Source organism: Leopardus geoffroyi, chromosome B1 (genome assembly GCF_018350155.1).
Source record: "Leopardus geoffroyi isolate Oge1 chromosome B1, O.geoffroyi_Oge1_pat1.0, whole genome shotgun sequence".
NCBI lineage: Eukaryota > Metazoa > Chordata > Mammalia > Carnivora > Felidae > Leopardus > Leopardus geoffroyi.
Genome location: NC_059327.1, coordinates 49,419,635 through 49,537,867, shown reverse-complemented (window position 1 = coordinate 49,537,867; position 118,233 = coordinate 49,419,635). Strand labels below are relative to the sequence as shown.

The window sequence follows — 118,233 nt, the reverse complement described above, 5'->3', positions numbered from 1 at the left end:
CCAGAGTCATAGGGCTTTATGGTCCATGTTCCCAAAGCCAGCTCATTTTTTCCCCTTTCGATTATGTACTGTTGTCCATATTCACAGAGTTTTAGAGCTGGGAGGAAGCAGGCACGGATCTGGGTGTTTATGCAGTGGGGTGTATCTGTGGGTATCTTAACACATGTGAGGACTTGTTTGCTTGAAAGCATGGCTGTGCTGAGCCAAGCAATCTATTCCAAGGATACCCTTAAGCTTTGAACAACCTACTTGCAATCTATCAATCCTTTCTCTTTAATGAAATGCAAAGCCCACCTTCTCCAGGAAAGCCTTACAGATTGAGCAGATCAGAGAGAAGACACCATTTGCCCCAGGCATACTTGAATACTCCTTTCTCTTGAGAGTTTCGGAGTCTTGTGCCTTTTAGAATGCAAAAGCTTAAAATAGGTGCTGGGCCTATTTTGTCCAGTAGGATATATTGTGCTTTTTCTCAACCAAAAGAAAAGCAAAAAGTATGTTGCAAATGCAGACTTAGTGGTATTATCCTTTTCACTTGAAACCGCAGCCTGGTTTGAGGCTGTGTTTAGAACTGTGTGGCATCTCTGATAACACAAGTCCTGAGTGTAAGTGGATGAGAGACGGGTGGCAAGCAATTGGGCAGCTGGGACCTTGATGCCCTAGTGTAGGAGAGCTAAATTCTGGAGGGCTTATTTGGGACTAAAGCGGTGGATAGGGACCCAGTACAGGGGTAATGTTCTGGCGGTCTAACCAGACCCTTGATTCGTGATTATTTCTTGAATGCCTATTCTATGCCGGACACTATTCTAGAAGCTGGGGATACAGAAGGAAATAAAAAATCGTTTCTGTTATCCTTGAACCTATAGTCGAGTGGATGGAGACAGGCTGGCAGGTGATGATAAGTGCTAAGAAGAAAACTAAAGCAGAGCCAAGGGATGGTTGGGTGGTGCTATTTTAGATAGATTAGCAAGAGAATGTCTTTCTCAAAAGGATGCCTTTGAGCAGAGACCTGAATCAAGAGATGGAGAAGTCATGTGGGAATCTGGAGGAAGAGCATTCCAACTTAAAGGAACAGCCTTGGAAAGGCTGAGTTGGGTTGGCCAACCCAGCCTTTGGAACTGGGTCTGAGAATAGTAAGGGAGCCAAAGTGGCTGGCACTGGGTGAACCAGGGAAGTGTGGTGGGCAGTGGGGTCAGAGAGTTGACTGGGGCAAGACTAGGTAGGACCTTCTGGTGAGGGAGGTGGGAAGCCACTGAAGGTTTTGAGCAGAATAGTGATATGAACTGACTTAGGTTTTAAAAGGATCATTCTGACTGCCATGTTGTTGAATATGGAGGCAACGGAAAAAGCAGGGAGACCAGTTAGGAACCTCTTATGGAAGTCCAGGTCAGGGAGGCAGTGGTCTGGGCAGGAAAGTCATGGAAAAGTAGTGGAAATCACCCCCCCACCCCCATTTCCACTACTTTCCCACTGCTTCATAGATAGAACCAACAGGATTTTCTGGTGGATTGGACATGGATTATGAGAAAAAGTAAGGAGTTAAGGATGACTCCAAGTTTTTGTTTGTCTGTTTCCTGAGCAACTACAAAAATGGAATTGGCATTTACTGAGAGGCAGAGAAGCAGAATTCTGGAGGGAAATCAGAAGTCTGGTTTTGGACATGGTACATTTGAGATGTGATTGGACACCCAAGTGGAGATGTCAAATAGGTAGTTGATTGGTGACAAGAATCTGGAGCTCAGGGGGACAGGGTAGGTATAAAATCAGGCTCTGGTGGAAGTGGAACCTGAGGACTCAGTTCATTCCATAGGTCTCATCCTGTTCTAAATAAATGGTTAGAAAGTCTTCACCAGCCCTGGAATCTAACTGAGCATCTGAGACATATTTTGAACCAGGGATTGCCCAGATCATGGATGGAATAGCTCTATCAGTCCCCCAGTCCAACTAGCAATTCATTGTTAATCAATGTTTATCAAGTGCCTACTACCTGCTGGCACTGTACCAAATGTTGGGTATTCAGTGGAGAATAAGAGACGTTCCTCGTCCTCATAAAATGTTTAGTCTTATAGGGGATTAGGACAAGAGAAAGAAGCTCTCAGGACAGTGCAGTGGGGTAAGTATGGGGTACTATTGGACACAAGGGAGAGGCACGTAATCCAGTCTTGGAGGCTTGAGAAAGTGCTAGAGAAAGTGCTATGGAAGCCAGCCGACTCCTGAAGAATGAGTAGGGATAGTCAGGTAAAGAGGTGAGAGAGAGGGCTGGAGAGTGTTCTAGGCAGAGAAAAGAGCATGTATCAAGTAAAGAAAAAGTCTGTTCAGGCAAAGGACAAAAATTCCGTTTAGCATGTCTGGAGTGCAGTGTGAAGGGGGTTGAAACAGAAGGGCAGGTAGTAGCTGGAGAATTAATTAGGAGTCACACCACGAAGGATCTAAATGAGCTTTGCCAGGACTTTATTATAAAGCTATGGGAAGAAAGCCTTTGAGGAGTTGCAAGGCAGAGGGAAGAGGCCATAGTAAAGAGTGAATTGGAGGGAGGCAAGGCTGGAAGCAGTTACATCAGGGGTTTGGGGATAGTGGCAATCTCAGACTCATATTGCCCTAAAAATCACCTATAAATATACCCATATGATATGAGGCAGAGCCTGGGGCTGCTTTGCTTAACCTTAGCTAATGGGAGATGCTTTCCAAGAAGATAATTACTGCGATGGAAAAGAGATACAAGATGCTTGCATTGTAATGGGGGGCTAGGGTATGGGAGGAAGCAAGGTGGAGGGACAGCCTCCAGGAAGGGCAAGCTCTAGTCGCTGGCTGGCGGTGGGGGGAGCCAAGATCGCAAAGCAACAAGTTAAAGTCTTTCTACAGTTTGCTTTGTGTAATGTGTGTGCTATTCGGTGCGTCTTTAGGACAGGGCCTGGATTCTGTGTGAAGAGGCTGAGTGCTGGGTGTGTGTTTGGTACTGGATGTTTGTGATGGGAAGTTCTCTCTGAGTCTCTGTTAATGTGCAAAACTCTGGAATGCAAACTGTACAAGTACATACCTGCAGTGGAAAGGGGTATGCGTGCAGTACATGCTGTGAGAGAGCACAGGCCTTTTTCTGGCCTGTGTTCACAAGACAGTCTCAAACAGCATAAACTACGGGTTCTGTTCAAACTTAGAGACCCTTTTGGTTCACTTTGCACCCAGCAGGAACTCACATATTTGTCAAATGAATGATTGTTCCTGTTTTATTAAAGTTCAATCGTTTGGGGGGGGGGATTTATAGGTTTGGTTACAAGCAGGAACTAGATGTTTTAAGAAAAATAAACTCACAGCCCAGCACCAACATCCATTTACAAAATCTGGCAGTTTACGTACTGTAATGGAGTTTATATACTAGTTGGAGTCCTACCTTGTGTAAAAAGCTTTCACTATTTCATTTTGTTCGACAAACATTTACTGAACACCTCAGCCACGTAGGCAGCACCGGGCTGTTGCTGCCGGAACTCATTTCCCTCTCCTCTGAGCCACCTTAGTCTGGGTGCTGCAATTAAAGCTTAATTATATGCTATCTTGTATTGTTCCTTAATTGTTGCATGTGCATGAATCCACTTCAACTAGGCTGTCTGTTCCTTGGGGGCAGGGACTATATTGCAAACTTCAGAAATAGGCGAGGAACTTAGCAAAGGTGAATATACAGTCAATAAACACCCGCTGTTTGAGAAAAAAGGGAAAAAAACATGAAACTATTTGTAAACCGTAGTACTACATAACATATACGATACCTTAATAAGGGAACCTACATTATTGTTAATTAACGAAAATATTCTTGTAATAATAAAATGTAAAATTCGAATCTGCATTTTCCTGTTAAAGAAAGGTTTTGTGCATTAATAGAATTGCTATGATCCTCACAGTGGCTTCATTCTGGTTCTTTTTAATGCAAAACCAGAATGTTTCCTTGAGGATGAGAGTCAAAAGGTACAACCAGTCTTTGGTGAACTACTGGATAGCAGTATTATCCGAAGCAGGATTTCTCAACAGTGGCACTATTGACATTTGACACCAGGTAATTCTTTGTTGTGTGGGGCTGTTCTGTGTGTTGCAGGATGTTTAGCAGCATCATTGGCCTATACAAATTAGATGCTGGTAGCACTCCCTTCCTCCTACGTGTCCCCCACCCCCACCTCAGTTGTGTGCAGACATTGCAACCTCTCCTGAGGACAAAATCACCCCCCGTTGAGAACACATGTCCTATAGGAATTTTGTTCTATTTAGATATTTTTCTAATGTGACAAATGGTGGGAGAAAGGGGATGGGAAACGATATTTATTGCCTAGTTGATGTGAGCTAGGCACTATACCTATGTTTTCTATTTCATCTTACAGGTAGAGAAGCTGAGGTTCAGAGACATAAAAATCTGCTGAAGATCATAAAGATAAAGCAGGAAAGTCAGGATTGCAAACCAGTCTTGTCTGACTGCAAAGTTTAGTCCTTTCCAGCACACACCCCACTGCCTCTCTGCAAGAAAAACAGCATACCTCAAGTTGAAGAAGTGCAACAAGTATGTTAAAAAATATTTAAAACTTTTTGGGGGAGGGGAATTATTGCTTCTATTCCTTAAACTTACTTGAATATAACTGTATATTGCCCATACCTATCGACACAGGGCCCCTCACTACCGTTGTAACTCTGGTCTTATCTCTGAAAAACATAGAGCAACACAATGGAATAGCTTCAATTCTCCTTGTTACAAATTATACAAAAGCCAGAGCCTAACGGTGCCAAAAGCAACTGGTGTCGTTTACATAAGGGCTCGAGAGCTAATAGTTAACTTTCTCTCATTTAATTCCAGAAAGAGTAAATACCTCCTTACTTTACAACTACAAACGGGTAAAATCGAGTAAAATGTCATAAAATGGAGAAGAAAACATTAACCCAAAAGGAAAATGGAAAGGTTGGCTCCGACGCTCCCTCCCTCTCACGCTTTCGTTTGCGCTCCGGGCGGGTGCCGGCTGCCCGGCCTCGGACTCTATCGCCCCCGCCAAGCTCCCGTCCTTGGCGCCTCGAGCTTTCTGGCTTCCTTTCCCGCCCTGGGGCGAGCTCGGCCTCTCGCGGAGAAGCCCGTCCCGGAGCCAGGCCTGGAAAAACAACAGCAAGAAACTTTGGCTCGGTTTGCGGTTCAGTGAAACAAGGCAAACACTCAAGTTTGGTTCGGGGCTGCAGCCGCCGGTTCCGATTTTGGGGTGGGGGTTGGGGGAGGTGTCACAACTCGGTCAGGTTCAAGTGCGCATGTGCGCGTGGAGTCGCTCGGGCACTTATTGAGCGCCCACTGTCTACGAGCCGCCGGGGGTGTGTATCCCCGGCGCGCGGTGGGTGTGCGGGGAGGGCGCGTGCGCGCGTGGCCGGCGGGGGCGCGCGGGCCGCGTGCTCGCGCGCGCGCGCGCGCGCGGCGCCTGTGGCTGGGGAGGGGGGCGGGCGGGGGGGTGTGTCCCCGAGGCTAGCTCTTTCGCTCGCTGGCTGGCGCGCTCCTCCGCTCCCTTCCCGGGCGGGGAATCCGGGCCGGGTTGTGGCCGCGGCCGCGTACGTGAGCGCAGTGTCCCGGAGAGGGAGGGCAGGCCGGCCAGGTGGGCGCGAACGGAGCCTCGGCGGGCGGGCGGCCGGAGCGGAGCGGGGCGGTGGGCCGCGCCGGGTGGGCGGGCTGGGGCCGCGGCAGCTGCAGCCCCGAGCCAAGCCGAGCTGTCCGAGCGGGAGCTGCCCGGCCCGCGCTGCTGCTCGTGGCGGGGCGAGGTGAGCTGCGCGGGGACCTCGCGGCGCTGCAGCCCGGGGACTGGGGCGGCCCGGGAACTTCCCACGCTCTGCGCGCCCGCGGGGGCCGGGCCGGCGGCCTGGGGGCCCGGGAGGCGGGCGCCGCCGGGGCAGCGGCCGGTCGGGGCGCGGGGGCGCTGCGGCAGTGCCAGTGCCCGCGCTGGCCGGGTGGGGGGTGGCCGCCCGCTCTCCCGTGCGCCGCCTTGTTTATCTCGCCCGCCGCGGGCGCTCGCAGAGGAACCCCCTCCCCAACTTTGAGCGGTTGTCCGGAGTCGCCTCTCCGACGGAGACTGAACTGCCCCCTCCCTGACCCTTTCCGGCTGGGCCGCCAGCCCAACCCTCCCGGCGCCTCGCGCGTTCCTGCCCACTCCACCGAGCGAGCGAGCGAGTGAGCGGGCGAGTGCCGGGCTGCGGGACGCGCGGCGCGACACACCCTCCACCTCGGGGGTTGCCCCCTTCCCTTTCTGGCCCCTTTTGTCCACCCCCACTTCCTTACATGCGGTTTAATCCTGCCTCTCCTCACCGGTGTCCCCTGGCCCTCCTTGGAACTGGCACTGTGGGCAAGTGGGGTGCTCGGGTGGGGGCCTGGGCTGGGAGTTTGTCATGTGCAAACAATTTCAAAGGCAGATTTTTCTTCCCTGTCTTGGAGTTCAGGGCTCAGCGCCTTCACTTTAGGAATGACTCAGAAATCTAAAGAAGCCCACCTGCCAGGCGGTGGGGGTGCCACCGCCTCCTTGATATCAGGCAGTCCTAGGCAGTTTTCGGGAGCTTTGGAACATTTCCACCAGGCAGGCGTTTTCATGATGTCAGGCCGCCAGGCGCAGGGTTACGTACAGGCCACCACTATCTTCTTTACACTCCTCTTTCTAGAAAAGTGTCTCTGGTGCAGTTTGCCTGAAAGTGAGTGATCAACAGGTATCGCAGGCTTTTGTGACGCCCTCCTAAGGTGTTGTGTAAACAGAGGTTCCAGGTCTCAAGGAACATGAAACACAGGGGAACACGGGTATTAAGTTAAACTCCACAGGCACTTTTGAGGGGCTGCTGTGTTCTCAGCATTATGCCAGGCTCTCAGGGAACGATGATAAGAGGCACACAAGAAATCTAAGGCCTCAGAAATCCCATTGGTGGAAGTGATTTGAGAGCTCCAGTTCAAATTAATGTGCTATGGCTGCCTGAGGCACCGTAAATGCTGGGGGTGGGAGGAGGAATATGGAAGGAAAGGTTACAGTTGGGGGATGGATTTATGGTACTAAGTCATGAAGTAAGTCAGCACTTGGAGAATAACTCGCTGGCCAAGGCCCAAAGGCAAGGGAGGGAGAAACTACAGGTGCCAGAGGTAGCAGAGGTACTGCCAGAGGAGAATAGGTCTGAACAGTTATCTCAGTGAGGGAGGATACAAAAGATACAGGAGATGATTCCGTCCAGGACTTAGTCTCAGGGAGGAGACAGAAACACTTAAGCACATGAAATAAGACCTCAAGATAAGGCACAATTAACTGCCGAAATGCAAGGTATAGGAGAGGTGCTGCTGGAGCTCAGAGAAGAGTGCTATGGGCAGGAATCGCCAGGACTTTATTCCTGGAGGATGAGACCCTTGAGATGGGTCATGAGGTGTGATTGAACATGGCTTTCCTGAGAGACAGGAGGTGGGCTTGGCCAGACCAGGGAACGTTTCCTGAGCAGGAGATAAAGATGGAGAGGAACAATGGTTAGGATTGTGAAAGTCCTAGAAAGCCAGGCTGGGGAATTGCACTTTACCCTGTGTGTGCTGGGGAGACATTAAAGGTTTTTGAGCCAGAGAGTGACGTAACAGGAAGGTATTTGGAAAGGTTTTTTAAAAGTAATGTTAGGAGACAAATCAGTAGACTGTTACAGTTGTGGAGTGCTCAGAATTTGGACTGGGATAACTGAAAATGGAAAAGAGGGTGGATTTTAGAAGCATTACTGTTGAAATAATCTGTTGACAGGGGCAGGGTGAAGGAAGGAGATGAATGGAAATTAATTCTTTGTGGAAATTGATTACACGCCAGGGCCTTGGAACTGCTGTCGTTGGTAACTCGAGAAATCGGAAATGTGTATTTTGGAGAGAAGCAATTGACACTCAGGCTGCGGAGATTTCCTGTATTTGCCAAGGCATCCAAACATAGGTGTCCTGCAAGCCACTGAAGCTCTGGGACTGGTGGGAAACCAGGCTGCCCGAGCTGGGGGAAAGAAGACCCTCAGAGTGGGGCATCGGCTTGGTCATAGCAGTAGAGGATGCTAGTGAGTGGGACTGAGAGTCTGAACTGGAAGACTGAGCTGTATTGCCATTCCTGTGACATTGTCAGGTACTGAACCTGAAGTTGGCAAAGCAAGTTGGGATTGGAGATTTGAGGGAAGAATGGAATTTGCTAAACACATAAATTGCTGGGCTTTGAAACAAGTTAAATTTTGCTCTCCACCGAGACCCTTAGGCTAGTAGTCCTGGTGTCCCTTCATAGGTGTGTGTGTGTGGGGGGGGAGGGTTGGGGTGGGGAAGCAACAAGATGGGGGAGCAGCAAGGTGACAAGGAGCAAGGAGGAAATTTGGGGCCCAGGGATACTGCCTTTCCCAGGGCCATGTCTGTCCTAACCTGTGCCATTACCAGTTCCCGAGGAACGTGCAGTGGGAAGCTAGCTGGTGCCGGTTTTTTCCTGAGCTCTGAATTCTGCTTTCTTGTTGCAAGGATGACTTAGGGTGATTTGCTGAACAAATTCCCCAAGCCTCAACTTGCAACATCTGAGGGCTGGCGAGTTTGAAGGATGATTGCAAAAAGTTGCAGAATGGAGTGGAGAATAGAATAGCAGTTCCTTAGCTTCTGTATTTCTCTGAAATGCAAGATCAGTGAACTAGCAGGGGAAGCTGACTTGGGTGGGCAGAGGTGTCCATTGGATATTTTTTCTTTATAGGTAATATATAGGTATAGGTCAAAAAAATTTCACAGAGCAGTGGTTGAGCTAATTTACTCTTTAAGAATAGGGTGTTTTGACTGTGACCTACATTAAGAAATAAAAATTACGTCATGACCTAGGTACACTAAATCATGTATGTAAGAATCTTAATTTAAGTTCACAAAGCACTACCTTCTTTTGCGTGGTGCAGTCTCCTTTGGTACTTTTATTCTTTTATTTTTCATTTAAAAATGCTTTTTGTCTCTCACTAAGATGACTTAACTGCTCTGTAGTGGATGTAACCCGTGGTTTGAAAACCGGCTAAGGAGAGTTTTCTCATCTAGTAAGTATTTATTAAGCTGCTCAGGTGCAGGGCTCCCCTTACTGGTGCTGTAAGTGGAAGCAAGCATGAGGAAGAGATTGAACATTTACAGGCTAGTTGGAGAGATAAGATATACCTGTGATTAAGAAGCAAGGCAAGATGATTAAATGCCAAAGTGAAAAGTAAGTACCTGTAGGGTTCATAGGAGGGGGCGAGCATCTTGTGCTGGAGTGGCTTGGGAAAACTTTTGGGAATAGTGAAGGGAGTCTGGGATGAACTCTTTGGGGCGTCTTATGGTGCCGCACAGGTAGGAGGGTGTGTAACACAGAGGCTTGGAGTTAGGATGTGCACAGTATATGTAAGAGTGAATCAAAGGGTTCTTGTTAGAGAGTGGGGGGAAACCAGTCTAGAAAGGTGGGTTACGATCAAAGTTAGGGGTTGTAAACCAGCCTACAGAAGTGTTATAATTTTCAGTACACAAAGGTTTTAAAAAATTGGGAACAACCCAGAAAACCTCCGGGTTTGGGACTCTATAAAGAAGCAGATCAGGCAGTGAGCAGTGGCTGCCTCCTGTGCACAGGAGATGGGCCCTGTGGTCCCCAGTTGTCACTGTCCCCGGACTCCCTGTCACATCAGTGTGGCTGCTCGACACTCCCTGTTTAGTCTTGCAGGACTTTGGGTTTGCGACCTGATCTTTCAAGAGGCTTAAATGCCAACCTGGGGGAATTTGGGATGGCTGTGCAGGCTCTGGGTGGCCACTGGCGGATTTGGGTGGGAGTCTGACATGATGGAATCTAAGAGATTTGTGTGTGCAAGTGATTTGTTTTAGGCAAGTCAACAGTACTTTCTGAGTTGCTGCTGGCTAAGACTTTGGAATCTTTTTCTGATGATTGGAATGGTGCTAATTAGGGAAGGCTTTGGGCTGTATTCTCTTATTGTGAGGCCAGTTTCTAGTGACCCCAAGATCTCTCAGACACTCCCATTGTCTACTTCTGGCTGGCATGATTAAATGGTGGCTCCTGGTATGTATGTTCTGAGAATGCTGTTGGGGTAATAATTTGGTGTGATGTGAGTCATGATTGTCAAATGCCATACGACATTAGATTAGATCTTTGGTCATGTGATTCAGTAATAAAGGAACAGCAAAGAGAGGGGCTGTTTCACTTCTTATTTCCTTACTCCTAGGATTACCCCAGGGGGTAGGCCTCTAGGATCCAGAGATTCATAAGCCAGTATTCAAAATGACCACAGAATTATTGGCTCAAACTCAGGTGTTTGTGCAAACGACTCCTGAAAACTAGGCTTATTTTGGGACGAGCTGAAGTGAGTAAATTCAGGTCTCTGTGGTCTAGAGACAGTTTGGTTTACCCTGGAAGTCCATAGCCACCAGTGATTCAGAACATTTCCCCAGGTAAGCTACAGGTGAGAGGGACCAAACAGTAGTCACCCTGCTTTATACAGGTTGCACAATCTGATGACTTAAAATTTTGCTGTTGTAACATTAACAGAAGCCAAAACTGAAGCGCTCTTTGCTGAAAAATGTGTATTAAGGACATGGCTTTAGGACATGAGGATAACCAGAAGTCAGCCTAATGGTATCAGACTGAACCCATTTCCTGTCTTACATGGTGGTTCGGTTACTAGAACAGAGGAATGAGGCAGTAGCTATGGTGCACTGTGAGTTTGGTAAGGTATTTAACAGTTTCTTGAGATATGATGGTCTATATTAAATAAGTCGTAGAATGTGCTGGTTGGTGTTATTAATTTGACAGTTGTATGCAAAATCTGTTAATTAGTGGCACTGAGTCAGCCTGGAAGGGGGTCTGAAAATGAGTGTCACAGGGTTCTATTCTTGGCCTTGAGCTGTTCAACATTTTTTCCAGTGTTGCAGATGGCGATACAGAAGGTGCGTTTGTCAACTTTGTTGATGGCACAGAGGTGGGACAGATTGCTTATTTAGTAGATGAATCAAGGTTCACTATCATTCAGAACGAAGGCCCAAATTAAAAAAGAAATGCAGTAAGGGGTAAATGTAAAGTCTGATGTCGTTGTTAAAATTTGAATTGTAATGTATCGAGATGTTCATACGTTCTGGTAAGTTAGTTCTACTTCTAGAGGTACAGCTAAGACCATATCCAAAATGTAGATGATGTTTTATGCACAGAGATTATTCAGAGGTTTTTTTCTTTTTTAAACTGGAGTGAAAAATTAGAAACAGCCTAAATATTCAGTGGTATGAGTGGGCTGGAAGTCATCTATAAGTGATTCTGATGGATATGTCTTTATAATGGAATATTATGAAGCCATTAAAAATAATGTTTAGGAATAGCTTTAAAATAACATGGACAGGGGCGCCTGGGTGGCGCAGTCGGTTAAGCGTCCGACTTCAGCCAGGTCACGATCTCGCGGTCCGTGAGTTCGAGCCCCGCGTCGGGCTCTGGGCTGATGGCTCAGAGCCTGGAGCCTGTTTCCGATTCTGTGTCTCCCTCTCTCTCTGCCCCTCCCCCGTTCATGCTCTGTCTCTCTCTGTCCCAAAAATAAATAAACGTTGAAAAAAAAAATTAAAAAAAAAAAAATAACATGGACAAATGTTTCTGCTAAAAGCTAAGGTGCATCTACAATATGATTTCAAATCTTAAAGAAACAAAGTGTATAGAAAATGGCTGGAAATGGGGCACCTGGGTGGCTCAGTCCATTAAGTTTCTGACTTTGGCTCAGGTCATGATATCATGGTTTGTGAGTTCGAGCCCTGTGTTAGGCTCTGTGCTGACAGCTTGGAGCCTGGCTCCTGCTTCAGATTACGTGTCTCCCTCTCTCGCTGCCCCTCCCTCACTCACTCTCTCTCTGTCTCTCAAAAATAAATAAACATAAAAAAAAAAAAAAAAGAAAATGGCTGGAAGTAAATATATTAGTCATTCTGATGCCAAAATACTAACACTGGATAGATGGATGGAGTTAACTGACTTATTTTTACATTTTGCATTTATTATTTATATACTCTATAACATGTATTGATAACGTAGTGGGGAGAAAACACTGCTATAGATTTTTAAATGTATTTTCTAGAGTAGTTTTGGGCTTACAGCAAAACTGAGAAGGTACAGAGATTTCCCATTTGCCTGGGACGCATGCATAGCCTCCCCCACTATCAGTTTCCCACCAGAGTTGTACAACAGTTGCAATTGATGAACCTACAATGACCCATCTAATCACCCAAAGACCATAGTTTACATTAGGGTTTACTCTTGTACATTCTAGGAGTTTGGACAAATGTATAATGACATGTATCCACCATTATTACAGTATCATACAGAGAGAGTACTTTTACTGCCCTAAAATCCTCTGTGCTTTGCCTATTTACCCGTCCCTCCCCCCAACCCTTGGCAACCACTTTTACTTTTTCCTGTGGGCAATTTAGCTTTTTCCAGAATGCCGTATAGTTGGAATCATACAGCATGTAGTCTTTTCAGATTGGCTTCTTTGACTCAGTAATATGCAATTAAACTTCCTCTCTATCTTTTGATAGTTTGATAGCTCATTCCTTTTTATCACTGAAGAATATTCCATTGTCTGGATGTACCACCGTTTGTTTATCCATTCCCCTACTGAAGGGCATCTTGGTTGCTTCCAAGTTTTAACACTTTTTAGGAATAAAGCTGCTGTAAACATCTGCAGCTGTGTAGGTTTTTGTGTGGACATAGTTTTCAACTCCTGTGGACAAATGCCAAGAGGTGTGACTGCTAGATCGTATGATAAGAGTATGCTTAATTTTGTAAGGGATTGCCAAACTGTTTTCCAAAGTGGCTGTACCATTTTACATCCCCCCCCTCCCCCAGCAGTGAATGAGAGTTCCTGCTACTCCACATCCTCACCGGCATTCGGTGTGGTCATTGCTCTGGATTTTGGCCATTCTGGTAGGTGTGTAGTGGTGTCTTGTTCTAATTTGCATTTTCCTACTGACACGCAGATGACATCTCTTCATGTGAGTTTTGCCATCTGTATATCTCCTTGGGTGAGGCGTCTGTTAAGACCTTTGGCCCCTTTTTTAAAATTGAGTTGTTGTTTTCTTACTGTTGAGTTTAAAGAGCTCTTTGTATATTATGGATAATTGTCCTTTATCAGATGTGTCTTTTGCAAATATGTTTTCCCAGTCTATGGTTTGTCTTTTCATTCCCTTGAACACTGATGTTTAAAAACACAAAACATTTTTATTGTTCAAGGACAGGATAGGGTAAGGGTAGATGGTTTATTCAGTGACTGATCTTGAGTACCTACCTGCTATGTGTCAAGCAGTGGATTAGGCACTGGAGTCCCAAAATAAGACTCAGTCCCTGACCTGACGTTGATGATCTGATTGCAAGGGGGAGATGGTCCTGTGAATAGACAAGCACACTGTAGCCTGGGTGGTATCGTAGGCACACTGAAGAGGGCAAATCACGTGGGGAAAAAAGTTTTGAGATTGCTCTGTTGTTCATGGTTTAATGTGAGCCCTGAGTGGGATGAGGCTTAAAAAATTGAATCTAGTTAGTTCATAACTGGATCAGAAATTCATTGTTCCAAGCAAAGGATCTAGTTTTTTTTATTTTTTTTTTATTAAAAAAAAATTTTTTTTTTCCAACGTTTATTTATTTTTGGGACAGAGAGAGACAGAGCATGAACAGGGGAGGGGCAGAGAGAGAGGGAGACACAGAATCGGAAACAGGCTCCAGGCTCTGAGCCATCAGCCCAGAGCCCGACGCGGGGCTCGAACTCACGGACCGCGAGATCGTGACCTGGCTGAAGTCGGACGCTTAACCGACTGCGCCACCCAGGCGCCCCGCAAAGGATCTAGTTTTAGCGACCTCTACCGGTCATTTGACATTTGGGCCATGAGGGGGTTGGGGAGGCATGATTTAAGGAAACATGAACAAGAATGACTTTATCCCCAGGAAGGACACTAGGATGATGCAGGATCAGGAATGATGGGAGTGAGGACGCTCGTGGGGTGGGTACACAATAGTGCTTTTGAGTATTTTCATGTATTAGCGGGTATAGGAAAGAGTAGATTTACTCATTGTTGCTTTTGGTGTTGGAATATGACCAGTGGATAGTACAGTTGGTTTATCCTTTCTAGCTTCAGATTTCTTATCTGTAGAATGATTATACATTATAGGATTCCTTATCTGTAGAATGATTACACCAGGTTGATGAGCTCTCAGTTTCCTTTTAACCCTAAATACTGGGAGAACAGACGTCAGTTCAATACGAAAAAGGGTTTTTTGGCTGGCAGAACTGTCCAACAATGGAAATGTCTGCCCGTGGAATAGTAAGTTTCCCGTTGTCAGAGGTATTCAATTCGGGCTGAATGCTGTCGATAAGAAATGCCGTAGAAGAGAAGGACAGGAATTAGGCTGACCTCCAAAGTCCTTTCTAGCTGTTAGGGTCAGGTTATTATGTGACTTGTCAAAGCTGAAAGATAATGTGGAGGAGGGGATATACCTTTAGTTGCGTAGTATTTGAGTCAACATCATCATGTAAGCTCTTGTAAAAATGTTTCTTAAAAAAAATGTTTTTAAGTGGGTCCCCACACTTGAGAGACACCTTTGGGGTCATTTTAGAAAGGTTGAGGAGACCCGTTTCCAGGTTGGTTAGGGTTGTGGCCCCAGGGCTGCTGAAAATTGACTTTGGTCTTTATGAAAAGCAAGAAGGTGGTGGTTGGGTGGAAGTGGCAAGTACTAATAAAAGAGATTAACATGTAGAAGACCAATGTGTTTATTGGCCAGTTTTATTCAGTAATAATGAATGAATCAAGATGGGGTTCCTTAATTGAACACTGGGTTCTCTGCTTGGCTTTGGAAGGACCAGGGAGTGCCGTTGACCATCTCCTTCCTAGTTCATTTCCCACATTGCACACATATCACCAGGTATTGCACGTTAAACACCATCCTGACATCAGGGATAACACTGAGCCTCGTGATGGCTTTGTAGGTTTAGGGACAAAGAGAATGAGGGATGGATAAATTTAAAGAAACTTTGGAGTGGGATTTTCCAGGAATGTACATACTTAGTTCATATCTGACAATAAGTTTGTGGTTTGAGTTAAAAATGTTTACTTTTTCATTTTTATTTATAGCTTACACGTAGAAAATTTGATTTAATTTTGTCTAAATTTTACTTAAATATATGGTTTGTTTAGAATCCACTCTGATTATTTAAGGTTTTTAGATTTTCTTCCTGCTACTTTTGGATTACTTTTTTGTTGTTGTTGGGGGCACTGTTAGGGCTAAATCCCATAGCAGAAGTTTCTTGGCTCTGCAGAGAGAATGGAGGTTTATCTCATCTTTGGAGAATATCATGAGATGGTTTCTGTCTCCATTGTCCATCTTCACATTTTGGCACTTGAAAAATCAGTATTTGGCAAGAAAGTGCTCTTTTTGCACAGAGTAAAAGAATTTGGGGGTACACAAAATAGGGAACGACAACTTTAGCTGCGTGTAAGAAACAGGCAGAACTTGGTCATTTAGAACTGTGGTTGGAAATGCTTGTGTACTTAAAGTGCTCGGGTGTCCTCTATCTCAGTATCATTTGGGGCTCACAGTGTGCGGCACATCATCTGTGCTTGTTGAATTGCTGTGAACTGGTTCCTTGGGCCACATACAGGAGGCATGGAAACCACTCAGAGTATCATACGCTTTTTTTTTTTTTTTTTTAAAGCAAAGTATGATAAGAGATAACTGCTCACAGCCTTTTTTGTCCTCTGAGTATTGGGAAGCCATAAAACTCTTTTAGTAAAAACAACCACATTCAGTGGCTGTTTTTTTTTTTTTTTTTTTCTTTTCCCAAAGTGCTGGTGGAATGAAAAACTCCCTCTCCTCTTTCTATTTTTCTTCTGCTGCAAATGAATTGCTCTTGGTGTGCCGTTCTTAAATTCATGTGTCCTCTATCCATTTTAATCTTGTTATCTATTTTTATGGTGACTGTCGCCATGGTACTCGAGCTCTTTACATAGCACAACAGAGATTTCAGATGTCTGATAGGACAGCTCAAAGTTCTGCTGCAGCTAGCAGAGAAACAGTGTTTGAGTAGCTTTTTTTTTTTTTTTAATTGAGGTATAATTTGCATACAGTGGAATGCTTAGATCATAAGTGTCTGTTCAATCAGTTTTGACAAATGCATTTTGAGATAAGACATTTCCATCACCCCAGACATGTTCCTTATGACCATTACCAGCTTATCCTCCCCTGTAACCAGAAGTATTTCAGCTCTGATTTCTGTCACCCTGGGTTAGTTTTGCCTTAGTAGGTTCTTAATTTTAAAATGTGTTTCTGAGTAGTGCTTTGAAGAGGTGGAGGAGTATTCTATATGGCTAGGTGGCCCTGGTAAGTAAATAATTTTTGGCACTTGTGTGCTGGGGCATTCAGATTCCTTCTCATTAGTCCACGGTATCCAGATTAATGTCAGAAATTCTGATTCTCAGGTAGAAGAGTCTGAGGCACAGCCAGCCCAGTGTGGGATATGTGTGGTTGGGCGAGGGTGTTTAGTTGGTTGTGTTTGGGAGAGCTAGAACGCTCAGCCAGAAGAACTGGAATTGCTCCTAGGACATCCCCTTGGATTACCCAGAAAGCCCCCTGACATACTTTCTATCTTCTGCCTCTTCCTTGAGCTAGCATATAAATTTAAGGATTCACAGAGTTACAGCGTTGGGCTTGTAATATTGTAACAAGATTGGTGTTACAAAACCCACTCTTTGCACTGCTGAGCGCTCAGCCTCCTGGAAAGCATGTGTCAGATTCAGATAGAAATTGCCCCCAACACATTATTGAAATGTATTGAACCGGGTCAGTTTCTTTCTTTTTAAAAAACTTAAATGGCTAAATGAAACTTTCATTACAAAAGTAGTACATGAATACATTCTCTGTAGGAAAAAAAACAATGCAAACCTTCCAGAGGAAACAAAATCTTCCTTGACAACCACTCCTAATCCCAGTCCTTCTCCAGGAGGTTAACCACTGTTAGGAGTTCGTTGGTGTCCAGATGCTTTACATACTTGGGTTTACACCTATAGAACTTAAAACAAGTTAAGTGTATTTAACTGGTACTAGGAGCGCTGTGCTGTGCTCCCTGTCTTCCACAACAGAACATCTTGGTGATTGCTTCCTGTCCGTATGTATATCTAGGACTTCTTGATTTTGTCCAACTCCTGCATGGCCTTCCTAAGAACCTTCCTAAGCAATGGACATTTAAATTATTTCTAAATCTACTGTTACAAAACCTGTTACAATAAACTCAGCTGCACATGCCTCTTTGCAACACAGGTGAGTATTTCTCTGGGGTAGAGAAAGAGCAATTGCTGAGTAATGGGGCACTCCAATTTGAAATCTTAAGGAAGATACATTATAAGGCTAGTTCTTAGCTTAGACTTAATGTAGGCCTAGACATACTTGAATATGCTCACATACGAAGTAAAGTCTTCCCTCCCTCCCTCCCTTCCTCCCTTCCTCCCTCCCTTCCTTCCTTCCTTCCTTCCTTCCTTCCTTCCTTCCTTCCTTCCCCCCTTCCCCTCCCTCCCTGTCTTTCTTGTTGACACACAATGTTATATTAGTTTCAGGTATACAACACAGTGATTCAACAATTCTATACTACACGTGTAGCTACCATCTGTCACCATGCAACTCTATTACGATACCACTGACTGTATTCCCTATGCTGTGCCTTTCATCCCCATGACTTACTCATTCCATGACTGGAAACCTGTACCTCTCACTCCCCTTCACCCATTTTGGCTGTCCTCCCACCCCTGTCCCCTCTGGCAGCCATCAGTTCTCTGTACTTATGAGCCTGATTCTGCTTTTTTATTTGCTTTGTTTTTTAGATTTCACATATGAGTGAAATCATATGGCCATTTGTCTTTCTCTGACTTATTTCACATAGCATAATACCCTCTAGGTCCATCCATGTTGTTGCAAATGGCAAGACTTCTTGTTTTTATGGCTGAGTAATATTCCATTGTGTATATACCCTGCATCTTATTTATCCATCCATGGACACTGGGTTGCTTCCATATCTTGGCTATTGTAAATAATCCTTCAGTAAACATAAGGGTGCATATATCTTTTCAAAATTAGTATTTTTATTTTCTTTGGGTAAATACCCAGTAGTGGAATCATATGGTATTTCTATTTTTAATTTTTTGGGGAAACTCCATGCTGTTTTCACACTGGCTGCACCAATTTGCATTCCCACCAGCAGTATATGAGTCTTCCTTTTTCATTACATCCTCACCAATACTTGTGATTTCTTTTTTTTTAATATCAAAATTCTTAAAATTTCTTTTTGATTTTAGGCATTCTGACAGGTGTAAGGTGATATCACACTGTGCTTTTGATTTGCATCTCCCTGATAATTAGTGATGTTCAGCATCTTTTCATGTGTCTCTTGGCCATCTGTATGTCTTCTTAGAAAAGTGTCTATTCAGTTTCTCTGCCCATTTTTAATTGGATTTTTTTTTTTTTTTTTTTGGTGTTGAGTTGTATAGTTTCTTCCTATAGTTTGGATGCTAACCCCTTATTGGATATACTATTTGCAGATATCTTCTCCCATTCACTAGAGTTGCCCTTTTATTTTGTTGCTGGTTTCCTTTATTGTGCAAAAATTTATTTTTATGTAGCCCCAATAGTTTATTTTTGTTTTGTTTCTCTTGCCTCGGGAGGCAAGCCTTGAAAAATGTTGCTAAGGTTTCCAATGTCAAAGAAATTACTGCCTATGTTCTCTTGTAGGATTTTCATGGTTTCAGGTCTCACATTTAGCTCTTTGATCCATTTTCGGTTTCTTTTTGGGTATCGTGTAAACAAGTGGTCATTCTTTTGCATGTAGCTGTTCCATTTTCCCAGCACCATTTATTGAAGACACTCTCTTTTCTCCATTGTATATTCTTGCCTCCCTTGTCGTAGATTAATTGGCCATATAAGCATGGGTTTATTTCTGGATCTATTCTGTTCTTTTGATCCATGTGTCTGTTTTGGGGCCAGTACCATACTTTTTTGTTTACTGCAGCTTTGTAGCATATCTTGAAATCTGGCATTATGATATGTCCAACTTTGTTCTTTCTCAAGATTGGTTTGGCTAGTCAGGGTCTTTTGTGGTACCTTACAAATTTAAGTATTATTTGTTTTAGTTCTGTGAAAATTTCTGTTGATATTTTTGGTTTGCATCAAATCTGTAGATTGCTTTGGGTAGTATGGGCATTTTAATAATATTAATTCTTCCAATCCGTGAGCATGTGTCATCTTCAATTTCTTTCATTGATGTTTTATAGTTTTCAGTGGCATACATAGATATTTTATTCTTTTTGGTGTGGTTGTAAATGGAATTGTTTCCCTAATTTTTCTCTCTGCTATTTCATTATTAGTGTGTAGAAATACAACTGATTTGTACGTATTAGTTTTGTGTCCTGCAACTATATTGAATTTATTTATAACTTCTAATAGTTTTTTGGTGGGGCTTTAACTGTTTTCTATGTATAGTATTATATCATCTGCAGATAGTGACCGTTTAACTTCTTCTTTACCAGTTTGGATGCCTTTTTACCCCCTCTCGTGTCTGATTGCTCTGGCAATTGTTTTCTAAGACTAGGGCAGGATTTAGGTTGTGTTAGATGTATGCCCCCATGAGTCAGGGCTGCTTGGCTAAAAGGGTTGGTGTTGGAAGAACCCCTTTGAGCCTCATGGTTCGTTCTGTTTGGTCTCCCCAAGGACTTTGGTCTGCATGTTGGTTGTGGTTGTGTGGAGAAGAATCACAGGATGGATAGGCAGCACACTGAGGATTCTGGATGATAAATTTGAAATCCAGTTAATTTCCTAACGGGAGACCTTCAATGCATCTGTAATTCTTTTCCATGACATCTTTAGAATACCAAGTGTAGCTTAAATGCTCAAGCCAAGGGCGAGGCACATTTGGAAGCATTTTAGTGTTCTTAAAAAAAAATCTAGAACACTGTCATGTTACTTTTATTAACAGTTTCATTTTATTTGGAGAAGGATGATGTGTGTCTCTCTGTATTCACACTTCTTGCCATCGTCTCTGGATTTCTGAGAACTCTAGAAATGATGAAAATTCATCATGTCAAGCCAAGTCCTTGCCTTTAGGAGCCAGTGTGGCAAGGGAGGACTTGGCTGTGTCCCTCTTGAAGGCACATGCTGGTGCTGCTGGTCACCTATTTGCTGGTGAGAGGTGGAACCCTTTTGCAGCCTGAATTATTTCACATGTATTTGCCTTCAGATCCCTTGTGCAGATACTAATGAAAACAGTTCTGGTTCTGACCCCAGGGGAACCCCACTGTTGCATTAAAACTATTGTCCAAACCCAGTAATGCATTTATATTGCATTTATATTGCCTTCTTTTGGGGGGGTATTGAGGCATCTCCTCCTCCCGTCTCCCTGGAGTGTTAACAGGCATTCCCTCCTCGGTCGTTTAGGATTTGGGGACAAAGTTGGCACCCACCTTATCTCTCCCGTTTGATAGATTCTCTCGAGGCCCTCCTGGCCTTGATCTTTCTGGCCTTCTTAGCATGCCCTCCCCATCACACCACACAGCCTATGTTTTACAATATCTCTTTCTTGTTGGGCAGCAACCAGTGTCCCCAGTGTGGATGAATCTCTAAATTTATGGGGTGGGGGGTAGGTGGGCAGTGTGTTTCTTTTTGTTTTTAGTACTCTTGTAGTGGTGCTGGTGCTGGACAAACAGTTGGTTTGTTCGTCTTTTGACCTTTGTGATCACAGTAGTATGACAGTCTGATCTGTAGTGACATACAGGTCTTTTTATGGCGCTCTGACTGTTGCCCCAGAGCTTTACATGGTTATAATGTTTTTTCCTTAAATGTACTACATTGCCTTTATCATTGTTAAAATTTACTGGCTGCTTTCCACTCTATTTGTTCAAAATTTCCCCTGTGATCTTCCCATAAGTTTGGCTCATCACTACCCGGAGTTTGGTGCCTTATTTCTATTATTATTATTATTATTATTATTATTATTATTTATTTTGGCTATCACTTATCTGCAAGGAAGGGACAACGTTTAGTACTTGAGGTGCATTTTTTCATTTTTTTTTTCCTAGGCTTCTCTGTTAGACCGAGGGAATCAGAATCTCTAGGAAGAGGAGTGTGGAGACTCTTAAAAACCAAGACACTTTGAAAAAAAGCTGCATTGCTTCCTCAAAGCTCCAAATTATCCTTTGAGTAGGAGCCAATGTTTTCCTCATTTTACAAGTGAGGAAACTGAGGCACAGAGAGGTGAGATAATCTGCCTGAAGTCACATAACTGGGAAGTTAGAGTTCATTTGCAACCCAGTCTCACTGTGCATTCTCTCTGGGGTATTTATAAAAGTGTTAAATAAGAATAATTGTAGTCCTAACCCTGGGTGAGCCCCACACTTGATACTTGGCTATCATAATGCCCATTTCATTTCCTCTTCCAGGCCCAGACCACCAATACCACATTAACCTCTCAGTGACTCAAAGTTTTTACTAACAAGGAGCCTTTAAGAGGCTATTTAGTCTAGCCTCTTACTCTTCCTGATGCCTAGTTTTCTTGCATAAGATAGTAGACAGAGCATAGCTTTTGGAGTCAGACATATCTGATCTGATCACATGTCTGTTCTGTCACTGTCTAGCTGTGTGGCCTTGGGCATATTACTTAACCTCCCTGAGTTTCAGCATCTCATCTGTAAAAAGGAAAAGATGATGGTACTTGTCTCATGAGATTATCGTGAGGGATGAAATGTGATACCGTATATGAAATGCTCAGCAAGTGACTGGCATATAAGTCTTTGGCAGATAATAGCTCTTGGAACATTCCTGAAAGAACATCAGTCTTCGAAAGGCTGTTTATTACATAGAAGATCCCTATTTTTCTTTTGCCAGTTTATTCTCTAACAGTTCTAGCAAAGTGGTTAGATGTGATTGTGTGTGTGTGTGTGTGTGTGTGTGTGTGTGTGTGTGCGCACATGGCAGTGCCTTTTCCCTCAAAAGGTCCTAGTCCTCTGAACTAAGTATAGTCTACCTGCTAGCCTGATACAGGGCTGAGATTCCACGTGGTGGTGGCCTCCTTGACTGTCCTTGGGGCAGGCAGGAGCTCACCAGTGCCGCGTAACCATGGCCTGTGTATCTTGGCCTACTGAGCACTGATTTCATCCTTCACTTGTCTCAAAACTCAGGAGCGTGAGCCATCTGGTCTCTGTGATTGATCCACATTTGTTTTGGCATTTTGGCTTAGAACATCCTCTCCAGTGAGCGCTCTCTGACCAATGCCATTAGCCTATCCATTTCAGGAGAAACGTTCAAGAGTGGACACCCTGATATCCTGAGCCAAGACGGGGGTGACTGACCACTCATTCATACAGTGTCTCCATCTCTGTTTTGTCTTTGAACTCATCATCAGCCCCACAGTTATGGGGGCATGAAGACGCCTTAAACAGCCTTCTTCAGAGAAAAGTACTTCCTTAGTGGTCATGCTTTGGGTAAGCACCTTGTCCACTGCGTTCATTTTTCACTGTGTATTTAAACAGTCTTCCTTTATGATGTCTGTAGTCTTTTCACTTAGGCCGACTTTCTATTTTCTGGGGAAACGTGTCTGTCTCCCTCACTCTCCAGGCACCCAGCAGATTTTTTTTTTTTAATAGATTTATAACATACTTTATTTCGGCTTAATTAACTTATGTCAAACACTTGAAATTTTAACATGTACATTCATCTAACTTTAGGAGCTTAATGCTAAGAACCGTCTTTTTCTCAGGTTTCAGTGTCAGAGGACTGGGTGTTCTTTGCCTTTTCCTGAAAGAAGCCCATTCTGATTCATTCATCTAATTATACAGTGCAAATATATGAATGTAGTTCTGGAGCATATTAAGTGCTTTTATAAACAAGTGCTGGATGTGTGATCCAGGTGGGAGCTCATAGTTCTTTACAGGCAGGGTCTGAAGCTTAGGCTTCTTAATTATTCTGTTCAGTTCATTGGTAAGAGCCTGGCACATATGTTGAATATCAGCAGGTTTTTAAAAACGCTGTTCTGGGGTGCTTCTTTCCCTGGGTTTCTGGTGAGTTGGTGCTGAATTGTTTCCCATATGGGTCTGCACCGGTGTGGGCCTGATCCGGATCTGGGACAGCTGGAATCTCAGACTGAAGTGTCTGCAGGAGGCAGGCCCTGGAGGTTGTTCAGAGAGGCCGGTCAAGTTACGCCTCAGGGAGCTTTGGCAGCAGGCCTTGAACCACCCTGGGCAGGGCACCAAGAGTGAGATTTTGGCTTGGGGGAGGAGAGCAGGATTGGGACCTGTGTGCAGAGAGTGAAGTGAGCAGGGGCCAGGTCATGTGGGAGATGGGCAGTGGCCTGGGGCTCTGGCTTTCAACTGCAGGGGCAAAGCTGTCTGGCTTGGTGTTGAACTCTAAGCCCTGATCCCTGGGGTTGATTCATTGTGGCCAGCAGGCCTCCAAATGGAATATGCTGGACTCCCCTATCTTGCCGAAATCAGTTTTGTTGTGATTTCAGTTAATCAGTGGCTCACCCGCAGTCTACTTCTTGGTTTCCCTTAGAGCCAGTCGTCGTATTACTGGTTCTGGTTGAATATCCTTTGCTAATCGCAGTTCCCAGATGCCAGCTTGACAGTGGCTACTGAGCATTCAGAGTGGCCTGTTGTGGTACGTAGCTATCTAGCACTGGTCTGGAGTAAGGGGACGGGGAAGGAAACACGTCTGTCGAGTTCCTTCCTGGTGCTGGGAACTTTTCTCAGTTTTCACAGGTGAGGCCGGAAATTGAGGTTCCAAGATGGTGACTGAGTGTCACAAGTCACACAGGTGGAGGTAGACATGTTCGCATCCCTATCTACCAGCTGTTCTTTCCCTAGAGAAGTGCCCCCTGCAGGGAGTGTGCCTTGGCTCAGCTTCTCCTGCACAGGCTGGGTGTTCATTTTGATGAGCCAGGTTCAGCCCCTCAGCAGTGTCTAGCCTTTTTTCCTCTCTGAGCCATGGCATTCCTGGGGGATTGGAAGCATTCCCGTTGGTATTGGAGGAATGCTTCCCTCTCAGAGCATAGCAGAGTCTCCCAGGGGAAGGTGATAGAGTGATAGGGTGAGGAGCTGCCCCCCATCTGGAAACAGAAAACACACATAGTTAATTGGGGAGTGGGAATAAAGGGAAAAGTTAGATTAAAAGTTGATTTGTAGTAGCTTGCCACCTCCCTTCTCGCCAGACAGGTCTGTAGCCATTGGCTAGTCAGCCATTTTGGTCTTAGAACAAATTCTGGTGTCCAGCTCCTATTTCAGGATTTAAATGCTTTCACCCACTAGAATATTCTGCCACGCCAACATCACATTTCTTGTGATTTATAGTGTCCGAGATTATAGCTTCCCATTAGCTTGCCTTTTAGACCGGTGCCTCCCAGATGAATCTTGGATTCCTGAGAGATATTGGGGGCACCTTGATCCCTTTCCTTACCTGTTTATCTTTCCTGGTTAGGTGTCTCTGAGTTGACCTGTCTTGTCTGCATGTGCATGGTTTCTTATGTTTAATTTTGGGGCTCACTCTGCTGGCCCGCCCCCAGACAAGGTGGCACCTTTCTTGGGCACCCGAAGCCCCTTTGCGCTCTGATCATCCGCCACAGGACAGGGCTGCTGCCTTTTTATTACCTGTTGATTGCAGCCAGGCAAGGCAGTGGGTGGCTCACACCCTCCTTACAAGCCCCACTATCTGTTTACTTAGCATTGTCGACAAATGAGATTATTATTTTCTCCAGTTTTATTGAGAAATAATTGACCTGTATCACTGCACGAGTTGAAAGCATACAGCATGATGGTTTGATTTACATATTTTGTGAAATGATGATCGCAACAGATACCTGTCATCTCATATAGATATAATAAAAAGGAAAGAAAGAAGAAAGGGAGGAAAGTGTTCCTCAGGATTTACTGTCTTAACATCTTGCCTATAGATCACACAGCAGTGTTGGCTCTAGTCATCATGTTGGGACATCACTTACTTATCACTGGAAGTTTGTGTCTTCTGGCCACCTTCCTCTGATTCCCCCCCTTCGCCATCTGCCTGCCTTTGGTAACTACAAGTCTGATTTCTTTTTCTATGAGTTTTTGTTTGCTTGTTTGCGACGTTGTTGTAAATGATAGAATTTACTCGTTTTTCATGGCTGAGTAACATTCCATAGTGTATATATACATCTTCTTTATTCATCCATTGATGGACACTTAGGTTGTTTCCATTTCTTAGCTATTGTAAATAATGCTGCTGTGAATGTAGGGGTGCAGAGATATCTGACTTAAGGTTTTCTGTACTTTTTGGTAAATTCCTAGAAGTGGAATTACTAATATGGTAGTGCTGGTTTTAATTTTTGAGAACCCTCTACACTGTTTTCCACAGCAGCTGCACCAGTTTGCATTCCCTCCGACAGTGCACCAGTGCTCCCTTTTCTCCACATCCTACCAGCACTTGTTGTCTTTTGTCTTTTTGATGATGGCTGTTCTGACAGGTGTGAGGTGTTATCTCATTGTGGTTTTACTTTGCATTTCCCTGATGATGAGTGATGTTGAGCATCCTTTCATGCACCCATTGGCCTTCTATATATCTTCTTTGGAGAAATGCCTGTTCAGGTCTTTTGCTCACTTTTAATTGGGTTATTTGTAGGTTTTGTTGTTGTTTGTTTCTTCCTGTTGAGTTGGATGAGTTCTTTATATGTTTTGGATATTAATCCCTTATCAGATATATGGTTTGCAAGTATTTCTTCCCCCATTCTGTAGGTTGTCTTTAGGGAATGTAATGATTCACTCAAATGACTGTTGAATCCAAAATAGTTTTTTCTACTTTAACCACTTACATGAAAAAAAAAATAGAGAATGAATTTCTCTGCCTTTTTTTTTTTTGTCTCAGGATTGGCACCTTGAGCGTCATTACTGCACAGGCTTCCCTTTTGGCATGTGCGCTACTCGGGGCCTTAGGCTAATGGGCTCTGGATTGGTAGGCTTTTTAAATTCTCACCTCCATGTTTTATTCTTTTTTTCTAAATTATTTTTAATGTTTATTTGTATTTGAGAGAGAGAGAGAGAGAGAGGGAGAGAGAGACAGTGCATGAGTGGGGGAGGGGCAGAGAGAGAGGGAGACCCAGAATCCGAAGCAGGCTCCAGGCTCTGAGCTGTCAGCACAGAACCCGATGTGGTGCTTGAACTTACCAGCTGTGAGATCATGACCTGAGCCAAAGTCAGACGCTTAATCGACTGAGCCAACCAGGTGCCCCTCACCTCCATGTTTTATATTTTTGGGGGTGGTTCTTTTGTTGCCAGCTTGAGCTTTCCATTACTATGAAAAGTAATAGGTCCCTTCTATTAGATCCCTTCTTCTTTTTTTTTTATTTTTTATTTTTTTTATTTAAAAAAAAATTTTTTTTTCAACGTTTATTCATTTTTGGGACAGAGAGAGACAGAGCATGAACGGGGGAGGGGCAGAGAGAGAGGGAGACACAGAATCGGAAACAGGCTCCAGGCTCTGAGCCATCAGCCCAGAGCCTGACGCGGGGCTCGAACTCCCGGACCGCGAGATCGTGACCTGGCTGAAGTCGGACGCTTAACCGACTGCGCCACCCAGGCGCCCCTTAGATCCCTTCTTCTGATAGATCCCTCTTCCCAGTGAAACTCACACTTTCTTTCTCATAGTCCTATGAAGATCAGATAAGGCCATGGGAAGGCATCAGGGCTGGGAACTCCAGAGCCCTCCAACCTGAGCCCCTGTCCTGCTGCTGGGTCTCCACTTGTACAGAAGACAGAACTAGATCAGAGAGGATTCAAGAAAGCTGCAAACACCACAGCTTGCTAGCTTGGGCAAATAAATGACCTTGAGGAGCCTCAGTTTTCTGAGCTGTAAAATGGAGATTATATTGTCCTTCCATATTTTTTTGAGTTAGTGGGAGGTCAGGAAGAAAAGGAAGACCCCAAATGTGTGCATTAAAGTGAGTGTAAGCCCAAGTGTCATTCGAACAGTCCTTGGTGGTTTGAGTTAATGAGCAGATCTCTTATATGCCTACTCTAAAAACTGCTAGAGAGAACTGTTAGTTCTCTGTGGCTCGTTCTCCAGGAGATAGTCAGCTCCTGGTTCCCTCCCTCCCACTGGGCTCTGGGTAAAATGCCGAGTCAGCAATCACTCATCTCCCCGCCTCCTTCTGGAACGCTCATAGTTTTAGCCCAGTTGAGATCAGGTTTAACCACAGTGCATGCACGCACACACACGTACATATGTCCTTATGTGCTCTCCCTTCCCCCCATGCATGTACAAAAACAGTGCTGCATAAACTGTCTCCCTCACACAGCACATTTGCAAGCATGTTTTTACTTAATGCCTGCTACTTTATATAAATTCTCTGCCTGTTTTCAATAGAACACTAAAACTCTACCTTTGCTTTTGATAACCTGCCTTCATTTTAGGGCAGGCCACAGGTATTCTTTCTTATGACGTTACTTTTGAACCTGGGACTCTCCTCACCCACAGGAGTATCATCCATTTAAAAATCCTAAATCTGATGGGCTAAACGAGATTTGGTCTGTGTCCTCAAAGGGCTTACAGTCTAAGGGAGTTGCAGCCCTACTGGCAGTGGTAGAAATAGATCCCTGAGCCTGACCATGTGCCAAGCACTGGCCTGAGAAGTGTCCCGTGTAACACAGAGTAGTGTATGCAGGCCAGAGCAGCGAAACAAAGGGCATCACAGCAGCGGTTTTGAAAGCGACCCGGGGAGCTAGGTGTGAAGGAAGGGGAAGTGCTTGTTCCTGGGCAGAACTGTGAAAACAGCTTTCCTTCCCTGCTGGCAGTGCAAACAGAATGGTCCCTTTTACTTGATTGAATGATCGCTGTGCAGTCAGACTAACAAAAGTGTTTGTTGATGAGGGTCCTTTATTATTTGCTGGAGAAAATTCAGTGTAACTAGATCAGATGACCTATTTCTATGGCCCATCTGCTGGAATATGAAAATAGCAGTGCTATTTGGGACTCTTATTTTTTCCTTCCATTATTCTATTACATGTATTACAATAATGGGAAGGCTCGGTACTCACAGGGGGATGCTGTGGAGAGGATGGGGGATAGGCAGCCTTTAAGGTGCCTGTCAATCCTGATAGTCTATAATTTTAATTTTACTGGTAGTCTAAACCATCATATACCGATGTGGTGTAATCTAGCTTTCTGAAACCATCAGAAAAAGAAGATGATTAGAATGCCTTGAAAGTCCAAATGGTCATTTTTCGAACAGCTGATTTAGAAATGTTGGTACGGAATCAATCACTAATGTGCCCAGTGCTGTATATCTTAAAGCTTGTATTGTGAAAATCTAAAATGCACACCACATATTTTGAAATGCTATAATAGGGCCTGATAAATAACTTGAGAGGTCTGAAAGTTTTAGCTTAGGCCCTTGGCCACTCTTGGAGGGGTTTCTTTCAAAAGCCAGGCTGGGCAGAGTCCTCTGGGAAGAAAGGTTGAGGTATGATCAGTGAAGGCAGTATTTTGTTTGTTAGTTTGTTTTTACCTTTTCTGGAGAAGGCACTCCAGGAAAAAACACAAAGCTTTAGAACCACCAGTGGTAATAACAGAGTATGACAGCTGGTTTCTGCCAGGGTTCAAACGGTGATCTGAAAACTATGAAGACCACAGACATGTTTGCATATTGTCATAAATATGCTGTAAATGCACGTGGCATCTCTTGACAGAGATCATCCCTGGCTAAGAATTGGTGGAAAATGAATTGTGTGGGAATCCTGTTCTCCAGTGAGTTCTGTTGTAAAATAATAGATATGCTTTGCTACAATATTTTGACCTTTGGATGAACTTAGAAAATCACTGTGGGGAGTGCCTGGGTGGCTCAGTCAGTTAAGCGACCGCCTGGATTTCAGCTCAGGTCACATCTCGCGGTTCATGAGTTCGAGCCCCACATCGGGCTCTGCGCTGACAGTGCAGAGTCCACTTGAGAGTCTCTCTCTGCTCCTCTCCAGCTTGCGCACTCTCTCTCTCTCTCTAAATAAAGAAATTTAAACTTTTTAGAAGAAAAAAATCACAGTGAAAACAATTTTAAGTTAAAACTTTATAGATTTAAGAGAAAAAATTAGCTTTCTGATAAAAGATTTAAGACTGATACACAAAATACTAGCCAAAGAACTGAAAACTCAAGCTGTCATTCTGGGTAGTGGTTACCCAGTGGAGATCATAAAATAGGCAGAAAGCTGAGGTTTAGTAGAGGACCTGAAACTCTTGGCAGAGGGTTGATGTCCCTCACCATGCTCCACAAACTATTCATTAGAGAGGAAGCAAGCACCCAGGATTTAGCAAATGGGAGCCTTATTCCAAACTTCACTCTCCTTAAAACAACAACAACAACAACAACAAAAAACTCCCAAGAAATCCCATTAGTTGTGTACTGAATCACGTTGCCTTACGGCTTGCATCCTGTAAGTGCCATTAGGTGATGTCCTGGCTTGCTGCAGTGTCCTTGGGTGGTAGGAGAGAGCAGCCATCGTGCATGAATACATGCACACACACGTACGTGTGCTGAGACAGGTGGTTGTCCAGCACCAGTCACATGTCAAATAGCAATTTGCAACTCAGAACCACAGAAAGGGTTTGTTTTCCTATTCTGTCTGTTCCAGTTATTTAACTGATGGCAGATGTCCTCATTAAGGGCTGTTAGCACATCAGAATATGTTTGCTGAGCCTGGAAAAGAGTTAACCCCTTTTGGACACTGACCAATATATGAGGGCAGCCAACCCCACCCATTAGTGACAACAGCAGGGTGAGAAGCACAAGGTGACTCAGGATCCTCTTAAAACTGCCCATAACTGGGAAGGCTGTTTTTTAGAGTGAGTTTATGCTTCAAAGAATTCTACAGATAACTTCATAAAGTGGGATTTGGCTACTTGTTGAAACACTTCTAGCGTTAACCTGAAATAGATGTTTCTTGATCTCTTTTTGTTGCACTAGACCCATATAGTAAATTAAGGCATGGCTCTTTATGTGGACCACCGATAGCTCCCAAGAGAAAATCCATATGGGGAATGACTAGAAGTAGAGATGAGGGAAGAGGGGTTTGAAGGAGGCTATAGTTAGACTGAGAGAAGCATGCTAAGGAGGGACGGTAGGATCCTCACTCAAGGTGCAAAGTAGTAGGTGATCCTAGAAAGTCACTCTAGGTCCAGAGTTAACCTGGCTCCTTTACCCACTTGCATCATAGACCCCTGTAGGTACTGCAGTTCATTTCTGAATCCCTGAAGGACTCTGTTGATGATGTTGTCCCTAAAGCCATGTCCATAAAATAATGAGTTTACTAATGAGCACAAGAGAGGCATTGATCGCCCCTGGTGATGCTGCCTGCTCTACATTTAGTCTGATTTGTATTCTTCACTTCCATGCTGTCAATCCCCAGTATAAACTTAGCGAAAATTTTCCTTAACTTTTGGGATTGTCCCATTATCTCTTTGTGCCCTCTCAGAGGGCAATCAATAAGTGTGTAAAGGTCTTCCTGAATCACTGAATGATTAACAGTGACTTGGACTGTTTGACAAGGTCATGCTAAAGCACTGACCTTTATTTTGTAGGTAGGAGGCCAAGTGGAGAAGAGATTTTCAAGGAAAGAAAATGCACAAAGAAATGGAGAGACTTGTAGGTAGCTATTTTTTTTCTATCAAGGTTCATTGACATAGGAAAAAAATACCATGTAGATGAAAAGTGGCTTAATTGACTGTTTTATTTTGAGAGACCCCACACCTACTAGAAACCTCCCTTCCCCTGCCCAGGAGCACTGGCTCCTATTTGTGTAGCCTCAGCAAGCTGACTTCTCTGTGGCTCAGTTTCCTCATCAGAAATAGAAGACTGTTGATCTCAAGTTGTTTCTGAGGATTTAATTAGGTACAATCTGTGAAAGCTAGTGCCTATTAGGTACTTAATCAAGGCAGTTTCCCTTCCTTGTTTCTCTTCTGCTTTTAAAAATTAAGATGTGGGCATACTATAAATAAATCAAATAATAAAATGTATTTCAGTGGATTTGGGCCAGTTTAAGGAGAAAGGCCAGAGAGAATGAAAGCAAATGCTGGGATGAGCATTGGGTGTTGTATGTAAGTGATGAATCACTAAATTCTACTCTTGAAATCATTATTACACTAACTTCGATTTAAATAAAACTGAAAAATTAAAAAAAAATTAAAAGTAACAACAAAAGCAACGAAACAACCACCACAACAAAATGAAAGCAAATGCATGTGGGGACAGGCTGGAAGCGGACAGGTTCACCAACTTGACACAAATCCAGCAGGCTTTGGAGGGCTTGGGAGTCACAAACCAAGTAAAAAGTATCCTTTAAATTAAAAAAGAAAAAGGCTTACAAAAACATCGTCAGAGTCTGTTAGCCAAATATTTCAGGCCCCATCTGAAGACTGGAAGCCCAGGAATTTTGGAAATATTATCCTTTCTTCATTTTCAGTGCTAGAAACCTCAAACTTCCTGCTGTGGAAAAGTGGGGGTGGCCACTGTGTTTTTTGGTCAAGAAAAGGTTGGTTTTTTTCCTTTTTTTTTTTTTTTTTTTTTTTTTTTCCTGGATGGGTGCTGCCATCTGATGTCTCCAAGTGGCACTGCGGCTTTGCCTCTAGCTCTTAGGAACCCATTGAAATTAAAAAGTCAGAGGTTCTTGTTTCTGGCTGGAGGCTAAGGATGAGGGTAGATGACTGAGTTCCTAGAACTGACTTAGCTTGGATATACTTTTTTTTTTTTTTTGTAGTGGTAAATAATTTACTCCTTACATTTTTCTTCCTTTTTAGTGTTCTAGTAAAGCTTCCCAATAGTGTTATTCGGTAACACTGTGAAGTCACCAGACAGCTAAACAGGAACTCTATAGGATGCTGTGACTCTGACCTTTTCTTATCTGTTCTTTGCTTTCTAGGGAAATCATGGTAGAGATTCCATGCTATCTGGTTCCATCTGATTCCGATACCATGCTATCTGAAGCTTGGAGTAAAATACTTGTAAAAATGAGCTAGTTCCTTTTTCTCGGTGTCTGCAACTTTATCGTTATCTTTTAAACTTATTTTTCCCATTTGTGTTACTGTAGAGATGTTTGCTTAGCATAATTTGCTGGAATATGGTTGGAAAGAGGCCAGGATTAGGAGATGTGGAGATAGCATGGGACCCAAACAAAGCCCCGAGACACTTTGGGACAAAGTAGGGAAAGTTTATGGAACTGTTCAAAATAAGTTTGAATTCATAGCTGTGATGATGGTTTTCTTCTGGTGTGAGTGTGGCCAGGGGCGGGGGAGTGGAAGGGAGGAGAAATGTGGCTGGAATAGTCTCTTGAAATGTCAAACTTAAGAGACTGCAGTAGAGTTAGCCTGGTGGGGAATGAAATATCATTGGTATAGAGGTCTATGAACATCCTTGTATTTTATACCTCCTACAGCACTGGGGAATGTGCTTTGCACACAGCAATTCCTCAACTAATTATTAACTGAATAAATGACTAGGAGGGTACAGAGGACCTGGAATGGCAGAGATTAGGAATGTGCTAGCGAACCCAAAGGAAATGAACCACAGGACAGCCAAAGAACTATGAGTGCTGTGCAGAAGGAGGGCAGCCTGAGTTTGAAAAAGGGGTGGGTCTAACTCTTCTGCCAGGAGACCCAGGCCTGAGAGGTAGGACCCCTGGTAGGCACCTGCCCCTCAAACCCTGTTTAGGAGCAAAGGGTTCAGGTTTGTGGTGGTGAAGGGACTGCAAAGGTCTGTCCTGTTGTTAGGTGACCAGTGGAAGTCATTTATCAGGAGTTGGTGAGAAGGGCACCTAAGTAGGCTGGGGGAACCAAGAAGGAGGCTTCTGACAGTGCTACTTTGTATTTCTATCATACTTCACAGGTTGTGAAGAGCTTCTACAGAATGTTCTCATTTGCTCCCCCAACATATTGGCGAAGGGAGTATTAGTGTTGTGATTTACAGATGAGGAAATAGGCTGAGTAGGCACTGACCATGTGGTCTGAGGGCAGATCTGTGTTTTCCCTGCATCTCACTTAGTGGGAAGGAAGGCTGCAGGGCAGGGGAGGGGTTTCCCAAGGGTAAGCTTGTTGACTGATTCAGATCACTGAGGGATCTGGAAGATGAAGTTCTTGTTTTCTGGAATGGTGTAGGTGCATGAAAGTCAGGGAGGGGCCCAGAGAACTCCTGAGGGTCCCACTCAGCCCTGGAGTTCACCGAGGGCCACAGTGGTTAGAACCCCTCCTCTCTCACAGGAGGATTTTGACTAGTGAAACATCAGACCAAGGTTTCTAGCTTCAGTCTCCTCCCTAGCTTTTCCCTCTCTAGAATGTGGAAGACAGTGCTATCCAGTTCCCTGCTTTCTGCAGTATGATAAATGGGGGTACATGGATGCCTCAGAGTATGCTGAAAGGACACTCCCCATTTTTCACAGTGGCTCCTGTTTATCATGGGATGAACACGCCGACCACTTTTACTGCTGTGAAGTCAAGCTCTCAGCGTTAGTTTCTCAAGTGTAAAGTAAGGAAAGGAGAGTTAGCTTCTCATTTCTGTGGCTCTTTGCAACTTTGAAGCCAACTAAGCTTGAGAATCTACAAGTCTCTGACAAATGTCCTCATGCTTTGACTTAGCGATGTCCTACATAAGGACCTGACTTAAGGAAGCGTCCTTGGTATGTGTGTGCTGAGGTTGAGCTTGGAGGACGCTCCTTGCAGGCAGAGCAGATTAAACAGCACAACGCAGGATACAGCCCTCAGGTACGATAATAAAGGATGTGTTAAGTTAGCAATGATGCATCTGCCTAAGAAAATACTTTGTGGCTTCTAAAAGCATTTTTTATAGAATAGCATTTAATGATACAGTAAAACCTACACAAACTATTAAGTGAGAATTCATGATCCCATATTTGTAGAAACAGAAGTATGTAAATATGTATGTAGAAGAAAGCATGGAATGTTACATAGGAAAATTGGGTATCATCTCTGGGAGGCAGCATTTTACATGGTTTGTTTTTCTTTGTGCTTATCAATATTTTCTAAATGTCCTACTAGACTGGCTATTACTTTTGTAAAAAGAAAAATTGTAGAAGTTACTTTAAAATGTTTCATCTACTTTAATGGATACTTCTGGACTCCTGCTGCATGTAGGCCGTTGTACTAAAAAACTTCCTGATTATTCCAGATAGTAGATAAAGGACTCCCTGTCCCCTTTGCCTCCCCAGGAAAGGCAGCAGCATGGCCAGCGTGCTGTCCCGGCGCCTTGGTAAGCGGTCCCTCCTGGGAGCCCGGGTGTTGGGGCCCCCTGGGGTAGCCCCATCCTCGGAGCCTCAGACTGAGCTGCTGGAAGGGGCGGCTACCCAGCCCTTCCTCGCCTCTAAGGACAGTTCCTGCCAGGAGCAGCCCAAGGAGATCCTCAAGGCTCCTGGCCCCTCAGGCCTCCAGCAGGTGGCCTTTCAACCTGGGCAGAAGGTAGGTTGATTCACGTGTGGCCAGGTGTCTGATCTCCCCAGGCTTGGGGCTGGCAGGCCAGTAGTGCCCTGAGTGACAGGCCACAAACTCTCTGGGCACCGGTTGGTACACAGACCTTTTACTTGTATCCCTGTGAGCCCTTGGGCAGCAGGCTTCTCTAGAGAATGAGCCATCGTTAGCAGACCCAGGGCTCCTCCATGACAGTGCTGTCTGGTGTCTGTTATTCTGGACTTAGGCCTACTCAAAACCTCAGCTCAAAGCATGGTAAGAGCTCAGTTTCTCATCTGCCTCTGCCTCAGTTTCCAGCTTGATAAAACAAGAATCTCAGGTTCATGAGAGACAGATAATATTTCATCTTTGAATCACCTTTAGACATTTTCAAGAGGCAAAGGTGTTTGTTAAGTCAGGATGAATTTGGATTTCCTTTTCTAGTGTTCCCTCCCCTTGTGGCAGGGCTCAGTCATCACCTGTACCTGATATTATCACCAGATCCAAATGCATTGCCTTCTCAAGGGTCCATAAATAGAGACTACCTTCTACCTCCTTGCTGAGGCTTCTGTTGTCCAGGCGTCTCTTCCCATGATATAAGTTGACTTGCCAACTGCTAGGCACCCCTTGAGAGAAGTCAGCCTACCTCTCCACCCCTACTATCTAGTCCTCAGGTAGACTTAGAATTCTCTGAAGGGAAAAATTCAGAGTGTGATCAATTCAAGGTAATAGTTGGAAATATATATAGGCAGCAGATCTAAAGGACTTCAAAGGCAAGACGGAGTAAGACATCAGGAGGTTGGATACAGATTCCAAATTCATTTGGTTAGAGAATTTAATCCATTTACATTTAAAGTAATTATTGATAGGTAAGGACTTCTATTTTGTTAATTGTTTTCTGACTGTTTTGTAGTTCCTTTCTTCCTCTTGCTGTCTTTTTTTGTGAATTGTTGATTTTTTTGTAGTCATATAGTTCGATTCCTTTCTCTTTTATCTTTTGCATATCTACTAGAGGTTTTTTTCTTTCTGGTTACCATGAAGCTAACAGAAAACATCTTATGGTTATCACAGTCTATTTCAAGATGATCACAAGCTAACTGTAACTGTAATTGTACATGAATTCCATGATCAGAAAATAATTTCAGAAAATGGCATGTATGCTCTCTCCATCTAGAGAGTTTATACAGATCTGTTTTGGGAAGAACTGATCCACTGTGGCTAATTTGGGTGCCTAGGTGGGAGCAGGTACTTGAGCTGGGAACATGTACTTGAATTAAAAATGAGTCAGAGATAGGGGCACTTGGGTGGCTCAGTTGGTTAAGCATCCAACTTCAGCTCAGGTCATGATATCATGGTTCATGGGTTTGAGTCCCATGTCCGTCTCTGTGCTGACAGCTCAGAGTCTAGAACCTGCTTCAGATTCTGTATCTCCCTCTCTTTCTGCCCCTCCACTACTTGTGCTCTATCTCTCTCTGTCTCAAAAATGAATTTAAAAAGTTAAAAAAATAAAAAAAATGAGTCATGGAACTAGTTTGTGGCAGGTGGATCATGGCTCTCACAACTGGGGGCATATGGCATAAGAACTACCAAGTACTGACCACTGGTTGCTCTTTTTTTCCCCCCTCAGGTTTATGTGTGGTACGGGGGTCAAGAGTGCACAGGACTAGTGGAGCAACATAGTTGGGCAGAGGACAAGGTGACTGTCTGGCTTTTGGATCAGAAGTTACAAATCTGCTGTAAAGCGGAGGAGGTGTGGCTGGCTGAGCTGCAGGGCCCCATTCCCCAGGCACCAGCCTATAGGCCTGTCTCCAGGAACATTGATGTCCCAAAGAGGTTTGTGTGGGAGCGCTTGGGCTCTGGGCTCTGGAAGTCATGTGGGTGGTGAGGTACGGGGTTGTGGGACGTCTTGTGATGGGAAAAGAATGTGAAAGTCCTAGCTGTCTAGTTGTCAAGATACTGGACAAATGGGATACAGAGAGGGGGCATCCTTTCAAACAAACAAACAAACAAACAAACAAACCCAGAATGGCGTCTTTTCTTCCCTGTAACTCTATTATGAGTGGTATATCTTTGGCATGGCTAAGGGCTATTTTTGCCCCTTCATTCTTAAATTAAAATTAGTAGTTTTTCATGATGAAAGATGGGAAAAATGGCTTAGATCAGGAGTCAGCCAACTTGTTCTGAGTGGGCCAGATAGTGAATCATGCAGTGTGTGGCCCAACCAGTCTTTGTCCCAACTACTTAGCTCTGCTGTGGCAGTGTGAAAACAGCCACAGACAGTACACAAAGGGCATGGCCGTGCTCCAATAAAATGTTACCTATGGACACTCAGATTATAATTTTATCTAATTTTCTTGTGTCACATATCAAGAGAGAATTCTTTTATTTTTAGAACCATATAACAATTGTGCCACTCTTAGCTTATGAGCTGTATAAAAATAAGCAGCAGAGCACGTTTGTCCCACAGCCCATAGATTGCTGACCCCTGGCTTAGATCTTCAAAACCGCTGATGAGTGAAGAATGCCTATTTTGCTTTAGAATTTTATGATACAATTTTCCCCCAAGAATGAATGAATGAATATATATATATGAATATATATATATATATGAGATGAGTTGAGAATATATATATATATATATATATATATATGTATATATATATATATATATATGTATGTATATATATATTCTCATCTCCTAATTTCTATATTATATATTCCATTGGTCTTGTAAGACTAAGAAGGAAAATTGGCCAGTGGGGATTGCCGTATGTTCAGGGTGTACAAGTAGTCAAGCCCCATTCCATTATTTCTGTGTCTGTCTGTGGGTACTACCCTTGTTGACAGCATATCCAGTGTCTTCAGACCAGACCAGAGCAATAGTATTTGCTTGTGAATTCAGTAGAATGCTGGCAAAGAAATTGTTTTGTTATTCTATGGAAATAAAAATTCAAAGATCACACACAAAAAGGGGATACTAATATGTTTACTATATTACTAGTCTTGGTTTAGCTGCCTCAAACATGGTCCCAGATTTCAGTGGATCTGAACTGTAAAGAAATAATTAATATAGTCCTTTGAAATAGATGAGCCACCTAGAAATTTACTTCAGAATAACTTTTCATACATTGGCCGTAACTTATAGACAGCTCTAAGTTTACTTCCACATAATGTTTATATGGATTTTTAAAAGTCCATATGGATTTTTTAACATATGGATTTAAAAAAATTACATGTAAAATTTTATAGACCTCTGGTTTCTAAGCATTGAGATTTACACCAGGAGATTTAGTGTTTCTGGTTTACTTGCTCATTGGCTTGTGTACTACGTTCAGGAGCTATCAGAACACCTCATCATTTTTCTTAAGGGGAAGGGAGAAGAACTGGTTAGTGTAATTGCACCTTTCTTAAATTTCAATAGAAGATGAGGAAAGGAGGGTAATTTTAGTGCCTTCGAATTCCAGCAGGCGTCTTTTATCCCTGTGGTTGATTTTATTGCTTTTGCTCTTCTTCCTTTCCCCCAAGTAAAATTCTCAATTTTAAGCCACAGTTAGAGTTACAAAGTGAATTTCGGGGACAGTGGCGCTGCCTCCAGGTGTCAGCAATGGCATGGGGACCGACCTGCTTGCATTGGAGTTGACTGATACTAGAAATGCAATTCAGAATGGGTATTTTTCATGAAGAATGAGGAGAGAGACCTTCATGCTTTAGTTAGCACGCACACTGGCTAAGTGGAGTGGGGGTATAGAAGGGACAGTCCAGAAGTGCAAGCCGATCATGCTACCCGCTGTGTCAGGAAGTAACCTTTGGCATTTACCCACTTCAATCCAGGAAGTCGGATGCAGTGGAAATGGATGAGATGATGGCAGCCATGGTGCTGACGTCCCTGTCCTGCAGTCCAGTCGTGCAGAGCCCTCCTGGGGCTGAGGCCAACTTCTCTGGTGAGGAAGGGGTCCCTGGTGGGTACTGGGTGTGGCACAGGCCCGCCACTAACTGCCTTTGCTTAGAGCAGCCAATTGCCTGGCAGTAGGATTTCCGGAGTCTCTTCTCACTTGCATCTCAGACTGGCTGAGTGGCATTGAGTTAGATGCTTCCATTCTTTTTCTTCAGTTTCCTCAGCTGGGGAGGAGTTTCCTGGTGCATTGTGAAGATGATTGAGCATGAGGCTGAGCCACACTGGCCACTCGAGTAAGTTCTTCCATGGGAGTAAGTGAGTGAGGCACTTTGGTGGGGGCCTGAACAAGGCCAGTAGAGGAATATTTAGTTCACAGAGAAACTTACTAAATGGTCCCCTAGTGGCCTCAGAAGATTCATGCCCCCATTCCAAGTGCCTAATTCAGCCTTGTAAATTAGTGAGGGCCTACAGGCCAAGGACCTGGAATAAATGAGCTGAAGTCTAACAAATCCAATTGCTTAACACAGAGCAATAGTATGACTTCACAGCAAATTCCTGAATTAAAAGAAAATCCTTCTGGTGCGACCCCTAAAATATATATGATCAGTAATATGGGAGGAAGAAGGGTTGCCTTATGTTAGTAGTTTGACCAGACTGATAGTGAACCTGAAGTTGTTTTTGAACTTCATTATAGGGCTGGCCTAACTTACTCCCAGGGAATAACTTTTCTTCATTGGTGACATCTAACTGAATTGTAGGCTACTTAAAAGCTTACAGGAAAATATGAGTTAGCTGTGAACACTTGTCAGGAGGAAAGTGGCCTTTGCAAGTATCCCTCATAAGGAATTTCCCTAGATAGAAGGTAAATTGAAAGGTGTGGTTAAGCAGGCTCACTTCCTTCACCCAGAGCCTGCCAGACAGCACCTATGTGTGAAGCTGAGCATTGCACACCTGCTCTGTTAGTGCCTGGGAGCTGCACAGGCAAAATGGGGAGGAAAGGAGCCAACTTTAAGTTTTTTAGGAAATTCCACAAGTTTCAGAGATCCAGGAGGAAGATCAGGAAAGTGTCATAAAGGCAAAGAAAATCATTGACTCCAATTACCATCAGGTTGTGTGCGTCTTGTGTGTGTATCATACATAAGTACACGTTCACACACACACCCCAGCACCAACATTAGACACATCTAACTGATAATATGCCATGATCCTGATATCTTAAGTCCCAGTTTGACAGACATTTTTAATGGTCTATTAAAGATTTTTTTTCCATTACAGTATATTTCTGATCTTATGGTTGAAGTCAGTGGAAAAATAAGGTTCCTTGGCAGCTAATTATATTGAAGTATTTTGCCAGGTGAGGTCTATGCCTTGCTGTAATAATCATGGGTACTATTTGCACAGAAACCACGTATTCTCTTTGTTCTCTGTACTGTTGGGATGGCTGTGTGTGTGTGTATGTGTGTGGAACAGAGGGAATTCTACACATTTCTGAGAAATTCACTGTAAACTCTCATAGCTGTGCATTTGCAGAGGAGCGCTTTGTTTTCATGGTATAGAAAATCTGTTACCCTTGCCCTAGAAGATCTTATGATCTAAGGTAGAGTCATTTATGTTTATCTTAGAACATAGAGATTAATGTATGATATTACATTTTTCTTTTGTTTTTTGTTTTTCTCCCATTGTATGTCAATTTGCCAGTTCCAGTGTTTGAGCCATTTGGGCAGTTCCTGTGTGGAAGGCTGCTGTACTATAGGGTGAACCTGCCATTTGACCTGCCCTTTTTCTCCAGAGGCCTGGTCACACTAGATGCAGCATTCTATTCCCTGGCCTGTCTCTCCCTGATATACATGTGTGGGCCTTGGACCTGTTGGCCCATTGGTGGCTTCTGAGTTCTTCCCTGAAGGGTTATACTGTTTTAAGCCCTACATGTGCATGTTTTCAAGACATGGGTCGCTTCAAACTGGGTTTTCAAGAAGTCATAGCTTTGAGACTTGACAGTGATACTTAGGAAGGGAAGAGTTCCTCCATCCCATTCTCTTCATTTGGAGGAGAGCCTGCCTTGGAAACACGGAATGCTGGGAATTTCAAATGTCTAGATTAGCCTAGAAGCAGGCTAATCGAGCTTGGGAATCGAGCAAGATGAGAGAAAAGCATTAGGGTTTTTATCCTGACCATAAGGGATGTAGTAGTTGACCTTAGAATCCAGGGTAGGGCAGCTGTTTGGAATGGCTACCCATGCCAGCAGGTGGGGCTTTAGGGGGCATGGCCATCATATGATACATGTCACAGTTCCCCGCTACCCCCTTCTCTTGCTATTTCTGTGTCTCAAAATTTCACATTCTCCTGTACTATAAATTAATCTGGATTTATGGCCTAGTCATGGAGAGTCTAGGTTGGATCTAAAGCAGCAACAGGCAGTTGTTTGTTTGTTTGTTTTAAATGTTTATTTATTTTTGGGGCAGAGAGAGAGGGGGACAGAGGATCCCAAGTGGGCTCTGCTCTGACAGCAGCGACCCCCATGGAGGGCTTGAACTCATGAGATCATGACCTGAGCCGAAGTCTTGTGCTTAACCAACTGAACCACTCAGGCGCCCAAGACAGGCAGTTTATAAACTGAAAATTGCACCTGTCTCCCTGTGGTCTTCTTCCTGTCTAGACGCACCACTGGGAGCAGGGCAGTGGGTTCGGGGCTGTGTTGGATGGAAGGGCCTCCCCGTCAACTCGTGATTAGTTTGAACTGGCTTTGCCACTCCATGGTGGGGTAGGGGGAACCCTAAAACCTCTCATTTCTGAGCTCTGGTAAAAGGATCCCTGCTCTGCACTACTGGCCATTTCTTACCACAGCCACGTGGGTAATCATTAACCGACAGACACACACTGCAACTTTGTTTTATGTATTATTAATAGAAAGATAACGAACTCTCAGAAGTTCGTCTTTCCTTCTCCAGATGTGTTGCTTGTGGATAAAAGCAGGAGTCACCCAGGCTGTAGCTAGTCTAGTAAATGTCACACCTCTTGTAGCCATAAGAGCTGGTGCAACTGTTTTTTCACGTGCAGGTTTTGAGGGCCTTCCCTGTGTTTAAATTCTTGAAAGGCATTTTTCAAGAAAGCCTGGCCCAGAAGCCCTTAAGTTGGCCTTGCCATCTGACTCTGCTGCTGGAGGAAGGATCCCACATGAGATCTAGCAGGCTTGTGGTGCAAGTTCTCATCAACCCTTTCAGGCCTACATGCAGGAGGAGGGGCTCTCCCTCCCCACACCCCACTCTCCTCCCTGCTTTTCTTTTTAACATATAAAGTGAGAAATACATTTTAATTAGGTTATCTTTCTATTAACAACACATAAAACGAAGTTACATTGTGTGTATGGCGGTTAATGATTACCCACGTGGCTGTGGTAGGAAATGGCCAGTAGTGCAGAGCAGGGATCCTTTACTGGAGCTTAGAAATGAAAGGTTTTAGGGTCCCCCCCCCCCCCCCCCCCCCGCACCTGCCCATGGAGCGGCAAAGCCAGTCAGAGCCAGAGCCAGGAATTGGATTCAGGAACCCAGACTGCAAACTAGAATTTCATGGTCTCTGACTGGGGCTGTTGGTCTGGATCTGGTGTAGACAGAGGTGTGCCAGAGGTGTTCCCTGCCTGGGGATAGTGTGTGAGCGCCCTCTGTCTTCTCTCTGGTCAGTTTCCCGCGCGGCCTGTGATCCTTGGAAGGAAAGCGGTGATGTGTCGGACAGTGGCAGCAGCACCACCAGCGGGCACTGGAGCGCGAGCAGTGGCATTTCTACGCCCTCACCTCCCCACCCCCAGGCCAGCCCCAAGTATTTGGGGGATGCCTTTGGTTCTCCCCAAACTGATAACGGATTTGAGACCGATCCGGATGCTTTCCTGTTGGATGAACCAGCTCCACGCAAAAGAAAGGTATGTGATGTGGTGTGGGGCTGATGTCAGCTTGGGGCTGGCTTTGGAGGGTATGGGGGGTCCCCCAGGTCCTGGGTGTTCTCAGGCTCCATCCCATTTCAGTTTTCCTTTGTTCCTCTGTTCCGTCATGATATCCCCAGGAGCCTACTCCTCCTCTTTTATGCTTGTTCCTTTTCACCTCTGCCCTGATCTCTGCCCTCATTGCTGCTCTCACATAGGGCCTGTGTGTAAGGGCCTCTGGCAGGGTCTTACCCACAGCACGAAGCACTGGTGTTGGCAGTGGGACCGAATCCTGGGACCAGGCTCTCTGCCCCTGTCTGTCAGTTTCTCTGGTCCCAGGGAATCCCTTCCCTAGAGCCTTTTGTTGGCTTGTGTTTGAGGGCAGCTCAAGTCTCCACTGGATGAGGGTGAGGAGCGGGGAGGGGAGGGGCACATCCCAATGCTCCCATCTTCTTCTCCTAGAACTCTGTGAAGGTGATGTACAAGTGCCTGTGGCCAAACTGTGGCAAAGTTCTGCGCTCAATTGTGGGCATCAAACGACACGTCAAAGCCCTCCACCTGGGGTAGGTATCAAGCCCAGGGCATCTTTGCCTAGAGACCCACTCGGGTGTTCCTCCAGCCTGCCACCCACAGCCAAGAATGGTTCTGAGAAAACGATTTGCTGAGAATACCACCTGGTGCCTATCCCCGACCCCTGTGTCTGGCAAAATAGCCTGTTGGAAAGAGATCTGTGCTTGGAAGGGAAGACCCTCTTCTCATGGTGAATGATGACACCATTCATCGGGAAGGAGTGCCGCCCATCCTGTGGACGTGTCTTCCTGCCTCACTGTAGGGGGCAAGACGTTTGAATTCTGGGTAGAAATTGGGTAATTTGACGACACCTCATTGCGGGTTCTGTACCTGCTTCCCCTCAGGGAGCTGGGCTCCATTAGCTCTGACTCCCTGGAGCCAGAGCTGCTCAGGGAGGTGGAAGATGACCCCCCAGCCCTTTCCCTTGAAGAGAGAGTGTGACCACAGGTAGGTGGGGCCCGGAGGGGACCTGGGGCAGAGCCAGATGACTGTTGCAGGAAGAGAGACACGTTCTGTGAGAGGAGGAGCCTGAGGTGCCAGGAAGAACCGTGTTCAAGCACGTAATCCTCTATGACGCCTTCTGGCGTCCCAGGACAGGGCCTTCTGGATGTTCTCGCGGGCTCCCTCCCTGACTTATTGGGTGGGCCTGGGCAAGTGCTCTTCCGTCTTCTGCCATGCGTTTCCCGAGGCAATTTGTTCCTGACCCTCACTGCATCTCCTTCCCTCACAGAGACACTGTGGACTCCGACCAGTTCAAGCGGGAGGAGGATTTCTACTACACAGAGGTGCAGATGAAGGAGGAAGCTGCCGCTGGTGCCCCCACAGCTGACCCAGCCCCAACCCCCAGCATGACCAGCCCACCCCTTGCTCTCCTCCCACCACCTCCTCCCAAAACCCAGTCCTCAGGCCCAGAACACCCTGGCCTGGAGTCTTATCTGCCCTCTGGTGCTCTCAGCAAGTCAGCTCCTGGCTCCTTCTGGCACATTCAGGCCGACCATGCATACCAGGTATGAGGCTGCGGCACATTGGGAGCTCAGCCGTGTGGCCGTAAAGGATGTTTGGTGTCTGACATGTCACTGGCCAGCCTGATCACAGGCCACTGACCACCCTGACCGAAGGCTGAGCCCTTTGGCTAAATTGCTGATCTCTAGCTTCTATAAAGAGGGAAAGAAAAATGACTTCACACTCAACAAATGTGGGAATTCCAGAGTTCTGCATCAGTGGCTGTCATGAGTAGTCACTAGAATCTGGCTGAATCCCTGAGTAACCAGGTGGATGGATTTGGACTGGGGAATCGTTACATCACTGGTTATAAAAGTGGATGGAATAGTGCAGTTGGGTTGCCCAGAGTAAATCTGTAACTTCTCTAAAATTGTGTTACATTAACAAACAATCCAGCACCCTTTGTTTTAAATACCTACCGTGTGTCAAACATTGGGCTAAACTTTTTAAATAGAATAAGACATAGTCCCCAACCAACCTTGTGAAATGCATGGTTTAGCTGGAGAGAGAAATGAATATGTAAGTTTGATTGAGTATAATGAGTGGTCAAAGTACCTTACGAGAGGCATGAGAAATTGCTGTGGGCACAGGAAGGATCACGCTGTTATGCCCACGTAGCTGGGAAAGTTGTCATGGAGGGGGTTACATGTAGGATGGTTACATGTAGGATGGAGGGGGTTACATGTAGGTACTCTGAACACACAATTTGCTTTCTGGCATTTTTTTTCTTAAAATCCTTTTATGCCTTCAGCTTGGTTTTATCAGACTCTAGGGTGATTTACACGTTAGTAATTAAAAAGCAGTGCTCTCAGTCAGACAGCCTTCACAAAATGAGCCAGCTCTCCTTCTCATTAGAACGAGTGGCTGCCTGGTTAGTTTATGTTTGGCCAACTTCAGGAGGCCCTTCGGGCAGCTGGCTGACCCTGCAAGTTGGGACCTATAGAGGGCGGCTGCATCCAGGCTTCCAGGAGAGTGTTGCTGCTTCCCAGTGGTTGCCTGGGGACATCATATACTTGGTGCAGCAACACCACCTGTGCTCAGAAGGGTTTTGGACTGCTTCGGGGAACTGCCTGTAGCATGTTCTTGGTAGGTGAGCCAGCTGAGAAGCTAATCCACTGTGATGATTCAGTCATGGGGCTGGCCTGAAGACCAGCTCTCAGAGAAGGGATCCAGCAAACAACTGGAGCCAGGGACTAAGGAGGGTATCAGAGTTGGGCTCGCTCTGCTGGGAGCAGAGTATTCGCGTGCACCCCCGTCCTTTCCTCTTGGAGGCCCATGCTCTGTGGCTGACCGTGAAGTCGCAGGGAACATGGGCGGACTTGTTAGCTGCCTGACTGGGCTCCAGGCTGACCTGCTCTCGTCTCTGGCAGGCTCTGCCATCTTTCCAGATTCCTGTGTCACCACACATCTACACCAGTATTAGCTGGGCTGCTGCCCCCTCCACGGCCTCCTCCCTCTCTCCGGTGAGTGTGCCTATCTCTGAGCCCGTGGGCCCCCCTGGGGGTAAGCCTCCGCATGTTACCAGTGCTGGAGGCCATCTCCCCGCACTTGCCTCCAGTGCCCAAACTTCCTGAAGGCCCCCATACACTCTCCCCCTTGCTTGCCCTCCCTAGTGTGTCACAGCCCTCCTAGGAGGTGCAAGGAGTGTGTCTGCAGAGGAGAAGCCAGATAAAGCAAGGTTACTGCCTAGGAAGTCACCAGGCGGGTCTGCAGTCAGTGCCCTATTGAGCTCTGAGTGTGGGTGGGTGCTCGTTAAGGTTTCAGTGTGGAGAGAGAGGAGGGCAGAGAATATGGAGGAGGTGGGGAGGATGAGGGGAGGAGCATGAAAGAAGATGGGTGCTAGTGGGGGCACTGGGAGGACCGTGGCCTTAGGTGGCTTGCCTCTGAGCTAAAATAAATCAGATGTCCTTTTGAACCACCCATAGTAGTCGTGGTCTTAAATATCGCCTACAGGAAGGCATCACACATTGTCAAACCTGGGTGCCTGAAGGTGGCTTTCAGGCAGCGCAGTCCCTCCCTCGTCCCACATGTGGTAACTCCATCTAAACCTGCAGGGAGCAGCCCACCAGGAGGCCAGGTCAAGAGCCTCCCCTGTTCAGGGCACTCACTCTTTCGAAAATGTGGTTTAAAGGCCTGTCCCTCACTCTGCAGCCTTTCCTCCCTACCTGGCCCCTGCTCACCTGTGCCTGGAATATCTTACCAGGGAAGGCCTCCTGCCCTCCTGCCACAAAGAGGGGCTTGGCGGGTGTGGCTGACTTTCCGGTGGGATGGTTGTCTCTCCTTTTGCTTCTGCCCTCATACCCTTGGCCTGTGCTTACGGCCTCTCTCTCTCCCCATGGCCAGGTCCGGAGCAGGTCACTAAGCTTCAGCGAGCCCCAGCAGCCTCCACCTGCAATGAAATCCCACCTGATTGTTACTTCTCCACCCCGGGCCCAGAGCAGCGCCAGGTGAGACAGTTTGCTCTGTGGCCTCCCTTCTGGCTTCTGTCCTCACCGTCCCCACTATAAGTGTGGGTTCTGAGTCCACCAACCCTAGTCTCCTGGGTTAGTTCCCCCAGGGTGGCTGGGGGTGAGGGGGTAGGGGTGGATGCAGGGGAGGGTAGATGCAGGGGCGGAGGCCTTTGCTCCTCTGGCCCCTTGGCTCTTGCCCTTCCAGCCTCTGCTGGTTTGCTCAGCCTCTCGCCTGGCCACTGTCCAGGTCTGCAGCCACCACTGCGTGTCTGTATCCTCCTTACTCTTTTTTGCCAGGAAAGCCCGTGGGGAGGCTAAGAAGTGCCGCAAAGTGTATGGCATCGAGCACCGGGACCAGTGGTGCACGGCCTGCCGCTGGAAGAAGGCCTGCCAGCGCTTCCTGGACTGAACCCGCCCTGCCACCGGCTCATCCTCCCTGCTCCCTGCCCCCACCGGCAGCCAGACCGCGAAAGACAGACGCGTCCCACGCCCTCTGCAGAAACCTAAACGATAAAGAGTGGACATTGGGAGTTTGGGTTCTATTGGCTAAGGTTTAATACGTAAAACATTTCCCCCCTCCCTTTTGGGAACATTTGAGTTTTTAAAAGAAGAAAGGAAAATACTCCCCCCGCACCCCTAAAATAGGAGAGAGCCGAAACTGACCAAGGGTATTCTGCAGTGAACCAGAGACCAAAGAATTAATTACCCTCTCTTTCCCACGTCTCTGTCTAGGGGATTAGTTTGCATGTATCAAAAGAAGGAACAGCTCATTCTGTTTTCCTGCTGAGTTGGTGAATTCTTTGCTTTCTCAACTCTTCCAGAAGGGACTGTGAGCAAGATGAATTTACTTTTCTTAAAAAAAAAAAAAAAAAAAAAGAAAAAAAAGTTTCTGGCTGATGACTCTGAGAGCAGGACCTGCTGTGGTTGGTGGGGGGATAGTGGGGGTATCTGTGCACTTTTTAAGGTGCAGCCAGCCCCTCTTCTCCACCCAAATCCAGGAGAAGGGAGAGCCTGTCCTCACCGAGCAGCTTCTATGGAAGTAAAAGGAAAACCCTTTCTTGATGACAACTGTTTGAATCTGGGTTCTCTCTGAAGTTGGGTTGCATCCCAACAAGTATTGTATGGCTTCTTCTTAAAGCCCAGACTAATAGGTTTTTAAAGACTGTCCCCAAATAGCTGAGCCAAAAGGCTATACGAATTCACTTTTTGAAATGTGGCAGTTAAACACTACCTTGATCATTCTTTCCTCTGTTCCTTGAGGAAACATTGGAGGGTTTTAGTGTTCGTGAAAGCCCTCTGCTGTTACCTGAGTGAATAAACTCCCTCTTGATGTTCCTCCCTCCAGTTATGGAGGTGACACCTTTAAAACACTTTGTTTTCTTTTCCCAGTGTATTCAGAAGCCTTTTATCTGATTCAAGTTCCCTTTCATTTGGGTGAGAGACCCCACCCCCACCCCTGTGCAGGTTCCTCTTTGTCTCTGGCTTTACCTGCGATTTTCCCATTCCCTCCGAAGGCTGCAGTTGGGGCTGGCGTGGGGGATGGAGAGAAAAATAAAAAAAGGAGAGAGAAAGGTAAGTGGCAGCTTGCCCCCATGTTGGAGTGCGAGTTGGCAGGTTCCCGAGTTTTAGGTTGGGTCAGAGGGCCTGGGAGAATGTGATAGGACAGGACTCTGCCATCAATGCAGGAGGTCTCTGGAATTTTATCAGTGTTGGTCCAGTTCCTGAGATGGGAGGGTCAGTTTGATGTGGTGCGACCTTCTCAGAGGTATCTGCTGAGCACCATTTCTCGCCGGCAGGTGGGAGGGGGAAAGTTAACTCTGAAGAACTCTCTGGAGGAGGGGTTGGGTTAGCAGCTCCTAGTGCTTTAGCCCTCGTTTCTGGAGGCCTGAAGAACTGAGAGCAGCCTGGATTGCATTGCTTGGGAAGTAAATATGCAAAACTATTCTTGTTGATGAGGAAGATGTGGACGGGGAGCTTGGGGCCCTGCCGATCAGTGCTTAACTAGGACCAGACAAGCTGAGACCTCAAAGGAGGGCATGTTTTGTTTTGGGGCTCCCCTTTCTTTTAAGCCTGACTTGTTTGGGAGTTCGTCAGGCCAGCATGAGCATGGCCACTTGGTGCCCAGCTGTCTGGGGTCCCGGTACTGCACTTATATCCCTAAGGTCGGGGGCTCGAGAATCCCACCAGACCACCTATCCTGGGGCTGGGCAGCAGCGTCCGTCCCCTGGCTGTAACCAGGCCATCCTCTCTTACTCCCAGGTGGAGATACTGGCCTACTGAGGATCCTTTGGCCACTGCATGTGGGACTTGTGCAGGTGCTTGTCAATCTGTGACACACAGAGTATTAGAAAACCTGCCAACCTTAGAAGCATGGTGTTGTGAAGGGTGATAGTGACCCGGGTTTGGTGATGGAGGGAAAGACACTCATTCATAGGTGTCTTTGGTGGTAATGGGGTATATTTTTAAAACTTAGTAAAAAAAAATGTGGAATCTGTCCCTAAAGCTAGAAACCAGGCCAGCAAGAGGTGGCCCAGTGTCCTTCTTCCTGTCCCTTCTGCCGCCCTGAGAATTAAAAGCTGATGGCAGGTTGTGGATTGTCCTGACTGCTCACTTCCCTCGTTCATCTTCAGATCTTCTTGGTGAGGGGAGGGAGCTTCTGAGACGTGAGGACTCTGCCCAGCAGCGTCCTCCCCTCTCTTGATCAGGCTCTTGTTGAGTCTTGTCTTCAGAAAAGCTGTTTTCATTTTCCCCCTCAGTTTGGACCGTGTCGATATAACTGGACAGCAAGACTTCCTCTAAGTGAGGTAGGCTTCTCATGTCCTTGGTACACAGGGCAGAAAAGGAAGAGGAGAAACAAGAAATGGATGAAACAGTTTAAAAACTGAGGTGGCTTTTTTTTTTAATGTTTTATTTTGGTGCAGCTTTCCCCTATCTGTATTTGCTCCTCTCTCCTTTTCCATGGTGATGGCCTCCTCTAGCCTCTGCCCTCTCGCTCCATCTTGTGGCTGTTGTGTTCTTGACATGTGGTCTGTCCTTGGGGTTGCCCTGTTTGTTCTTCTCGGAGGGTGGGGGTGGCTTGTGAACTGATCAGCAATTTTGCCTGTTCTCTACATCTTTATGTCTCTCCCTGCTTCCCAGCCCACCTGGGCAGCAGAATCTGATAGGTCAGGTGCCACAGGAGTGCATTTGAAACTAACAGGACTGATTTTTGAAAGAAGTGATGTTGGGAAACCCATTTATTCCAGGGATGTTGACCCTATTCAAAGTATTTCTTGGAATTTACCTTTGGAGTCTGTGGTGCCTGCTTGGAATAGCCTTAATGATACTAAATCTGTACCTATGCTCATTCAGTGCGGAGTCTGGTGAATGATGTCTGTGGTCAAGTGAGATCACAGGCGCAAAGCTCATGGATGGACCAGTGAGGAAAATAGCTTGGATATATGTGGTTCTTAAGCTGGCTGTGAAAGCAGGTTTGTAATTTCAGAGAGCGTTTTGAGTGATAGCCACATTGTGATTCTAAGCCTATAGCTTGACTCCTTGGAGGACATTATTAATTTGGATATGGAAACTCGGATTTGTTTGAAGAAATCTGTCCTGTTACTTTCTGGACCTCCCAGGTTCTGACTTTACCAGGGGCCAAAAAGAAAAAAATAAGAAAGAAAAAAAAAGAAAAGAAAAGAAAAGAAAAAAAAAAAAAGGAAAAAAGGAGAGAGAGAAGAGGGAGATAAATCCCATCTGTGAATTTGTCTTATTGGCGCCTTTTCCCCCAGCTGTCTTCCAAGTATTATTTTTACTGTTAAAAATTTTTTTAAAAAAATGTGAAATGTAATGTTTTTACAGCAACAATATGAAATATATTTTATAAGGAATAAAATGGTACATTGTCTGATTTAATGTGTGCCTGTCCCTCTACCCCTTCCCCCTACAAAGGATAAGATTACTGTTGTTCTTGGTGTTAAACAAATGGTGGCATGTGGGCAAAGCGTACACATTCATTCATTCATTCATTCATTCATTAGCTTATAATAACGATAGGGACAGGGTCCAGGCCAAGTGCACACATGAATAACCAAGTGCTGACCTAAATAATCCAATGAGAGAGTTACTACTACTATTCCCATTTTACAGATGAGAAGAGGGAAGCACAGAAGTCAAATAACTTACCCCAGGTCATAAACTGTGAAATAACGGCACTAAGATTGTAATCCAGGTAGGAACCATTTTATATACTGCTTGTATTGACAGTGGGGAGCGTGTTCTTGGCTATATCCCTGAGTTGGTTGAGGAGTTGGCAAATGACTTAGGAAAAAATAAGTCCTTTTCTGCTTATGGGATGGGTTCTGACTTCAGGGAACAATATGGGACACTCCCCGAGTTCTTTGATTCCACGTACTGTGATGGCCCAAATGGCTAGTTAAAAGCTGGCCTATGTGGGAAGCAGAGAGCAAACTCCCATCCTTGTGCACTGGGGCTGCTTTAAGCATTTTAGCTTCCGGGACCATAGGCGTCTCTGGGAGCAGGATCTGGAGACCCCTAAAAGGCCCTGATGGTGAGAGTGGTGTGCCCCTAGACCCAGGGGCTGGATTACATCACTCAAGCCCAGCAGCATGTAAAGCTGGTATGGGGGTGGCCATTTTCCTTACCTCGTGGTAGAGCACAGGGCTTCTTTTGCCCCGTTTTCCCTTGTCCCCTGCCTCCCAAGAAAAGTCCCAGTAGAATCTATTGCTCCACTGCTGTTTGCCCAAGCTCCTCTACATCACTTGTGACTCTGGGCTACATATTCTCAATTTGTACTTCCCAGGCTCACCTTTATGGCTGCATGCACAGACTCCCTAACTTTCCAGCTTCTAGTTGGGTTTGACCCACAGGTGACAGACTGGGGTTTGAAGGGCTGGAGGACAGAGAAATTGGGGGATTGCATCACTTAGCCCTTCCTGCAGTGTCTGAATGGCTAAGGTTCCCTACTGAGAGCTCAGCAGGGCTCTCCAGTTCCCCAGCAGAGCTCCTTACCCTCCTGACTGATTTCCCATCACCCAGTATACACTCTAGACATTTGAGTCTCCTCAATTGCCCTGTCTGGGTGCACCATATGTTTCTTCGCCTGACAGTTACACCTTGACATGTTTCGTGTTAAATTGGAGATAAACATGACATCAGTGAGTTCATCTAGGCTCTGCCCTTTTCCTCATGTCTTAATCCAGTGGTCTCAAAACAGCAAGATCTGCATCACTTGGAACTTGTTAAAAATGCAAATTCCTTCTGAGTCAGAAACTGGGGGTGGATTCTGTGTCTCCACCAGCAACCCGCCCCAACGGTGATGTTGACAGGCACCCGGAGGTTCTGAGCACCCTGCCTCTCCCCTCCCTGCTCATCCATTCATGCACTTGCTAGAGATGCAGTGCAATCGGAGTGTTTATGCTCCGTGTTCTTGCCCGTCGTGCTTTATATAAAGCAGAGCCATGTGCTTTTTGCTTCTCCTTCCCAAGAGAGGCAGCGCTGATGGTGTGTTTGGAGTCTGGGCTTCTCAGACTCCTCAGACGTACATAAAGCCAACCGACTTATTAACCGTTTGCTGAGTAGAAGTTTAATGGAGAAATATCTGTTTAAAACAATCAGCCAGAAAGAACAGCTCTTTTACAAACAAGTTATGGCAGTGACAAGTCAAAACCCCGGGTTTGATTTCCTGTTCCTTTGACCCACCCCTGGAAGAGGAAAGAGGGAAGTGAGAAGGAAAGATGGGGCTGTCAATATGTTAGCTGGAGGAATTACAAAAATACACTCTGATGTAGCAACAAGATTATCATGAAACATGCCATGGGGGCGGGGAGGGGGAGTGGGGAGGGAAAGACAGACTGGGAGGGTCTCCACCCTGGGGTGGAGACCTGGAGGCAAAGCTTGCCTCAGTGTCTTGGGGAAGAAGGAATCCCGATTCCCAGCCGGCAGGTCTGGGGCTGGAGACATGCTGTTTTGGGGATCACCCGGACACCTGGGGAGACAGAAATGATTAAAATGGCAAACTCAGTAGTTTTCCTGACCTTTCAATCCTATTTGTCCTGGTGACTGAGCAATAGAAGGGAGGCAATAAAAAGCTTATCAATGGAATAAATAGCCACTAAAACAGCAAGTAGGGTTCCCTAACTTCTATACATCTTGAGTCTACCGGTAGGACTCACAGAATAAAGAGGAGGTCTGTGGGCTGGGACTTGAAAGGCATAACATAGGCCCCATGCCCAGAAACAGCTCTCTTGTCCCTAGTATTTGGAATCCATATGTAGTAATTCAATTCATTTCTTGAGGGTAAATAGTGTTCTCATTTATGGCTCTTTAAACCAAGTTTCACTAATTCATCACCATGAATGAATCTGCTCACTTTCCACTGTCTACAACGGTTAGGGCATGGGGGCATAAGACATAGTAGTGTGGGGACAGGGAAAATGATGGTAAGTAGATACCCCTTTTCACAGTTCTGTCTAGGACTGGACCGCCATGTCCCTCTTTCTGAACACATCATTACGCATTCTAAATAGGGCTCTTTATCCCATTTTGGTGTTAGGTGGCCCTACTTCCTCTAACCTTCTAAGTATAGATTAGTATTGGATATCTCAGAAGTCCAGAACAGCCCTGGCAACAGGATCCCCCAAGATGGAGAAATCTCAGGCATGTGTAGGGCTGGCTGGGCTATGTGTACATGAGTGAAGACAAGGTTTAAGCTGCCTGTTGTGGACTCATAAGTACGTATCCATATTGGAACTCAGCTACCATGAATGTGTGCAAGAAGGAAATTCAGAGATCGTTACAGTAAGAGGAAGGAGAGCAATCAATAATACCCAACATGAACTGGTTAACGTTTCCAATGGTTCCATCAAGAACTTCGTATCTTGAGCAAAGCAGCAGACAGAGGCTAGTTGCCAGTTATGTTTCAGTGCCTCTCAGCGGGAAGCTTAATAGAAAATTAGGAAAATCAGTTGCCTGAATAGGGGCTGAAATCATTTCTTTTTGTTCTGTTTTTAAATAAATTGATTCCTGCTAATGTAATTGATTTTAAACTGTCTTTAGGTAAAGAAAACGGTTGTGGTTCAGAATTAGACAAGAGCCTCAGTGTCCCTTAAGAGCCACTTTAAAGAAGAATAAATGTCTGAGATTTGAAAGAATTCAATCCATGCCACTTCTGAAGGATATACTGAGTTAGGTAATGTGCAAATATGGCTTAGGAAGAAATACGGTGTTGGTTAAGGATCCAAGAGTATGACTTCAAAAATGGCGTGGGTTAATTCAGGGCCTTCGGAAATTAGTCATTCTGCTAAAATATACAGGGCAGGCTTCTCCTCACAACTTAATACATATGTCTGTATTTGGCAATGGGCCTGTTGCAAACCAGATTACCTGCAAGGAGCTATGTGGGCTGCCTCCATGCTGAAGTGTGGGTGCCAAAGATTAACATTTGTATTAATATACTTTGAATGAAGATTATTAACATTTATTTACTTTTGAGAGACAGAGAAGGAATGGGAGAGGGGGAGAGAGAGAGGGAGACACAGAATCTGAAGCAGGCTCCAGGCTCTGAGCTGTCAGTACAGAGCCCAACATGGGGCTCTAACTCAGAAACCGTGAGATCACGACCTGAACTCAAGTTGGTTGCTTAACCGACTGAGCCACCCAGGCGCCCCATTTGAATCAAGATTATTAATGATCTGCCTACCTTTGACATACGGGAAGCAAAACAAAACAGCACATATAGACATTTTTTTTGTTTTATGCTTCTGAGTCAGGGAAGGACCCCCCCCCCCCCCCAACTTGGGTAATGTTTGGGGAATGTTTTTGACCAACTGGTTAATTCTTTCCATTAGGGTAAGTTTCTAGACTGTTAGAGAAGAGGTATGAGGCTCTGAAGATAATTAGAATCCCAAATATGAATTAAGGCACATATGCTTGATGGGTGGGATTTTCTTAGATTTTCAGAAAATTCCACTGTGCTAGTTTCCTATGCTATTCAAAGTTATGTACAGGTTGATGGGCTGAGGAAAGTGGAGTTTGTAATGACTGGGCAATAAACTAGGGTTTTTGATGTTTATTATCTGATACGTATTTTAGTACCTGTATAAGCATTCCCATGGGAGTAATGGCCAGGACGGAGAGAGGAATAAAAGCAAGCAAGCAAACAAAATAAAACAAAAATGGCCTCTGGGAAGAAAGTGAGGAAAGATGATGATCTCTTAGTCTCTGTTCTAAAACTACTGGGTCAGTTGGGCCAAATCCTCAAAGGCTTGCTCAGTAATGATGCCATTGACATCAACAAATCAGTCCATCTCTGGCAAGGTGGCAGTATGGACAGATGGCAAGTGGAAGAAAGAAAAGCAGAAAGTGTAACTCCTGGTCCTAACAAGAACTCCTTGATGGGGGAGAGTGGGAAAGTGTAGTGCTTTCTGTGGAATCCAGGCACCTTGAGATACAGGGGGTAGAGGAGGAGATAGCTAAGCTGTCTCTGAAGGTGAAATAGCAACAGCACAGCCACAGAAATCAGGCAGCGGATAGCTAAAGGTAGGTCTAGCTATTGGTTCTTAGAGATAGTCTCTGAGGAAAGGTGAATTGAATGGTTGTTATGGCAACCGGATAGGAGGATTGGTCCACTTAACTGTCCCCATAGTAACTGAGCTGCTGGAGAGCTATAGAGGAATTAGTTATCTTAACATGCTACTATTATCCCCATGGTAACCAATCTCTAAATGGCAGTGGTCAGCCTTAAGGAGTAATCCCAGGAAAATCTTTGCTCCCTAGAGAAAGGGTGGGTAGGAGGCAGGGAGGTGAATTGACTTCCCCCGCCTCCCAGAGGCTGAACACTTTGAGGTGGTGTAGGGTGTGTGTATGTGGCTGGGGGCTAATGTGCTTCCAGGCCCAGGAGGAAGGCTAAGACAGTTGGGTATATAAGGTTTCCTTTGGCCCCCCAGCTCATTCGTGCCCAACTCACTCATGGGTTGAAGTGGATGGTGCAGCTGGGAGGGGCTCCCCTTCCGGCTACACATTACCATTCTGATGCAGAGTGCGCCGGCGCTGGCTGGACTGCAAGCTCAGGACCAGGTACTGCCTCATGAACTCACTGAACCGCTTCTGGTTGGCCAACTTCCGGGCTGACTTCCGGGCCCCCGTGAAGCCCCCAAACCTCTTTTGCAGCTGCTTCTGCTCCATTTCTCCAGTCTCATCCATGCCAGGCTCTGTCCCTTTCTGGGCTTGGATTAGGCTCCTGATGCGAGGCATTCGCTTCAGTTGTATCTCGGAGGAGGCGCTTGGCTGGTAAAGGGCAGTTGCCACGTGCTCTGGGTCAGCAGGGCTGAGCTGCCAGGAGCCCCTGGCCATGACCTTGGTGCATGGAGTCCAGAGAGGGCTGCTGAAGACCTTCCCTTCACACTCAAGGATGCACACCTGCAAAGACAGAGGTGGGAGAAGGGAGGAGGATCAGGAATGCCTATTATATTAGTCCAAAGAAATCGTCTTTTTCTTTTTTTTTTAATGTTTATTCATTTTTGAGAGACAGAGAGCATGAGTGGGAGGCAGAGAGAGAGAGAGAGAGGAGAGGAGAGAGAGAGAGAGAGAGAGAGAGAGAGAGAGAGGAGAGAGAGAGAGAGAGAGAGAATCCTAAGCAGGCTCCAGGTTCTGCACTGTTAGCACAAAGCCTGATGTGGGACTCAAACCCACGAACTGTGAGATCATGACCTGAGCCGAAGTCGGACGCTTAACTGACTGAGCCACCCAGGTGTGCCAGTAGTCTTTTTATTGTATACGAAATTTACATCGATACCAATACAAATGCTTCAGAAGCATCTCTTTATTAAGTCACCATTCAGTAGTTACTTAGGTTCACAGAATTTCCAAGTTATAAAGAAACAGAAAATGATCTGGCCAAGCTCTGTCATGTCACAAAGGAAGAAACCTGGGACTCAAAGAGGTGAGATTAATTTGTCCCAGGTGACACAGAAAGTTAATGCAGAATGAGTGCCCCAAACTACACACAGAGCCCTTGTTGAGTTTTTGAAGCCAAACACAACTCATGGCACCCATAAAGAAGAATTTTATTTTGTTCTCTTTTTGGGCTTGAGAGAGGTTGGATTGGCTTAAGAAATTGGGGATGTCAAAGCATGTGCTGAAATCTGCAAGGCTATTTTAAGGCCACCGTGTTAAGATGAACCCTGGTGTTGTTCATTTTTTATCCCACATACTCTAGTTATACTATCTGTGCATCAGCTCTAGAGAATGAGGGTCAAGACCCTTTGAGATGTAGGTAGGTTGGGCAGTTGGGTTCCAGGTGGGGAAGAGGGGCCATCAGATGCAATCCTTTAGACTTGCCAGGCCCCTGGGAACTGCGGGCACTACTCTGTCTCTCCAGGTGTCTCCCACTTCTACTCTAGACCAACAGCTTGACCGTGCTGTTTCCACGTCCCTCCTAACTGATCCTGGCCTTGGCCTTGCCTCCCACATTCCTGTCTCTGATTGGGTCTTCTGGAAGCACCTACCTCCAATTTTTCTTACTGTTTGCTGTTTTGGCTTCACCTCGAATGCTTCTCTGTGAAAATCCCACTGCAGCTTCTCTTTGGACAGCTACAGGACATCAGAAGACTGGTGTGTGTGCCCAGTACCCCCTATCTGGGGAGCAAAACCCTCGCCCCGGTGTTCAGAGAGGCACAGATGCCAATACGAGCAAGGTTTCCAACCTGACCCCTAACCGAGGAGTGAGATGTGCATGCAGCTATATCACAGACCTTACGGCCATTCCACCAAACCCTAGAAAATGTCTCCTCCAATCCTACTTCTCTCGCAACCCCTTGCCACCCCTGACCCTGACTCTCTTTTGTCCTCACCAGGCTTCTCCAAGATGTGGTCTGCACTCATGCTTCTATCTCAGCATCTTCAATTTTTTTCTCATGTCCTTGAAATCTGCTTCCCACCCTCATCTTCCACTAACTGCCTTCTTCAGGACCACCAGTGAATTCTGGTCACCAGATCCAATTAGCCCTCGTTCTCTCTGACTTTGCAGCATTTGGCAATGTGCACCACACCCTCCCCCAAATTCTCTGACATTGCACTCACCTCTCAGACTATGCACCTTCTTCCTGTGTTCTATCTTTAAGATTCTTTCTTCTCATCTCTATAATCTACCTCTTGGTGACTGTTCATTTCTGTGATCATGGTCATTTCATCTAGGGCATCCCAGGTTTGTATGTCCAGCATCTGATATCTATCAAACTCCAGACACTTCTCTGATCCCTGTCTGGTATCTCCACCAAAGTGTCTGACTAGCACTTAAAACACAATTTGTAAAGAATGAAGCCTACCTTCCCTTCTGGGGCAGAGACTGCCAATGCGCATTGGATACCTTTAGTAACAGGACACTTGTCCTGCCCAAGGCCACATGTATATTTCTCAGTCTCCTTTGTAGCCAGAGGTGGCCAATGACATATAAATGGCAGTGACCAAGTGAGGCTTCTGAGGAAAGTAGGGGGCTGACTTATCTGAGAAAAGCATCCTTTTTTTATCTTCTTCTTCCCCTTCTTCCAGCCTTCTGCTTAGAATGTGGACATTTTGGCTGGTGCTCCACTGGCCATCTTGAAGCCATGAGGTGACTCAGGGTATGGAAGCCATGTGAGGGTGGCAGCCATATACAGATAAAGCAGAAAGGGAAGGAGCCTGGGACATGGGTGATGTGGAGGAGCTACACAATACCAACCCTGTATTGTCCACCTCCCAACTTCTGCATAGGGGATCAAATCTCTGTCCTTTTTGAGCCACTGTTACTTTAGGTCTCTCTTACTAGCAGGTGGATTTAATCATCCAGTATTACTTTTAATCATCCAATAGACTTTCACTACCCTAAGTCTGCCCTTCTGCTTGGTCTGGGTGTGAATCGAAATCATCTCAACTTTAAAAATATTTTTTAAATGTTTATTTTTGAGAGGGGAGGAGGGGGAGGGACAGAGAGAGGGAGACACAGAATCTGAAGCAGGCTCCAGGCTCTGAGTTGTGCTCTGTCAGCAGCAGGGCTCAAACTCATGAACTGCAAGATCCTGACCTGAGCTGAAGTTGGACGCACAACCGACAGCCTCCTAGGCACCCCCAAATCATCTCAACTTTAAAAAAGACAGAATTCAGGGGCGCCTGGGTGGCGCAGTCGGTTAAATGTCCGACTTCAGCCAGGTCACGATCTCGCAGTCCGTGAGTTCGAGCCCTGCGTCAGGCTCTGGGCTGATGGCTCAGAGCCTGGAGCCTGTTTCCGATTCTGTGTCTCCCTCTCTCTCTGCCCCTCCCCCGTTCATGCTCTGTCTCTCTCTGTCCCAAAAATAAATAAACGTTGAAAAAAAAAAATAAAAAAAATAAAAAAGACAGAATTCAAAAGCCAGTTAAATTCCTGAGGAATAGTACTGGCATTTAAAACTTAACTTTTACAGGGGCGCCTGGGTGGCTCAGTCGGTTGAGTGTCCGACTTTGGCTCAGGTCATGATCTTACTGTACGTGAGTTCTAGCCTCATGTCAGGCTCTGTGCTGACAGCTCAGAGCCTGGAGCCTGCTTCAGATTCTGTGTCTCCCTCTCTCTCTGCCCCTCCCCCACTCACACTCTGTGTGTGTCTCTCTCTATCAAAAATAAATAAACATTAAAAAAAAAACTTAACTTTTACAAAGCTCAGGTAATTCTGATATCTGCCTGGGTTTGGAAACCACTGACGTAGACCATGTTTGCATGTTATGATGAGATTCGGTAATATGTTCAAAACTATACTGTTAGACAACGTATCACCTGAACAAGAAACCAAATGTCTTGAGTTCCAGCCCAGGACCTCTGTGTGCTTGCAATACAAATTGGTGGAAATTAATGCAAGAGTAAGGATCTTGTGAGACCAAAGGTAATGTTCTAATGGGAAAATTGCTCATTTTCTGTTGGGTCAGAGTAGGGAAAGAGACAGTATCCAGTGGGAGTGCCACTCCTCTTCACTGATAAGGTTTCCAAGGTGCACCCTTTGCCAAGCCCTCCCCGACGGCCCTCTGCTAGCCATAGGTGGTGACAGGGGTCCCTGTTGATACACAAGTCATGGGCTTTCTGAGCATGTCTTTGCCATTTAGATTTTCCTCAGAGTTGCTGACAGAACGAATATCATCAGTGCCAACTTTTTCACACCCACAATGTCACTGGGTATGAAAGAATGATAGACAACTTCCATAGGTAGGGATAGCAGAATTTAAAACAATGGTACCTGCAAACTTGAGCGTTCTTGAAGAATTGCTACTGGTTTGTTAGAATCCAAAATCTTTTTTTTTTTAATGTTTTTATTTATTTTTGAAAGAGAGAGAGAGACAGAGTGTGAGCAGGGGAAGGACAGAGAGAGAAGGAGACACAGAATCCAAAGCAGGCTCCCGGATCTGAGCTGTCAGCACAGAGTCTGATGTGGTGCTCGAACTTGGGAACCGCGAAGTCATGACCTGAGCCCAACTCGTGAACTACGAGATCATGACCTGAACTGGAGTCGGACACTTAACCAACTAAGCCATCCAGGTGCCCCTAGAATGTAAATTCTTAAACTACACCCCTGGAGACACTGATTAGTAAGCCAAGGGTGGGGCCCAAGAATCTGCATTTTTAACAAACAGGTGATTTGGAGGCTGGACTGTGAGAAATCCTGCTTTGGAACTTGTTCTGAGGAAGGTGTCATCATGGAAGTGGTCAGAGTCTCCTTCAGAGAAAGGGTTACTGGGGTCTGTATTTAGCCTGCTCCTGAAATATTTTGAATAAAACTAGGTAGAACAAATTTGTAGGGTGTTCTTTCAGATCAAAATCCTATTGGGTTATTACTGTATAGCAGTGGGTGTCTCTGGGGACAATTTTGTCCCCAGGAGCTATTTGGCAATATCTGGAGACATTTTTCGTTGTCATACGGTGGGTGGGGGTGGGGGAGATGCTACTGCTATCCCATGAATAGAGGTCAGGGATGCTGGTAGACATCCTACAGGACAGCCCCACATGACAAATAATTCTCCAACTTAAAATGTCCACAGTGGTGAGTCTGAGGAATCCTACCTTCCAGGATAAAAGGGAAAGCATGAATAGTATTGGGAAAGCCAGCAGAAGTGTCAAATTTTGGCACCAACAAGGACTTTGAGCAGACTTGGTCCAATCCTCACAGTATAGGAGCCCCAAATGCTTGTTGAACTGTTCTGTGCCTTCAGTTTACAAGAACAGGTGGAGGTTGTTAAACCTAGAGGCTATTAGATCTTCTGTGAGCCCCTGGGTTGCTAAGCCCAGATGGTAATTAGATTGTGTGTCAATCAGAGAAAATGCAATTCTATGATCAAACCAGATGCATAGGTTGTACAGAGACTCAACATACTGTTAGATGCATTAGGTACTAACAAAATCATCTCAACTCTTGATTTAGGAGAAGGTTTGGGGCAAATGTGGAGGATCCAAATTCACAACAGCATTTGTGGCGCCAGATGGGCATATGAGCTTAATGCCTAACACTCTGGTCTAAGGGACCCACCAGCCTCTTTCCAGAGATTGGATAATGGCCTCTTAAGTGAGCTGGACACATTTTCGCAGCCCACACTGATGACATTTCTATATCAAGCTAGAGTGTGGATGAGCATCTGGAAAGTTTCAGACTGGTGCCAAATTGATCTGTAAAGCTGGGTTTGTGGGGAAACTGAGCAAAGGGCCATTTGGACATCTGAGATCAAACATTAGGGAAATAGGCATATGAGCCCACTGGAAGGAAATGAGGAAGCTCATTGATATTGTCAAGCGTCTGCCACTAAAGAATTAAATCACCTCTGACCAAGAGACATTTGGGAGCTATTTGTTTTAGGAGGTTGTTCTAGAATATCTGAGGGCTAACACGAATTGGCAAGCAGATGAATAGTGCAAAAGAAAAACATGCTAGGAACTCTTACTGCAAATTAACTAGGAAGAGTTTTTGTGTAATGAAGATACAAAGCACTACGAGAAGTTAGTTTCTTTTGCTATTAATCAAGTTCCAGGGAGTTTTAGATAAATTTCCCCAGACCTTGAGGGTTACTTTCTCCTTTGTCTCTAAAACAACTCAGCGAATCTTGTTTTTTCTACTTTAGCTGAGGGGGTAAGTGCCATTCATAATTAGGTGGAAGGAGCCTGAGATATTGCAATGGGTTTGAGTGTATGAGTCATTTACTGACCAAAATTATAGTCTAACAAAAAGCCAGCCATACTTGGACCATTGACCTGGAATGAGAAATGCAGAACTTCTTGATAAAACCAAGAACTTAGGGGGTCCTAGGAATTGCTCAGTAATACATACCTTAGTGGAGGGATTGGGAAGGTGACCCTTGCTGAAATATCTAAGTTCCCCCCACCCCCCATAATTCACAGAGTGGAAAAAGGTTGCAAGATTTGGAAATGAGGTGTGGTTGCCAACATTCTAGGCATTTCATCAAACTTTTAAAAATAGGTTAAAAGTGAATACAAACTAGAGGCAAAACAGCCAGGCAGTCAGGTCCTCTGAAGGTCAGCAGGCACTTTGAAGCATTTATCCCTCAACCATGAGGCTGTAACTGGCCATATTTTAACTTGTTTCAAAGAAGTATCTAACAGCGTTTTCAGGACCCCAGAGATTTAAGATGCTATGGAGGAATGAAAACAAATTCTTTAATGGCTTTGAAAGACACCAATGTGAAAACGCGGCAGCATCTGCAGTGGATGGACCTATTAGGAGACTAAGGGTCTTGCAATTTTACAGTTTCCATGGGACATGTTTATTGAGTACTGCTCTGTGCCACGCTCAGTGCTGCATGCTGGGGATACCCAGGACAATCAGAAGAGGAAGCTCACACATTATGGTGAGAGAGTAGCAGATACAGATAACTGTCAGAAGACAAAGGAGTGAGGGGCTGGCTCTCTTGGGGGCAGGTGGAGAATCAGCACAGTGTTCTCACAGGTGAAATTTAATCTGAGTTTTGAAGTAGGGGTATTGGATGAAGATGAAGGGAGAGGCATGTGCCAGATGGTGGGGCAAGTTCCTGAAGCCTTAGCAAGGCTGGGAAGGGAAAGTGGGATTTCCCAGGAACTATGAAAAGTGATTGAGCCCAGCAGAGAGGAGGTGAGGCGTGTACCTTTGGGAGTCCCCTACAGCCTGGGGAGAGCTGAAGGCCTGGGGTCCAGGGATGGCATCTCAGAAGGAGAGAGTATGGGGAGGAAAGAATTCCTGAATCTTGATCACTTAGGTTTAGAGGGTGGGGAGGGGAACAGGAACCCACCAGGAGGTAATAAAAAATGAATCGGAATGGGGAAGAGAACCAGGCGAGTTCATGAGTTGACTGGGAGAGGACAGGGAGGAGGAAACCTGCAAATTGGCTCCAGACATCTGAGAGAGCAGATAAGAAGTGATGCAGCCCAAAGGGGTGAGGGCTGCAAGTGTAGATTACTCTCTGGGTGTACAGATATCTGTTCAAGTCCTAATGCTTTCTTTGATGGGGGAAAACAAAGCATTGCCATGAAAGCTAGAGATTCCAGCATTGTGCATAACTTTCAGTCTTGTCTAGGCTGCAGATGGAGAATTTAGCAGTGTGGAGATGATCAGATTATTGCTTAATCAACTCATCATTGGTTTACATGTAAACCAAGTTGGCTGCTCTCCTTACTAAGACTAGGGCAAAGTGTTTTTTTAGATGAGCTTTTAAGCCTCTCTGGGCTGCATGGAAAAAGCCTGTGGGTCTTCTGTGTTCCAGCCAAACTCAGCTTTTCTCAGTTCCATAAATGCCACTTGCCTCTGGCACAGGCATTTGAACGTGTACTCCCCACTCTCTCTATCACTTGGGACCCTCTCTCTGCCTCTTCGCTCCCATTCTTTAGGTTTCCTTAGAGACTTCAGTTCCTTCAAGAGTCCCGTCTGTCCTTCTAGTCTGGGTTGGGGTCCACTGTCTGTGCTTCCCCAGCATCCAGTAGTTAAGCCCTCTTGAAGGGATTGTGGGATCTTTTCTCCCACTGGTTGCAGACTCCATCCATCTGCTTCCTGGCCCTTTGGCCTGGCCCTGTGCTCAGCATACAGAAAACCAAAATGGATGAATGAGGACGGGCCAACTTTGGATGGGTCATCTGGGGATGCTCTTCATGATGCTGTAGAATCCCACTGAGCAGGCGAGGGAAGAGCTTGCTGTTTGGGTCTGTAGGGCCTGTGTCTGCTCATCATTAGTGAGCTAGCCCAATGTAAATATGTGTTCTATATTTGTACACTCGCCTTAAGGAGCAGTAGTTACTTTTGGTTGTTTTTAACGGTTGCGGAGTTTGAATTATGACATCTTTTGAAAGAAGTTTGACTATAAAGAAAAAATGATTGAGTTATATTGGATTTAATAGAGGAATAACTCTTTAGGCTGACATGAAAGCAGTTGAGAAAGCAGTTTATTTAAGGAAAAGAAATTTAATGCCAGATTAGAACCTCAAATTAAAAATTTTAAATATAGGGGCTCCTGGGTGGCTCAGTCGGTTAAGTGTTCAACTTCGGCTCCGGTCATGATCTCATGGCTTGTGAGTTTGAACCCCGCATCGGGCTCTGTGCTGACAACTCAATGCCTGGAGCCTGCTTCCGATTCCATGTCTCCCTATCTCTCTGCCTCTCCCCTGCTTGCACTGTCTCTCTCTCTCTCTCTCTCTCTCTCACAAATAAATAAAACATTAAAAAAAAAAAACTAGAAAAACCAAAAACCGAAACAAAATTTAAAATATAAACAAAATTTAAAATATAAGACAGCATTTGGGTATTCACTGTAGAATTATCTATAATATCAAAAATGGAGGGCAACGTTCAACATGAGGGGAATGTTGAGGGGAACAGTCAACAGGAGGGGAATAGTTAAACAAATTATACTGTATTCCTAGAAAGAAAGAACTTAAAATCGTGTTTAATAACATGAGGAAATCATCCTGGTATAATGTAGCAAGTGAAAAACTAGGACTCTTTCTCTGACAGGTGGGATTAAAGTAACGTTCTTCTGTTACACTTCTCTGAATTTGCCAAATTCTCTAAAGTGAGTATGCATTATTTAATAATGGGAACAAAATGGCAGCACAGGCAGGTCTTTATTTGAAGTGGAAAAGGGGAAAGATGACAGAGTTTGCATTTAGAAGATGCTAAAGTCAGCATCTGTTTCCTATCGACCACGTGGCACCAGGTGAGTCACACGCCCCCTGGGCAAGGCCTTAATTTCTCATTCTGGGTTGGAGGAAGGAGGGAGAAGAAGACGAGGGCGTTCCATGGCCTACCTCAAGGTTGAAGCTGTCAAGAGCTGGGCGGAGCTTCTCTCTGCAGGTCAGACAGTCCTTCTGGCAGCTGCTGGACACGCTGGAGAAGAGGCTGAGCAGCAGGAGGTCACAAAGCAGGATTTTCATGGTGCAGGAGCAGGAAGCAGGGGGCTAAAATATTAAAAGAAGTGAGGGTGCGCCGCAATTAGAACAGCCTTTCTGGGGGGGGTCTCACACAGGGGATGCCACCAGAGGGGACGGCGCCAGGCCCAAGATTCACCTCCCAGGAGGGAGCGGGTTTTCAAGGATACAAGAGGCTTGCTCCTGCCAGCCAGGCCTACCGTTCATGCAGGGGTGAGTGTCTGGGATCCTAGGCGGAGCACCCCTGTGATTCCTGCCACCTAGCTGGCCTCAACGTGCACAAGCACTTCCAGGGGGCTACAGGCCTCACTTTGCAACTTACTAACTTGTGGCTGTAAGACAACCTCTCCAAGCTTCAGTTTTCATGTCTGTAAAAGGGGGATAGTGCTACCTGTCTCGTCATAGGGCCATTGTGAAGAGATGAGATCCGTAAGGAGGTTTGGCAAAGTGCCGTGCATGAGTGAGACGTGTGCAGTGAGGTTCATGGATGACTCCTGTCCTTTGTCTCCTCCTCCCCAGCCTTCCCTGCCTCAGCCAGGAAAGCCCCACATCCCAGAATTTGCTCTTCCAGGAAGCTCCCAGATTCCTTGTCTGTTTCCCCTGCGAGAGGTGAGCTTGCTTCCTGAGCACAGGGCCAGTATGTCTACCCTGCGAGGCCATCCAAAACACAGGACCAGGTATGTGGAGTTATTTATTGAAAAATGAACAAAGACACTAAGATAATAGCTCAAATTATTATTAGTTGGACCAGCAGTGTATAATTTTTATGTAGGATGGCCTGAAAGATGTGCGGTTTTTCCTGTTCCTCTTTAAATTTATCCTGTGAGCAAGCCTCCTGAATCAAAAAGCTATTTCCTTAGACTGCATCATTTTGGGTCCCTGTAGAAACATCTGTATTTGGAAGATTAAATGGAAAGGGAACAAAGGAACTTTCTGGCAATGTTGTGAATGTTCTTGATTGAGGTATAGGTCGCAGGGGGGGTGGTATACATTTGCCAAAACCTGTGTGCATTTCCCTATATGTAAATTTTACCTCAACAGAGTCCAGCGTAGAGAAATAAAAATTATCGCCTTGATTGCTTTTTCATCAGACAAAACTAAGAAAATGTATAAGCCTTGCTACTCAAATGCAGTCTGCAGTCCAGCATCAACATCAGCTGGGGTCTTGCTAGAAATGCAGAATTTCAGGCACGAACCCAGAACCACTGAATTTGATCTGCCTTTTTAGCAAGATCTTCAGGGGTTCCATACACATGCTAAAGTCCGGGAAGCCCTGGGAGAAGATGGATGTGGAATGGAGAGGGTCAATAAGAGAAGGAAGGGGATCCTGCAGTTGAATTCACCCAATGGCCATATTGGGAGACTCCCCCAGCCCTTCTTGTGTGTCATCCAAGCATCTCCTACCAAGAGGATGTCCACTAAAAGATGCTCAATCAGTGTTTTGTTTTTTATTTTGTTAATGTTTATTTATTTTTGAGAGAGAGAGACAGAGTGTGAGCAAGGGAGGGGCAGGGAGAGAGGGAGACACAGAATCCGAAGCAGGATCCAGGCTCCGAGCTGTCAGCACAGAGCCTGATGCAGGGCTCGAACTCGTGAACCGTAAGATCATGACCTAAGCCGCAGTGGGACACTTAACCGACTGAGCCTCCCAGGTGTCCCAGTGTTTGTTAAGTCAAAGAGGTGACATTTGAGATGGGTTTTGGATGAATGACAGTTTTCCAAGAGGACAAAGAAGAGGGCATCTGAGCGGCCCGAGAAATAGCCTTTGGAGAGGCAGAGTCAGGCTCACAGCCTGTGAGGCAAACAGGCCGATGTACTGGGGCCACCTGCCCACACTCCCTGAGGGAAGCTCCCTGCTAAAAAGAGAGGTTCGGTCCAGATGGAACCATGTCTTGTTTGCCATCAAAAGGGTTTGGGCTTTATCCTACAGGTGATGGGATGTCCAGGGCTAATGAACAATGAAGACAAACACCTATACAAATAAACATATCATACGCATTTTTCTTCTCTATCCTAAGGGCCAGTGCTGTAATTGAGACTTATTGCCTTGGTTATTGTGATGACCCCTAATTAGTCCACCTAATGATCTGGCCTCCCACAAAGCCATCTCCACATCTGATGCCATCACTTCATACTTAAAATAAATCTGTAACCTCCAATGGGACTTAGTATTCCTCCTGCCTGCTTTTTGTAGTGTTCTCTCCTATCATTCACCCTGCTGTCTCTTCTGGTCCTAGCGAATCATGTATAGCTCCCAATTCTATCCTGTCCTTAATGCATTTGTATCTTGGCAAATGATCTTCTTTCTGCACAGACTAGTTGTCTCCACCTCATACTTCTGACACATCTCAAGAGTTATCCCCTCTGGAAAGCTATCTCTAACCCCTGGTCTGAGTTAGATGAATCTCCTCTGCTTCTATGGCATCGTGAAACTTATCACAGTGGGAAGGCACAGAGCCTCAGGGGCCTGTCAAACAGGCACAACAGACCTGTGTGATAGAGTTGTGATTTTCTTACCTGCTCATCATTGCAGAGTGACTGGGTTCAGATTCCATACCTGCAACTCAACTTCTCAGTTCCTCATCTGTAAAAACTGGACAATAATAGTACCTATCTCATATGATGATGAATGTGTTGATGTTGTTGTAAGCAGTTAAAATAGCACCTGGCACATAACCAGAACTATACCCAGGGGCACCTGGGTGGCTCAGTTGGTTAAGTGTCTGACTCTTTTTTTTTTTTTTTTTTTTTCAACGTTTATTTATTTTTGGGACAGAGAGAGACACAGCATGAACGGGGGAGGGGCAGAGAGAGAGGGAGACACAGAATCGGAAACAGGCTCCAGGCTCTGAGCCATCAGCCCAGAGCCTGATGCGGGGCTCGAACTCACAGACCGCGAGATCGTGACCTGGCTGAAGTCGGACGCTTAACCGACTGCGCCACCCAGGCGCCCCGTAAGTGTCTGACTCTTGATCTCAGCTCAGGTCTTGATCTCATGGTCATGAGTTCAGGCCCCATGATGGGCTCTGTGCTGGGCATGAAGCCTACTTAAAAAAAAAAAAAAAAGAAGGAAAAGAAAGAAAGAAAGAGTGAGCCCCAGTACATAGCCTTCACTTTATAACACTATCATTGTCTCTCACATGGCACTTATGACATTATACTGTAAACTTCGACTTAGGTATTTATTTCTCCCACTGGACTGTGACTTCCTAAAGGGTGGAAACCATGTTCTATGGTTCCCTGTATTTCCAGCACCCAGCACAGGGTGAACAGGCACCTAAGAGGTGCTCAGAAAGTCTGATAAATGACAGTGGAGACTTTTAGGAACACTTTTTGTTCTTAGTTACCATAGAATTGAGGAGTGTCTAGGAGCATCGGCCCCACAAATGGCACAGGAGCCACTTTGGGACCCGTGTAACTGACAACATGTCCATTAGCTAATTGTTCAGTTCAAGACCCCCGGGGAGGGGTGGGAACCATGTTGTTTCCAGAGCAAGGCAAGATGCCATCCTAAACTGGAACACCATGCCTGCTGTGGCAGAAGACTGGTTACAAATGGCTGTGAGGGCATGGTTGGAATAGTGTTGTGTGGTAAATTTGCAGGTTAAATAGGTGTTGGTACGCCAGCCACAGAAGCTCATCACACTTACAGACTCTTTCGAGGACTGCTTGCATATGTCTTTTGTTTAACTTGAGACTTGCCTTTACATTCCTTAATCTACTACTTGAGTCATTCTACTTAAGGGTACATTTGTGTAGAACTTGTCCAGAATGGCATGGCTGTGCCCTCTATGGCCACGTGATGGCAGTGCCTGTACGTCACAGAGGAAAGGGAAGGCTAGGAGAAAAGGGACTGTTTCCTTCCCAATACACAATTGCAATACATAATGTTTGCATAGGCTGAGCTGATAAGTTGTGACAGATGTTAATGAAATGCTCTCCAGCTGAGGTTTTTCATGAACCTCATTAACTGCGGCTACTTGTACATTCAGGAAATGCCTGGTGGATTGATTGATGTTTGTTATCTCAAATTCCGGGTAAATGGGTTTTTAGGGTGAGGTGAAGAAAGAAGATGAGCTCCTGGGACATTTAACGTGTAAAATGTGTTTGAGAGCCTCCCTGCATGTAAAATATGAGCTGTCCTTGGTTTGGCACTTGGCAAACCTTGTCGAATTTACTTGGCATTAGCTTGGCCCTCCGGCTGGTCCCTCATACGTCGCTCTTCCAGTCTCCAACCACCCTACCCTCTGTGTCCTTCCCACTCCTCATTTTGAAAAAGTGACTCCACCTATTATGCAAAAACCGTCCACACACAAAGCTATTTATTCCCTCCAATTCAAAGAATCCTTAAAACGGGTCTGACCACATATGCCCATCTCAGGCCTATCCTGGTTGTGATATTTCAGTGACATCAATTAAGTGAAAGCTCACAGTAAATCTAATTAATCCTTACAAAGGGGACCATATTTTGTACCCTTTGTTATACTCCTCACAACACCTAGTACAATTGCATTCTAGGTTAAGTTAGATTTTGAACTGTATTAAAAACTCAGTAGAAGTTTTTCATTTGTCAGAAATCTCAACAACATCTACATGCTTTTTTTTGTAGCTCTGTGTACAAGTTCATGTCAATTAAAATGAAGGCAAGTGGGGCTCCCGAGTGGCTCGGTTGGTTGAACGTCCGACTTTTCGATTTCAGCTCAAGTCATGATTCCAGGGTGATGAGATCAAGCCCCACATCAAGCTCCATGTGAGCATGGAGCCTGCCTGGTATGCTCTCTCACTGCCCCTCCCCCACTCGCATGTGCATGCTCTCTCTCTCTCTCTCTCTCAAATAAAAAAATAAAAAAAAAATAAATAAAATGAGGGTGAGGAATTAGTTAATTCATGGGTTATATTTATATTTCATCTTTACTCTTTGTGCGACTCTGGGAAAATTATCTTACCTCCGAGAGTGTTTGTCTTCTCACCTGCACAGTGGGGATCATGACAGGTGGTTGTCATTTATTGCACAGTATTGACAGTCAGTAAGATAAAACTGCCCGGAATATGTTGGAATTTTACCTGTACTTACTTGTATTTCACTTGGTGGCCCACGCTCAGGCTAACACGTCCATGTGGTGATACTATAATCTGGACATCTCTTATTGAATAAAGAAATGTTTAATTACCTTTTATTTCAGTAGTGACACCTCCTAAATTTAATTGTGCCTCACGGTTTATGAAGACAAAATACCACTGTGTGTTAGCCTTAATCTATTTGCATGTAATCTTCCTTCCAAGGGCAATATAATTAGTTGCTTATCTGTTTGGAGGATTACGTATGAGGCAAAAAGTTAATTGAGTTTTGTCTCGTGACCTATGAGAAAGCCTGTAATTTTGGAGCTTTTAGTGGAGAAGGGAGGAGGGGCCTCCTGATAGAGGCACATATGTGTAGATGTTGTTCTCATCAACCGTGTGTGAAGATACTGCTCTTCTACAGGTAACGAATGCTTTTCATATTCATATAAAACCCTATCATCTAGGGTTAATAATATACTTCTTTTTGGGGCCCCTGGGTGGCTCAGTCAGTTAAGCAGACTTCGGCTCAGGGCATGATCTCGCAGTTCGTGAGTTCGAGCCCCGTGATGGGCTCTGTGCTGACAGCTCAGAGCCTGGAGCCTGCTTCGGATTCTGTGTGTGTCTCTCTCTCTACCCCTCCCCTGCTCGTGCTCTGACTCTCTCTCAAAATAAATAAACATGAAAAAAATTAAAGAAAATAATATACCTCTTTTTGAGAGGCACATAAGTTCATAGGGGTTAAGCAACTTGCCAAAGATTATCCAGCTTATAAATAGCAGAGCCAGGGCTTAACCTCAGGTGTTTGAACATCAAATTGTGTGTTCTGGGAAACCATAAATTCTATATTCTGATTCTGCTTCAGAAAGGTTGGCAGATTCTGGTGGAATCTCACTGGAATAGTCTCTCTTTGTATTTAACAGTAATCCCATCACTATTATATTCATAATACGATGTGCCAGGTGCTGTCCTAATTGCTTTGTAAGCATCCATCCTTTGGGATAAGTGCTATTATCCCCATTTTACAGCTGAGAAAACTGAGACTGGAAGAAGAGAAGTAACTTGGAGCAGCAGAGGTGAGCCTCAAGCCCCTCTGATTTCCAAGCTCATGCTCTCACTAGGCTACTCTTTGATCTCTGCAGCTGTCTGTCTCCATGTAAGTGAATTCATTCTAAGAACCTGAACCCTAGGCTTCCCCTCTCTGATTGTGACATCCTTATTGTTGCCTTCCCTTCGTAGAAGAATTTTTCATTGCCTACAGGCACAGGGTTTATCTTCTACACCCCCCATTTCTTTGACCCATTGCAGACAGGACTCCTACACTGAGATTTTGCTTGTTTACCAGCTATCGTCTGTAATGTCTTTTCCTCCTCTGACTAATGCACTTACATCCCAAAAGGTCCTTCTTCTGCTCTAAGCTTCCACCTGGAAGGAGGCAGTGAGCATAGAGGAGGTGGAGAGCAAAGCAAGTCCCCCGTCCTACAGAGACCAAGTGTGCATGGTGCTGGTGAACAATGAATGAGAGCCCTGTGCCTTGAAGCAAGAGGCCTGGGCTCCAACTTCTACTTTGTAGTTACCTGTGGGATCTTGAGCAAGACCTTTTCTTTCTGTGGGCCTCAGTTTCCCCTTCTCTAGAAAGAGGCAATTGGGTTAGAAGGTTAATGTTTTTTATTTTATAAATACCCAGATATTTGTGCTCTCCTGGTAAGAGGAAGCAAGAAGGAAGGAGGAAACAGGGAGGAAAGATGAGGGTTTCATGAGGCAGTGGCTTCGGGGCAGCACGGGACAGAGGTGGACACAGCTGGGGCTCAGGAGAGGACCTGGGGCGGGGCAACAGACACATTTCCTGTCAAAGCTGCCACAAAGTTAGAAAGGTAACGCTTTTTTTTTTTTTTTTTTTTAAGCAGTCTCCACACCCTGCTTGAAGCCCAATGCAGGGCTCGAACTCACAACCCTGAGATCAAGATCTGAGCAGACATCAAGAGTTGTCCAGCTCAATTGACTGAGCTACCCAGATGCCCTTGGAAAGGTATGGCTCTTAAATTTGATCTCCCGTAACTTTGAATTGCCCACGGTTCCACATACACTGTCAAAATAATGTAAATGGATTTTTAAAAGGCTTTTATGTTGTTTAAAATGTTATTTTGTAACAAAATCACTTAATGGTCTTTCAAAAAGATTCAAAAATACAAATAAGCAAAAGAGCAATGAATCTAGACCTATTATCTTTAAACTTCTTTAACTTTGTACCTCCAGCAATCCGTTTTGAGCACACATTCCCAACTTATAAGTTCTATACATTATAAAACCCAGTACAGTGCAAAGTAAGAGCAATAGCATAAAAAATAAGGATTTAATATCCCAAAGCCCAGTGGGTTGCTGGGCATCCATGCTCCTTTTGCAGACCATTGGCCTACACTCGTTAGCATTCAGCTACATGGATGTGGGTTCCAAGGAGGCAGAGGACAGTTTGACAGTCTTCCTCCCGCATTTAGCGCTACTCAGCGTCTGTCAGGATCATCACATGTTTCTTGGCTGAATGAATGAAATGATGAATGGGGTGTGCGGGGTTGGGGAAAGAGGGGAGGCTGGCTCTGAGCCTTCGCTGTGTGGTGATTCACTGATATTTTCACCGGGACTTGGACTCCTTGGAAGCAAGCTTTGCACTTCACCTGCCAAGCCAGGCCCTTCAGAGCTGGCAAAACTTGTTTCTGCAATGCTGAGGCAGCAGCCAATATTTGCAAAACCACAGGATCACGGAAAGTCAAGACTGAACGTGATAGTAGCCTATCTAGGGAAATGCCCAGAAAAAACCAGCTTGCCCCCAAATTTGATGCGCCCCAAATCTCACGGTTTGTGGTTAGTGGGAAACCTTCATGTTAGACAGTGGGAGCACCTATAGGCATTTAAATAAAAGTGTTTAGAAAAATCCAGTGTGCTTAATGAATTCTCAGCCATTCAAGCCACTGCAAGATGCTGTCATGATGACTCCGTTTTCTGAGAAGGGCCCACCCCCTCCCAAGGATGTAGCTCCAGATGCGGGGTGATGGGTAGGTTGCAAGTTTCCATCATGGGCTTTGGGAGCAGTGGGGCTATGGGGTGGGGCTCACTGAACCATGCTGACGAAAACATAGAACACTCACCCTGAACCTCACATCCCTACTGTGTGTAGGGAACGTAGGGTTTATTAGCAAGGAATAAGCACGTAGAGAAGTTTAGCTCACTGCCTGGCACATAGTAGGTTTCAATAAAAATGAATTCTTTTGCTCTCCTTCTGTGCCTTTGTCCTGGCTGCCACCTCCCTCTCCAAAGCCCTTGACCCATCCAAATTTTACCTCCTTGCCTGCCCCTGGAATCTCTGGAGCATGTGTTCCTTCTTCCAAATCCCTCCAGCACTTGCTGTCTGGACCGTGCAATTTAGGACTTAATTACAGCCAGCCTTGCATTGTCTTCTAATTGTTTGTCCCCTTCCCCACCCCCCCCGCTGCCCCCCCCCCCATTAGTTGGTAAGCACCCTGGGCCCTGAGGGGGTGGCGTGCAGAAGCCAGGAGGGCTGGGCTCAGTCCTCACAGGGCTCAGTCCAGTTCAGTCCTGAACACATTATTTAGCCTCTCAGCTTCAATTTCTTCAACTGCAACAAGGAGATAATGACACTACCTCACAGGGCTGTTGCTGGGGATAATGGGTGTGAAAGCGTGAAGATGTAAATCATTGTACGCATGGAAAAGGCTGTTATTGTCGCCTCTGTTGAATCCACGGGCCCCCGCCATGCACTTCCCTGCCTAGTGGAGTGTAGATGATAAATACCTGATTGATTGAATACAGAATAGCTTTGTGACAGCTCCTGTCATAGGCTCCAGAGAGCACGGGTTTGAGCCTAATCCTGCAATTACTCCCTTCATTGACAATGCAAAATCTCCTGCATCCTCTAAATCCTGGAGTACCCTCAGCCTTCAGCTGATAAAGCAGGGGCTCGTGCCCCATGGAGAACAGAGCTGCACCCCCAAAACAGCCCCAGGATGGGCCACAGTGCCCTCGAACGGCAGCATGCAGAACAGTGGAAGCTGCTTCTTTTACTAGGGCGGTGGTTGAAGACAGTCTTTCCAGGCACCCTCGCCTGCAGAGGACTCAGCAAGCCCAAAGGAACACTAATCTTTTCTGTTAAAGGTATCACAGCATCAGTGGAAGTATATTGAATAATTCCCTGCCATACTTTATAAATGCGAAAAAGGAGCAACCACCCACAGGCAATGAGAAAGCAGCAATTTCTTTGGGAGGTTTTGATAAGAAGCCAGGCAGTTACTTTCCCCCTTCTATGTTGAAAACTCTGGTTTAGGCTTGCTGGCAAATGCCATGCAAAGCTCATCTTTTGTTAGTCTGCCGAACAATGTTATTGGTTATAATTGGGGCAATTATGGGCTGCTCGAGGAAGCGAAACACAGATGTTTTAAGCCCAGGATCAGGGTATTCAAGTCCAAAGCAGCTTGCTTTAAATAGTCCATTTCCCGAATCATCCTGCTTTACTTGAAATTCCCCCAGAACTTGCCCATGTTCAGAGTGAGATGGGGGGAGGGGTACTGAAGGGAGGGGAAGGAGACACACATGGGGCAGGGGGAGAGAGAGAGAGAGAGAGAGGCGCACAAAGGAGACAGAAAGGAGGCTGAGAAAGAGCAAGAGTTTGGATGACTTCCGAACGTTATATTCATCAGGACCCTCAGAGACCTTTTAGTGGGAGAGGTGGGCAGGAGGAGAAACATGCAAAGAAAGAGAAGAAACCGCCACATAATTCAGGGTCTGGGAGTCCAAGGTCATCCCTGCAGAAATCTACTTGGGATTCACACACAGTGGCCGTGTTCAGCACTGTACTGGTCGAGCACGGCGCCCCGGGTCCCACTTTTCTCCACATCATTACTAGCAATTTCTATTCAGTGCATAAGGGAGAAGGGTTCCCTCAGGACAGAAAAACTCAAACCCAAATCAAGTTCAGTGGTATGTTGAAAACCAGCCTGAATACACTACGAGGGAAAGGAAAGAAAGGAAGTCAGCCACAGAGAAAAATCACTCACAAGGATGCCCTGAAAGGCAAGTCCCCTGCCCCAGTGCCTGCTCCTCCCCTAATCCCACTCCTGCATCCACCTTTTCTCAGTATCTGGGGAATCAAAACTTTTTCTCATTTCCAAGTTCAGCTCTTTCTTCTTCTGCGTCTCTTCAGGATAAAAACCTCAGCCCTCCCCTCCTACCCCCCATCTGAGCACTGAAACTAAGACGAACGAAGAAATAATTCCCCAGGAGGCTAGCGGCATCCACCCTGGACAAAGAGAGGGTGAGGAGAGAGCCCCGGGCTCCCAGCTGTTTGTCTTGGGGCTGGGGTTCGCATGCAGTTGCCTACCTGAGAGCTGTCAGTAGCCTGGCTCCTTCAGATGTGAGGCTCGGTTCCGCCGTATCAGCCACACCAGCATATATATATCCTCCCCCCACCCGCTCAGCCCTCCCCTTCCCTGCCCACCTCGATGACACATACACACGCTGACCCCCTTAATCAAGCGAATAGCAGAACCTACAATCCTCCCTGGCTGTTCCCCGCCCCCTTGGCTCTGTGCTCAGACCTGTGACACCCCAGCCTCCCCCCAACATCCATCCATTCTCAAGCCTGCTTTACCTGGACTCTGTTCAGCCAGGATCCCACAGCTGCCTTCCCTTTGCTTCCAGAGGCACGGCGAGGGCTGATGGGGAGCTCTGGCAAGTCAGTCAGAAAAAAAGACTCCTGGTGACAGTGACGAGGCAGACCCCAATCCTGGAGTCTCCTTGAACAACCCTTTTGCACAAGGAGTAAAGAGTAGGAAGCGGGCAGAAGGAGGGGGAATCTCACACGAAGCTCCCACCGGCACAGGGAAGCCCAGAGCTGGGCTAAGCCAAGCCCCCTTTACTGCAAATGCCCCACGGGCGGCAACTATGAGGCCACTCCAGGGAGTGGTTCTACCTGCGATGGGTCAAGTCAGGAGGCATTTTGCAGGTGCCCGCAGCCTGGCACAATGTAAAATGCTGAGCCTTTCAACTCAGAGTGAAGTGTCTGAGATTCTGGCTTCTGTCAGAGCAAGTTACTTCTCTTTGAGAACCTCAGGTCCTTCTTCTGTAAAATGGGTATGCTACTGCCCAGGGTGATTGTGAGTAGAAAAACGAGATTCTGTTTCTATTTGGAACATAGGAGACCTTTAATAAATGAGTGCTGCACCCCCTTCGTCCTCTTCATGTTAAATAAGACCAACTGAATCTGACAATTCCCTGTCAACAGCTAGTGTCACAACAGAGTACTTTCAGAGCTGCTGCTGTACCTTAGGGCGTTGCCCCCGAGTGCCTTGGAGTCTCAGAAGCTGTTGGAGATGCCCCCGCCACTCAGTGTGGAGCCTCCTTCCCTTCCCACAGGGAAGGCAGATCATGGTCAGTCCAGGCAGGCCATGTTTAAATCTGCAGCATTCTTGGGGATCCCTCCTTTCTTTGGCCCTAGGCGAATTGCACCATGACTTCCTCCTTGGCTCTCCTGAGAAGATGCAAAAATTTTCCAGAATCCCAAGACATGAGGCTATGTCATTCAAGAAGTTCAAGCACCCTCTCATGTGGCAAATCTGGCTCTCTCATGGACCTAAGAACGGTGGGGAAGGATGAAAGAAAGCATCTGCTTTGACTGCTAATGGCATGGGTTTTTTTTAGGGGGTGGGTGATTGAAACGTTCTGGAATTAGATAGTGCTGATGGTTGCACAACATTGTGGATATACTGAAAACCACGGAATTATGTCCTTTAAAACAGTGAATTTCATGTTATGTAAATTACATCTCAATAAAAAAAATAGAAAGCAAGCAAGGAAGCACCTGCGCCAAGTTAAGATCAACAAGTTCTAAGAAGACAACTTCCCTTCCATCAGTATTCATAGCAAAAGGGTCCAGGAGACCACCATACCCTGATTTTAGATCTCTAGTGCCTGAAACTTACACTTTGTTGTTATTACAGGTCAAAGCCACCACTCTGAACTCTGAACAATTAGCATGATATGTGGTCAGTTTTGCATCCTGATGTATGTTGGAATGTAGGCATGGAGTTTGATTTCGCACATAATGGGGCAGATATTCCTGGTTGCCTTCCTGATACTCATTCCTCTGTTCTTTCTTACTAAACAGTAACCTTGATTGTATTCTAGGTGGCAATGTGCTTTGCTACCCAGCCTTCTTCAAAGCTAAAGGTAGCCAATGAGAATCAAGCTGCTAGTCATTGGGTGGGGCTTCCAGGAAATCTCTTTTAAAGGGGGCCAATTCAACTAGACAAAGCATCTTCTTTGCTCTCCTTCCTTTCTGCCTGGAACACAAATGTGATGGCTGGAACTCTAGTAGCTATCTTGGGTCATGAGACAACTTTGAGGATGAAAGCCATGAACTAAAGATGGTGATGCATAAAGACAGAAGAATTCTGGGTCCCTGATGACTATGGAGGTGCCATATCCATCCTGGATTTCCAACCTCAACTTTTTTTTTTTTTCAAGAGAAAAACCTGAGATTTTTATTTTAAGTATCAGTCAGAGTTCAGTTAGCTATTGCTGCATAACAAGCCACACCAAAGTGAGAGGCTTAAACAAATCCTTTATGTGGCTCGTGATACTGCAAACTGGCCGTTTTCGGCAGGGTGATTCTTTTGATCTCAGTTTGGCTTCCTCATGAATCTGCAGTCAATTGTGTGTTGGCTTCAGGAAGTTGGCTGCTGTTAACCGGGGGCACCTTGGTTCTCCTCCATTTGTCTTATCCTTCATGTGTCTTTCGGATCCCTTCAACAGGCTGGTCTGGCATAGTCTCATAGCAAGGCTGAGGTGCAAGCCCAAGCAAGTATAATCAAGCAAGGAAACCAGCAGATGCACATAGTATCACTTGAGACCTAAGCTCAGAGCTGGCACTCCACTGCTTTTGCTGCATTTACTGGCTCAAGGCAGTGACCCAAGGCCAGTCCAGAGCCAGGTTGGGTGGAAACTACAAAGTCATAGGGCGAAGGGGGTGGCTCTACAGAGGCTATTCACTGGAGCCATTGATAACTCTAATCTACCATGTTTTGTTTAAGCCACTTATTTGGATTTTCTGTCACACACAGTAAGAAAATCACCTTGAATGATATACCTGCCTTTGAGCACCTAGTCATTCCCAGGGTGTTTGGTAGCCAAGTGCTTTTCTTCCCATGCAGTTGAGGGAAAAAAAGCACAACAGTGAAAAGTCACAGCTTCTTTGAACTCTTCTCGCCTCATACCAAATGAAAGAGCTGAGCCAAATGACCCAGAAGTTCTCTTTGGGTTGAATGAAGCTACATATTCTGATAGGGTCGTCGCCTATAATGCACGGAGGGGAAGGGCAGGAATGAATCTAGGACGGGACTTTACAACCATTGTTCTGTGGGGGGTATAAGAACCAAAAGCCAGAGAAGATTAGAAAGGGTGCAAATTGGGTATACTCACAATCACATAAAGGCTTTCTCCTGGGCACTTTGCCCCTGAATCATGGCACCTTCTGGTCCATAGCCTTCCCTTAGGTGTGATAACTGGTCATTGAAGAACACGCTGTCCTCTGCTTTTCTGACAGTGTACATTTATTAAAATCATTGGTGAGGAAAGGTCACGCAGCCTATCTCTAGCGATTACGAGGCAATGGCCGTTCACTTCTTGTACCATCTTGCCATCCTCTTGCAATAGAGACACCCAAGCCAAAGGGGCTGCAAGAATTAGACTCCATTCTGTTCAGATGGGTAAGTTTTGAGGCAGCCGTTAGAAGCTTTTAAAACAGCCACCAGAAAATTTCAGTAAAGAGAGTATAAGGGGAAGAAGGCAGCCATAGCTAGGCTCCCACAGTGAACTCCTGGAACCTCCACCCACCCAGCAATTTTCCCCTCTCAACGTAAAGAGCCTCTCACCATCAGGTTTTTGGCTGCTCAGAGTTTACTGATTAATTACAGCACCTACAGCCAATTGGTCTCCTTAGTAACCACACTAGCAGGGTCCCAGCTGGAAAAGCTGCTTCTTATTTCCAAAGAGGGCGAACCCTCTTCACATTTTAAAACACCTCCAATTGGAACACAAACAGACTTTTATTATATTTATTTATTTGTTTATTTTTTAGAGAAAAACATCCCTGCTTGTTGCAACAGAGAACTTTATTTTTATTCATTTTTATCTTCACTTATTTTTAAAATATTATTTAAATCCAAGTTAGCAAACATACAGTCAATATTGGTTTCAGGAATAGAGCCCAGTGATTCATCACTTACGTACAACACCCAGTGCTCATCCCAACAAGTGCCCTCTTAATGCCCATCACCCATTTAACCTCCCCACCCCCCACCCCTCCCCTACATGTAGCAACCCTCAGTTTGTTCTCTGTATTTAAGAGTCTCTTATGGTTTGCCTTCCTGTCTGTTTTTATCTTATCAACAGAGAACTTTAAAGTATTAAGTCTGTTTTCCTTCCCCCCCCCTTTTTTTTTAAAGTACAGTTGACACTCAGTGTTACATTAGTTTCAGGTGTACAACATAGTGATTCAACATGTCCGTTATGCCGTGCTCACCACAGGTATAGCTACCATCAGTCACCATATAATACTATTATGATACCACTGATTATATTCCCTCTGCTGTACCTTTCATCCCTGTGGCTTATTCATTCCATAACTGGGAGCCTGTATCTCCCACTCCCCTTCACCCATCTTGCCCAACCCTGTACCCTCTTCCTCTCTGGCAACCACCAGTTTGTTCCCTGTATTTATAGGTCTGTTTCTGCTTTTTGTCTGTTAGCTTATTCATTTGTTTTTTATTTTTTTATTACTTTTTTATTTGAGAGAGAGAACCTGCAAGCGGGGGAGAGGGGAAGAGAGAGAAAGAGAGAGAGAGAAGCTTAAGCAGGCTTCATGTTCAGCATGGAGCCTGATGTGGGGCTTGATCTCACAAAATTTGGGATCATAACCTGAGCTGAAATTACGAGTCGGAAGCTCAACTGACTGAACCACCCAGGTGCCCCTTCATTTGTTTGTTTAGATTCCACATATAAGTAAAATCATATAGTATTTGTCTTTCTCTGGCTTATTTCACTTGGCATAATACCCTCTAGGTCCACCCGTGCTGTTGCAAATGGCAAGATCTCATTCTTTTTTTTTTTTGTTTTTTGGCTGAGTAATATTCCAGCATATATAAATCCCACCTCTTCTTTCTCCATCCATCTATCTAACCCAACACTTGCGTTGCTTCCAAATCTTGGTTATGGTAAATAACGCTGCAACAAACATAAGGGTGCATATATATTTTTGAATTAGTGTTTTTGTTTTCTTTGGGTAAATGCCCAGTAGTGGAATTTACTGGATCATAGAGTAGTTCTATTTTTACTTTTTGAGGAAACTCCATACTGTTTTCCACAGTTGTTGCACCAATTCACATTCCCACCAACAGTGCATGTGGGTTTCTTTTTCTTCACATCCTCACCAGCATTTGCTATTTCTTATCTTTTTGATTCTAGCCATCTGGTAAATGTAAGGTGTCATCTCATTGTGGTTTTGATTGGCATCTCCCTGATTATTAGTGATGTTGACCATCTTTTCATGTGTCTGTTGGCCATCTGGATGTCTTCTTTAGAAAAGTGTCTATTCAGGTTCTCTGTCCATTTTTATTTGGATTATTTGTTTTTTTGTTGTTGTTGAGTCGTGTAAGTTCTTTACATACTTTGGATATTACCCTCGTATTGGATATATCATTTGCAAGTATCTTTTCTCATATATTAGGTTATATTTTCATTTGTTGATAATTTCCTCCATTGCGCGTATTCCCAGTAGTTTATTTTTGCTCTTGTTCCCCCCCCCCCCCCCTTAGGAGACATATGTAGAAAAATGTTGCTTTGGACAAAATTTTAAAACAAACCCATGTTTCTCTACAACCTTGCTTCCAACAATGAATGGATTTTTGAGCTATTGAGGGAAACTTGAATTTTAGTGATCAGTAAGAGATGGGTTTTAAATGAAGAGCTAGTCAAATATAATTTTAAGGCAAACAACCAGTTTGACCTTTACAAGTGTAAGTTTGACTACTCAGAGTATCTATTCGAGTGCTATGCTAGGCGATGTGAGAACAAGAAGGACCTGGACACAGGTGTCTTTGCCTCAAGAAGCTGGCCTGGCGGACAAGACCTATGATAACGAATGGTGGCTCGGACATAGTGTCTCAGACAACTTAAGAATTAGAAAGGGGCGCCTGGGTGGCTCAGTCAGTTGAGTATCATTGAGTATCCGACTTCGACTTAGGTCATGATCTCTCTCGCAGCTCGTGAGTTCGAGCCCTGCGTCGGGCTCTGTGCTGACAGCTCAGAGCCTGGAACCTACTTCAGATTCTGTGTCTCTCAATCTCTCTGCCCCTCCCGTGCTCGTGCTCTGTCTCTTTCTCAAAAATAAATGAACATTAAAAAAAAAAAAAAAGAATTAGAAAGCACACAGTAAGGTGCTCATTGTAGATCAGACTAGAGGTTAAAGAGAAGTTCAAGTGAGAAGGGAGAGAGGGCATGATGTCTATCTTCTGTTTTGAGTGAAATGTTGAGATGCAGATGATCGACAGCAGGATCTGAGTGGGAGAAAAGTGACAGCAGGGCTTCAATGTGGGTGAGTATGAGGACTGCAGGGACATTAGTCTGCTCCGGCTACCATAGTAAAGTACCACGGACTGGGTCTTCAGCAACAGGCACTTATTTTCTCACAGTTCTGGAGGCTGGAAATCTAAAATCAAGGTGTCGCAGGGTTGGTGTCTCTTGAGGCCTCTCTCCTCGGCTTGCAGGAGAGGCCATTTTCTCCCTGTGTCCTCACATGGTCGTCCCTCTGTGTGTCTGTGTCCTAATCTCCTCTTTTTATTATATTTTTTATTTAAATGTTTATTTTTTTATTTTAAAATATTTTTTTTCAACGTTTATTTATTTATTTTTGGGACAGAGAGAGACAGAGCACGAACGGGGGAGGGGCAGAGAGAGAGGGAGACACAGAATCGGAAACAGGCTCCAGGCTCTGAGCCATCAGCCCAGAGCCCGACACGGGGCTCAAACTCACGGACCGCGAGATCGTGACCTGGCTGAAGTCGGACGCTTAACCGACTGCGCCACCCAGGCGCCCCTAAATGTTTATTTTTGAGAGAGAGAAAGAGAGAGAGCACAAGCGGGGGAGGAACAGAGGGAGAGGGAGACGCAGAATCTGAAGCAGACTCCAGGCTCTGAGCTGTCAGCAAAAGCCTGATGTGGGGCTTGCACTCACAAACCGTGATATCATGATCTGAGCTGAAGTTGGATGCTTAACCAACTGAGCCACCCGGGCACCCCATAATCTCCTCTTCTTATAAGAACACCAGCCATATTGGATTAGGGCCCACCTAATGGCCTTATTTATCCATAATTGTTTCTGTAGAGGCCCTGTCTCCAATACAGTCACATTCTGAAGTGTTGGGGGTTAGGACTTCAGCATATGAATTTTTCTTGGTGGGGAGGACCCAGTTCAGCCTATAACAGGAGGGAAATGATACTGTGCCATTAGATAATAGTTCCAGAAAGGGAACTAAAGATCACTATGTGTTAGTGGGTGACTAGTGTGCACAGTGGATTTTTTCTACCCTCTGGCCCCCAGGCTTAGGCACTTGTATCCCCAGACACCAAGCTGATAATGTACATCCCGCTTTGACATATCACAGTGTTCCTGGAACATCTATGCATTAGAAAAAAAAATTTTTTTTTGTAATGTTTATTCATTTTCGAGACAGAGAGAGACAGAGCATGAGCAGGGGAGGGGCAGAGAGAGAGAGGGAAACACAGAATCTGAAGGAGGCTTCAGGCTCTGAGCTGTCAGCACAGAGCCCGACGCGGGGCTCGAACTCACAGAGCCCAAGATCATGACCTGAGCTGAAGTCAGACGCTCAACCGACTGAGCCTCCCAGGTGCCCCCATCCATGCAGTTTTCATGGCTATGTCTTAAGAGTCTCAGCACCACTGGGAGGTGTATCCTGAAACTTGGAATGTGCAGAACAGAGCAACTTCAGACATGCCATGCTCAGAGTAAGAAGGCATCTAGCCACTTTGGGCACTTCAGATCATGGTTCCTGAGAAGTTTGTAGGATGGTGCGGTTTTTCTCTGTGGGGTCAGTATCTGAATGCCAGGGGGTGGCTCCGATATCCTAATATTCCATTACTCCCTATAAATAAGTGCATGTTCCACATTGTAAACACAAACCCCTCTCCAGCTTGTTTCTCTGTCAGATTAGGCATGAGTTTTGTGTGCAAGCTCATTTTCTTCCACAGCTCCACCCCTTGTGGGGACTCTTAGGTCCTGCTCCTGTCCACATCTCCCCTTGATCTTTGGATGCCATATTTCCAATACCTTCAGGAGGTTCATACCCAGATGTCACATTGATGCCCACAAGGATATTGTCATAGCCCCCTTAACTAACTCCTGCCCAAATCTGCTAGGTCTATTACCACATTCATTCACCCCTACCACTCAATTATCAATAAACCTAGGGATGGCCATCTCTCTATGAGCCGGTACTGTAGTTACTGGATTCCGTTATAAAACAAAAGCATCCTTAGCTCACTTCTTACCCCAGGGAATGCCTCTTCCTTTAATTCCTATGCTTGTAATTATTGAAACTATTAGCCTCTTCATCCAACCAATAGCCTTAGCCGTACAACTAATAGCCAACATCACTGCAGGTCCCATCTAATTGGAGGGGCTGCTTTAGCCTTAATAAGTATTAGCACCTCCATCACTCTGATCACCTTCATCATTCTTGTCTTACTAACAGTCCTTGAATTTGCTGTAGCCCTTATTCAAGCTTATGTCTTCACCTTGTTAGTGAGCCTATACTTACACAACAATACTTAATGACCCACCAAACCCATGCATATCACGTAGTTAACCTGAGTCCATGACCACTCACAGGAGCTCTTTCAGCCCTCTAATAACTTCAGGATTAGCAATATGATTCCACTACAACTCGGTATTACTATTAACTCTAGGAATAACAACCAATTTATTAACCATATGCCAATGATGACGAGACATCGTCCGAGAAATCATGTTCCAAGGCCACCAAACACCTATCGTTCAAAAGGGCCTACAATATGGGATGATGCTCTTCAGTATTTCAGAAGTGCTTTTCTTCACAGGTTTCTTGGGAGCCTTCTATCATTCAAGCCTTGCTCTGACCCCAGAATTAGGAAGCTGCTGGCCACCTACAGGTATCACCCCTCTCAACCCCCTAGAACGGGGTCCAACACTTCCGTACTGGACTGACACTGAGAAATCTGGGCAGGAAATTTGTCTTGAGCGGACTTCCTTCTTGCTCTTTCCACATCCTGTACCCAGGGTGTTATCGAATGTAATCATTTCATCTTTATTGCCATTTGTTAGAGCTCCAGCTGTCCATCTTTCTTCAATCTCGCCTATATACAGCAGCTTGCATAATATTTTCTAAGCAGCATTTTCAGATTTCTTCAATCCCTTGCTCCAAAATTCCAATTTTTTTTTTCAACGTTTATTTATTTTCGGGACAGAGAGAGACAGAGCATGAACGGGGGAGGGGCAGAGAGAGAGGGAAACACAGAATCGGAAACAGGCTCCAGGCTCTGAGCCATCAGCCCAGAGCCTGACGCGGGGCTCGAACTCCCGGACCGCGAGATCGTGACCTGGCTGAAGTCGGACGCTTAACCGACTGCGCCACTCAGGCCCCCTCACATTTTAATTTTTTTTTTTCAACGTTTTTATTTATTTTTGGGACAGAGAGAGACAGAGCATGAACGGGGGAGGGGCAGAGAGAGAGGGAGACACAGAATTGGAAACAGGCTCCGGGCTCTGAGCCATCAGCCCAGAGCCCGACGCGGGGCTCGAACTCACGGACCGCGAGATCGTGACCTGGCTGAAGTCGGACGCTTAACCGACTGCGCCACCCAGGCGCCCCTCCAAAATTCCAATTTAAAGGCAAAGAGTGATAGGGTTGGAAGATAGTGGAGGTGCACTACAGAGCCCATTGGACTTGAACTCTAAAGACCCGGGTTGGAGTCTCAGCCCTTTTCCTGCCATGTGACTTTGGCCAAGTCACACCTGCTTTTAGGACCTTGTACTCTTATACATTTTTTAAAAAAAATTTTAACATTTATTTAGTTTTGAGAGAGAGAGAGAGTGCAAGCGGGAGAGGAGCAGTGAGAGGGAGACACAGAATCCAAAGCAGGCTCCAGGCTCTGAGCTGTCAGCACAGAGCCTGACGCAGGGCTCGAACTCATGAGCCGTGAGATCATGACCTGAGCCGAAGTTGGATGCTCAACTACTGAGCCACCCAGGTGCCCCAGACCTACTCTTATTCTTTAAAAAGGGACATAGTAATACCTAACAGTGGTGGTGTAAAATTTATACAGTTAATGTAAATGAAGGGGTTTGAAAACTCTGAGCTACCTCACAGATAGAAAACACAACGATTATCCCTTAAGACCATCTCAAGTAACACTACCTCTTATAACTAATTAAAAATTGGCCTTTTCCTTTCCTGAACTTCCAAAGCACTTTTCTGGACAGTGTTTTGTATTCAGATTTGCAGTTTGCATTGGATAGTGTGCCCCTGCTGTTCTCTGTGGGGTGGTCGTGGGGGTTGATATCTTGCCTGGCCAGGAAGACTGTAAACCACCAGAGGGAAGCAATTTATATTCTCTCCTATTTCTCTCCAGTGAGCACAGAGCCAAGCACACCAAAGTCAACCAATCCCACATGCATGTGTTGAACAACAACTATTTGTTGATATGCACAAGGAACATATTAATAGGCAAGAGAGTGAATGAAATATAATAAAAATCCCAGCACTCAAAGAGCTCACAGTCTAGCTTGGAAGATAAACTGCAAGAGCTAAAAGGGATGTACAGTTGACCCTTGAACGATGTGGGGGCTGGGGCGCCAACCACCCCCTCCGCCCCCCCCCCCGCCCCCCCCCCCCCCCCCTGCCAACCATGGAAAGGAAAATACATGGAGGGGTGCCTGGGTGGCTCAGGCGGTTGGACATCCACTCGACTTTGGCTCAGGTCATGATCTTGTGATTCATGAGTTCAAGCCCTGCGTTGGGCTCTGTGTGGACTGCTCGGAGCCTGGAGCCTGCTTCAGATTCTGTCTTCCCCTCTCTCTGCCCCTCTCCTGCTTGTGCTCTGTCTCTCTCTCAAAAATAAATAAACATTAAAAAATTTTTTTAAAGAATAAAAGAAAATACATGTGTAATTTTGACCTCCTCAAAACTAATAGCCTATTGTTGACCAGAAGGCTTACTGATAGCATAAACAACATGTATTTTATATGTTACATGTATTACATACAGTATTCTTTTCAGTAAAGTAAGCTATAGAAAAAGGAAATGTTTTTTTTTTTTTAATTGTTTTTTTCAATGTTTATTTATTTTTGGGACAGAGAGAGACAGAGCATGAACGGGGGAGGGGCAGAGAGAGAGGGAGACACAGAATCGGAAACAGGCTCCAGGCTCTGAGCCATCAGCCCAGAGCCTGACGCGGGGCTCGAACTCCCGGACCGCGAGATCGTGACCTGGCTGAAGTCGGACGCTCAACCGACTGCGCCACCCAGGCGCCCCAAAGGAAATGTTTTTAAGAAAATCATAAAGAAGAGAAAAATATGTTTATGGTACTGTACTGTAGAAAGTCCATGTGTAAGTGGACCCATGTATGAGTGGGCCTGCACAGTTCAAATCTGTATCATTCAAGGGTGAACTGCATAAGGCCGTTACACTGTTAGCACAGGATGGGTGGGCATTTAAGGGTGATGAATTTCCCTCTGGCTGGGATGGTAGGAAAGGCTTGGCCAAAAGGGAAGATTTGAGCTGGGACTTGAAAGATGGGTGGTATCTGGATAAGTAGAGATGGGAGGATGTAGGAGAGAGTGGACAGGACAGGTGAACTGAAACAGAGGAGCCTTTGCAGAAGAGAGTGGTAGGAGAAGGGGCTGGACATTCGGTCTGCATGAGAAATAGAAGGTCTTGAATGGTGGCCTCAGTAATTGGTACGTTGGCAATCAGAAGAGACTGAAGATTTCTGCACAAGGGGTGAAATGTTCAAGGAGGTCTTTTGGGAGTGTGAAGCTAGGACTGACACTAAGTACTTATTGATTGGAGAAAGCAGGAGAGTATCTACCTGTGTAGGTGTTCATCAGTCTCTGTGGCTGGTTCTGTTTGGATGACTGAAGCCTGAAACTCCCACAAGAAATAGACAAATAGTCAAGCAACTGCACTGAAAGCTTCCTATTTTTTCAGCAAATAATGTCACATGAAAATCTCCTAACCTCTTGACATTTCCAGTTTCTAGACCAACTCCCACCTCTCTTCACCATCACGATCAGAGCCCTAACAGCCAGGGACAGTCTGAACCTGTGCCTAGCAAAGAAGGACCCCTTCTTCCTCCCTCTGTTCAAAAAGTGGCTGGCTTAAATCGTAGAATGACATTTCACGAAATTGTGTTGTTGTTCATGCAAGATGACTATCTTCCTAGAGCCATTTCATGGTTCTGGAAGGGGAAAATATAAAAACAGATTTTTTTTTTTTTTTTGAGAAAGAAGATTGTTTCGGTCGTTTGCAAAGTAAAATAATGGATCTCCAAGTCCAATTTTTTTCTGCTTCAATTAAAAGATATTTCCTAAGAACCTTGTTGTAACCTTCTCCCTCCTGCATATCCTCTGCCCACCCTGGGTCTCTACTGGCCACACACACACATACAGCTTGTACTTCCGGCTCTGTCTACGATCATTACAATCAAAGAGCTTTTTACCAGCACCCACATGAGCCGGTGCCATTAGAGTTACTTGCAAAATGTGTCTTGTTGAATCATAAGAGCACAGCGCCTAAAAGAAAAAAAAAATCCAAAGCCACTTGGCTGGTTAGGATAATGAAATTGTTTCTCCGAGGGAAAGCTAGGTGATTAACCTCTTGTGTCACATAATAACAAAACTGAGAGCAGACCGCCAGGAGAGGAACTTTTTCAGCAACGAACTGGTGCTTGCCAAACATTGGCTCTGCCTTTTTTTTTTGTCCCGTTGCCCACCAATGTGGAAGAGTTATCTAGCCCTAGGCCGCAGGAGTTCAGGCTTCTATCCTAATGACAGATAAGACTAAATGAGAATGGGACTCCCCCCCGAGGTAGCACATCTGTGTTCCAGTCTGCCACGCCGCCTCCGTGGGTCTGCATCCAGGACCTGAACGTTTTATTGAAGCATTAATAGTGAATTTTCTGCTTGGATTCCTTGCTGCTTGGAGACAAAAGGCACCAGAGGGCTCTGAGTCAGGGCTCAGGGGTGGGGTGGAAACATTCTTATTTGCATTCCATGGCTTCATGTGTGTGCACAGTCTAAATGCACACCGACCATCCCCTCCCCGCCAGCATAACTACATATTCCGGTTAATTCATTCAGCAAACACAGACCGAGGGCCTCCTCGGTGGGCAGGCACTGTGCTAGGAGCTGGGCACACAGTTGACAATGAGACAGGATCCCGGCTGCAGCACACCGTAGCCCTTGAAGCTTGAAAAATGCATTTAGGATTAACACAGAGCAGTATATCTGCCAAACATGAATGGATTGCAGGGGATTTTAAATTAATGAACAGAAGATTCAGAAGAAAGCAGTAAAGGAAGGCCAGATGATTACAGCTGGGTAAATGACATGGATATAGATTGGTGGGAAACAGGAAAGAGAGAAATCATTGACATGGTGATTTTTCCTTCTTTTCAGAATTTTGTTTCATGTGTTGCTGTAATATTTATGCGGTAAAATAGCGAGAAAACACTTAAGTTTAGATGAGAAGATGTTCAAGATATATCCGGAGTCTTTGCAAGCAACTCAGTATTCTCTCACACTGAAATATTTGCTAAATGAATATTTCATCACACAAATAATTATCTCCACCATTTCCAGAGATGGAAAGACAATTTATGGAATAGGAAATGGTGTTTTCCCCCCAAAATGAAAATAGTTATTTTTCTGACTCTGTAAGCAATGTGTGCTCATTGTAACAAAAAAATAGACTATACCCCCCCCAAAGCATAAAAATGAAAGCATAAAAAAATCTGGAAACCCACAGAGATATAGTCAACTGATCTTTGACAAAGAAGCAAAGGCAATACAATGGAACAAAGATAGTCTTTTCAACAAATGGTGCTAGAACAACTTGACATCCGCACGTAAAAAAAATACATGTAGACATAGACCTTACACCCTTTACAAAAATTAACTCAAAAATCCATCGTAGACCTAAATGTAAAACACAAAACTATAAAACTCCAGGAAATAACATGGGAGAGAACTTAGATGACCTTGGGTATGGAGATGACATGTCAGAAATGCTACCAAAAGAACAGTCCATGAAAGAAAGAATTGATAAGCTGGATTTTATTAGAATTAAAAATTTCAAACCCGTAGAAAAGTTGAAAGAACAGAACAATAAACCTTTCATGAAATTCATCAATTGTTAACATTTTTCCATGTTCATGTGCCTTCTCTCTCTCCATACACACTCACACATTGGTTTTTTTGCTGAACTATTTGAAAGTCATGATACTTGAATCCTTCAGCATGATCTCCTAAGGTAGAGATGTCTTTTGAACAACTATACCCTTATTGCACCTAAGAAAATTAACCACCATTCAACAATATCATCTAATGTCCAGTATATAGTGGGCACCTGGGTGGTTCAGTCAGTTAAGCATCTGATTTCGGCTCAGATAATGACCTTGCCATTCGGGAGTTCGAACCCTGCATCCAGCTCTGTGTTGACAGCTCAGAGTCTGGAGCCTGCTTCAGATTCTGTGTCTCCCTTTTTCTCTGCACCTTCCCCGCTTGTGCTCTGTCTCTCTTTATCTCTCTCTCTCTCTCTCTCAAAAATAAATAAACATTAAGAAATTTTTAAAAATTGTTTTTAACATTTATTTATTATTGAGAGAGAGAGAGAGACAGAGCATGAGCAGGGGAAAGGCAGAGAGGGGGAGACACAGAATCCAAAGCAGGCTCCAGGTTCTGAGCTGTCAGCACAGAGCCCAACACCGGGCTCAAACCCAGATCATGACCTGAGCCGAAGTTGGACGCTTAACTGGCTGAGCCACCCAGGCACCCCTAAGAAAATTTTAAGGTCCAGTATGTATTTAAAATTCCCCAAGTGTCCCACATTTTCCTTTATAATTTTTTTTTTTTATCAGGGATCCAATCAAAATTTTTGTATTGCATATCTTTGGTCATTTAAAAATCTGTAACAGTCATCCTGCCTTTCTTTTGTGTTTCTTTCTTTCTTTTTTAAAATTTTTTTGAAAGAGTGTGGAGTGTACACAGTGGGGGAGGGGCAGAGAGGGAGGGAGGGAGAGGACTTTAAGCAGGCTCCACACCAGTGCGGAGCCTGATGCAGGGCTTGATCTCATGACTGTGAGATCATGTGCTGAGCTGAAATCAAGAATCAGACGCTCAACTGACTGAGCCAACAAGGCACCCCTCTTGATATTGACTGTTTTGAAACATTCTGGCCAGTTGTCATATAGAATGTCCTTCCTTCTGGATTTGACTGGTGTTTCTTCATTATTAGGTTAAGATGAAATATATTTTTTGGTGAATCAATTATCTAGGTGATGTTGTGTACTGCTCATTTCATCACATCAGGGGATAACTCCTAGTGATATTAAGTTTGATTACTTAGTTAATATAGTAACTACAAAGTCTTTCCATTGTAATGATACATTTTGACTTTCTAATCAGTAAGAAATCTGTGGGTGGTAACTTTGAGATTGCTTCCCTATAAATTTATCTAATATTTTTAATGAACTTGTCCTGAATCAATTAGTATTTTGGAGTTTGCAAAATAATAATTTTCTATCATTCCTTCTTTATTTTTAAGTGGCATTTTTGTAAAGAAGAGTTTTCTCCATCCCCTGCCCCTGCCCCCAACCTCATCTTTAGGGGAGCTATAGAATGTATATCTTAAAAAAAAAAACTCAACCTTAAAGTATTAGAAACACTTACTGTAATTTTTCTTTTTTGATACTCAGATTGCTCCCAAATTTGGCCAGTGAGAGTGCTTCAAGTTGGCTTTTGTGTCCTGAGCCGATGCTATTAATCTTTGAACACTGTGTTTTCTGGCACAATATGTTCCAGAATTATCTTGCAGTTCCTTGCCCCATATCTGGAATCAACAAAAAGAGAGAATCTAAATGGCTTAACATGAATCTGTTACCCCTCACCTTTGACCCCAGTGGCTATGGAGAGGGGTAGGGTAGGGGGTAAGGGCCCCACAGAACAAAACTTCCTACCTGTGTGTGAGTGTGTTAGTGTGTGTGTGTGTGTGTGTGTGTGTGTGTGTGTGTGTGTGTTTGTGTGTGTGTGTGTGTGTGTCTGGTGGGAATGGGGATGCCTGTGGGTGCTGGAAAAATCTGGAAGTTTTAATATTCCAAGACACCAAGACTAGGACCAGCGACTAAACCAAGATTTTCTCACGTTACCCTTTTGGGACATCTCTATCACATCTTTCCACTTTAAATCTACTTCTGATGTTCATTTGAACCAAGTTTCACCTGTTTGAAAATGCTGGTGGGAACACAGCAGTTTTATTTGGGCTCTTCACCTCTAGAGATCCACATTCAGAAAGACTCTCAGAAATTCAGCTAATGTTTACTGATCCTTCCACTACATTCCAGGATAGCTGATTTCACAGACATCATCTCATTTAGACCTAAAAACAATCATGCAAACTAGATACTATTGTTTTCATTTTACACACACGGAAAGGAGTGTCAGGTTAAGTAGCATGCTAAGGTCACATACTAGTAAGTGGCAGAGTCCAGGCTTGAATCCATTCTTCAGACCCCAAATGTGGGTATCTCCTATTCCTTATAACCTTGTATGTGAAAACAACCTGGTGCCCTTATACAGTCAATCACCAACTACGTCCTAAGTACCTATTATGTTTTCACCGCTACATTAGGCATGTGCAAGGATATATCATTTATTAAGCACTGACTGTGTGCAGTGTTAAATTCATTAATGTAGCAAATGAACAGAAGGTATGATTCCCATTGTTCAGGACTTTACAATGAACTTGGGAATGAGTGGGAGTGAGGGGAGACACACACAGAAAGACTCATATAAAGAAATAAGTGCAGGTTAGCTGGACCCAATGTGAAAAAAGTGTCGTAAGAGTGTCTAACGAATAGATGCTGTAACAACCATGCTATGTTATTTCAACTTGTAAGAATTTTGTAAAAAAAAAAAAAATTTGACCTGGGAGCCAAAAGACTTTAATAATAATTAGATACTCCACCCTCTTTTTAACTGAAGTGTAATTAACATACAGTGTAATACTAGTTTCAGGAGTACAACATATTCATTCAACAATTCTGTGCAACACTCAGCGCTCACCAAGATAAGCAAAGTCACCGTGCAGCGTTGTTACAGGGTTATTGACTATATTTGCTACGTTGTACTGTTCATCTTTGTGACTCATTTAGTTTGTAACTGGAAGTTTGTACCTCTTCATCCAGAATCGAATTTTCTTTTTAAGGCATCCGGTCTGTGGTATTTTGTTATGGCAGCCCGCGCAAGCCAATGCGCACCCATTCAAGGAAGGCAATAGGACCTCCACCTTTCAGGCAAAGAGAACAACGTTCCGAGAGGCAAAGAAACTTTCCTAAGTTCCTGCAAATACGAAGTAGTGATAGCAGAATTCAAATCTAGGGCTGTCTCACACTGAAGCTATGACTTTTTTTCACTGCACTCTCCTTTGATTGAGTTTGGGCACTGCCGCAGCTGAAGTACGCGCTATAAGGCAAGGATGATGTCTAATTTGCCTACTGTTATGTCCGTATGGGCTGCTACAGCACCAGTCACAGTGCTCGAATGTTTGCTGACTAAATAAGCTTGCCCTAAAGAACTTTATGATTTGGTTAAGGTAAGAAGTGAAGCAAATATATAACTCACATCGAACCCCTGGTATGGAGAAGGGTTTTGGGATGGTAATTCTGGAAGGAAAATTCAGGGTGGGCTGGAACAGGAGGGAAGGTTCTAGAAGGCAGGTGGAGCTCCAGCTGGACCTGAACTGTCAGGACACAAAGAAAAATAGTCACCATCAGGAAGGCTCAATGGTTTATTTATTGATCTTTTATATTTGAAGTCATTTTGTGAATACAGAAGTGAAAATAAAGGGAGAGTGAAAAACAACTTGATTATAATTTTAATAAGAATCCAAACAAGGCAAACGTCTTTGTATCAAGTAAGTTTTGAGGCACTAACACCGTCAAAAATGAAACAATGGTGTCACATGTCTTTTTAGCAAAATGGGATAAGCCAGGTTCTGTCACAACCTATTGCATGAAGAAGTTCTTCCTTTGACTGACTAACTAGAAGAAAATGCCATCTTCCCTTTTTGTCCTTAAAAGCACATTATTCATATGTTGATTCTTAAATTTGAGAAAAATCACGAGAATAGTGTCATTTGAGGACTCACTGTCTGAGATTTCATTTATGGGATACATTTTACCGTATTAATTGGGTCTAGTGTGCTGTTGTCTGTCTCTTTTCATTTCATCTTCTGGTTGTCTAATAATTTGAGATATCTTCTCCCGTTCATTTTCTTTTCTTTGCCTTTAAGAGTAGAAAATGAAAAATTCTGAATTGTCATTTGTTTCCAATGAAGGCTGAATGCAGACTACAAAGATGGCATGTCCCGCCTTCTGTTATCTGTTATGCCCCTTGAGAGATGATATATTTCTTTTAGCGATAGGAAAACCTAAAGATAGTGATTTCTTCACTACTGGTTCATCTTTCCAGACAATTCCATCATTCTTCCACCTAAAAGCTATAATTATTATCATTTTTTAGTATAGTTGGGGACAGTTGATGAGTAGTGATGAGGATGATGAGTAACAATAATTCCAGGTAATGGAACAGTAACATGTTTGAAGATATAGGAAAAAATAAGATCAGTAAGATCCCACATTGCATCTTAGACACATTGCCCTTCGATAAAATGGTTCATACGGTGATTTCAAGCTAAAATAAGTTTTGTGTAATTAAAAAACATTCAAGGGGTGCCTGAATGGCTCAGTCAGTTAAGCATCTGACTTAGCTCGGGTCGTGATCTCACCATTTGTGAGTTCTAGCCTGGTGTTGGGCTGTGTGCTGACAGCTCAGAGCCTGGAGCCTGCTTCGGATTCTGTGTCTCCCTCTCTCTCAGCCCCTCCCTGCTCATGCTCTGTCTCTCTCTCAAAAATAAATAAACATATTAAAAAATGCAAATTCTCCTTTTGTTCTTTGGAAGACCTCTAGGAAAGGATGAAGTCATAAATATCAATCCTTATAAACAGTTGGAATTCAGAAAAGAAACACAAAAGGGGACTTCCAGCTGTGTGGGGCAGAGTTGGCAAAACATGCAACTGGGAGAGGCAACACAGCACTGTGTGTATGGGAGTCTGTGAGTAGATGAGATTGATCACAGCTGATATTTTGTTGGAAAGTAGGGGGCTGATGATGGCTACCATCCACTTGAGCAATGCGGTCTCTATTCTGCAAGGCACAGCACAGTAATTCTGAAAGCTTTTGAGCAGGGGTGGCAAGATGTGTGCAAACATTTTCTGGATGTTTTCTACTATGATTGTGAAGCTTTATTCCTAAGGAAAAAATTTAACTTTGAACATGTAATAAAAATCATACATAAGAACCTTAATATTCAGTTCAGTGCCGTACATAAGAACCTTAACATTCAGTTCAGTGCCGTACGTATTTATTTTCTAGTCCTTCAACATGTATTTCATTCTTTTAAACAAAGTAAAACCCCGTATGCTTTCGTCCAATTAAAAGCCAATGAAAACCATACACCTCGTAACAAATAAATTACTTAGTAATGTCCCATTTCGTTGGGAGTTTATGCTGACTCCATAGGCCTTGAATGTTTTAGGTGCTGAACTGGTTTGCCAGTAGGGGATGTGATGAGAAATTCTAGACGGTTCAGCTTGGAAAGGTGAAGTTTGAGTGAATATGATTGTAAGTTCTGAAATGGTAAGTGCAGTACATGAATTGAACATGCATTTGTTTTTCCAGTTCTGGAAGAATTTCGTAGGGAAGAAGCTTATGGAACCATTATCCCAAGAGGGGGTAGTGCCTGAAAAAGTAATTTCAAAGATTAAGATAAATGTGGAGATGACAGCCATAATTGGCTATTAAAGAAACCCAAGTGCCCTGAGTGGTACTCCCCTAGAAGCTATTGTCAGGGCCATAATTTCTAGCTGCTTAGGCTGAATCACACCTAGTATGGCCCTTCTTACATTCTTAGCAGTCAGTCTGCACCAAGAGGAGAAACTCAGAACACATGCCAATTTCCTTCTTCCTCCCTCCCTCCCTTCCTTCCCTCCCTCCATCCCTCCCTCCCTCCTTTCCTTCCCTTCCTTCCTTGCTTCCTTCCTTCCCTTTCTTTTTCTTCCTTCATCTCTCTCTCTCTCTTAAATAAACAATCCTTTATTTTTAACTGGGTTTAGGAGGTGGTTCTCACTTGGGGTTTCTCATGAGGCTGCAATCAGATAATGACTGGAGCTGGAGTCCTCGCAAAGGCTGTTCGTGCTCTCTGGTTGTTAGGACCTAGATTGGGGCTGAGGACCTGGCTTCTCCATTTTTGTCTGGGCGTTCTCACATTATGGTGGCTGGGACTGAAGAGTATCCCAAGAGAGGAAGAGCATCTTTTATGACCTAGCCTTGGAAGTCACACAATGCCACTTCTGCCCATTCTCTTCATTAGAAGTGAGTCTCTAAGTCCAGCCCAATACAAGGACAGGGGAATTAGATTCTACCTCTTCATAGGAGGCTCATTGACTTAACTGTCATTACCACATATTGACAATAATTATACCTAACATCTCTCTCTCTTTTCCATTCAATCAATCATTCATTCAGCAAATATTTATTATGTTGGCATTTCGTCTATACTTGACATCTCAATGGGGCCTCATTGCTTCAAAGCATCATTTACCTTTTTTGCTTGATATTCTCAACAGCCATGTATAATAAACTGAGCATATTTCATTACTTCAGTTTTTTTTTTTTTTCAGATAAAGCAAGAGAGTAAGGAACTCATCTATAGCTGGTGCTTGGTACAGAGGTTATTCTAACCCAAGTCTGTCCTGGGACCATATTCTTACTACCCGCAGCACCACCACATCTCATTCTCTCAGCATGTCTAAGATTGGGGAGGTTGATGGACAGCCAGACAGACTTGCTCTGAAGTTGCATATCCTCTATACTGGGTGATAACATTATACCAAATGGGGATACTTTGAGAGTGAAAGGCAATGCTACTAATAATTATACAGTGATGACGGACATAGATCAGAAATGTTCCAGGTAAACAGGACATATGGTCACCCTATCCACATAGTCAAACTGCATTGGAACCTATGTCCTGTGGATTTCCACCAAATTCCTGTCATAATTATTCAACTTCTCACCTCCTAAAGCAAACCCTGCAACGTTAAGAGAGCCATCAGCGTATGAGTGATTTACAGCTTCCTCGTATAAGTCACAGGGGCACCTACACACTTACATGCAACTGCTCGATCAATTCCTGGGACCTGGCTCATCCCATATGAGTGGAGGTCACAGTACAGGTTTGGATTGATGGGCAGAGGCCTGTGGGGAGACTGTCCAGCTGTCCTAGGCTTCTTTTCTGCTGTGTTGCATTGTTGGCTGGGGAGGCAGGAAGACCACAATCTTGAGAGTTGGACGTGAGGGTAAAGGGGGTGACTTGGGGAATGGGTAAGAAAGGAAGGCTGCCCTGAATGGGTGGCCTGGAATGAGGGCTCAAGCCTAGAATTAGGGTGGGCAAGTCAAGGATGAACAAAATTGAGGAGAAGGTGGTTGCCAATTGAGTGTGGGTGTGGCATAGCCCGGAAAGGCAAGTGTGGCAGGTAGGGTGCTCCAGAAGCAGATGCTAAGGCGTGTGGGATGGGAGATGTTTATTAGGAATCAGCAGGAGGGAAACAAGGAGGGAAACAAGACTGGGCACAGGAAGAAGTCACAGTGTGATGCAGGTCTGGCAAAACCCTGGCTAGCCCAGTGGGAAGCTCTGGAATGAATATTGCCTGCCAGTGTTGCCCCTATTAGGCAGAGATGTCTGGGTCTTTATATCCTGGCTTATTTAGTCGATGGATACAGGCTCCCCTGGGAAGGATGTGACTTTGGGTGACATTTCTACAAGTCCACTTCTACAATTGAGGCAGACCCTCATGGTGCGGAGAGCTGTAGGCTGTGTGCAGACCAGGCTTCCCACAGTGGACCACAGTCCTTCCTGGGAGGGAGTCTGGGTGGTGCATGTCTATGTCTACCCTGGGCTGTTATAGGAAGAACAGAAAAGTAGGGAGAAATTTCTATTGTAAATTAGGTACAGTCTCACGTTTAAGAGATCCAGAACTGCTGCAGATCCTGGTGCAGATTTGCTACTAATTAGTTGTGTGACCCCAGACGTGTCTTTGCCTCTCCCCAGACTCACCGTTCCCACCTGTAAAAGTGAGAGAGCCCAGTTAGAGTTGGAGCCAGCCTCCAAGCAGGGCACTTCCCAGCTCAAAGTTACCTGGGCTAGGCAGACTTTTCTGCCTCCTACGGTGGGTTGAATGAAGCATTTTTGCTGTTGGTTAGGGATATATGTCACAGGCTGTTCAAAGTAAACTAGAATACCCCCTGGAGAATAATGTTTTAAATGGAAGTACAGAAAATTTATTGTGACTGTTAAGTGGCTAAAGAACAGAGGATCCTTAGGGAGTGATCAGATGCCACTTGTCACACTTGGAAAAGATTTAGCCTTTCCATTAATGGGAAAGAGTATAGTATTGTGGTTAATAACTGCAGTGTGCCATCCTTAGCATTTATGGAGAACATTTTTGTGTCTTCCCTCCTCTTTGGATTTTACTTCCTTCCTGAAAACCTGTCACTGGCCTCTTTTGTGTCTTGTGAGCACCAACTTTAATTTTTTTTTTTTTTCAACGTTTATTTATTTTTGGGACAGAGAGAGACAAAGCATGAACGGGGGAGGGGCAGAGAGAGAGGGAGACACAGAATCGGAAACAGGCTCCAGGCTCTGAGCCATCGGCCCAGAGCCCGACACGGGGCTCGAACTCACGGACCGCGAGATCGTGACCTGGCTGAAGTCGGACGCTTAACCGACTGCGCCACCCAGGCGCCCCATGAGCACCAACTTTAAATTGCACACTTGATGTGGAAGGTTTCTTTTGAAACTGATGGATTATCTTCAGCTTTCGATTATTCTTATCTCCTGTTCCCAAGGTAATTAAAAGATGGCTGGGCCACTGAGTGATTTCAAGCGCTTCATCCAGTTATCTACGGTTTTTATCTTTCTCTGTGTGGCTGAACATCCTCTTTCATTTCATTGAAGAAATGTTGGCACCTTCGTTGTTTCTGACAGATTGCTGGTAGGAAGGATGGAGGTCACTCTGGGACCTGCGAGTTCTCTGGGCAGTCAGGTTTAAATGAGGTTGAGGTGGGAGCCCTGGCTGGCATCTTAGAACATTTTGCCCCCTGACTCCCCTGAGGACAGGTGGAGGATAAAGGGGAGCCTGGGGAGTTTGGGAAGTGGAAGTCTCTGCAGTGTGTGCAGCTCTGTTGGGGAGAAGTTCAGGGGGCTGTTATTTCTGCCAGGTTGGGGAGAGTAGAAAGGGTCCCTTTTGGCAGAAGGACCACCTTTGATGGTGCTGGTCTTCAGCAGTGACAGGGGAGCTAGGGAACCAAAATTGGGGGGTTTATCCAGTTGATAATGGTCATCTGTGAGCTCATCCCAGGTTTCCTGGAGGTGAGTTGCTGGCTGGATATTGAAGAAGAGGGGTATAGATGAATGGAGGGGAGTCAGACAAGTGACATGAAGAGACACTGACAGCAGGACCCAGCCAGTCACTCATGCATGTCTGAAAACAGGCCTTGGCTGGCAGCAGGCTCAAGGGGGCACACTACATAGATGAAATAGGATGACTGTTAGTAATCAGAAGTCCTTCCTCTCCATTTTCTGCCAGGAATCTGAGAGGTTGAAGTGGGAACCACTTCAGGTTCTTGAGCCAGTGGGAACATGCATTGTTAGCATGATTCTAATAGCCTCTTGGGAATGGATCACCGTGTGGAAAAGACAGACCTGCAGGGGAGCAGCACCCGAGGGAGACTGGTGTAACCCAGCTATGAGAAAAGGGAAGGGAAAGTGGTATGGAAACTCCAAAGTGCTGAACAAATGCTTGCTTAATGTCACCAATACTCTAGAAACCTGGACCTGAAACCCTGGTAATATCCCAAAGAGCTCCACAGTGAATCATTTCCAATCTCACTGTCCTGCCCCTAATCGAGCCCATTAATAATGTGAATTTGGACTATTATAAGAGCTTCCTACCTGGGCTTCCTGCCTCTATCTCTTCTCCTTCTGGTTATGACTCCTTCACTGCATCTGGAGCAGTCTTAAAAAAAATTTTTTTTTAATGTTTATTTATTTTTGACAGAGAGAGAGAGAGACAATGCACGAGCGGGGGAGGGGCGGAGAGAGAAAGACACAGAATCCGAAGCAAGCTCCAGGCTCTGAGCCATCAGCACAGAGCCCAACGCTGGGCTCGAACTCACAGACCATGAGATCATGACCTGAGCCGAAGTTGGACGCTTAACCGACTGAGCCACCCAGATGCCCTGGAGCAGTCTTACTAAAACACAGCTGTGATCCCCTCTTCTGGCTGAAAACCTCTTTGCATCCCCCCAACCCCTCCAAGTGTGGCTGACTTCCTTAGCAAACACTAAGCCCTCTAGCTTGCTTTTTTATTCTTATGTCCTGTCTCCCCACTACCCCCGACCTTTTAGAAAGTGAATTTTAATTGTGCCGCTTTTGTGTGCTTATTTATAGCTTGTCCTCCAGATTAGAACCTCCTTTTCTCCCCCACCCCAACCTCAGCTATAGAACTCTTACCATCCCTAAGGCCTCTTTCTGATGCCACTTTGCCCAAAAAGCTGACCAGCTTCTCTGGGCAGAATCTGTCTTTTTTTTCTCCTCTGATACCCTAGCACTATTATTTACTGCATGTAACCCAGTTTGCCTTATTTATTGGTTCTTTTCTTGTCTTTCTTGTGAACTGCTCGTAATCACAGGCAGGGGTGGCACCTGACTGATCTGTATGTGCCACATGGTACCTGGAGACTCAGGGACAAATTGTTATAACTGTTACTACTCTCTCCCTTAAACTGTGGGAATCATTTATTCTTGTCCTACATGCTATTCCTCTTGGGGACCAAGATCCCCTCCCCAAAGTCCTGGTTTTGATTCTCCATAGTACCAATGCTATTCTGCTCCCAATGTTCCCTTGGATATATAATAACATTATATTTTCAGCCCCACTCCTGTGGCAGAAGCGTGATCTCACATCAGATTCATTTTACCTGTCCCAACATGGTAACCCATCAGGGTCAGAAGAGCTGAGTCACTGGGCAAGGTCCCTAGCCTCATTTTGTGGATGTTAAAAATAGTGGTCAATAATTACTTCTCAAGGGGTATTAAGGATAACAATCAAAAGTGGGCAAACAAGCACTGGTAAATAAAAGTTTAAACCTCAAGATAAAACACTTAGATGATCCTTTGTTCATTGTTTGTATTTTGGATGTTGTTGAAAGTATTAGTTAACCTCCATTTATCACCTATAATGTTAGAATTCAGGGTCCTCAGAAGAATTGTCTGACCCCCTGGAAGTGTGAGGGGTGGATGGAAGTTTAGTAACTGGCCCAAGGTCACACAGCTAGTGGGTGCTGCATTATATACATGACACAGCATTAACCCAAATACAGAGAGAAGGAAGTTCTGATTGAAGCTAGCTAAAGGGAAGATTTCCTTCCTGAACAGATAGACCTGGCATCTTCTCAACATGTTATTAAGTTGATTGCCGAGGCCATGGCTGTTGACTAAATGGGTCACCTGACTCACCTGTACCTCTTTCCAAACATAGACTCTGCCTTTGGGGTATCATGCTGAAGCTAGCTTACAAATGTTGCCATTATGGACAAAAGCGGTGTGAAAATGCACGGCCAGGAAGACATTAGCTTTCTCGTTGAGTCGGCTTGGAGAGTTGGTGCAAAAGTTAAGAGATAACAGGTTCGAAACTCACGCCCCAGCTCCCAACACAGAGTAAGCATTTAATGAATGTCACCCACTGTTGTTATGTTTATTCATTCCACATTCCAGAACTGTAGCGTGAACTACCTTTATATCATCTCAGAATATTCAGCTGGAAGAAACTTTGGAGATCTAGTTTAACCTCTTCAAAGCGGAATTCCTGACAGATGGTGTAGACTGGAGTCTTGCTACCCATTTAATCAGAACTATTGCATTTTAATAGGATTTTTAAAAATAGGAGATCCTGTTAAAACAATCTATATACCTTTAAGTATCACTAGGGAAGGGGTTCTAACTACTCCCCTATTGGTTGGTTTTGTTAGTTCTTCCTTATACTGAATCTAAGTCTTGCTCAAGTGATGTGCACCCCTTGGTTGGAGTTTGGCATCTTGGTGTCACACAAACAAGGTCTTCCCTGCTTTCTCAAGGGCAATCTTTCAGTTATTTGAAGACAACCATCATTTCTCCCCTGAGTCATCTTTCTGCCCAAAGGAGCCTGATCCCTTTAATTGTTCATTCTGACCCATGACTTCCTGAGACTTCATAATCTTGCTTCCCTGTCTTTGGACATTTTTTCGGGTCTATAATTAATGCAGAGCATCCTTCCCAAAAGGATTAGAGGTGGTTTATGATGACAAGAGAAAAAGTGCAACAAGGTTTGGCTTTATTCCTTATATTAAAGAGAAACCAAGATAAGGGAAAATGAAGGAAACAATATGAGAACTCTAAGGATTAATAAAATCGATGTAATCCAGTGTAGCATTTGGCTCTGAGCATCTGAACAGCAAAAGTAAAAAGAAAAGGACAATAAGTTGTGGGTACTTATTGTTAAAAAAGAAGAAAGCATAATACATAACTCTCTTGGGATATATATATATATATATATATATATATATGACTCTAAGCTTCTCACACAAGCCTTTTCTTTCTAAATGAACTTAATTTTGTAATAATTTTAGATTCATGGAAAAGTTGCAAAGATAGTACAGTGTTTCTGCAGACTCCTCACTCAGTTTCTCCTAACGTTAACATTTTACACAACCATGGCATGTTTGCCCAAAGTAAGGAATTAGTACTGTTGACCTTAAAAATAAAACAGCTAGGGGCACCTGGGTGGCTCAGTCGGTTAAGCGGCCGACATCGGCTCAGGTCATAATCTCAAGCCCCGAGTCAGGCTCTGTGCTGACAGCTCAGAGCCTGGAGCCTGTTTCAGATTCTGTGTCTCCCTCTCTCTGACCCTCCCCCGTTCATGCTCTGTCTCTCTCTGTCTCAAAAATAAATAAACATTAAAAAAAAATTAAAAAAAAAATAAAACAGCTAGTTATTTTACAAGGAAAATTAGTTGGAATTAGAGGAATTACAATTTGGAACAGTCAAGCTATAGCAAAAGCAGGGAGTTGGGAGGGGCTATTATAAACAAAAAGCCCATTGGTACAAACCAGAAGTTTGAAGTATAGTGGCTTTTCATTGGCTGAGTTGTGATAGTCTCTCATTGGCTGGGCTGTTGCTGGCCAAGGAGAAAATCTTCTTTCCCTCTGCTGAGGTGGCAAAACATCAGCTGAGTATTGGTGGAAGATTTTTTCCATAAAGAGGATAGTAGCAGATCCAATAGGGACAAATGATCAGTATCCTTAGACTCAGCCATAGTGCTGCCAGAGGTGGGACAAACACAAGATGTCTGGAGGTCATTTAATTCATTTGGTTGGCCATTTTGATTGTTACTGTCAAATTCCAGAATTGTTACCCCCTTTTGGGAGAAAGAAATTCCAGCATAATATTTTTCTAAGAAATCTTGACCCAGTAAATGAATAGTGGCAGAGGAGGAATTAAGGAGAAAAAGATGGGTATCTCTCAAAAGGCCTAGACCAAAGGGAATAGGTTCAGAGAATGGAACCTGTTGAGGTTTATTAGAGACCCCCACTATTTGGACCATTTTAGTACTCCAAGGCAGGGGCTGCTTTATAGAAGCTGGGTTGAGCACTGAGAGTGTAGCTCCAGTGGCAATAAGACACCAAGAGATAAGAGAGAGATCAATTCCCAGTCTGGAGAGTTGTTTTTCCAAGCTGATTAAGAGGGAAGATTGGGAAAAGTCCTTGTTGTTCCTCAAAGCCCCATCACTTCCAATTAGAAGGATACTGGAAAGGCTGGTTAGGGGGCTTAAGGCTCCTGGAGCACTTCAGTTTATAAAAATATTTTTCCCAATGTACTGGCTTTTTGCGATAGTGGAGACCATGAGGTTTTTGGTTTTATTTTGGGGCCTCCATTTTCAAGAGTTGAAATTTAAGACTTGTGGTGGTCTTCCTTTTAGTTGAATCATCAACTAAAAGTTGAATCATCTAGGGGGTGGGTAAGCTGATTTGCCAAGTTAACTAAATCTGGAGTGGATATAGTTTCCCATTCTATCCTGGTCCTTTTAACTGAAAGAGAAAGATCCTGGTTTAGCCTCTTAATAAACATAGAACTAAATGCTACCAGAGTGGATTCAACATCTAAAGAAAGACCAGATTTATAATAGTCATGAACAGGTTCATCAGGCTTTTGTATGCTAGCCTGAATTTTGTTTCAACCAACAGGCTTAGGAAAAGCTATGGTAATTGCTTGGTGGAGATTTCCAGTGAGTGGTCTAGCATTTTGCTAAAAGTTAGGGGTCTGTTTCTCTAAATCTCTTTGTGAGGATATTCCCAGTGGGGCAAGTTTCATCCAATGTTTGGCCTGACCCTCACAAACAAGCATGTGGACTAATTAATACAATCTAAGAAACCATGTTGGTAAATTTGAATGACTATGTTGAATTCTTCAGCAAACCCGTGGGGGTCCTCAGTTACCTTAGGATACTCTTTAACTATGGCTTACACTTCAGCTTGAGTCCAGGGAGCAAAGTTTGGGATTTATTTGGATCCTCAGAAGACTTAACTTTAAAGGGACAGGTTTTAATAGGTTCAGGAAAGGAGGGAGCAGGGAGAGTTTGGGAGGAAAAGGGAAGTTGAGCAAAAGGATTAGAATGAGAGAGTGGGAGAGAAAGTGAGACCCTGCAAAAGGAACAGAGAAAATGGCACCAGATGGGGCCTTAAGCACAAGATGGTTGCTGCAAGCGAGACAGAGTGGGGGGTTAGGGGGTTGGGGGGAGGGAGACCTCAGAAGTCATTTTGACTTCTTTTGATTATTTGCCTCAGTTAATTTAGAAATAGTATTTTGCAAAGAGGCAATTTTAAAATCCTGAAAACATTTGGAAGCCTCATTGTATCAATTAAAATAGGCATTCCATTCAAGTTTTTTTTTTTTTTTAATTTAAATTTTGGAGCTTTCTAATTTAATTTTGAGAAAAATAAGTTTTGGGAGATTGAAAGTTCCCCATAATGGCCATTGAGGTTCTAAATTATCTTTAGCCAAGTTGGTCCATTTAGTTAAAAATGAACATGAGGAAGAACCATAGTTTTTAAACATAAAGCCAGCCAATGTTCCTGAAAGGGGTTGCCCTTAGAGCATTTAGATGACTAGGATTTTCTCTAGGGTTTTCCAGGGTTTTTCTCTAGAGCAAAAGAAAAACTAAACAGCCTGGCTGCAAAGGAGTGAGGCCAAATGAGCACAGTTCCAATAGGAACAGCCTGATTCCAAAGCATTTGGGCCAAATGCACAGTTCCAGGGGGAACAGCCTGATTCCAAAGGAGTCAGGCCAATACCAAATGAGTACTCACAAAAAGGACAAAGCCTTTAAACACCACCCTCCTAAACAGGTCCCAGAAAAATCCTGGAGAGCTCAATGTGCAAAAAGAGTAGAGCTTGAGTTCAGGAGAAAAATTACCTTCAAACTCAAGAGTCTGTGAGAAAGAAGTGAGCTCAATGGGATCAGTGGGTACAGGCACCTATTTGCTCTTCAGCCTCAGAGCTGTTGGGGCGTCTTCTCTGGATTCTCTGACATCAAGTAATGTCGACTTTGAAAGCAATACGGCTAGTTATTTTACCAGCCAAGTGGGTTTATTTGGGAGTAGCAGAGGAATCGCAATTCAGAGCAAGCAAGCTATAGGAGAAGCCATAGGCAAGTCCAGAGAACAAAAGAGGAATCCTCCTCCGAGAGGAAAGGGGGAGGTTGGGATGACTGTTGTAAACAAAAAAATCCATTGGACTAACCTAGGAACTTGAAGTATACTGGCTTCTCATTGGCTGAGTTGTAAGAGTTTCTCATTGGCTGGGCTGTGGCTGGGCAAAGACAAAATCTTCCTTCCTCCTGCTGAGGTGTAAGCATAGGCTTCTTCCTATTGGGTCTGCAAAGGGCTGTAACATGTGGAAAGTTGTGAGAGCTCCCCTTCCTGGCTCCTGAGTCCATTTTAAATAGGGTTTTCTATATTCATTTTCACAGTACACAATTCTTAATTAAACTCCAAGAGTTAATTTGGATTTCACCAGTTTCCCCACTAATATCTTTTTTCCTGTTCTAATGTTCAGTCCTAAATACCACATTGAATTTGTCATCTGGTTTCTCTAGTCTCCTCTGGTTTGTGAATTTCTCAGGCTTTACACAGGGTTTGCATTGTTGTCCTCATTATTGGAACTGCTGAATAATTTCCTTAATCACAAGATTTTTAGCAAAAGCAGAATCACATTTCATATACCACCTCTTGTAGTGATGCGCAATAAGAGTTGGTGTTAAAACATTTAAGTGCACTTCAGTGAAGATGTTTCTGTAGCTCAGGCTAATGGGGGCCAAGTATAAATCCTTTTGGAGGTTTGACCTGAATGAACAATCGGTAGATTGAAGTTAGCAACAGATGACTCTAGGCTTTCTTTAAACCTCACATCTCTTAACAAGGCTTTCTAAAAGAGCCAGAGTATGTGATTCAAGGTTATATTCTCTGACAGTGGCCTGCAGTACTGGTGTCTATATTGCTGATTAAAGTAGTGTCTATATTACTAAATCCTCATCTTTTGAAAAATCAGGTAATCATGTGGTAGCTCTTTGTCATACTGATCTAAAATCCATCTTCTTGTTACGTTTTAAAATTTAGTCTATGCTGCTTTACTTTCCTTCCTTCCTTCCTTCCTTCCTTCCTTCCTTCCTTCCTTCCTTCCTTCCTTCTCTTTTTCTTTCTCTTTCCTTTCCTCTCCTTCAAACTTAGAAAATGAGTGTTCTCTTCAAAAGTGTTTTTTTTTTTCAAGTTGCTTTCACCTCAACTTGTTGAGTGTTCACTCAACAAGAGCATGAGTGAACAGTGAGAATTGTTGCCAAATCGAATTCCCTACAGGATGTAGGTCATGGAAATTATATGGTGGTGATATATGGCAGTTGTTAATCAGGCCAGATAAAAAGGGATTTCAAAAAGAATGTATTGTAATGGATCAGAAAATGTTTCTCTTTCTTCAAAGAGAAACTGACACCGGTCTGGTTGAAGGAATCCTCTGGCAAAGCAGCCAAGTCTTTTACCAGAGTGAGAATCATACATTCACTGCCGATAGCACATGTTGGCCTTCTTCACGTGGTTCATTATAGAATTTTGTGACATTGGCAGTATGAATGAGTTCTTCTGGTCTAGATGAACAAAAGTGTCAAGTTTGGATATACAGTGTGGTATCATTTTGGCCAAAATATTCATGTACAGAAACCCAAGTAATATTCCAATCTCAAATTGCTCTTAAAATCCAGTATTACATGTAAAATAATAGAAAATTATTTATCATGTGAGTTGCACATGATAATAAAGTTTAAATACTTAAATTCATTAAGTAATTGTCTTAGTCCTGCAGGGCTGCTATAACAGAATACCATAGACTGGATGGCTGATAAACAATAGAAATTTATTTTTTACAGTCTTAAATTATTTTTTAGCAGTCCAAGATACAGGCACCAACAGATTCAGTGTCTGGTGAGAGCCAATTTCCTGGTTAATAGGTGACCATCTTCTTGCTGTGTCTCCATACGGCAGAAGGGGCAAGAAAACTCACTGAGATCTCTCTAATAAGGGTGCTAATTCCATTCATGAGGACTCTACCCTCATGAACTTATCATCCCCAAAGGCCCTACTTCCTCATGCTATTATATTGGGGATCAGGTTTCAAATATATGAATTTTGGGGGACACAAACATTCAATCTATAGCAATAGTTATGGAACATTTGTGGAAGGGTTGTAAAAAAAAAAAAGTAGAAATTTCAGTTCAGTTGGAAACTGTTTAACTCAATAAATAATATTTTGTGGACATGCCAAGTGGTCAGCACTGTGCTAGGCTTTAGAAATACATAAATGAATAAGACAAAGTCCTTCACCTTGAGGAGGAGCTAACACTTAGAAGGAGACAACACAACCGAAGTTCAATAAAATGTGTGGTAAACATTATGAAAGAGGCATTCACAAAGTGCTATGAGAGTACTGATGAAGAGTATTCAACCCAACCTAGGGGTTTAGGGACAGCTTCTTAGAGGTGGTGACACCTGAGCTTATCTTGAGAAAAAGAAAACTTGGAAATGAGATATAGCAGCATCAGCAAGTGTACATGGATGTTGGAACTACAAGCAGTCCTGTCCTATTCAGGTGTAAAATATGCATCTGTGATTGGTAGAATAAAACTAGTAAACTCTGGTATAGAGCTTGCACCTCATTTTTGTGTGAAGGAGTATCACAGAGGGTTCTCATCAGGTATGTTTTTATGTGTTAGATACATTCCTCTGGAGCCTATTTGAAAGATAAATTCAGTGGACATAGGACTGGATGCAGAGACTCTGGAGAGGTTGGATGGAGCGCACACTTTTATGGTCCCCCATCCTCTTCTCTGCTGGGATCATCAACTAATAAGAAAGTTGTGTTTCACTGCTGGAGCCTGGAGGGGAATCCCCAACACATCTGGAGCTCTGAGTGGGAGAAGTGTGGGTATGGACCAGTAGAAGGTTACATTTGTGCACCATTATTTGCAATTTCGGGGAAAAGCCAAAGGACTTGGGAGGAAGCCAGACTTTCTGGCCAAGGCTAGGCCAGAGCCCACTGATCCAAAGGGCATGGACTACTGGTTCCACCAGTCCTTGGGAACTTCTTTGCTGGTTGAACTGCTTTCTTTCCATGTAATTGTGAGACGACTTTTCCCTCTGTAGTTCCTGTGAAATTGGGTGTCTCTTCAGGTGCCTCAGTCAAGAGATCCCAGCATGCCAGGCCATTTGACTCTGACTGAGAGTCAGAGATTCCTTCCTAAGCAGCCAGCTCCCCATTGCCTGTAAGAGCCCAGCATCCTAACCTGTATTAAGTGATGCAAGTAGGCAAAGAAAGTAGCTTGAAGGCAAATCTAACTAAAACCTAATTTGGTTCCGGTTAAGACTCAGCAAGAAACAAGAGATTTAAAAAAATTATATAAATCTTACAGAGATGTTAAACTATATTGCAAAGGGATGGTCAGAGAGCCAAAAATGTTTCTAGAAACATAAAATTCTTTCTCAGTTGAAAAAAGTGAACAGAATGCCTGAAAAAATGGAACAAACATGATGATTTAGTAATCTGAAAGATCAAAAGGAGAACTGAATCTATAGATAATTGTGATCTCTGCTCAGTTATCAAGGGATTACCAGGGATTTTCAAAGGTAGAAACAATGGGGCCATATTATGCATATGCATTTTACAAATTTATAAGCCCAATTATATATTTTTTAATTTTTTAATTTTTTAAGTATTTATTTATTTTTGAGAGACAGAGAGAGACAGAGTGTGGGTGGGGGAGGGGCAGAGAGAGATGGAGACACAGAATCCAAAGGAGACTTCCGGCTCTGAGCTGTCAGCACAGACCCTGATGCGGGGCTCAAACCCACGAATGTGAGATCATGAAGCCCAATTATATTTTAACTAAAACTTTACTGCATTGTTGTTCACCTTCTCAAAGGTTGTGTATGGGTTGTATTTTGCGATGTCATCTCCTGTAACATTTCAGTGAATAGATTCAGCTCTTCAGTTTAGTTCTTCGGTCTATATATTTACATCATTTGTATGTTATTGTACACATTTGTTGGATTTTGCATCCATCACAGTTACTTGGTATTGTAATGTCTGGAAAACCAGTGGAATGAAGAACAGGAGAACATTTTATATCAAAACCAATTGGAAACAGCGAAAGTAACATGTAAGGTAATCTTTGTCTTAAAATGTAGTGTAGTATTTGCCCAGTTTACAAAGAAGAATGGATGGCTTGGAAGTGGTTCAATGAAGCGTAAAAATAGAGGTGAAAACAATAATGTAAACACTACAATTCAAATGTAGAATGTGCTGGAACAAGTAAAACTGCACAATTTGTCAAAAGAAGTGCAAGTAAGAAGTATTACAATAAATTAGAAATTGGATTTTGTTGGACAGGTAATCCATTTTCCCCCTCGTTCTAATATGCTGTCTGCTATGAAACTTTGTCAAGTAGTGGTATACAGCCACCAAAATTCTTGCAAATGAAGCACAGAAACCTCTTCAGTAAACCTCCAACGGATTGATTTTGATGCATAAAGCAAAAGAGACGCCAAATCTAGCGGCATCTTTCAGAATTGCAATCCCCATTGCAATAAAAAGGTATTAGTTACATTATTGATGGGAAGTTTGTAAAACCAACCAAAAGGTGATGATAAATATGCTTGGAGAGGAAAGCATAACAAGTTATTGAAAAATTCGTTAAAAAAATAATGCTGTTGAACATCATAGGCAATATGAAAGAGCAATTACCATCAGGTAAGTTTGGACGAAACTAGTGATGTATAGAGTATGAAATAGCTCTGGTATAGGTGTGATATATACATAAGGGAGAAGGGCTTTGAGACATGTTGCCTTGCTTATCATTTGAAAAGCACATGCTGCAGAAGAGATTTTTCATTTTGTTGCTAATTAGCTCATGAGTGTTGGTGTAGGTTGGAAATTAAGTGTTGAGATCTTCTCTGAACTTACTTAACTAGGTGTAGAGCAAGAAGGGGCGTTCATTGCTCTACAAAGAAAAGAATTTGCTCCATAATGTCTCCCACTTATTGCCCTATTCACTGAGAACAGTTGGTGGCCAGCAGTATTCATGCTGTATTAAGCATGTCTTTTATTTTCTGTTTGTTGATGCTTTGACATCTAAGTCCTTGCAAACACTGGAGGGACTGCCTGTCCCAGGGTTGGCCAATTCTTAGAGACAGAAAATGATCCCCATGTGAGTGTGACTTTCATATGCAAACCAACCAATCCACAGCCCATACTCCACCTACTTTATAAGGCTCTCATACCCTGGGGCCAGTATCCATCTGCTAATCACTCCAGGACCAGATAGCAGACCACTAGTGACAGCCCCTGTGCCCCAGAGCGTGATGAAATTATCCAAACCAGCCAATCCTTACCTGGTTTACCCTGCTTCACCTCTTCCTTCCCATTCAAACCACAATAAAGGCTCTTGCCCACATTTCTCCTCCTTCGCCTTTGCCTCAGGACGGACCCTGGTGCTTCCTCATGTGCTCTCCCCTACTCCCACGAAGTGGTGTGCTCCTACCTCCTGGTATCTGTATAATCTCTATAACAATCTGTCTTTTCAATGGCAATTTTCTGTTGGCTTCTGTTGGCTTCACCATACCTGAATAATAATAAAGTCTACATTTCAAACACAATCTGACCTTGATTCAAGGTTAATAGAAATAGTGAAAGTTGTAAACCCATCCAAATTATGCCCACCGGCAGTATATCTTTTCAACACGTTATGTCAAGAAATGGACATCTAGTACAAGACGTTTTACACACGAAGTACCCTAGCTGTCAGAGAGAAGGTAGCTCTCAAGAGCTTTTGAAATTAGGAATGAAATAAAAACATTTCTTCAGGACACTGATAATGTCATAAACTCCATTTCTAAGACTTCAAGTGTTTTGCTCAACTGTGTATCTCAGCAAGGTATTTATGGTCTTTAGAGCCTGAGCCTATTGCCTAAGGGTTGAATAATAATGAATTTTAATATGGAGGATAAGATATCAGAATTTGTCCGTGGTACAAATAGCTCAGTTGCAGAAAGTTTGTCTTTTTTCCAGCACTTGCTGATTTTCTTCTCAGGGAGAAAGAAATCAATGATATATTATTGGGCATATTTTAAAATTACCTCCAAGGGCTGCAATGGAGCATGAAAAGCTACTTTCCAAAGAGTAGATTAGGAATCCATTCAGCACCAATTCCCAAACTCAGAGTCATCCGTCCAGCCTTTGAGTGTGATATGCTTACTGACTTAGCATCTGATGGAGAGCTGAAAGACTTCAGTGACTCATCTCTTCATGATTTCTGTGTCCCTATTCAACCCAAATATCTAGCACTATGTGCCAGAGCCAAAGTCTTGCTGTCCTGCTCAATAACATCATTGAAACTTAGTATTTTATAATTTGGCGGAAATAAAAGAAACTAATTGGATGTAGAATCTGGTGGCACAAACTAGGTCATCAAGCCAAAAAGTACAAGAGTTCAAATTGTCACCCCTTTCAATTGATGTGAAATAAACAGTATTGACTTTAAAGGATTTAATTTTTGTTATTAAAATTATGATGACTCTCTTTAGAAATGACCTAAAATTTGGCCCATTAAGTGGTCTGTGGATGCCCAAAGTCAGAGAAGTCCCAGTTTAATGTAACAACTCCTGAAGAATTGCCCTTCCATTCCTTACTGGGTCAAGTACATTTCCTTATTCTTCTAGGATCATTTCTCTGGCAAGTGGGTCTGTATTAGGGTTCTCCAGACAAACAAAACAAATAGAATATTTATTTATTTATTTATTTATTTATTTATTTATTTATGTATTTAAGAATTGGCTCACATGATTGTGGAGGCTGAGAAGTCCCTAGATCTACAATCCGAAGGCCTGAGAACCAGGAGAGTCAGTGGTGTAAATTCAAATCTGAGTCCAAAGGCATGAGAAGACTGATGTCCTAGCATGAAAACTATCAGGTAGAAAGCAAATTTTATCTTACTCACCCTTTTGTTCCATTCAGGCCCTCAGTGGATCAGATGAGGTCCCCCATCATATTGGGGAGAGCAATCTGCTTTACTCAGTCTGCTGATTCAGATGCTAATTTTATTACCAAACACCCCCACAGACAAATTTAGAATAATATTTAATCAAATATCAGGATACCCTATGACTCAGTCAGGCTGACACATAAAATTAAGCATCACAAGGTCTTCAGTCCTCCTGCACAGAGGATTATGTGTGACCATTCCATTAGCCTGCCATAAAAGGTATGATGAAGTCCAGCAAAGAATAGAGCTTAAATTTTCTTTCCAAGAGGCACCACAGCCCATATAATTCCTGCACTAATAGACTTCTGGTGTGACTGTGCCATCAACTTTCTAGGTGTGCCTAGAGCCTGAATCTTTCTGGAGTTTCTGGATCTTTCATCCTCATCCAGGATCTCTCATCCTGGATCTGTCAAAGTTCTTAACTGCAGGCAACAGAAATTGATTCTGATTGATGTTAGTGGCAAAGTCATTTATTAAAAAGATATTCGGAAGGAAACTCTTGTGTACTATTGGTGGGAATGTAAATTGGTGCAGCCGCTATAAAGCAGTATGGAGACTTCTCAAAAAATTAAAAATAGATATACCATATGATTCAACAATCCTCCTGGATATTTATCCAAAGAAAGCAGTCACTAACTCAAAAAGATCCCTGAACTTCCATGTTCCTTGCAGCATTATTTACAATAGCCAAGACATGGAAGCAAACTAAGTGTCCATCAACGGATGAATGGATAAAGAAGATGTGGTGTACTGGAATATTATTCAACCATAAAAAGGAGGTCCTGTCGTTTGTGAAAACATGGATGGAACTTGAATTATGCTAAGTGAAATAATCCAGACAGAGCAAGATAATACTGAATGATCTCACTTGGATGCGGAATCTGAAAAAAGGAAATAACCAGAACTCAAAGATAGAGAACAGATTGGTAATTGCCAGAGGCACAGGGTAGGTGTGGGGGTGAGGGAAATGGGTAAAGGTTGTCCAAAGGTACAAACTTCCAGTTATAAGATAAATAAGTCATGGGGATATAATCTCCTGCACAATGACTATAGTTAATAATATTGTATTGTATATTTGAATATATTGCTAAGACAATAGGTCTTAAACGTTCTTATCACAAGAAAAAAAATTGTAACTATGTGGGGTGATGGATGTTAACTGAACTTATTATAGTGATCATTTTGCAGTATATACATATATCAAATCATTATGTTGCACACCTAAAACTAATATAATGTAATATGTCAATTATATCTCAATAAAAAAGAATAAAAATAATAAAATTATGATAATTCAAAAAAAAAAAAAAGATATTGGGTAGCTCACAGAAGCCCTGGCTGAGGAAGGGTTTGGAAAACTAGGCTTGGAGGCCATACAACCAGGAGTCATGATCAAAATTATGCCTTAGATCTATCTGTGACTCCCACTGCTGACTCCACCATCAAGCACTCAGGTGTAGGTGGTTGACACTTTTGACCTTGGATAGAGCAATAGCATGGCTGCCATGTGGCTCAGGAGCTCAATCAGTGCAATGCCACTGCCTCCAGGCAAGTTCTCCGTGGTTTTCACTTCTTTGTACAGTACACCTGGCTCGAAGTCTGGGGCAGGTGCTTCAGATTGGTAGAGTCTAGATTCTGTGCCCATGACTGCAGGGGGGTCCTGGGAAATAAATTTCTGAAATTTTCTAAATGCTTCTAAAATGGCAGTTGGGTTCTGCCTTCCACCAGAAACCGCAAGATGGCAAATGTTCTGAATATAGTTAATAGAGTGAGGGCAATAGAGAGTAGTAAAGTGTGGACTTTGGGGTCAAACTCTCTACGTACAAATTCAGGGTCTGCCACTTACTAACTGTTAAGTTAAATTATACAACATCCCTGTGACTGAGTTTCCTCATCTGTAAAAGGTGGAGAGTAATAGTACCTATCTCATAGGGTTGCCATGAGGATTTAATTAGTTAATATAGATAAAACATTTGAAACAGTGCCTGACATATGATGAGCACTCAATAAATGTGAGCTATAAAGATGGGGAGTTCAAATGCTGTGTGGCCAAAAAATTGGATGTCCATCAGAGTCCACCATTTTGATTGTCCAGTGTCATATACACACACCCTTCTTCCCATATTTATATTTCCAAATGTAAATTTAAGAGCTCTAGCCTCACATAATATAGCAGTAGTACAATAGAAAATGCATCCATCAAAGAGGGTTGACTCAAATACTCATCAATGATCACATCTAGTTCCATTTTAGGATCTTGGGATAAAAGCCATTCTTGTAGTCTACCTACTACTAATCCTATATAGTTGGTGAGGGCAAGGGAGAGTGATATCAGGGTAAAATTAAAATGCAGAATGTTTGACATGTCAGAAAAGAAGATATGGAGAGATGTTATAGTTCTTGTTTCTAAATTACTCATGAAGCTGAGGTTGAGAGTTATGACCACCCTTCTACAGCACCATCCATCCCTTCTTCTCTTTGTTGTCAGCTAGCACTTCAGTTGACTGGAATTTGTCTCTCAGTAGGGTGAACCAAATCTTCATTCTTGAAAGCGCAAAGCTTTGATGGTCTTGCCTGTTTAGGGTAGCTCTGACCCTCCATTAATTTAAATGACTGTACATGTGCTTTAGGGTGCTTTTGTCAGCAAGTAATAGAAAACCTATTGAAATGGCTTAAAAGAAGATGACATTCATTCATTCTCTCATTTGAAAATGTTTATTGGGTGCTAATGGTACCCTAACCCGTCTAGGTGCTGCGGATTCAACAGTGAACAAAATGTTCCTCTTTCATGAAAAATTCTGTTTGGAGGAAGTAGGAAGGAAGACAATAAATCAATAAACTATATATAGGGTATTAGTGGTAAACTATTTTTGGGTGTATAAGTGCAAAGGAGAAAAACAAAGCGGGTTAGAGTAACTAAGTGAGGTAGGGTCTGCTATTTTTAATAGTGTGGTCAAGGAGAGGTTCCTCAATTAGGTGACATTTGAGCAGAGACCTGAAGGTAATGAGGGAGTCAGTTATGTGAATATCTGGGGGAAGGGCTTCCATTTTCAAATTAAGGTTAATTGGATTATTCTGACAAACTCTGTTTCTGAAAATAACTAAAAACGTTGGATTAATTTTTTAAGCAAACTTTTCCTTTTGAAACAGATTTAGGCTTACAGAAAAATTGCCAAACTAATATAGAGAGTCCCCATTTACCCCTCATCCAGTTACCTTTATTGTTAACATCTTACATAAGAATGATACATTTGTCATGACCCAGCAATAGCACTGCTAGGAATTTACCCAAGGGATACAGGAGTGCTGATGCATAGGTGCACATGTATTCCAATGTTTATAGCAACACTTTCAACAATAGCCAAATTATGGAAAGAGCCTAAATGTCCATCAACTGACGATTGAAAGAAGATGTGGTGTATGTATACAATGGAATACTACTTGGCAATGAGAAAGAATGAAATCTGGCCTTTTGTAGCAACGTGGATGGAACTGGAGAGTGTTATGCTAAGTGAAGTAAGTCAGAGAAAGACAGATACCATATGTTTTCACTCTTATGTGGATCCTGAGAAACTTAACAGAAGACCATGGGGGAGGGGAAGGGGAAAAAAAGGTAACAGAGAGGGAGGGAGGCAAACCATAAGAGACTCTTAAGGACTGGGAACAAACTGAGGGTTGATGGGGGGTGGGGGAGAAGGGAAAGTAGGTGATGGGCATGGAGGAGGGCACTTGTTGGGATGAGCACTGGGTGTTGTATGGAAACCAATTTGACAATAAATTATATTAAAAAAAGAAATAATTAATAAAAAAGAATGATACATTTGTCAAAACTAGGAAACCGCCATTGACACATTACTATTAAATAAAGTCTAGATATTATTCAGATCTCATTAGTCTTAAACTAATACCCTCTTTCTGTTCCAGGATCCAATCCAGGATATACCACATTACATTTAATTCTTCTGATCTTGTCCCCTTCTGATCTTGTCTCAGTCTGTTCGGGCTGCTTTAACAAATTAATATAGCCTGGGTAACATAACATACATAAAAATTTATTTCTCACTGTTCTTGGGAATTCCAAGGTCAAGATACTGGCAGATTTGGCATCTGGTTAGGACCCAGTTCCTCATTCATAGATGACTGTCTTTTTGCTGTGTCCTCACATGATGGAAGGGCAAGAAAGCTCTGTGGGGTCTCTTTTATAAGGGTGCTAATCCCATTCATGAAGGATCTGCTCATGACCTAGTCACCTCCCATATGCCCCATCTTCTAGTACCCTCTTCATGGAGGTTAGGATTTCAATGTATGAATTTGGGGGGACATAAACATTCAGTCTATAGCAGTTCTGTATAAGCTTTTCTGTATTTTTCATCACCTTGACAGTTTTGAGGAATACTGGTTAGGTATTTTGCAAAATGACTCTCAATTTGATTCTGTCTGATGTTTTTCTTATGATCAAGTTGGACTATTGGTTTGGGGGAAGAATACCAAAGAGGTGAAGCATTCTTGTCACATCATATCACAAGGTACACAATATCAACATGACTCATCATGGGTCGTGTTAACCTTGATCAAGGTAGTGAATGATAGTAGTGATCAAGATGAGAATGGTTGATTAAACTCCACCTCTGGGAGGGCATATCATCTACATAAATTATTTGGAATTCTTCTGTAAGGAAGATTTGCTCCTTCTTTACCATTTATTTATTTATGAAATGATTTACTTTAGATTATAACCCAGTACTATGATATTTATCTCACTGTTCATATGGTTCCAACTTTGGCCATTGGAAGCTCCTTCAGCTGCCTCTTGTGCCCCTTTGACATGTCCTTTTCTCTTATTTTTTGAACATTTTCTTACTCTCTGGCACTACAAGATACTCCAGATTCATCTTGTTTTTCCTTTGCCTCATCCTTAGAACAAGCCATTTCTCTACAGAATCCTGGTTCCTTTTATTGGGGAATAGTATTTAGAAAACAAGATTTGGGTGCTGGGTGATTTTGTTGCTAGTTGGGTGTTACTGTTGTTGGTCACTTCCACAGTCAGAGCCAGGACATGCATGTATATATACTAACCCATGTGTGCACATATAATTATTTCTGTATCTGTAATAAGGTTGACATGAATTCATACTGATGTCTTCAACTCTAATCCAGTATCTTCATTCTGATCTTCCTTTCTTATTTGTAACTTACCTATCGAACAGAGAGAAACTTGGCTCCCAGTGGCTCTGTCCAGTCCTACATTTACTGCTTTCCTCTGGTGGTGCTGGTCTCACCCAACATCACGGCTAGGTGGTTCAGAGAATATCTAGTTCATAGGCACTTCAGCTATCATGGCCTCCTGGAGCCCCATGTCATGTGTTTCATTCCTCAAAAAGAAAAGTTTTATGTACGAAGGAAGTAATATAGCTTTGTCCCACAACTTTGGGGCTGCTATTGAGATTATCCTTTTTGGGTGGGGTGCCTGGGTGGCTCAGTCAGTTAAGTGTCCAACTTCGACTCATGGTTTGTGAGTCAAGCCCCGTGTCAGGCTCTAGGCTGACAACTCAGAGCCTGGAGCCTGCTCAGATTCTGTGTCTCCTTCTCTCTCTGTACTTCCCGGCTCATGCTCTGTCTCTCAAAAATAAATAAACATTAAAAAAATTAAAAAAAATATTATCCTTCTTGGGTTTACTATGGCTCCCAAAGAGCATCTCAATGTGGCATAAGCATGTGGAATACCACTGGAAGCCCTGAGTCATGAGATAGGGCAAGTGGCATTGCAGTTTCCGTGAAGTATGGGCAGCTCTTCCTCTACGCATTGCAGCTCTAGTATTGGGACAAATATCAGGAGAAAGTCAAGATACTATAGTATGTTAGTTTGCATATAGATTTCAGCAAACTCCCACAAGAGAAGGAATAATTTAGAGGAGAGGTTGAGAAAAGAAAATATGACCCTTAAAGAGAGACATTCATTTCCAGCAAGTTACAGTCTATCTTAACTGAAACTTCTACAATTTGGAGCCTTGAGGTATTGGGAAAGCCAACTTCTCTAGGCCAAAATGGAGCTTGTAGCAGCAGCAGCCTTACCAGTTAGTGAAAAGACTAAAAGTTATTTACCCCCAGGGGGTGCCAGGGTAGCTCAGTCGGTTAAGCATTGGACTCTTGATGGAGGCTCAGGTCATGATATCACGGCTCCTGAGAGGAAACCCTGTGTCAGGCTCTGTGCCGACAGTGCAGAGCCTGCCTGGGATTTTCTCTCTCGTGTTCTCTCTGTTCCTCCCCCACTCATGTTT

At 44.2% G+C, this 118,233-nt stretch overlaps 2 protein-coding genes and 1 long non-coding RNA gene across 5 annotated transcripts; 1 reads left to right on the top strand and 2 right to left on the bottom strand.

The window, feature by feature from the left end:
* Positions 1-4,803: 4,803 nt before the first annotated feature.
* On the bottom strand, positions 4,804-6,579 carry LOC123589449. Its single transcript, XR_006708343.1, has 2 exons — positions 6,486-6,579; positions 4,804-5,114 (listed from the first exon to the last, which is right to left on the bottom strand). It is a non-coding gene; the product is annotated as an uncharacterized LOC123589449 (long non-coding RNA).
* Positions 5,463-50,203, top strand: ZNF395 (zinc finger protein 395). Of its 2 annotated transcripts, none has more exons than XM_045461518.1 (10): positions 5,463-5,600; positions 34,250-34,496; positions 36,112-36,317; positions 38,316-38,425; positions 42,057-42,292; positions 42,755-42,855; positions 43,593-43,869; positions 45,235-45,327; positions 46,208-46,311; positions 46,612-50,203. In XM_045461518.1, the coding sequence occupies exons 2-10, from the start codon at positions 34,263-34,265 to the stop codon at positions 46,721-46,723; spliced, it is 1,473 nt and encodes a 490-aa protein (XP_045317474.1). In that variant the 5' UTR covers positions 5,463-5,600; positions 34,250-34,262; the 3' UTR covers positions 46,724-50,203. The 2 variants fall into 2 exon arrangements, with proteins under 2 accessions (XP_045317474.1, XP_045317483.1); XM_045461527.1 differs by having other exon boundaries at positions 5,587-5,763.
* A 1,672-nt stretch (positions 50,204-51,875) lies between these two features.
* Positions 51,876-75,848, bottom strand: PNOC (prepronociceptin). Of its 2 annotated transcripts, none has more exons than XM_045461500.1 (4): positions 75,153-75,839; positions 64,586-64,743; positions 55,338-55,731; positions 51,876-52,300 (listed from the first exon to the last, which is right to left on the bottom strand). In XM_045461500.1, the coding sequence occupies exons 2-4, from the start codon at positions 64,709-64,711 to the stop codon at positions 52,215-52,217; spliced, it is 606 nt and encodes a 201-aa protein (XP_045317456.1). In that variant the 5' UTR covers positions 64,712-64,743; positions 75,153-75,839; the 3' UTR covers positions 51,876-52,214. The 2 variants fall into 2 exon arrangements, with proteins under 2 accessions (XP_045317456.1, XP_045317464.1); XM_045461508.1 differs by having other exon boundaries at positions 52,189-52,300; positions 55,280-55,731; positions 75,153-75,848.
* Between the last annotated feature and the right edge of the window lie 42,385 nt (positions 75,849-118,233).

Bases quoted from the DNA above. Each gene is read 5' to 3' on its own strand.
- ZNF395 (XM_045461518.1), top strand. From the start codon at position 34,263: ATGGCCAGCGTGCTGTCCCGGCGCCTTGGTAAGCGGTCCCTCCTGGGA. The intron at 36,318-38,315 runs GTTTGTGTGGGA...ACTTCAATCCAG, and splicing joins AACATTGATGTCCCAAAGAG to GAAGTCGGATGCAGTGGAAA. The intron at 42,293-42,754 runs GTATGTGATGTG...TTCTTCTCCTAG, and splicing joins CAGCTCCACGCAAAAGAAAG to AACTCTGTGAAGGTGATGTA.
- PNOC (XM_045461500.1), bottom strand. From the start codon at position 64,711: ATGAAAATCCTGCTTTGTGACCTCCTGCTGCTCAGCCTCTTCTCCAGC. The intron at 55,732-64,585 runs GTAGGCCATGGA...CTGTCTTTGCAG, and splicing joins TTGACAGCTTCAACCTTGAG to GTGTGCATCCTTGAGTGTGA. The intron at 52,301-55,337 runs GTAATGTGTAGC...CTGTCTCCCCAG, and splicing joins GCGCACTCTGCATCAGAATG to GTGTCCGGGTGATCCCCAAA.